This window comes from Amblyomma mixtum, chromosome 6 (assembly GCF_055824585.1).
Source record: "Amblyomma mixtum isolate Tamu chromosome 6, ASM5582458v1, whole genome shotgun sequence".
NCBI classification, from domain to species: Eukaryota; Metazoa; Arthropoda; class Arachnida; order Ixodida; family Ixodidae; genus Amblyomma; species Amblyomma mixtum.
In genome coordinates this window covers 20,066,254-20,207,673 of record NC_143017.1, presented here as the reverse complement: position 1 = coordinate 20,207,673, position 141,420 = coordinate 20,066,254, and the positions used below count along the sequence as shown (strand labels likewise).

The window sequence follows — 141,420 nt, the reverse complement described above, 5'->3', positions numbered from 1 at the left end:
CTATCAGAGAAGCCACCGCTTCCTTGGCATTATTATCGATAGGAACCTCTCATGGAGTCCCCATCTCTGCGATATGCGAAGGAGACTGACAGCGATTCTTCAGATTCTCTCCTTTCTCGGGGGAAGCCGTGGGGCGCATCTGTGCACTCGATGCTTCAACTGTACCGTTCGCTGTTCCGGTGATACATGCGGTATAGCTTTCCCATTTTAAACAATATTAGAAAGACAATCCTTCAGACACTTAAAAGAGTTCAAGCGCAAGCTCTACAAATCTGTTTTGGATTACCTAAATGTGCCTCAACGGCAGCCACTATTCTTGTCGCTGTGGAGCATCCTGTTACTACATACATTCCTGTTGAAACCATGCGAACACACATTCGGCACCTCACACGAGTTTCGAGTCATCATCTTGCAGCTCTTCCCGTACTCAAACCACATACTGCATTTGCAAAAGTAACTGAAGCTCATCGTGTCTATCTTCCATCGCAGTTCACCCATGCTTCAAGACCATGCTCACCCATATGGAGTCTCCATGAACCTCGGGTACACCTGTCTATTCCGGGAATTGCTAAGAAATCTGGTTTACCGTTGCCTGCTCTCAAACAAATGACACTGCATAATCTGCATTTTAGGTTTAGGTTTAGGTTTAGGTTTATTAAAACGAAATACAAATGAGTTGTGAGTTTCATAAAAAAGTTAGTACAGTAGGAGGTCCCAAAGTGTTTTAACCATAAACACCGCATACATGTCTACACAGATGGCTCAGTGACTTCAAGTTCTGCTGGGTGTTTGGTGATACCGGGCAGGTCTATTTTAATGAAGGTGAGGACTACCTATCCCACCTCTTCAACTGCTGCAGGACTAGCTGCCCTACGGGCTGCAGTTTAATTCATCAGTCAGGAATCTGTACATGACTGGGCACTTTTCATCGACTCTAAAGGAGCCCTTCAAGGCTCCTTTAAAACAAGTCGTTTTAGAAATCCGCAAGCTGTACCAGGACGCCACATTGAAAGGACATGACATAATTTTCCAGTGGCTGCCAGGAAACTGCGGTATTCATGGAAATCACCAAGCTGACGAAGGGGCCGTTCTGCCCACATTGACGGAATTTCAATTTCAATTTCAATTTTCAATTTATTTTTTCCCATGTACACATGGTTAGGGCCGAGGGAAAAAAGCCAGAAATTGTGGCTTGACGTGCCCCTCGGCCCCTACATTGCAGGGCAGCAGGTAACATATAAATGTTTTACACAATTAGAATCTCAAAATGCAAACAATAGTTATCAAAAATGGTTTGGCGCATTATTAGAAAAAATGACAAGGAATGAAGTGTACACAAAAAATGGTAACAAAAAAGGAAACAGAAAAATACACGTCATCGAAAAACAGGAATTCGGTTATTCAAATCAGGTCAACACTATATGGAAACGAAAGAGATAAAGAAGCAGTGAATAGATAAAGAAGCAGGGAAAGCACGGTGAAATCTAAAAAGTAGCACATACATCGTGTATATCTTTGCGGCATGCTCGTGGTGGATCAACTTTTGCAGCATGAAACTTATTTAAAAGACGAGGCAACGGTTTTGCTAGACTATGTGTGCCATATATTGTGCGGCATGTTGGAATATGCCGCAGTTCGCTGTCTGCTAGGATAAACTTGTACATTTAATGAAAGGTGTGCCGCGTCACGCAAGTAATTACTATTTTGTTTTATGTCCTTCTGATATCTTACAGCTAGGCTAACATTATACATTTCAGATACTTTTATGGCATTGAACTGGTGGAATAAATCGCATGTGTTTATATCAGAACCGACGTTTAGTACTGAACGCAGAGCACATAAACCTTATTTTTATTGGTACCTGTAGTTCCCCAAACTAAGTGCGCATAGTTCACTTGGGACATAAAGAGCGGATTATACAGGAGAAGTTTAACTTCGCATGGAAGTAAGTGACGATGCCGGTTAATGATACCTGTGACACGAGAAAGCTTACTGATTACAGCATTAACATGACTGTCCCAGCTTAGCTGGCTCTTTTAATGGACCCCTAATATCTTAATACTGTCTACAACCTCTATCGTTTCCAAACCAGCTTAAGAACGCATGGTAGAATAATGTTTTTATTTTTTGGTTTGAATATAATTGCCTTAATTTTAGTTACATTAATTTGCAACAGAATATTAAGGGACCATTGATGGAGTTTACTTAGTGTCCTATTGGCCTCGTTTATCGCATCTTCACATGAGCTTGATGAGAACAGTGAGACGTCATCTTCATACATAACACACTTCGCATGTAGGCATTGATTAACGATATCATTGATATACAAGTTAAAAAGAAGAGGTCCAAGGATACTTCCTTGGGGTACGCCAGCAGTTACTTTTTTTTTACTGAGGATCGACAGCTATTAATACTGCCACGTATCACTATAGTGGCCTTTCGTTCGCGCTCAAGGCCGCAGGAAAGGGGTGTTATCATTTTTGTTAGTGACGCGAGAAGCGACTGGACTAATCTCGATTCATCAAAGGCAAGAAGAGCTGCATCTACGTTTTTCCAGGTTACTGTAGATGATCTTGACCTGTTATCTTGAAGTTTCCTCACCGGCTTTAAATTGAACGATGCCACGAGCGGCGGGCATTCGTAGTTCGACGGCTGACGAGCACGTTTGTTGCTTACGCAGCCGCCGAGTGATTCCGTTCTTTTACGGGCGCAAGTCAGCCCAAATAAAGAGCTTCGTATCCAAGTTTTGTTGGTGTCTTGTGACCGCTGGACTGCCGTCACTACAACCTGATATCTGGTGGAGGTGCTGGGTAGCCTCTCATGTTCCGGACACCCCCTACAAGTCGTGACGCCAGCCCTCTGAGTCATTTACCGCAGGACTTGGGTCCAGTCCACCGCGCAAGCCGACGTCTGCTAGGAGATGCACCTGAGTTCGGGATTCTGCCGGTCCCTACCCGGAAGCGAACACCAGTAGAAACTCCGCCATGAGCTTGCCCCAGACGACGACTCCAATCATTCTTCACCAGCCCCGGGTGCCACCAACCTTCGACGCTTCGCCTGGCGCCGACCCCAAAGAATGGATGATGCTACGAAACTTAAATACGTCTTCTTCGCCTTGGAGGGACCAGCAAAAGTCTAGTTTGAGAATGAGGAAGCTAGCCTCACGAACTGCAAAACCTTCAAGGAGCAGCTTCTGAAGATGTTCACGAACGTCGTGCGAAAGGAGATGCCCAGCAGCTGCTACAGTCTCGCATACAACATCCAACTGAGACCGTTGCAATGTACACTGAGGAGATGAAGCGTCTCTTCCGGCGTGCGCACTCGAGCATGAAGAAAGATGAAAAGGTCAAGCTGCTTATGGGAGCTGTAAAAGAGCAGCTCTTTGGAGGCCTCGTACGGAACCCACCGAAAACCGTCGCGGAATTAGTCGAAGAGGCATCCACCATGGAAAAAACTCTTGATGCCAGAGCACGCCAGTATGACCGCCAGCCGCGCTTTTCGTTAACAAGCTGCATGGACACCGCTAACAACGATAACCTGCGGGAGGTTATAGGTGAAATTGTGCGTGAAGAGCTCCGACGATTGCTGCCAACAGGAACGCAGCCGCAGCTCACTTCGCTGACCGACGTCATCCGGGACGAGGTGGAACAGGCCTTGGGTGTGACACCGACCACCACGCAGCTTCCGGAGCCTCCAGCCATGACTTACGCCGCAGCAGTGCGCCGTCCTTCACCTCGACGACGGGACCCAAGCCCCTATCGCCTTCAGCCAGCTGCGCTGGATCGCGAACACAGATGGGCGCTGCGCGCACTGTGGAGAGATCTGCGATATCTTTGACATGGTGTGGGCATGTACTCAGAATCCTCACCTTTCCCCTTCCCCCACCCCCACCCGAGAGGCATGGGAGACTGCCCTCCTCAACTGCTCCACACTGGAGTCTCAAAGGGCTCTAGTAAAGCGGGCGCGAGACTGGGCCTCGTCGTGCGGTGTCCCGGACTAAGGATACCGACCATGCAGCAGGGTTTTTTGACCCTTAAACTCTCTTTGAATATTAAAGTGTTGCACCACCACCGCCCTCTAGCCCCAACCCGCCCGTCCTACGAGAGTCGCACACGGCCGAGGAAATGCGACGAGTGGAGAACACCCGACAAGCGCCGCCCACTACGCTTCCACTGCGGCGAAGCCGGTGACATTCTCCGGCACTGCCCATACAGACGACTTGGAATTTGAGGGTTCGCTTACGACGCTCCACGACCCCGACCCGGCCAGCGACCATCCGAAATCGAGGAGTTTTTGCGTCCGGAAGGATGCTCATCGCCGAGCCGCCTATCACGTTCCCCGTCGCCATCTTCCCCACGCTTTGTGTCTACTAGCCGAGGTTACGCCGTGCGTGGACTCTCCCCTAGCCCCCGAAGGTTAAAGTGAATAAAGCAGCCTCTGGAGGTGAGGTTGCTTCTAAGCGCAATAACAAATATCCTCCACCGACGAAAACACCAGACCATGCCACAACTACGACGACAACACCGACGACGACGACGACGACGACGACGACGAGGACGCGGCCAGACTTGAAACTTTTACCGCTGCCCAGTGAAGTAACGTCGAAGTACGCCCACCGCAGCCTCACTACTCGACGAAGCCGACGTCGGACACCGAAGACAACGTACAATACGAAAACGCGAACAATTGACCTTGAAGTTACGGAGGACGGTCACGCAGTTACTGCCTTGGTCGACACGGGAGCTGACTACTCTGTCATGAGCGGCCCACTCGCTGTCCGACTCAGGAAGGTAACAACAACTTGGGATGGCCCGCTGGTCCGCACCAATTCAATTCAATTCAATTCAATTCAAGTTTATTTGCATCTATACATGTACAGATGACGGGAGTGCAGACAAAAAGCCAAATGGATTTGGCTTGACGGGGTCTGTACCCCCTACAGAAATTTCACTATGCACAATAAAGAGAACGCAAATATACAATAATGGATAAACGAAAAAAAAGTATTAGTGAACATTCTATAACATTCTATGCTATAACAGAAATACATACGGCCAAAAAAAAAATCAATGATAGAATGCTGAAAGGATTTAAAAAGCAGAAAGCATAAAATTATACAAATAAAATAGCTTTGAAATTCACAAACATAAATAATAAGTTACTAACAAGCAAAGAAAATTGGTTAGACATTCATGGCGTCAGTGTATACTACAGCAAAGCAAAGAAAACAAAAAAACGAATCCACAATGAGCCCATAAAAGGAGAGCTACGTTGTTATTGAGTTTCTAATGAGTTTAACAAAGATGGCAGTGTGTGGCGTAACATTTGTTGACCGTAGTTAGTGCGCGTTTTAGGAACGTACCATGTTTCTCTGTGACGTGTGTTGTAAATGTTAGAACTCATTGTCAATAGAGATAAATGCTCGAAGAATTTGGTGTTCTGTTTTTTCGCAGTAGTGAAACGCTTGAGTAAAATACTACGATATATGGAGGTGACCGGCTGTAAGTTAAGGGCACTGAAAAGAGGCTGCGTATGAGCGTCATATGAGGAATTAGCGATAGCGCGCACTGCTTTCTTCTGCAAAAGATAAAGCTTTGTGATGTTAGACATTGTGGTGTTTCCCCACACTAAATGGCAGTAATTCAGATGGGACAGAAGGTTACCACCGTAATCAGGTTACCACCGAAGGTGGTAACCTGATTACGCCGTCAGGACGCTGCACTGCGAGAGTTACTGTAAATGGGAAAACCTATGCTACAACCTTCCTGGTCCGACAGCAATGCTTACGAGACGTGCTTTGGGAATGGACTTCTTGAATGAACATCGGGCGATCATTGACCTTCGATCTAAGTCGATCAAGCTTGCCACGGACAAAGCCATACCTGCTGCGACGAGCGCAACTCATCACGTTGCCTTAAACGTCCTCGACGAAGCATTGACCGTGCCGCCCCGATCGAGTGTCCTCGCCTGCATAGGTACTGGAGACATCGAAACTGCCGAAGGCGTCATCGAGGGGAATGCCCAGCTACTCCTGGATCGAGGACTGGGCGTCGCAAGGGGAGTCGCCCAAATCCGAAATGGCCAAGCCCAGGTGCTGCTAACCAACTTCACCGAAGAATACCGGCATCTAAACAAAGGTACGACGATCGCTTTCCTCGACGAGCTGGCAGACATAAGAGACATATTGGCCCTACCCGACCAACCTGTAGAACCATCTGACCAAGGCCATCAAGCAACGCTTCTCAACCCAGCATTACCACAGAGCAGACAAGACCAAATACGCAGTCTTCTTCAAAAGTACAGCGACTGCTTCTCATCAGCATCGAATGTGCGACGAACCCGGCTTGTCAGGCACCGCATGGTCACAGACGAACACGCCCGACCACTGCGACAGAGCCCCTACCGCGTATCGTCCCTAGAACGCCAAGCTATTCGAAAGCAAGTTGAGGAAATGCTTCGTGACGACGTCATCCAGCCATCGAGAAGCCCCTGGGCAGCACCAGTCATCCTAGTGAAAAAGAAAGACGGCACCCTTCGTTTCTGCTTCGATTACTGCCGCCTGAACAGCATTACGAAGAAGAATGTCTACCTTCTCCCCCGCATCGACGATACATTGGACCGGTTGTGCAAAGCTAAGTACTTCTCATCGATGCACCTGAAGAGCGGCTACTGGCAAATTGAAGACGACGAAAGAGATCGCGAGAAGACTGCGTTCATCACTCCAGACGGACTCTTCGAGTTCAAGGTGATCCCATTCGGCCTCTGCTCTGCCCCAGCGACGTTCCAGCGAGTAATGGATACGGTGCTCACAGGCTTGAAGTGGCATATTTATCTAGTATACTTAGATGACGTTGTTGTCTTCTCCACAAGCTTTGAAGGCCACCTCAGAAGGCTTCGGATAGTCCTGGAAACAATCAAGTCTTCAGGCCCAACACTGAAACCAGAGAAGTGCCACTTCGCCTACGGGGAGCTGCTGTTCCTTGGTCACGTCGTAAGCAAGGATGAAATTCGCCCATGCCCTCAGAAGACGGCTGCGATCGCATAGTTTCCACAGCCTAATGACAAGTAAGTTATACGCAGATTTCTTGGATTGTGCGCTTATTACTGGCGATTCGTCAAGAACTTTTCGCGCATCACTGAGCCTTTGACCCAACTAACGAAGGCTGACGTGCCTTTTAAATGGGAAACGCCGCAAGTGGAAGCTTTCAAAGAGCTGAAGCGCCGCTTACAGTCCCCTCCTGTGCTCAGGGCACTTTGATGAAAATGCCGAAACCGCAATTCATACCGATGCAAGCAGTGTGCGCTTAAGAGCGGTGTTCGTTCAGAAAAATGGTGGAGAGGAAAAAGTTAGCGCGTACTCTAGCCATTCACTGTCGAAGGCCGAAACCAACTATTCGACGACCGAGAAAGAATGTGTCGCCATTATTTGGGCCACGTTGAAATTTCGCCCCTACCTGTACGGACGACCATTCAAGGTTGTGAGCGATCACCATGCTCTATGCTGGCTTGCCAACTTGAAAGATCCCTCCGGCCGCCTTGCTCGTTCGAGCCTGCGTCTTCAAGAATTCGACATAATTGTAGTCTGCAAATCTGGCCGCAAGCATTCCGACGCAGACTGCTTGTCGCGAGCCCCCGTTGACGCAGCAAGCGATGAAGAAGACGACAAAGCTTTCTTAGGACAGGTAAGCGCCAGCAGTTTCGCGCAGCCGCAGCGTTCGGGTACTGAGTTGCAAAGCCTAATTGATTACTTAAAAGGCAAGACCGCATCGCCTCCCCGAGGGTTCAAGCGCCAACTGTCATCCTTCGTCATTCACAATAATGTCCTCCTGAAGAAGAACTTCGCATGCAACAGGACAGTACATCTTCTTGTCGTGCCCAAGAATCTTAGGCATGAAATTATGCAGGCATTTCATGATGAGCCGACTGCGGGGCATCTCGGGATTGCTCGCACGTTGCATCGCATCCAGGAGAAGTACTATTGGCCGCGGCTCGCTGCCGACGTTTCCCATTATGTGAAAACGTGCCGTGAGTGTCAGAGACGCAAAACGCCTCTGATTAGACCAGCCGGACTCCTGAACCCCACACCACCTCCAACTAAGCCCTTTCAGCAAATAGGAATGGACCTCCTCGGCCCCTTTCCGCCTTCATCGCCAGGTAACAAGTGGAACATCGTGGCCACCGACAACATGACCCGATACGCCGAAGCAAAAGCGTTGGCTAATGGTACCGCAACAGAAGTCGCAAAATTTTTTGTCGAAGAAATTCTCCTGCGACATGGCGCTCCTGGAAATGACCATTACAGACAGACGAACGGCGTTTACAGCCGAGCTTACGCAAGTCATTCTCAACTACAGTCAGACAAGCCATCGGAGGACAACTGCCTATCATCAGCAAACCAAAGGACGCACAGAGCGTGTGAACAACACTATCGCAGACATGCTCTCCATGTACATCGACGCCGAACACAAGACGTGGGACACCATTCTGCCCTACGTGATCTTTGCCTATAACACTGCCGTCCAGGAGACTACCAGGTTTACCCCATTCCAGCTTGTATACGGCAGGACGCCCACGACAACACTCGACGCAATGCTCCCGCACGTTTCAGACGAAGACAACCACGACGTCGCCGCCTACCTTGATCGCGCCGAGGAAGCCCGAAGACTTGCGCGTCTTCGCATTAAAGACCAGCAGCACGCCGACTCCCTACGCTACAATCTGCGCCGACGAGACACGCATTACAAGCCTGGTGATCGTGTTTGGATATGGACGCCAATTCGCCGCTGTGGATTGAGTGAAAAGTTGCTTCGACGCTACTTTGGCCCGTACAGGGTTCTCCGTCGCATCGGTGACCTCGACTATGAAGTCATCCCCGACGGCACTACAGCATCTCAACGACGACGCACACGCCTGGAAGTCGTACATGTCGTACGGCTTAAGCCTTACTATGAACGCTGATGGACTCGATGTTTAGATTCTACGTATTTATTTTCATTTTTTAAGCATCGAGGAGACGCTTCTTTGAGGGGGGGGGGGGGGGTAACGCCAGGTATCATTATAGTGGCCGTTCGTTCGCGCTCAAGGCCGCAGGAAAGGGGTGTTATCATTTTTGTTTGTTACGCGAGAAGCGACTGGACTAACCTCGATTCATCACAGGCAAGAAGGCATCACAGGCATCTACGTTTTTCCAGATTACTGTAGATGATCTTGACCTGTTATCTCGAAGTTTCCTCGCCGGCTTTAAATTGAACGATGCCACGAGCGGCGGGCATTCGTAGTTCGACGACTGACGAGCACGTTTGTTGCTTACGCCGTCGCCGAGTGATTCAGTTCTTTTGCGGGCGCAAGTCAGCCCAAATAAAGAGCTTCGTTTCCAAGTCTTGTTGGTGTCTTCGTGACCGCTGGACTGCCGTCACTGCAACGTGACAATACCAACAAACTGAAAGCGATGTGCAAGATGTGACGCAAGAAGCGTGTGAACACGACCCCTGTAGCCGTAGTCGAACGGTTTAGTCAAAAGTATATTGTGATTGATGTAGTCGAAAGCCTGCCAAAAATCTATAAAAACTCCAAGGGCAAGTTTGTTTTCCACGAAATTTAACACTGTAAGAGGTACTCTTTCTTGCTTAGTAATGCCGTCTCGGTAGATTTATGTTTGATAAAACCAAACTGCAAATCTGTTATTATTTGGTGTTTGTCATAAAAGCATGATATTCGTGTGTGGATAATTTTTTCCAGTCCTTTATAAAAGATTGGCAGCACGGAAACGCCTATAATTTGAAACGCAAAGCTTATCACCTTTCTTATACAAAGCTGTCACCTTAGCAATTTGAATGCGCCGTGGGAACACTCCGTATTCCTAACTTAAATTAAATATATGTGCTAAAATTGGGGCTAGAATATTGAACACATACTTCACAGGCCGTATCTGCAAATCATCCGCATCGTGGCATCTGCTGTTCATGTTCATGAATGCAGTGAATACTTCGGAAGATGTAGTTGGACTTAGATATATAGAATCGCTACTTTGACTTATGCGGGCATCATATGACATGTTTGACGAACTTTGGTATTCTCGGGTGACGAAATATTGGTTAAACGCCTCTGCTAGCTCCTGCCCATTTACACTTCGTCCTTAAAGAAGTACTTCTTGAGGAGAGCTAGTCTGGGGTGTGCGTAAAACAACGTTGTTAATCTGGATCCATAAGTATCGAGAACCACCGCAGTATGATTCGAATTTGCCGTAGTAAGACGATTCCCTAGCACGCCTTAACTTTTTGTTTAGCTTATTTCTGAGGACTTTGTTTCTTGCTAATAGTTTCGAATCGCGTGTATTCTGAATGATGGTACATTTTTCTTTATTTGTATCTGCTTGAGCAACTGTGACGTCATCGACTCCTTGCGTCCTTTCCGAGGTCTTACGTGCGCCTTGTACGGAAAATGTTCGGTGTAAAGTGCTTTAAATTTATCAAGAAAGCTATCATAAGTGGCTTCCACGTCTGTCATAGAGAGCACGTCAGACCAAGCTACATCTGAAACAGCCTGTCTGAAAGAAGCAAGTTTTTTCTGAGTTATCGCTTGATGAAAGCAAGCGCGTGCTGGTTTTTTCTTCGTACCTGGTTTCACACCCAACACTATTGGAAAATGGTCACTAAAGTCGTAATGAAAGACAGCGGACACAATGCTCTTTTCATCCAAAGTAGTAATAAAGAGGTCAATGAGTGATTCTGTATGCATAGTAACTCTAGTAGGCGTACCAATTGTGTTAATGCAGCCGTTTGCCGAGAGCAGCAAAATAAAATCTTTTGCTGTGCTGCTATCGGAAAGCAGGTTTACATTAAAATCGCCGCCTAGAATGACACTGAAGTTGTTAGAGTTCGCAAAATTCAAAAATACGCCAACGAAAAAAAAAGAATTCTGCAGTGCGGCCATCAGGAGGCCGATAACAAACCACAATAATAGTACTGGCAAAATTTAAGCAAACCGTTTCGTAGTCAGAAGTGACAAAACAAAATCTTGGTACTAGGTCACAATTTACACACTTTTTACTAATGCACAAACACGCACAAACACGCCGGCCACTATCCCTGCAACGATAGCTGACACAGCGTGTGGGCTTCGTTTCTTGAGCCTAGAGCTCACACTTTCAGCGTGGAACACAGGAAAGTTCTGCAACCGTCGCCTCAGGGCATCGGACCCTGGACTGCGCCTCCGTCTTCCGTGTGATGTAGCGCGTCGTGAAGCAACATTACTGTGCCGTCTATGACTCGACGTTGCCTTCACATATCAGTATGCTTTCAAATCAAAATCAAATCAAATCAAATCAAATCAAATCAAATCAAATCAAATCAAATCAACGGTTTATTTCGCACTCCATACAGAGAAATGCAGGGCAGAGGGACAAAAAAAGCTTGTCAGAAGACAGCTTGACAGGGCCCCTGCGCCTATACAAATTGCTGGCGTACAGTGCAACAAAAAGCATCACTAAGGACTGAAATAACATCACATAATTACCACAATCAAAACGAAATTAGGTACACAAAAGAACTGCTACAAAGATTTAGTTGTTTTGACCTTGAGGAGTGATCGGTTGCAGACACATTTATTAAAAATTTAACAGATACGTCTTAAGTTCGGCCGGTTTCATGCTGTATACATTTACATCTTTTGAAATTAACTCATTTAGAAGCCTGCTTATACGATTTTCAATGCTGTTCCACCCCTGACTCGTCCTAGAAAACGGAACCAACCATGATTCCTGGTTCCGAAGAGAATATTGCACGTCAGGAGGGCGTTTCATATTAAACAGTGATAGATATGCCTTATTATTGAATTTCAGGCATGTCTTATATCGCGTTATCAGTCGGTAGCTGTACAAGTTAGTGAACGGTTAAACGTTGTGCACTTGAAAAAGAGGCATTGATGGTGTGTCCCAAGAAAGTCCCGCAACTTGCCGGAGGGCTTTTTCTGTAATATGTGGATTCTATTAATATTTACCTTTGATGTTGTAGTCCAAACTAAAGAGCAGTAGTCTATTTGGGATGAAAAAAGGCAATTATATAGCTGAAGTTTAAGCCTTGCAGGTAAGACATGACGGCAGGTAAACAGGACTCCAACTACTTTCGCCAAATTAGCAAGGACATAGTTTATATGCGAGTTCCATACCAAATGTTCATTAAATATGACACCAAACACCTTAGTCTCTGGTACAAGTGCAATCTTGTCTTACCCGGTATAGAGGTCAAATCTGCAAATTGTGTTTTTGGGCCACAGTAAAAAGGATTGCCTTAGTCTTTTTAGTATTAATATACAGCGAGTTTGCTTGGCTGCAATGGTGTAACGTCTCAAGGGTGGTATTGGCTGCATCATGAAGATCGTCAAGGCAGTCAGACCTTATAAATACGCTCGTGTCGTCTGCATAGGTAATGAAGGAAGCATGGTCTGTGATGTTTACAATATCATTTATATATAAATTGAATAACAAAGGTCCTAAGACACTACCTTGTGGAACACCGGCTTTCAGGAATTCCGGAGTAGAAAAGTTTTCATTTATTACGGCGGATTGTTGCCTGTTTGTTAGATAAGATTTCAGGAGATTTATTGATACTCCCCGAAAACCATAATGTTCTAGTTTCGCTAAAAGTGTTTTCGTGATTCAAAGAGTCAAATGCTTTCGAGAAGTCTACAAAAATACCAATAATTAGCTCCTTTGCTTCTAAAGATTTTATTATGATTTCCTCCATCCATCCATCCATCCATCCATCCATCCATCCATCCATCCATCCATCCATCCATCCATCCATCCATCCATCCGTCCATCCGTCCATCCGTCCATCCGTCCATCCGTCCATCCGTCCGTCCATCCATCCATCCATCCATCCATCCATCCATCCATCCATCCATCCATCCATCCATCCATCCATCCATCCATCCATCCATCCATCCGTCCGTCCGTCCGTCCGTCCGTCCGTCCGTCCGTCCGTCCGTCCGTCCGTCCGTCCGTCCGTCCATCCATCCATCCATCCATCCATCCATCCATCCATCCATCCATCCATCCATCCATCCATCCATCCATCCATCCATCCATCCATCCGTCCATCCGTCCATCCGTCCATCCGTCCATCCGTCCGTCCGTCCGTCCGTCCGTCCGTCCGTCCGTCCGTCCGTCCGTCCATCTTAACTGCTAGTTGGTCACCATGGCAAACCTCCTGCACTTGGTCGCCGCAACATTCAACATCTGTGTTCTCCGACCCAACGCAGAAACAGGTACAGTTGCGCCGATTGCTTTTCGGCAGTCGGCTAGACATTGTGGTTGTTGAAGAGAGAAACAAAAAGTGAATTGAATGCAGAGAGGGCCCTGCGGCCGTTCTTAACAGATTACAATGTGGTGTGTCTGGGCCTTTCGGCGGGTTGATTTCTGTTCTTTGAACAGTCTGACTTTATGCGGCACGTTGACACCGAAGGGACCGTGATAAATTGTCGCGTAGTGGTGACTGCAGTCCGGCAAGCAGGAAAACAGGGAGAATGGCTTCCAATTTTATTTGGGCTGACTTGCTCCCGCAAAGAACTGAATGAATCGGCGATAGCGTAGCAACAGGCGTGCTTGGCGGTCGTCGAATAGAATGCCCGCTTCTCTAAAGTTATTTGAACGTTTTGCAACAACGTAGAATCGGCTCATCCTTCATGCTTTCACTCTAGATACATCTGGTCGCGTCTTGCGTCAAAAGCAAAGTGATAAAATGGCGTGCCGGCAGTTTTGAAGAACGATCAGTCAAACACTACAAAGATCCGCGGCATTGCCCCCCTCTCAAAAAAGCATTGACTTGGTGCTTTAAAACATAAGGCGGCTACAAAAAAAATAAAACGGAATGCGCAAAAATAAATGCGAAGTGTAGAAACACACCGTCCGTTACCGCGCATAATACGGCTTTAGACGGACGACACGGACAACTTCTGGTCGTGCGCGGCGTCGCTTGGATGGAGTAATTTCGGCAGCGGATGACTGCATATTAGTCCAGTTCACCTATATAGCCTACGAATAACCTTGTGCGGGCGTAATAGCGGAGCAAAATCTTTTCACTCACTCCGTGGCGGCAAATGGGCATCCAAACCCAGATTCGGTCTCCTGGCTTGTATTCCGCGTTGTGTCTTCGTAGGTTGTAGCGTTTGGAGTCGGTCCGCTGCTGGTCTTTGATCCTCAATCGGGCAAGTCTTCGGGCTTCTGCGCCTTGAAGGTAGGCGGCGACATCGACGTTATCTTACACAGCCTTAAGGTGGGATAGTTCGTTCGGAAACATAGTGAGTGAAATACACAGCGCGATCCAAGACAAACAGCATAAAAAGGAATGGAAGATGGTGCACGGCGCAGAGTAACAAGTTCTGTAACGTTTGTTGCTGGGCTAGTTGGGTATTCATGCTACACTTCAAGAAATAAGGCGCTACAAAACACACCAGACGAGCCAGGATGACAATACAAGTCCTCTTGTCGAAACGCTCCCTAAGCACTCTGAGCGTCCCTCGCCCCCTCCCTTGTTTAGTTTTTGTCATCAAAAATATGGGTGACATTGAAATTGATGAACGAGGCAATTCAACTCAGCTTCAGCGTTTGAACGCCTGGAAAGGTGAATGTTCTGATAATTTTACCGTTTTTTTTTAAATTATGTACAAACCCTGCTGCGCCTGTTTACATTTTTTCGTGGCATCCCGCCTAAGATTGAGACGTGAAGGCCGAATTCAACGAATCGATTTTAGTAGTCACCTGGCCAAGGGCGAGCGCCATATCACACACCACTGCCACCTCCTTCTTCGTGACACTACCTGGGGCCACGCAGCGATCGTCCGGATCGCGAAGAGAAGACACTGGCTGAAGACACACGCGAAATGGTGAAATCGTGGCGGGTTCGGAAGAACATTCGAACAGAGTTGACAAAGTGGTGAAGTGCTGGCCGCCACGATGAATGAGACGGGCGAGTTACTCCTGGTCCACAAAGCTTCCTGGCCACAGATCACCTGGAGCCGATGCCCGAGGCCCTTAGACGCACCGAGCGGCATGAGCAGGGCGCATTCTCCTCATGTAAGGGCAGTGTCATGGGTCGGTGGGGTCAGAAGGTCGGGTTGTTTCGCCGGCTGCAGTTTGCCGTGTCAGATCGTCAAGGCGGGGCTGCAACGACGAGGTCGGCTCGCGTCTGGCATGCTGGGGCAAGACGGGCGGCGCGGAGCAGGAAAACGCGGGCCCATGCTCTAGGACTAGAATGGCGATATTACTCCGCAGCTCCACCGAATAGCGGGTGGCAGCCAGCCTAAGAATCAGACATGGGCGATCGCAATGAGCTGATTTTAATAGTCGCCAACCCAGCGCTACTTCCAGCTTCTTCGTGACACTATTTTAAAAAAACCTTTAGGCATTGCCTTTCTACCCGATTAATGAAAGGTGGCAGTAGGCCCAGCTATTAGTCAAATCCACGGTAGTAGACTTATAAAGTTGCACATTGTTTCTATCAAACACATCACTGCAAGGAATGGCTGCTGTACTGAAAAACTGCAGGATACGGGCTCCTACCCCACCGTATGCTACCCTCGATGGGACGGCAGAAGACGAGGCCGCATGTAAACGAATAAATAATGCAGGGTTTCCGGATCAAAGCCACCGGGATACACCAAAATAGAAAAAAAAACGGAAAACAACATGAAAAGCAGAGGGAAAAAAGCGTCTGAGAAAAAAAAAATATTGCAGGGGACACTACAGCTGTGCTTCAAGGGTATGATGCGTAAGTGTAATGAGCAAAGTCCCATATACAAGTATGCAGAAGGTCATTCTTTACATTCATAGATACCTGGAGGTCCTCAAACCCCTCCTGGCCCAGTGGTGCCGCGGTTCAGCGATGCGCCATTGCTCTGCAATGGAGGGTACTCCCAACGGTGGGCGTTGTGCGCTCCAGGTTGCTCTTCCCGAGCGACCAATCATTAATTTAACTGCCACCTGCCATGTCATGCAGTTTACTCACTATCCGGAGGGCATGTTGTGATGACGCCGAAAGGTCACGCGACCTAGGTGGCCACCTGCCTCCTGGGTTGCTCTCTGGGCACCGCCTGCCAGAGACATGGCCGTGATTTTTCGCTCCTGACGACGGCGCTGACAACGCCGCCACTGGACTTTCAGGGGCACGCGGCCTTTAAAGCCATCACGTCAAAAGTCCACTCAAGTGTCAGGCTTAGGGCTGCTTGAGGTCGTGGCGCAGCGGACGAGGTGGCACTGCGAGGGGTCGGCGCCGTGTGGTGCGGTGCCCGCAAGCGCTCGAGGAAGGCCGACGGCGTCCAGGGCGGGCACGGTCAGGGCCATCCCAGCCACTGCGTCAGCGTCAGGAAGCCCTGAGAAGCGGAGGCAGGTAACGCGCGAAGTGACGAATGCTTGGAGTCTCCGCTGACAGCAAAAGCAGCAGAGGCTGGCGATGGCGGCTGATCCAGGTCTGATAGCTCAGTGCTAGGCCCTGGTCTGGGTCTGGAACTGCGGGGCGCCAGCAGACACAAAAACCCATCCGTCACTGGCCATTTTTTCGCGCTGCTCTCCGCACGACCCACGTTCCTTGTGCTCCCCGCCCTCTTCCTCCGTTGTGTTCCGTCTCGTGGCGCTAAAAGAAGTCGCTGTAAAGTGCAGGTAAGTTACAGCTGCAAAAAATTTGAACACGTCTTTTACATAAGCATTATGCTCGTCTTAAGAATTTTTGCGCCCAATGCTAATCAAGACCTTTAAGAGGCCCAAATCGCCCCAATGAGACCTTGCTCTGCTGAGAGTACAAATGCCTGGCCCCAGCACGCCCATGCGACATCGCTTGCGAAGGCCACTCAAGAACAAAGCACGTCCGCCCGAAAGGTCGCTGAAAAGAGTACCTCTTTACTGGCGTGTACCGCCTGCCTCTCTGTTGAGCGGCGACAGCCTTTATCAAATACAAACTGCGGGCTGCTTTAATTCGTTCTCTGTTGTTTCTTTCAAATGAGCACTGTTAAGCGCTTTTTGCGTGGGTTGAGCGACGGTTTGGTAGGTAAAACTGGACGCTGGACGGTGGTTACGGCAGTTACCGATGCGTGCGGTTGCAGCGGTCACAGAGAAGGTGGGGCTCTGTTGGTGATTTGCTCTGGCGAAGGAATGCAGCACTCTGTGCTCGGGCGGTGCGTATCGCAGCATCCGCCGGGGACGCATACTCAGAGGGGGTCCGGAAGAGAGTGTTAGTCGAAGAACGAGCGTGTGTGGGAAATAAAAACAGTGGTCTATAACTGCACATATGGCTACCTCCCAAATTATTTTCTTCTCTATATATTGCAATATGCAAATACCTTCGCTGAGGATTCCCGGTAGCAAGTATAGTAATGGTCCAGGGAATTTTTTTAATCACCATTCGGGACCAATATTTATGGTTACGTCGCACGAACAGTATGGACCGAACGCTTTCTCTCTCTCTCCTTCTCTCTCTCTCTCATCTTTAACTTGCATTTTAAGCCCCTGCAACCGTGCTCGGTAGCAAATCCACGCTCTGCGTGGTTGACCTCCCTACCTTGGTTTTAGTCTCCCTTTTCTACAAGTTCCTTCGTGAATAATTCTCCACATCAACGTACGCGGCCGGCAACTGGCAATAGCGCTTTTGAGTTCCAGTGCTTCCTATGGCCGTATCACCTGAGCGATTTATCATTGTGAGGGAGGCATTGTGATAGTTCCATTCTTGTGCGGCGATTTTAGCTCTTCCTTTTCAAGAGAAGATTGCGCCTGGAGAGCACCGGTGCCTTTTTATCTCCTGTGCGTTATCATGAATGTGGATACCAAAGAACAGCATGCGTGCCATTGTGTCCGTAGTGGCACTTTCGCACACCGCACTGAGCGGCTCAGTAGCCACCATTCGTTTCCGCTGCAGTATTCGCACTTGCGTCTCCGAAAGGTATGCATGCCTTTCTTTATTTCAGCCTTTTGTCCTCCTTTGTATTCTGTATACACCAATGGAGCTACTGGAGGCGCATATCCTATAGAATGCACGAAGAGCAACTTATCTACTTATTTTTTAAGTGAAGGAGGACAAAGGCGGATATGTTTAGTTATTAATGCCTTAAAGGGCCGGATGTAGGACTTTACAAAATATGCTGCAGGATGTGGATGCCTATGTGTTAGTTGATGTTATAACTGAAGCGCAATGTGTTATGGGAGTCATGCAGTATTTATTCGTTTAGGACATTTATTGCCTGCCAGCATAACTGATGTAAGCCAATGATACTGAACAGTGGGAAGTTTCATCATGGGCAGCAGAACTGGGGCAACAAAATCGTTCACAACTTTGCAGCACAAAAAATACGGGGTTGGCTAATCGGAAATCAGAAAAAAACAACACAGCACGCTCGAAACTGAGCCATCGAAGAATACGCGATAGCAATCAAATAATAACAAATAGAGATAAAAACACAACTTGTCCACCAAGGCAAAGGAGATCTTCGCACTATATGCTCACGTTCGAACATGCCTACGACGTGAGAGCTGCTCAGGAAACTGCGATACGCGTTGGACAAGCGCTTAAAAAGAAATTTAGTTCCAGCCACGACAGCTGCGCGTACGTAACTGCGCTGGAATACATATTTATGACATAATCCCTCACGAAACATATTGTATGGACGTTTGCGTGAAAGGTGGTCAATGTTGGCTGTTTAGTACTCACCAAGATTCAAGTCGGGTGTACCTTGGGCTAGCTTATAAAGCATGTTGAGCGATGAGGCTTCGTTCATTTAGCATAACCGTGGTTTGCCGGTCATTAAGTACAGGTCGGCTATTCAGAAAGACATCGTGCTGAGGCTACCAATGAAGCGTAGCGTGATATCTGAACACCTTCTAGAGCGTCTGTGCTGAACTGTCACCATCGGCCCCATACTGACAGCTTGGCGTCTGGCATGCCGTGGCAGAAATTACTTCCCAGGAAGCCCAGCTTTTTCTAGGCTTTTGCGATTGCGTTTATTATCTAGGTATTCCAGGTCAGGCTCAAAGTAATATATGCGCTGAGGTATTGTAACCATGGACAGTTTTTGAGATTCTACCATCAGTCCAATAAAAAAAGTTAAGTGGTTGTTTCCTTCTTGCCACAGGCATCTCATCACAATTTGAGGAGCACAGAATCATTCTCCATTTCGCATAGCACAGATATATTGCAGAGAGGCAGCCGCTGAGGTTGTTTTGATGAGCGGGACAAGCGACGTTGGTGAACAGCAAGAATTCTTCTGGAAAGAAATGTCATTATACTTAGTGATCGTTAATAAAACTCGAAAAACGGAGAGGTCTGACAACGGAGACCAATGGAACTCCTGAGAGAACAGGTGCATTTTGCGACATCCGTCTTTCTATCGGGTACCACGTTTTAGGTAGAAGTCGAAACATTGCGATGTTATAGCGTTGTTGAGACCCCATGCTATAGCTTGCGTATTAGTTTTGAATGAGAGCCAAATGAAAAGCTTTCGGAAAGTCTGAAATTATGAAATCGGCTTTAACCCGCCGTGGTGGCTCAGTGGCTTTGCGTTCGGCTGCGGACCCCAAGGTCGCGGGTGCGCTCCCGGATGCGGCTGCCCTATTTCGATGTAAACTAAACACAGAACAAAACTTGTATGCAGTGCGATGTTAAAGAATCCAAGGTGGCCTAAATTAATTCCGAGCCTTCCACTGCGGCGTCCCTTACTGTCTGTGTATGACTTCGAAACGCTGAACCTTACAATGAAAAAAGTTGGCTTACCCGTATTCGCTTATAATTTTGGCTATCACGTGAACCGTAGAAAAACCTGCCCGAAGGCATAGCTGCTCTTCGCGAAAGAATTAGTGCTCAGCAACCTTTATACTGAAGCAGAATAATTACGGTGGTGTGCAATTGCGAGCCCCCTGTGAACTGCCACTCATTGAATCGACATAAGTCTGGTGACCTCCCACTCTCTCGGCAAAGCGCCGTTGGAAACGCTGGAAACGGAAGTGATGTACAGAAACTCCGAGCACCACTTGCAGGTTTCCGGAGGAAACTGTTGGTTATATCGCCAGGCCCAGAAGAATTGGTAGCCGACAGCTGAAGCAGAGACGTCGCGGCCGCGGCAACCGGGGTTGTCGGAAGAATGCATACGTTCGCTAATTCCTTGCTGTCGTCAGCTGTGCCGTCCGTGTGCCTGACAGTGGACCGTTTTTATTTAATTTATGCGCTTTGAACTATCGAGAACTTGTCTTTCAGGACAGCGGCCATTCTTGCACACACAAGGAAAATGAAATCTAACTCATTCCGTCAGGGTGCGTGGCGTGCAGGCACGAGCTTGTTCTTACTCTTTGTTTGTCTTCATCTATTTAAATTGCTCATAAAGGGAAGTTCTTGCTCGTTGCCCAGGTATTGCACTGTATTTTCTTTTCTCTGTATATGGACTGTTTCTTTGAAGACAGGCAATCACAGGTTATCACACCACAATGCGTCTTTCGGAACTGGGAAAATTCGCGTACTTACATTTCACCCTAAAGAAGAAATACATCCATTGTATGAGTAAAAAGAGAGTAAAAAGTCCTCTAGCGCCCTCCTTTACAGTGGCAGGTTATGCTGCGGAAATCCTGTGTTAGATTTCCGTGACTAAATATACGCGGAACCGGAGTCGATGAGGTTAGAAATTAGAGGCGATTGGAATCTCGGATAAAATCTTGGTAACATCAAGTATGTCGCATTTTCTAAGAAGGAAATCTGTTCCTGTTCCCAGCCATGAGAATTCCGCATTTTAATTAATTGATATTTCTACCCCAGGACTTGTGGATCGTACTGTATCATCATTATTGGTGTGCTGGACGACCCTTTTTCTCTTTACCCTCTCTTGTAGCGGAAACCGTTAGTAGAGTGTTCTAAATGGCCTGGATCGTAATAGTGTGACGGACTAGAAGACGACGAAGCGGGCAGTGGCGCGGGTAGGAGCGCTCGTGCTAGGCCCGCAGCCATTAAATCATATCATCGCCATCGGTCATGCAGTCCTTTTCTTCATCGCTTGCCGTCACGTAACATTTGGTGTAAGGTGCTGGGTCCCTTCTTCATCCCGGTCCCGGAGCTTAGGAGCCTGCTGTACACCGAGGTCTTCTGTGGAGAGGTCACGGCCTCGCAGCTCCCGGCGCTTCCTCAGCCTGCCAGGTATGCCCCGACGCCGCCGCTCTTCACCGCCCCGCCCCAAGCCCCGACAAGAAGACACGACGACACAACGACCGCCGCAACTGCCCTGTGACCCCACTCACCGCCCACATGAGAACCCACATGAAACCCAACGACCTACTACCCCACTGAACCGAGACCGCCGCCACTGACCAGAGTACCCATTGACCACTGACACTCACACGAGAAACAAGTACCCCAGCCCCTGCCCTTGGGCGTGTCCACGGGCCTCGGCGTTGACTTCCAGAAACCGGTGGCTCCTCAGTCTTCGTGGACCTGGCTTCACCCGCTCATCATCTCTTTCATCGTGACGGCAAGCCCTTCATCTTCTCTTCTCTGTTCATATGTTCTGCCACGCCCATCATCACGTCCTGCTGGTCATGGTCTGTGGCATTCTTCTAGTTCGCGCGATCGGGACGATCGCTTCGTGGCCCCGAGTCATGTGACGGACTAGAAGACGACGAAGCGGGCAGTGGCGCGGGTAGGAGCGCTCGTGCTAGGCCCGCAGCCATTAAATCATATCATCGCCATCGGTCATGCAGTCCTTTCTTCATCGCTTGCCGTCACGTAACAATAGAGTCTTCGAAGAGTGCTAGCATTATCTTAAAGCTGAAGAATGGGGACGTCAAGGAATCGAAAAATTACCGACAGATCACCTTACTCTTCATTTGCTACAGTGTATTAACAAAGATGATGGCTGATATAATTAGAACAACCTTCGGGTTCAATAAACCAAAGGAGCAGCGAAGCTTTCGTAAAGAGTACTCGAAAATAGACCACATTCATACTATTCTGCACAGCAGATGGCGGCCCAGGAAGGATACTTACTTCTTCCAGGGTAAGTCATGCAAACCGCGGCGCGTATTTCTTCGTTCCCAAGGTCAGCCTGACGGAACAAGGAAGAACCACTGTTTCTTTTCTTTCTTTTTGAGCAAATAAAGACGTTTAAAAACGACATCAGTCATGGGATATGGAAATGCGCCAGCTGTAACGAACCCCTATATAGCCTTCATAGATTACGACAAAATGTTTTTCACAGCCGAAACCTCAGCAGTAATGCAGACCCTGCGGAGCCAAGGTGTAGAACAGCCATATGTAAAAACACGAAAATTTTCATAGCGGCTGCGCAGTCACTATGCTCCTTCCTTAAGACAGCAATGAAATTCCATCAAGGAAAGATATCAGGTAGGGAGACACGATTTCTCCAATGCCATTCATTGCCTGTTTAGAGCAGATATTCCGAGACCTGGAGTGGGAGCAGTTGAGGATAAACGTTAATGGAGAATGCTTTAGTAATCTGCGATTCGCTGATGGCATTGCCTTGCCTGGTCACTCAGGGAATAAACTGGAAAGCATAATCAATGACCTAGAGAGGCAAAGCAGAGCGGAGGGCTCAAAAATGATAATGGAGAAAATGTTCAACTGTTTCCGAAGGGAACATCGGTTTACGATATATAGTGAGGCGCTGCAAGAGGTGAAGGAATTTGTTAGGGACGGTAGCGACCGCAGATCTGGGCCACGACTGTGAAGTAACTAGAAGAATAAGGCCGGGATGGAGCGAATTTGGCACATACTCTGAGATCATGATGGCCGTTCACCAGTATCTATCGAGACAAAGCTCTATTTTACTTTACTTTATGGCACCCACCTATGGGGCAGAAGCGTCGAGACTAAGGAAAAGGGCTCAACTAAAATGGAGGAGAACTCAACAAGGTATGGAAATGAAAATGATAGGTCTAACGGTAAACGACAGGAAGAGAACAGACTGGGTCAGGGATCAAAGGAGATTTATAGTGACATGCTATTCGAAATCAGGAAGAAGAAATGCGGATGGCCACAGCAAGCAAGGCGAAAGCCCGATAAATGACAGCCGTTAATGGTAACGGACTGGATACCAAGACAAGGCAAGGGCAGCAAGGGGCAGCAGTAAGTAAGGTGGCTCGATGACATTTCCAAATTTGCAAGTCTAAAGTAGCCTCAACTTTCCGAGGACAGGGTTAGTTGGAGAGATGTGGGAGACGCCTTAGTTCTGCAGTGGGCGCAGAGAGGCTACGGATGATGACGAAATATGCATCGCTTGCCTGATTGGAATGTTAATCTACTTACCTTTTTAGTTTCCCGCGGCTCATTGACCGATTGAATGCCACACTACACTCCATCCCTCAGTTACCCGTTAGGACAAGCAAAGGTGGTCCATAGGCTCGGAAGCAATGCATAGGTCAAGGAACGAGCAAAAATCGTGTGCAATGCATCTGGGTATACTAAAGGTACAGTACATTGGAATAAGAACAACCGGGGGCAATTAAATCTCCTTGCATGCTATGAATGCTAAAGCGTTGTGCACTACTGCTGTTTCCGTTGGTGCTTTTGTGGTTTATTATGTCTGCAGTATTCTGTGCGTTTCTGTAACTTATTTCACGCTGGCCATCAAACCGCACATCATTCGGAGCTCAGCGGGTCAATGCGGATATGTGCAGAATTGTTCCTTCTCCACTTACCATTCATAAACGCGGCGAGTCCTCACAAGACTACACCAGCGCCACACGTGAGGCAAGTAGTGCTTACGCATTAATAAGTCAAGTCCCATTGAAGCATTACAGACATGTGATGACAAATATGCCGTTAGCGATAACAGGGGAGTAATATTTTATTTTCTTGAAACTTAAACAGCGATACATTTTTAGACGAATACACAGATAGACATGACAGGACGGGAGCCCTTCCTGTCATGGCTATCTGTGTATTCGCCCAAAAATGTAGCGCTGTTTAAATTTCAAGAAAAGAAAATCCATCACCAAGAAGCCCCGCAACGTGTTTTACTAAGAGGAGTGATGAGCCAGAAAACTGTAAAAGTGATGTAAACGGGGCGATACCACTTGCGGATTCCTGCTACTGCACCTGTTGATATGGCCAGCCAAGACTGTTTCATCGCTTTCTCGTGTAGAGCTATGTCGACATAAATGGCCAAATATCGTCGGAGGATCGACCGTGTCTTATTGGGAGTGTGCTTGTAGAATGTTTTTATTTTTTTAAACGCGTGATGCGAATGGTTCTTATGTAGATAAGGAAGCACATCCCAAGATTCTGCCTCTCGGAGAATTAGAGAAGTCTACTGCGTCTCACGAAGATAATGCTCAAGCTCAGTGAATTACGTAACGATAAGCAGGCATTTTTAGAGCGGCTCTACTGCTCCCATGCAAAATCTCAAGGTCATGTCGATCCGAAGAATGACCTTCAAGTGGCGAAGCAGGGGTGTGGCTGTGACGTCGTAGGATATGACTCGCCGCACCTCGGCGCAGCTGCGGCGCGCGGAGCCAGAGGCGTTCGCTCGCCTTCGTAATTTCACTGAACTACGGGACTCGTCTTTCATTTGATAAGAAAGAAGAAAGGAGAAAAAGTTGCTTGCATGTTAACAGACAGCCATGGAGAGGTCGCGCGCTGAAACCAGTGCTTCGGCTGTGTATCGTAGACGTAGACTGAATCTGATGATTCTTATTATCAAGAACGTCGACAGCTTCCCCTCTCTAAACTAGGTACAGCCGGCTGGAACTCCAGCCAATTTTTTCTCGACAAGAGCCAAATAGCCCTTAAAGGCGGGCTCAGGGTGACCAGCCACGATAAAATTTTGCCGTTGCTATAACGACTCGAAATAGCTGTATTAAATTTTGCCACCAATTCATACGTATAGGCCAAATCAATCCATATAAAAATGGAAGAAAGTGCGCGTCATTATCTAGTAATTGATATGCACACTGCAGGAGCGGAGTCAGCAATACCTCAATAAGATGTGAAATTTAATAAGAGGTAGAAGTGCGTGAATAAGAGGACAGGAGACATAGGAACAAAATCCACGGTCGCACTTTCTATGTCTCCTGTCCTGTGTAATGCGCACAGTCCTAGCGTTTGCTGAAATGAACCAACTAGCCTGCAAGAATGCTCTACTGGGTCAAATTGACCATGATACCAAGTAACAAGAAGAAAGGATATACCACGTTAGAAGCACTGCAAGCAGTGGCGAAATTTATTAACGTTTGGCTTTCTAGCAGAACGAAATATTTTTGAATATTCCGCAAATAGTGTACGGAATTCGCGCCTGACCTACGGCTCTGGCATCTCGTGTTGTGATTACGAATGATCTTAAGTTGTTTACGAATGGCAAGCACATCACAAAAGTTTCTCGGACGCTGTGTATATAGAAAACAGCATATACAACCTCATAATTTGTAGAACTTGCTTTTGGACATGACTCATGAAGCTCAATAGTATGCGTTCTGATCGAAACGGACGGACGCCAACAAGGTATAGTCGGGGAAAAAGTCTCCGGACCACGTGTTCCTCAAACGAAGGTTATAGCTCCACTATCAGACAGCGGCTGGAGACCGCACTTTTGGAGATGAAAGAACAAAAAGTTAACTTTTTCCTCCGCAAGTGTGGTCTCCAGCTGCCGACCAATAGCAGAGCTATAGGCTTCGTTAGAGGAACACGTGGTCTGGAGACTTTTCTCTCCGACTGTACAGTTGCAATGCGACAGTATTAATAGTCCCGTTACGAGCAAAGCCGGCGGCATGTGTGCATGCGTGTTTGAACTCGCAGAAGGTACAGAAAATCTCCAGCGACGGCGAGAAGAATCGGGCGACGTCATCAAGGGGCCGTATGACGCACGCAGCAAGTCGTGCACCCCCCTTTAATGAAATTATATACATGTCCAGAGCGGCGGGGCCATTGGGTCCGGCATGCTAAAGGCTAACAAAGGACGGCGACAGGAACAGGGCGTGGGAAGAGAAGTGGACAGGAAGGAAAGCGTGCGCCTCTGCGAACCGCATCACAGGACAGTAAGATGAACGTGGCACGTTTGGAATCGTAGTGCCATCGGAGGGTTTTAATGATGTCTTCCTAGGCTGCTTCCTTTGGCTTGTTTGGAAAGAAAATGTTTTGAATTGTTATAAACATGGCCTTTCCGAAAACCGTTAGAAATATCTCCTTCTTGGCAGTCTTCTTAACCTTTCTTCCCATGACGAAAGCTTTGAAACGCTGTTCGCAGGCCTTGAAGTTGACGTTCCCCAGAGAAAATTGCGGGAGGTGCCCGAAAAGTTCGCGGCACTCGATCGTAGGCCTTGCTTACTAGATTTCGTTCCAAGTGGCTGCCTTGAATCCGTTATTCGCCCGTGAGCTTATTCACATGTTAAATTGTGTTATAGCTCCGCAGAAGTCTTGGCGCTGTCTTGAACGTCCTTTGCGCTTTTTAGTAGACTGCGTTCGGGACCAGTATGCTCGTCGCTAGTGTTATGTTGTGTGGGCATTCGGGCGGAAAGCGGCAGCAGGCACACAAACATAATGATGCTTTTTAGAACGTGCACAGAACAACCCCGACTATTGTTGAGACTGACGGGAGGATGAAAAGGAAAGTGCACGGGCATGCCCATCGGCCGAGCTGAGTCGAGTTCCAGTCGCTACCACGTGCAGACAGAGGGTAGGTTGAAGAAGTGAGTTGAAAGATTGAAAGAAGAGACGCGTGTCGCAATAACTGCGTCCACCGAATCGACGACGCCGGCTGTAACAGATACCCCAATGACCCCCCTATCATAACCTAAAATGCGATTTGCACGGCCTTTACATTGGCGCTGAAGGAGGAATAGAAACTTATCACCGATCGTCAGCAATAACGCGGCTCGAAACGCGAGAATTCCAACGAAAGCTTACGGGCGAAAGTTCACGCTAACTAGCGTTGTGCTGAATCCGTGCGCTAATCACAATGAGTGGATGCAACAAAGACCTGCGCGCCATTCATTATTTTTAATTGCAGGCAATGAACCGGCTGCCGCTGCTGTTGCTGGTTTCCTCCTGCTGCGCGGAATTTGGCGGCTGGGTGAGACAAGTCAGCAAGGAGCCGCCCGTTTTTGAAATCGTGGAAGGGGAGCCACAGGGCAGTAGCCCTGTATGGGGGTCCTTTCGTGCCAAATACTCGAGCCATGGGTAAGCACTTCTATACTGCCGTTCTTTTTCTTAATGTACAATCACAGGTATGCGGGCTAGCATGGTTCACAATATGCAGCACTAGACACGATGCATGCAGAGATTGCACAATACTTCTGTACGTTTTGGCTCGTTTCCTCATTTTAGAGCCCCCTTTTGATAGCCTAAAGCCTAGTAACAGAATAAAATGGCAAGAGATTGAATGCCCCAGCGTAGATGACGGAAGCCAACAGTCACCGAAACCGAGGAGCAAGGTTGATTTTTTTTGAATTTGTGCTCTCCATCAATGGTAGTTTAATAGGGTAATTATATTAGAGATAATTCATTAGAAAGTAGAAGAAAACAAGCACATGCCACCGGTAGGGTCCAAACCCACGACGTACGAATTTCTCGTCCAGTGCCCTACAAACTGAGCTATGGCGACAGCTGTCCGACCATCTGCTTTCGGGCGTATATATGTGTAGTGCCACCTAACCTTGAGTGTGTTCACCAGCGAAACCCTCGTCCGCAGTGGAGGACGTAGTACATCCTGTATTACTCCGAGCGTAACATATAGTTAGTTAGTGAATTAGGAGTTTAATCAGGCAAGGGCAGCTAAAGCCACTGTGACATTTAATGAAACGGAACATATTGATACGTGGCGGCTAGAAGCAGCAATAGAAACAGCAGAGGTAATCTGCTACGCAAGGGACCGACGGCTTGGAGTAGTCTCACAGCACACAAGCTCGCACCTCAGCGTCGTCTTCTTAACAAAACCACTTCGTCGTCCTCCCAGCGTCCGTAGCATGACCCCCCTCGCGGCAAAAGCACCGTCCCGGTGCGCACTACACAGTCCAGCTAGACGGCGAGTTGTAAGGTTTGAGGCGGGACACATGGACGATGTCGGTGCGGGGAGCAGCGGCCGGGGATGGCGGATGTAGCGGGGTGATCTCGTACGTCACCGCGGTCACCGGACGTACGACCCGATAAGGGCCTGTATATCGGGGAAGCAGTTTTTCACAAAGGCCCACACGGCGGGAAGGGACCCAGAGTAAAACAAGAGAGCCAGGAGAGTAGGTGACGTCACGGCGGCGACAGTCATGACGTCGTTTCTGATTGACTTGGGAGGCTGACAGCCGCTGGCGGGCGACAAGACGGGCAGCGTCGGCGCGAGCGATGGCGTCCCGAGCGTAAGGACTCGTGGAGGCGGTGGCGGGCAGCACACTGTCGAAGGGCAGCAAAGGATCGCGGCCAAAGAGAAGATAAAAAGGGGAGAAACCGGCTGTATCGTGACGCGTAGAATTGTAGGCGAATGTAACAAATGGGAGGCTAATATCCCAGTCGCGGTGATGGTCGGAGACGTACATGGAAATCATGTTGGTGAGGGTACGGTTCAGACGTTCAGTGAGCCCGTTCGTCTGCGGATGGTAGGCCGTGGAGAATTGATGACGGACGGAGCAGAAGCGGAGCAGTTCGGCGACCACTTTGGAAAGAAAGCAGCGGCCGCGATCGGTGAGCAGGTGACGGGGAGCACCGTGGTGGAGTATGACGTCGTGCAGGAGAAAGTCAGCGACATCAGTTGCGCAGCTGGTTGGGATCGCTCGCGTAATAGCGTAGCGCGTGGAGTAGTCCGTCGCGACCGCGATCCATTTGTTTCCCATAGCAGACACCGGAAAAGGGCCGAGCAGGTCGAGGCCGACACGGGAAAACGGGTCTTCGGGGATGGGAATCGGCTGAAGGTGTCCGGGAGGGAGAACCGAGGGCGTCTTCCGTCGTTGGCACAGCTCGCAAGCGGCCACATAACGGCGGACAGAACGGTATAGACCGGGCCAAAAGAAGCGGCGGCGCACGCTGTCGTAGGTGCGGGAGACTCCAAGATGACCGGCCGTGGGAACGTCATGAAGCTGCTCAAGGACGCTGCGGCGCAGGTGTTGCGGGACCACGAGCAAGAGGTCAGCGCCGTCAGGCCGCATATTGCGCCGGTAGAGGACGTTCTCATGGAGCACAAACGGGGCAAGGGACGCATCACAGCGGTAGGCAGTGAGGCGGTCGATGAGGGAACGTAGCGAAGAATCCAAGCGCTGTTCTTGCGCAATGTTGCGGAAGGCCGAGATGGATAAGACGCAGGCGTCAGCCTCGCATTCGTTGGAGGAAGGCGCATCGACAGGGTAACGGGACAAGCAATCCGCGTCCTGGTGCAAGCGGCCGGACTTGTGGACGACACAAAATGTGTACTCTTGAAGGCGAAGAGCCCAGCGCCCCAGCCGGCCTGTAGGGTCTTTGAGCGAAGAAAGCCAGCATAAGGCGTGGTGATCCGTGATAACAGAGAAGGGGTGCCCAAACAAGTAAGGGCGGAATTTGGCAATAGCCCAAACCAGGGCGAGGCATTCCCGCTCGGTGATAGAATAGTTGCGCTCTGACACAGAAAGGAGACGGCTGGCGTACGCAATAACGCGAAGCTTGTTGCGTTGCCGCTGAGCAAGTAGGGCACCAATGCCATGGCCGCTCGCATCGGTCCGAAGTTACGTAGGGGCTGAAGGATCAAAGTGAGCCAACAAAGGCGGAGCAGTGAGGGCATTGATAAGGGCTCTGAAGGCGTCAGCTTGGGGGGGTCCCCAAGAGAACGGGATGTCCTTCTTGAGGAGCGTGGTAAGAGGTCGGGCTATTTCCGCAAAGTTCTGGATGAACCGGCGGAAATAGGAACATAGGCCGAGAAAGCTGCGCACATCACCGGAGGAGCGCGGAGTGGGAAATGAACGCACGGCGCGGACCTTGTCGGGGTCGGGTTGGATCCCAGCAGAATCGACCAAGTGGCCAAGGACCTTGAGCTGTCGGCGGCCGAAGGTACATTTCTTCGAGTTCAGCTGAAGACCAGCGCGGCGGAAGACGGCAAGTATGGCTGAAAGGCGATGAAGATGGCTTTGGAATGTGGACGAAAAAACAATCACGTCATCTAAGTAGCAGAGGCATGTCGTCCACTTAAAACCGCGCAGGAGGGAGTCCATCATGCGCTCGAAGGTGGCAGGGGCATTGCACAGGCCAAAAGGCATGACTTTAAACTGGTACAGGCCGTCCGGGGTGACAAAGGCGGTTTTCTCCCGATCCCGTTCATCGACAGCGATCTGCCAGTAACCTGAGCGAAGATCGATGGAGGAAAAGTAACTGGCGCCGTGCAAGCAGTCGAGAGCGTCGTCAATTCGGGGCAAAGGGTAGACGTCTTTCTTTGTGACGGCATTCAGATGGCGGTAATCGACGCAGAATCGCCAAGTTTGATCTTTCTTTTTAACAAGCACGACAGGGGACGCCCAAGGACTAGTCGAAGGCTCGATGATGTTGCGGGCCAGCATCTTGTCCACTTCTGCCTGAATAACACGGCGCTCTGCGAGGGAGACCCTATAGGGCCGTCTGTGAATAGGGCGGGCCTCGCCGGTGTCAATGTGGTGGGCGACAACAGAGGTTTGACCCAAGGGACGGTCCCCAAAATCAAAAATATCACTGTAGGAGGACAAGAGGCTGTGAAGAGCTGTAGAATCAGCAGAGGGTAGATCGGCCGCTATCATCCGGGAAATAGAATCCTCACTGGAGGGCTGCGATGTAGGGACATTGGATACGGCAGTCGTTGGGTCAGGAGCCAGGACAGAGACTGTGCAATCGGTCAATGGGGACAGATCAGCAAGTGAAATGCCGGTCGGAAGTACCTGAGGGGACAGGCTGAAGTTGAGGACAGGGAGGCAGGTGCAGTTGTTGGTGATGTGGACAATGGTGTGGGGAAAGAGGACGTTACGATTCAGAATCACAGCGGTGATAGGGCAGGCGACGTAGTCTCCATCAGGGACGGGAGGAGAAGGCGACATAGGGATGTAGACAGCAGCTTGTGGCGGGAGACGAGCAAACTCGGTGGACTGAAGGCGAGGTGAGCTGGTGGAGTCGTCATTGCACAGGGGCAGATCCAATCGGAGAAGGCCTGAGGAACAGTCAATAAGAGCTGAATGGGCGGTTAAAAAGTCAAGGCCAAGGATTATGTCCTGAGGGCACCTGGTCAGGACGGTGAACAGAACGGGTATATGACGTCCGGCAATGCTGACTCTCGCAGTGCACATTCCAATCACGGCAGCGGGGCTGCCTTCGGCGACGCGAACCGTGGACATGGCGGCAGGCGTTAAAACTCCTCCACCACCTCCGCACCTCCACCAAATGATACGTGGCGGCTAGAAGCAGCAATAGAAACAGCAGAGGTAATCTGCTACGCAAGGGACCGACGGCTTGGAGTAGTCTCACAGCACACAAGCTCGCACCTCAGCGTCGTCTTCTTAACAAAACCACTTCGTCGTCCTCCCAGCGTCCGTAGCAATATCGTAAAATATCGAACATTAAAAAACGGTAAAAAGTCTAGTGCAAATGGCTGGGATAGATAAATAGCATCCCAATTTCATAAATTCGCGCTAAAATTAGAACTCAACACACGGGGTGTGTAAGGAAGCTAAAAGCTGGGTGAGGCCCTCTTGTCGGTGCCAGGGTGCGCTTTTTACGAGCTCAGGCGCCCATTCCTGCGTCCCGCATCGTTGTCTTCGCCTTGGTCGGCGTAACTAGTTGTCGAAGTAGACGAGCGAAACGCCACCTGGAAGAAGGTTGCCACGGGAAGATCACGGAGGGTGGCTAGCAGCGCAACATGGCACCTGCCAGCGGTGGCGGGTAGCGTGTGAAGAGCTCCGCCAAAATTTCGGATTATAGACTATCGTAATCATATGTCCAGTTGTTCGATACCATTCTCCTAACTCACGTTGTATATCTCGACCCGCCTACAGCTCAGTATCCTCAAAAACGCAGCTAATCATGGCTTCTTGGTCGTACCGCGTAAAATAGAAACTTTGCCCTATGCTGATGTCGTCACCATTTTTTATGCGAAGCATACTACTTTAGCTACATGACGTCACACCACGTGACACGATGACGTCACGACAGTGGAGAAACGGGGGCCCACCTCGCGCCGTCGCTGTGGTTGTGCGCCTCCAAATCACGTGATACATGACGTCACACCACGTGACACGATGACGTCACGACAGTGGAGAAACGGGGGCCCACCTCGCGCCGTCGCTGTTGTTGTGCGCCTCCAAATCACGTGACACGATGATGCCACGCCACGTGACACGATGACGTCACGGCAGTGGAGAAACAGGGGCCCACCTCGCGCCGTCGCTGTGGTTGTGCGCCTCCAAATTACGCGACACGATGATGCTTGGCATTCTCCAGGCTTAACCAAGTTAAGCCTCAGCCATTTTGTTTTCTTATAGAAATGAGTATAATAAAAAAATCATTCTTGGAGAGGTAGGGAGCACTTCCTGCTGACGCGGACACAAATTCGCAACATTTTCGTTTAGACGTTACGCTGTGAAACTTTCGCACAACACACTTACGTCGCTTTCTGACTGCAAATGGTCTACAAATAATTTTTTTTTGCTTTTCTGGGGTGCTATGGAAGGGAACCTATGCGTCGGCATAATTGTTCTCTTCATTGATAGAGTCTGGTGAAGAGGTTGCGCACTTCTCGTCGAACATGCTTCAAGTTTTTTACTTTCGCATTCCCCCATAGCGGGCAGCCGCAGTGATCTCTAACGTTTTTTTCAAACCACAAACCATTCCTTCCTGGCAGCTTTGATTATTCCGTGGCTAGGTCCTCATCTGTGTTTTCTGAACACGGTCGTAAGAACATTTTGTTCTCATATATTCGGATTCATGACTGTTTGCTTTCCTTTAGAACACGTGTACGGCCTGTTCAGAAGTCAGATGAAAAAGGTTGTGATCAGTCATTACTTCCTGTACCCATATACATGCAGCCCTACCTAGCCTTTTTTCACACCGGTAATAGGCCACAGGAACCTTTTTTAAACGTCAAATGTGGGTCCTACGCGTTAAGATGTGCATTCGCGCCAAGGTAACGTTTGTGCCATGGTCAGTGAATTGCTGCCTTTGGGAGCAACGAGAAACTATTGAAAAATGAAATTATTTGTGGTGTGTTATGATGCTATGTTCGCTTGGGCCACACTTCATCATACTCTTAAAAAAGAATATGGATGTCACGCCTTGCGCTATAGGGACCTTGCTTGTAATGAAAGACTCCGAAATTCCGTGTGAATGTTTCATGTTAATAGGACTGTTTAGCAGCTGGGAAAAATGCATGATGGATAAACACGCACAACCGCAGCGTTGAACGAGGTCACTGTTCAGAGAGCCGTGAATTTTAGTGCAGGGTATGCGGTGCTCGAGCTAAACCTCCAGACTAGTTCTTTCTTGACGTGAGCGCCTTCCGGAATTTTGATGTGCGTGCGGAGTAAGGCAGTGATGGCTTCGCGCTTGCCGCGGGGGATTCCGGCCAATTTTCCAATTCCCGTTTAAAATCCTTGGACCCAGATCTGAATCTCCGGCTTCCATCCGGCCTATACACGACGTGAAGAAACTTTGCTGTGTCGCTATGGTTTGGTGTATTTTTCACCAACCATTACTCTTTCTTAATCGGTATGGCTGATAGCCCTGCATGTGGCATCTGCGAGTATGACGAGACTATATTCCACATTCTTTGTGACTGCCATGCGTAAAGCGCAGTCTCTGAGCCGTGCGCTGGAGCGTCTAGATCTACGCACACTGACGGAAATGAAGATTCTAGTCCACTGGCCGCGGCGATCGTCGGCGGTGAAGGCCTCCAAGGCACTACTCCGCTTCCTGAGAACTATTGGCCTGCATGATAGGCTGTGACTTTAACGAAGGCTGATTTTTCATAGTGGCTTCAATTTTCTGCTTCTCTCTTTTCTCTTTCATTTTTTCATGCCCTCATCCCTTTCTCCCTGTGTCCGCTCTACACGGCTTGTCGAATGCCGGGGCCTACCATCATGGCTGCGCTAAGCTTGACAAAGAACCCCTCAGCTACCAAAGCTGACACAAAAGTACACTCGAGCTCCAAGCTCGCTCTGCACGGCTTTTCTACGCTACGTGCAGGCAAGGTCATCGGGCCGAGCCAAAGCTACTACTGCGCATGCGCCGCGTAACAGGTGCGCCGCCGCTGCCAACTCCGCGGCCACGCTGCGCGCGTCGCGCAAGCGCAGTGTTACAGATGCCCGTCATTGCTGGGCCACTTTCTAGACGCTTTACAGCGCCGTATCATGGCGGCTGCCATCCTCCATCACGTGATCACGCCGCCATTACACGCCTCCTGACTGCTCGGCGCACGCCTCGCCAGGACGGCTGCTGCGTCTGATGGTTCGGTTCCGACAGGCAGTGTTTCGGCTGATACGGTTCTAAAGGAGTGGGAAGACGACACTATGGTTTGGCCGAAGCCTCGAAAGGCATGTGAGAATCCTAATTTGATCCCTTGAGGCGTGTTAAACGTGATCGGGCTTCATGTCGCGGAGATCCACCTCTTCGAGCCAACGGATGGATCATCTGAATGGTTATCATTGCATCCTCTGAAAGCTTTGCTTAATGTTTTTTATTGTTATTATCTAAAATGGCGAGGCTTAATGCTCCTGCGGCTGCGCAAGTAATTGTCGTACTGTGAACAGGTGCCGCCAGAAGCAAATGGGAGGTAATATTAACGAAATATTTTATTCGTTGCAACCCCCTCTCCCCCCAATTTTTGCTTCCTCGAATAGATATGTGCAGCCTAATTGTGATTTTGCGAATTGCACTGTGCACCAATAAACATGGCTAGTTATGCTTTAGATTTAGAGAAATTAAAATTTTTCGACAGAGTCGCCTTCCATTTGCTTTTTACGGCGAGTGTACTATCGCGCTCAATATGAGTTGCAACGCGCGGTCATCGACCGGGGCTCGTTCCGTGGCGTGCCTCCTCCAAACAGACGCTCGGAATTCTGGGAGAAACTGCTGTTCCAGGAAAGAACAGCACCCCCGCTCAGGAAGAAGTTTCTCCCAGAATTCCGAGCGACTGTTTGGAGGAAGCACACCACGGAACGAGCCCCGGTCGATGACCGCGCGTTGCAACTCATATTGAGCGCGATAGTACATGCATGCAGACACCGCTTTAAACCGCTCGCATGAACATCGTGTGCATTTGTTTACAACCTGTTAATGGTGCTTAAGGAACCTAAAATATTTTCTACCGGTTTGTTAAGCACAGAAAGGGTACAAAAATAGATAGACGCAAAAAAGTTTACTATCGTGGTAGCATTGAATAGATAGGGACATTGAATAGGTTGGGGCAACGGAAAAGGAAATAAAAATAATAGGCCCCTGCCTGCACCGTTTACACACAACAGGCTTAACCCAATTGGAAAATAAAAGAGGATGCCCGTAGGCAAGTTGTAATTTGACCACCCGTGGGTGGAAAAATAAAATATTAGGGATAATGCTACATTAGCGACCCACAGCCGAGAGAGCGGGCCCGGGGAGGCTCCCCTGACCTCCCCTGGGAAGTAGCGGAAAGGGAAATGGGACGTGGGAAGGGAATGGGGACAGCGAGATTTTTGCTCTGATCCTTCAATTATCTCGACTCCATTACTGGCCCGCCTGGCCAGGGCAGGGAGAGCATCGAGATTGCCCAATGGTGCGGCCCCACTCACGGGATGCCCGACCACCCACCATACGCAACGGGCTCCGACCGTCGGAGACAGGAAAACCTAACACGGGGTCAGTAGCTACCTGGGGCTCCTCATCGCACACTAGAAGGCCTTTCCCACCTGCCGGCTACTAGCCGTCGAAGGTTTTTCGCAGTTTTTCGGACACCGGAAGTATGTGTGATAGTCCCGAGCCAGTGGAGGTCCAGAACGTCAACGGCCTCGCGGCCTCAGAACTGGTCGCTCCGGGGGGTCCATCTGTGCTTCCTCCAACCATCCATGCACTTATTTCCTCTCCTAGCTTACTCTTCTCCTACTGAGGAGAGAGTGTTCAAGGCTGGGCGACCGGGCCACTAACCAAGAACGTGGCTTAGGATGAGATGACCCGGGCCTACTCCACCGGTACTCCACACATCTTCGGTTTTCGCCAGACTCTTACGAGGCAGTACTAAGCCCTCATCCCCCGGCATCCCGCAGGCGGTTAAGCCTGCGGCCGGCCGTAAGGCCGCTTCCCCGGGGCGGCGGTCCTCAGAGCCTGGCCACTATGAACCCCCGCGCGGACCTGGTTTCTCCGTAACCAGAAACCGACGCGCCGGTAGCCAGACTTGCACGCCCCCGCGCGCAGAGGAAGGAAGGTAGCATGTATTCGAAAACCTTTCGGCGTTTTGACATGCCTTCCGGGCCGGATTTCGTGGGTCCAACCTGAGTATAAACCCAGGCCTGCCTCCGCTCAGGCATCGGACCTCACGTGCACGACTGGCCCTCACAGTCGTCTGGGAGTCGCTGCCACTCCCATTGGGGGTTTGCATCCCCAGAGGATGGGTCCCGGCCATCCCATCCCCACTGCTGGCATTGCACCGAAACAAAGCCTAGTAGCCGAAACTACACCGGCCCGTATTCGGTGGCGGGGGGGGCCACGAGCAGGCTGCACAGTCAGATTTCCCCCCCTTATCGTGGTAGCAGTAGGAGGAGGAACCAGATGTCGTTTCTTTACAGCGGTCAACGCCCTTCTTATATAGGCTTGCTCCACATCTGTCTGTTCTTCGCGCCAGGGCAGGCGTGCACTTACACACATTATCGGCTGTGCAGTCTCCTCCTTCACGCGCTGGGCGCGCAACCCCATTGGTCAAAAGCCGGGAGTGGTTTCGACTTGCTTCCAGATTTTTCGGGTCTGGAGCCGCCGCCGACGAGCGAGTGAAAGGGGAGGGGGAGTAGAAACGTCTCCGACATTCGAAAATTGAGTCATGATTGACTCAATCACCCCGCGCGTCACGCCGGAGAGCGGTGGTGGAGGGGCGACCACACGCACAAGGCTAGTCGCTCTCCAGGATTTCTTTCTCCCCTGTTTTACGACGCGCACCGGCGAGAAGCATCCGCATGGCACTGTTCTAGTTTCTTTCAAAAATGCGGTGAATTTTGTGACACTGAGCACCATACGTACTAAGATACCGCGGCGGTTGCTTACTGCCCTATGGGATAGAAAATGCCGAAACATTCTCGGGGAAATATGTGGCGCGGTTAACGAAATTTATAGTCTTATTGAAACACAGCTTTGCACTCGGCAATGAAATTCAACAAGCCGTCAGATATACTGAAAATATTTTCGAAAAAATAATATGGTAACTCTGTTGAGATGAGAGTATGGAATCAAAAATGTTGTTGAAGAAATCAGGGGGGCACTAGAGCAAATTTTGTATTTGATATAGATTCACGAAGACCTTTACCAAGCCGTGAGACAAGAGCTTTGTATTATTCTAGATATATCACACTCTCTCCTAAACGAACCTTCCTGGATGCTCCGATAGCCCTCTAACTCACAGGCAAAAGTGAAATCAAGGCAATTTTCACAATGTCGTTCGTAAGAGACTTGCCTTGGTCATGGGCTTGAATTCTCAATCGGCGCACAACTTAGGCAGTTGCTTTCGTACTTCGCCTATTTTCGGTGGCTGCGACAGGGGGGCGGCTCGAAATTACAGCATGGCCATATGTTTCTAAGTAGAACGTGTTGTCGGGGTTGTTGGCTCAATACTCCATACATGGCAGTTGCGCGAAACACACGCACACAAGACAGGGTACGGGACGAGCGCAAACTTACCACTGATTTTATTCAAAGGGCACAGCACATATTTGCAAGAAAGAAGAATGCATTTTTTTGTGCATTCTTCTTTCCTTCAAATATGTGCTGTATCCTTTGAATAAAATCAGTTGTAAGTTTGCGCTCGTCCCGTACCCTGTCTTGTGTGCGTGTGTTTCGTTCATCTGCCATGTCTGAAACCATATGTTTCCTTCTGTCATGACTGAAAGTACTGCTTCCTGCGGTATTGATATGAACTCGGCAGTGTAATTTTACTGTCCTCTCCGTTAGTGCGCGAGTGGTGCAATGAGCGTTCCCCCCTCTTCCCAGCTACGGTTTCCTGGAGCTGTACACCAACGGCAGCTTCTCAGACCGCGACCAGGCTTTCAGCGCGGGTATCTTCGAAGGCTACGCTACCGCCGACAGGGCCCGCATGCATTATGACAACTTATGGAGCCAGTACTGCGCTCACCAGCCTGACGGCTGTGTCAAGCTGTTCCAGTTCATCGGCACCACACTACGCTTCATGCAGGAGCAGGCGGCGCAGTTGGCGGACAAAGACCCCTACTGGCACCAGGTGAGAGAACAGCTGACCGTCCCTGTCCACAGAGGAGAGTCCGTGCAGCAGAGCGCGCTTTGCCAACCGCGCCTCGTATTCCTGCTCCGTTGTTGTCAGTAGAACTGCCACAAGGAAACGATGAAATATTCCGCAGCTACCGTCATGGCAGCAGCGTTTACACCATGTAACTGAAATATTTTTGGAGCAGCGCATACAGGCACATAAATACGAAACCGGTACCGTTGAGACATGTTCCTCGTTATCCTAAAACGAGAGTGCTCACTCACTACGGCGAAGCAACTGGACAATATTACGTGCCAGCTATCTTTAACGAATTAGCGGACGATTTATTTTCTTTAAACCCGCAAAAAACTACGTGTTGCTGTTCAAGCGTTAGGGAACCTTTAACATGTACTAAAATCTTATCAGTGCTTTTTCATTTTGTTTTGTGCAAAAATTTTTATGTTCTTTATATTTAAGTCTTTTAATTTTGTTTTGCCTCTGATGGAGCTTTGACGTAGCGCGAAGATTGCCGCGGCGGCCGGTTGTCGCCGCACAAGCCCACTTGTGCCTTTGGCGCTTCCGTTTTCTGTATGTTGAGATTATACTGAATAAACATGATTATTATCATTATAACTAAAGCGGAGACGGGGGTCACGCAAAGTGAGAGAAAGTTATTAACATATGGCCGGTTTCCTTGGGTTCATCAATGGCCTGTTTGCTTGAGAAAGTCATTATGTGGACAGCAGGAAAAAGCAAGCACATGTGCAGCCTGCAATGAAATCAAGTATAAAGTTCGGCTGTACACTTACGGCGCTGTCCGAATGAAATAGCAAGCATACTTTCATTTGTAGCGCAATATATTTCGCTTTGTGTAGACCAGCTGGAATGCTGGGACACGGACAGTGTGGAGAGGCGGAGAGGCTAAATTTCTGCAAGGTGGCCCCTCTGCGTCGCTCGTTTTCCACCGTCGAAGCTTACCTGCCCAGACGGAATGAAATCAAATTAAACGGGGACCATGCAGGGGGTCGAACAGGAAAGAATCGAAACGTCTTTTCGTCATGTTGGAAATTAATCCGAACCGGAACGATTCAAAGAAATCTTCCGAACTGGTTCCTGACTCGGTTCGGCCCCACTTTATTGCACCCCGACATACTTTTCTTTTTTTCTTCAGGCAAAACGAAATGCGCCAGCTCTTAAATTTGCCCAACGAAAGCTGTCTGTGCTACACTGTACGAAAACGGCACTCAGAATATGTGACCACAAAACTGAACGAAGCCTGGTGTTTAGGCAGAAAGTTAATTGGCGCCGGCGAAATGTGCTTTCGGTATTTCTAAAGCATTGCACGCTAGATGGATGTGACAGCACGAGATTATGAGTCTTCGCTTTCACATGTTTGCGTACGATTTAACGCGAAAGGTTTAAGGAGCTTGCGTGGCCGAAAATCCAGCGTCGGCGTTCGTGACCATTGGCGAAAAATCCCCAAAGAAGCAACCTAGGAGGCAGGTGGACAGCATAGGTCACTTAAACTTGTGACGTCATGATAACGTTCCCACCGAATTGTGGCAAACTGCGCACCGTGGCGGCTGGCAGTTATATTAATGGCTAGTCGCTAGAAGTTGCTCGACATGAGCAACCTGGGTTGCACAAGCCCCACTGGTGGCAGTGATTGGCACAACAAGGCAATCGTCCCGCATCGCATAACTGCGGCACCACTGCACCAAGAATGGTATGACGACTCTCAGGGATCTATGAATGTTAATTTAAGAATAACGAGCTCTGCATATATGAACATTCACACGTGTGGGGTTTTAATAGAAGAGGCAATACGTTATCCCTGCGTAACCACGGCTTACACCGTTCAAAACCGCTGGACCACAACCCGTGACCGCCTACGCCACCGAGTGCACGCCGACCACGGCGGGCCTTGCTCTGAGGGAACAAAGCAACGACATTCTGGCTGACACAAGCAGACATTTATTGCTACAACAACAATAACGCCAGCTAGCAACAAAATACGCTTAGGAATCGAGGTTGTCCGACTCACCAGCAGGGACACAAGCAAATTTTCGCCCTCGCTAGGGCAGGGGGGATACTCCACGGCCAGGCAGGACGAGATGGGGGAGAATTTTCTCCCCCACGGCCTCGCTCCGAGGGCGGAGAGTGGAGTGCCGCGCCTGAACGTCGGCGCGCGTCGAGATACGCAGCCGAAGAGGGAGTAGTCTAAAAGCGGTGATGCATGTGCGAAAAGCGAGTGCAACTGACTGCGGCACGCCGTTGCGAACGGTGTCGCAACGTCCGATCGGAGCTTTTCGCCTGGGTCCAGACTCCTATATGTCAATGACGGGAAGCGGCAGCCAATGCGAGCGCGGAGAGCGGCAGCGTCGTGACGACATAGAGCGCACTCTTTGGGGCCGCTCATCGGGGCTTTGGAATAATTTCGAACACATGGGGATTTTTAGCGTGCAGTGATATGCACAGCACACGGGCGCCTCTTGCGTTTCGCGTTCATGAAAACGCGGCCGCCGCGGTCGGGTTCGAAACTGGGTACTCCGGCTGAGTAAAGGAGAGCCTTAACAGTGCGCTCCTTTCACATCATGGTCACATGGGCTAGCGGCCACCGGAACCAACCCTCCGCGGATATTGAGGGCAGATGCTCTCCTTAGCTTCATGTTCTGCTGCCTCTGGTTGCTACGCGCGCGTGCGGCAGAAAAATTACGAGGAACTTTAGCGGCTAAACTGGTGAAAGGCGAAAGCCTGAGTGCTGCATTCTGCTACGCGATTGTTCACTGCACATTTTGGTTGTGCATTAATTAACTGCCAATTAATGACGCTTAAGCTTCGCCTTTAGGAGTGGAACGCGACAGCGTGTTGTAGCGCTGCCACGGAGTCCAAGGAACGCCACCACCCGTTCGGCGCGATGGTGTTGGTGGTAAAACTTTATTTCCCACAGTAGAGGTCCTGAAGGACACTCGGCTAGGTGCCAGGTGTAGAGGGCAGCTCCCACGTCGGCACAGAGAGCCCGAAGCTCTACGCCGCCTCGCGGGCCTCCTGGACAGCCCGAAGCTGGTAGTGTACTGAAGCACGATGCGTTGCCCTTTAAACGCAACGCTTTTTGAGGAAAGGTAATAGGGCTGTAATTCTCTGTCATCTCGGTGGACACCTGAGCTCCACCGTACAGGAAGGGAGGAAGTGTGAGTGAAAGAAGAAAGAGGGGCCGTAATGAAGAAAATGAAAATTGTATTTGAGGAAAGAAAATTACGCAGTAACTGTCTCACATATTTCAGTAGACACTAGTCGAAAATTCTATTTGAGGAAAGGAAGTTGCGCAGTAACCTCCTCACATATTTCGGTGGACACCCGTCAAAATTCGCGCGGTGACGTCACGACAATTTGGACCAATCTGAAACGCGGACAAATACGCCTTGCTCGTCGGTAAACTGGTTTTTGAGGAAAGGAAATGTATCTGTCTCTTCCCGTAACGGGAAGGGAGGAAGATGGGAGTGAACGAAGACACCGTATTCACTAGACGCACCTTTGTTCATTCCAAACCATCGAGCTTGCATGGCGAAGTGGTAGCGTGCTCGACTCGCACTCCGGACACCGGGGTTCGATTCCTAAGCTCGGCCAATTTCGTACTCGGTTTTATTTATTTATCTGGTCTGATTATAAATGTTAATTAGACTAATTGGTCAAGTAAGCAATTAAGTAAACTCAGTCAAACTTACTTGTTTAATTGGTTGCATGGTTAGTAGCCAAAGTACAATTGGCCCCGTTTGAAATTCGCGCATTGTGACGTCACTACCATTTCGACCAATTGAAAAGCATGACATTTCTGTTGACAACCCCTGCTTACAACGATGAGGCATTAAAGGCTTCCGCCTTAATATCGGAAACGACGACCTGAAGTTATTGAGGGCTGCCGCACACTCCAGAACGAACAGCTGATCGTGTCGCACCCGCATACATCGGCGACGACAGCTCGAGCGTGTGCTTTCGGTGCATAGTGTGCTGTACAAGCTTCGAGAAATCCTCAAAAGCATGCGATGAGCAATCGCAATCTAAAGTGTTTCACTCGACACCACATAGGACGGAAAAGCTGCCCGTGAGTTGTTTATCAAACGACAAGCCGTACTCTCGCATTATGGCGTGTTTGTTTACTACGCAGAAAGTATGACTGGTATGACCGCCGACGATCGACCCTGCATGGTGATTGACTCCGCTGTGGTCGCTGCGATTTCTACGCTCGTGGACTGCTTCCTGTAAGCTGTAATCAGAAAAGAATCAGGATACGCTTCGTTAAACCGTAGCCTATCGGCCGCCGGCTTTTGTTGCTGGCAAGGAATGCACGCATGATCTCGACAAAAGCGCATATCAGCTTGTTGAACGTTAACCTAGAACAAGCGGGTGTACTGTAGAAATTTAGCGGCATATTGTATCTGTAATGCTGCAGCTTTACCATAGAGGGCTGGCACTCGAATGAAAGGCGCCGCAATCGGGCCTTGCGTGTCGGCGCCTCACCTACCCAGTGTGCTTGAATGTTTATCAGCGCTGGGAAATCTTCTCTTTATCTCTTAAGCATTTGTGCAGAAGGCCCGGTCATCAAGCTGTACGACAGTCAGCGAAGACAAAATCAGCACTTGCTTCGGCTGCCATAGGTGACAACTGTGTGGCCACATATATATACCAGCACAGATGCTTCTAGCAATGTGCTCGTGAGGGCTTTTATTAAAGGACATTCTTCAATCAGCCAAGCATATCTTAAAGCATATCCGCCTTTCCATTGCGCAGAACGCTACGAAGACCAAGCTCTCGTATTGCGCTCAACCAACACCTCGCCAAAAACGTTCTCCACATCTATGTATGCGCGGGTCTGAGCGCATACTCGGAGCTTGAATCTGCGGCCGATCTCGTGAAAGGCCTGGAACACCATTGCAGTATCATACGGGCAAACGAAATGAACAGCCGAAATATTTTTGTGAATCAGAAGTATGAGATCGTAATATGAAGCGAGCATTTGCGCTTGCGAAGTGGTGAGATGGTCGAACTGCGATCACACACAAACGTACGAAAAACAAATAAACAGAGAGAACTACCGCTAAAGGCGCCATTGCAGGCGACACAGACGAAATGTACCGTGGTATAGTCGAGACTAGCGCCTGCATCGTGCTAGGCATTGAACAAAACATCGCATGAAGAACCACGGTCATTCCAGTCCATATACAGGGTGTTACAGAGAATTAAAAAAAGATAGGCTTTCGGAGGTAATTGTTTTTCTTGTGCAAAGTGATCAGGGGCAGTAGCGGGCGCTATAAAACGGGTTCTAAGTGCTATTTAGGTGATAATTAACTGAAATTTGTTCATTAAATTTTTAGGTATTACAGTTAGGAGTCTATTTTTAATTAGGAAATTGTAAAGGATGAGCAGCCAGCCCGATATTCGTCGTTAGACTTGCGAAAATGTAATTGCGCGCAGACAAGATCTCGATGTCCCCACGCGGGAGGCCTAGGCCCGGCCACGCTGAACCCTGCCGGACACTCAATAAAATTAATACTCACTCTCTCTCTTCAAAGTCACACCCCGGTAATGACGTCACTCACAGCAGGATGCGTCACACGCACGCCGCGCTTTACCTGCGGCTCGAACGGAATGTGGCTCGTCGTGGCCGCCATCTGCGTGCAGCCTTCTCGGCCGCCTAATGTGACTTGTCATTACTCAAGCCCAGCGCGCGAGGCCATGAGTTCCGAAAAAAGTAAAAGTCTGAAACGTGTGGTGAAACCCGCGATATCAGTTCCATTTGGAGGGCATTAGTATCGGCTGTTTTATCCTTTCCGCCACTCAACATGGCTGCAGCTGCGAGTGGACATTTTATGACGGCTGAAAGAATCGACATGGTTATTGCATACGTGAACGCGGTTGGAAACCACACTGCCGCACGTGTATGTACTGCACGACAAACAAACCGGACGTCCCGTACCGTCACTTCCTTCGTTCAAAACGGCGTTCAACCGTTTTCGCAGCTCCGAAGCGGTGCATCCTCAAAGAACTAGACGGAATCTTGTCCTGAGCTAAGGATTTGAGACCGACGTCTTGGCGTACGTGTGCTGGAAGCCACAGGCGAGGGTGAGACAATTCGCTGATGCATGTCAAATCAATGTCGCTTCAGTTTGGAGAGTGTTGTCTAAACATCAGTTATACCCATATCACCTATCTCTACATTAGGGACTCACGGACAGCTACTTCCAGCGAAGGCCTCACTGCTGCAACTGGGGCCTCATCCAGTGTTGAAAAAGATGAAAACTTTCTAAATAATGCACTTTGGAGCGACAATGCGCACTTTTATAGAGATTCGATAGTTATTTACACAATGCACACTACTGCTCAATAGGAAACCCACACGGGCTGCAAGAACACAGGAACCAGGGGCAATTTTCTGTAAATGTGTGGTGTGGAATTTTTCGCGGCCGCATCTTTGGGCCGTACTTTGTTGAAGGAAACGTGACAGCCAAGCGTTACCCAGACTGCATTCTAAAGGATGTGGTTGCGGACTTCGTATCGGATGTTCGACTCAGCGTTTTGCGTTCGATATGGTACCAACACGATGGAGCGTCACCACATTCGCCTTATTGAGCTGTGCGTTTTAGTGACAAAAACTTTCCTTCGCAATGGATTGGGCGCTTCGGGCCCCCTTCCATGGCCACCGAGGTCGCAAGATTTGACCCCACTGGATTGCATCAAACAGCTCCAACAAGCCTCCAGGATCTCAAGGACAGAATCATCTCAGTACTGGCCAACGTCCTACAGAAAACGACTGTGCGTTCAGTGAAAGGTCGCGCGCAGTTATGTATTGGCATACAAGGCTACCACTTTTATCATTTCTTCTGAGCCCCTCAGCGTTCCTGTACAAATAAATGTTTCATGACAGCGACCACAATGCATGCTTGGCTGTGTTTTGCGAAATCGATACCTTAATTATGGAGCGCAGGTTTTCAAAAGGTTTTCAAAAGCGAACTCCGTGGTATCAAAAATTACCGACGATTACGTTACTTCCTAATGCGAAATTTGAGCGCAGCAAATAAGCTGTTTCACCTTTTCGATAGATTGAGGCAAAGAAATCGAGCAACACATGTATGCGCTATCACAGAATTTTTTTTTTATTTTTCACACGTATTCCTTTAACAAAGACTCCACTAACAGTTCTTGACAGTCATGAAGGAAGCTTTGTGGTCGGAGAAATAGACTGATATATGTTCGACTTGGTACCCCAATGCTTGATTCTCAAAGACGAGATCTATACAAGTGCCTCGCGAGGTTGTCACAGCCGTGGGACGCGTTACGAGCGAGAGGAATGGGATGTTCTCCCGCATAAGTGTTAGGAAATTGCTGTTTGTCTTTATGTCAACATTAAAGTCCCCCACTACTAACATCGGTGTGGATCGATGGACGGTTAATGCGAGTTGCAGGAAGTGCACGACGTCTTTCGTGAGTGCGGTAGGGGCGAAGTAGGCAGCTACTACCAGCAAGCCGTTGGGCAACTTTGCGGCGCACAGTTCGCCAACTTCATGTGACGTGCCAAACATTTCGACTGGTATTGCAGAGAGACCTGTGCGCAAGTAGATAGCGACTCCCGCCGCTCTGTTGTGGTCTCTGCGAGCACCACAGCAGTATAGGAAATCTAATTGCTGTTTGTCTTTATGTCAACATTAAAGTCCCCCACTACTAACATCGGTGTGGATCAATGGACGGTTAATGCGAGTTGCAGGAAGTGCACGACGTCTTTCGTGAGTGCGGTAGGGGCGAAGTAGGCAGCTACTACCAGCAAGCCGTTGGGCAACTTTGCGGCGCACAGTTCGCCAACTTCATGTGACGTGCCAAACATTTCGACTGGTATTGCAGAGACCTGTGCGCAAGTAGATAGCGACTCTAGCCGCTCTCTTGTGGTCTCTGCGAGCACCACAGCACTATAGGAAATCTATGATTTCGAGAGGCTCTTCGGGATCCATCCAGGTTTCAGCAAAACAAAGTACAGAGGAATGGCGCAGAATGTGATCGTGGTGTACGTCCTTGGCATGTGCGGCAAGGGAGCGTACGTTAAGAATGTGGTTGTGAATGATGAATCAAGTGCTGCCAGCGAATGACGCGTCCATTGGCTGTCTGCGTGTGTTACTGATGTGTGGTTAACATGTTAAGCTTCGCCTGTAAGAGTGGAACGCGACAGCGTCTTGCAACGCTGCCAGGGAGTCCACAGAACGCCATCGCCAATTCGGCTGTACGCCTTGCTGGACGGTAAATTTATTTTTTGAGGAAAGGAAATGTATCTCTCTCGCATATCTGGGTGGACACCTGCACCTCGCCGTAAGGGAAAGGGGGAAGATGGGAGTGAACGAAGACGCCGTATTAGCTAGACGCGCCTTTGTTCATTCCAAACCATTCAGCTGGCATCACGGAGTGGCTAGCGTGCTCGTATCGCACTCCGGAGACCCTGGTTCGATTCCCCAACTCGACCAATTTCGTTCTCGGTTTTATTGATTTATGCGGTCTAACTAGAAAGGTTAATTAGGCTATTTCATATTTATATTATTGTATTTCTATCCATCGTGTTCTGTCATTAACCTGTCAATTGTTGGAACTGTCTAGGATGTTCGACACAACGTATATGAAACGAGCAACGTCTTACTGAGTGGGGAAGTGCGTCGTGGTGGAGGGAATGCGGCTTCGTACTTATCTGTTTTTTTTTCAGCAGCGTCTCCTTCCGCGGACGCTGTTGTCGCTGCGGCGCGCGTCTTTCTTTTCTTTTCTTTTCTTCTGACCTCTTCATTCTCGTCTATATTAATTAGGCTAATTGATTAATTAAGCAATTAACAAAAATCAGTCCAACTTAGTTGCAGCATCACTATACGCGCACTGTGACGTCACGAGCATTTCGACCAATTGAAAAGCGTGACATTGGGGGCGGAGCTGGTTACGAGGCCGACGCCGACGCCGACGACGACGCGAAACCCAGGAACGGACGCCAAAGAGCTGCGCTCTAAAACCAAGACTATTTCGCAACGGGCAATGCATTCGCGGGATCATAGGTCGCGGCCGCACTCGGCACTCGTGATGACATGCCACGTTTGGACGGGCGAGGAGGCTCCAGCGGATGATGAACACGACGCCGCTAGCTGCTGTTCGGGCCGAATATAAAGCGCGGCGTGCGTGTGGCGTGTTCACATTTGAGGGACGTCAACAGGGGGTTTACTTTGCGGCGCTCAGCTGCCGCATGAGTCCGTTGCGCACGTCCGAAGAGCGGATATTTTGAGCGCTGCAGTTCTGCGCGCAGTTATATTTTCGTAAATCTAACGACGGGTATCGGGTTGACTTATGATCCTCTAGAATTTCCTAATTACAAACAGACAAATAGCAGCAGTAACTAAAAAGTTAATTAACAAATTTGAGTTAATTATTCCCTTAAATAGCACTTGGAATCTATTTCATAGCACGCACTGCGGCCCAGAATTACTTCGCTCAAGAGAAAGAATTTTATATCTGAAATCCCATTTTTTGAAATACTTAAAATCTTTAGACATAAAGTTAAGTTGTCCAAGTATTTCTCTGTGCGTGTTTTTTTGAGCTTGTACGTGTCTGCTATGCACCAACTAGCCCAAAGGTCTGTTCTCTGTAACACCCTGTACAAATGGCCGCGCGCGCGTCTCGCTACTATAAATTAAATTAAATTAGTAAATTATTTTTTTGAGGAAAGGAAATGGCGCAGTATCTGTCTCACATATAAGAAGGTGGGAGTGAAAGAAGAAAGAGAGAAAGAGGTGCCGTAGTGGAGGTCTCCGGAATAATTTCGACAACCTGGGGATCTTTAACGTGCACTGACATCGCACAGCACACGGGCGCCTCTTGCGTTTCGCCTCCATCGAAACGCGGCCGCCGCGGTCGGGTTCGAACCCGGGTACTCCGGCTCGGTAGACGAGCGCCTTACCACTGAGCCACCGCGGCGGGTGGCGCTACTATAGCTACTATAGCACCGACGTTTTCAGAGAAGGGCAGTTGCAGAATAGCCGCGGCACGCCAGGGAGCGGCGCGGACCCGCGCCATCGCCGCCTGGGCGGTGGCGCCTAGGAAGTGCGCGGAGTAGCCCGAGAAAATCTAGTGCCTGGCTAGACGCTCTGGTAGCCCGCAGGCAGCCCGAGGGCAGCCAGAGGCGGATAATCGAAGAGGCCCATTGCGTCCCGAAAAGGTGGTGGCGAGGGCTTCTTTGGCACGGCGACAGTACATAGACGCCTCTACCAGGCACATGCACGTACCAAACGTGGGTTGCGGGACGCATACATGACAATGAGGTGATTGTGGGAATGGTGTACCTATGGGTATCGCCAGGTATACTCCCTGATAACTCGGCCTAATCCACTGCACCGAACAGGACGATCAACGCTTGGGTCTACATTTTACCGGCCATATCCAGGAGCTAGACGAGTATGAAGACCACAGTGGAACTGTAGTAAAAGGGTTGGCATAAGACTAATTCTTTGAAGTTGCTAGCTTGAGAGAAGACTGCTATGGTGCTTTCACCTGGTGCATAATTAGAGAAGAACGACGGGCTACTTAGCGCTTTTAATTCACTGGCTGAAGCGCTAGTAAGCTTGTTTCACCAAGTGCGCCCGTGGGAGCCGCGAATTCATTGACTACGCACTGCTCTGAGCACAATGTAACTAGACAGAGGGGGTCACTACAGCTTAGGCAGTTACCATAACAGGATCAAACTGGAATTCCTCCCGTCGCCATGGCGCCGGCCAAGAAGGGAACAGCAGCAGGCTCCCAGGTTGTTCCCGCTCCAGCGTACGAACGCGTCTCGGAGGTTGTTGAAAGCAGCACCAGACGTGAGGCATCGGAGACCTATGAAGCGTTCATCTCAAACTCCGGCGTATTATGTGCAAACATGAAAGGTGTGTCAGCTCAAGGGGGGAGCATCCGAAGAAAAATTTGATGGGACGCCCTACACGCTCTAATGTTGGCGAATCGACAGCACGGCTACTCTGTGAAGTTGCTCAGAAGTGCGGATGCCCACCATTATTGGTTAGAATATCTTCGGCGAAAACACGAAATGCACGTGCTGACTCAGCGGAAGATAGCGGAGACTGATCGCCGAAGGCTGCGGGGCACTCAGGCGGCAGGAAGAGGGGCAAGGGCGAAATTCAGGGCATACGTTTTGTCCTTGATTGGGAAAATCCGCGACGAAGCGACTGAACCGAAATCGGAGAACCAGCGATGCCTCTTGACGGACCTTGTGCCAAAATGGGGAGCAGACAGAGACCTATTCCTTGACGGTCCCCTGTGACGGTTACTAGCGTCATCTCCAAAGCCCTAGCTCAAGCGATCAAGGTATCAGTGTGCGCTTGTATTGAAAATAACGACCATCTAACTGATCTCCAGAATGGCTTTCGGAGAGATCGACGGCGTGAATGTAATCTCCTCGTGCTCACCCAGTGCATTGAGAAGAAAGAACGCGGCCTTTTTTGCTCGTTCTTGGATGTCTCGAAGTCTTACGATAGCCTACAGCATGACAAGCCCTTGAGATATCTGAAGGCACTTGAGATGCCAGAAATGTCGCTGAGCACCATCCGTAGCCTCTGCGTCAATAACAAAGCCAAGACCTACATCTGCGGGGCCGTGTCGCAGGAGGCGCCAGTGCAGAAGAGGCTGAAACAAAGCTGTTCAATGTCTCTCCTGCTCTACATGTTATTGAAGCCCCTGTGGAGCGTAAGCTGCTACAGCAAAAGCTAGGCTTCACCCTGGACTTCATCAATTAAGAGTTCAGGGAGACGACAAGTCTGCCTGCTCTGCCATTTGCAGACGACATCGTACTCACGGCATACACAGCGCCAGAGCTGCAGGCACTCTTCACATTTTGTGCAGGTGGCATTACGGAGCTCTAGCTCAAATTTAATGCCAAGAAGCCGGCCGGGATATGCTTCGCGGGCTCTGGCAGCAACGAGGACCCAACGAAGCTGCCAGGCAGTGAGTTGCGGTCAGTGACTTCCAGCTGCGGATGCCTGGGTGTATAGTTTGGGGAGGACCGGACTGCATAGCTTCGCTCGGAGTCCACCTGCGACAGGCCTCAGCACGGGCCGGAATATACTTCGCAGACGATGCCTCTGGGGGCGCTCCCGGTTCCTCAAAATACGGGAGTTGTGGAAGATGGTGCAAGTACACGCGTTAACTTTCGCAAGTGCTGCCATATGCTTGACCGCACCGACTCGTGAATAGTTCGAACGTACTCAACTAGTAGTGGGCAGGGCGTTGCCCAGATGTCACGGCAACGTTGTCAGTGAAGAGGTCGAGGGGAACCTCGTGTGGTCGACCTTGGAGACAGGCGAAGCGCGTAGCAAGGTGGCATAGGACGGCAGACTCCGCCTGATGCAGCCACACCGTCGGGTCAGGAAAGCCTATGACTATGTGCACCTCGGCCGTGTGCGCACCGGGTGGCCCAAGCGACTGCAGCATAGGGGCAAGCGATACGGCTTTTTCGCCCACAATGTGAGCGAAACTAGCCAGCGCAAGTGGGCTCAAGCCGTCGATATCCAAACGCGCGACATAGAGAGCGACATGTGGACGCTGTGAATGGAGGCGAAGTCTGCGCGTGAGGTGCACAGGAGCACCAAACAGGAGATCCTAGTGTATCTCCTGTAATATCATCCTCCTCTGCAATACCCTTGTTCACCGCCAGCGCTTCGATGCAAGCCTCCTTAGCACAGTGTGCCGGGTGTGTGGTGATGAGGAGGAAACTGCATAGCGCAACATAGCTGGCCTCTCGGCGCAGCCAAGAGAGGGCGCCACTCAGCCACAGGTGCTCTGCTTCGCGGACGAAGCAAACACCGAGGTGACAACGAAGCGACGACTCTCCTTGTGGTGGACGACGATACACCGACAACAGTGAATAGTGGGAGTGTAACGAGTTACCCCCCCCCCCCCCCCCCCTTTATATATGTTCTCTGTGTTGTACGTTAACAGCTCCCCCCCTTTTTTTCTAGCTTTTAGAGCGCAGGTCTCAGGCGCCCGTTTCAGCGTTTCGCGGCGTCGCCGTCGCCGTTGTCCCTTGTAACCAGCAGTGGACACCCATTAAGCTGAGAAAGGAATGAAGCGGGACCTTGAAAGGAGAAAGTAAAAGCGCAACCTCTTCGCCTCCTTAGCAACCGGCCCGCTAGTGGGGGGCGCAGCTGTGCATAGCAACCGTGACATCACAGAGTAGCGGTAGAACGAGCACGCGCGCGCGTCTGCGGTAAAATTTTCAGTGTCTTTAGTAATTATTAGGAAATGAAATGCGCAGTATCTGTCTCCCAGTGCTGCGAAAGCGATAGAGCAGGGGCTTGGAAAGCAGAGGGAAAAAATTACCGACGATTACGTTACTTCCTAATGCGAAATTTGAGCGCAGCAAATAAGCTGTTTCACCTTTTCGATAGTGAGTCAACCCCAGCTGCGGAGTTGGTTTCAGGGACAACGCCGCCGATGCCGACACAACCAATATGATACCCTCGCTTCCGCAGCGCTAAGAACCAGGTCTAGCCGTGGGAAGGTGGCCACGTATTCGTCGACGTGCCGGGGCCTACGTGAAATAACCGGCGCGTCGGCAACTGAAGAGCACCCTATCCGCCACACAAGAACAGGGGGGGGGGGACCCTTTCCTCCTCTTTCTGCATGGCGGCGACGGTGTTCTATGCAGTCACGTTATCTTGACTCTCTAGCGGCGTCAGCGGCATCAGTCGGTCGCTGCTAGCGCTGGGGGGATGAAAGGGGGGCGGAGCTGGTTACGAGGCCGACGACGACGACGACGCGAAACCCAGGAACGGACGCCAAAGAGCTGCGCTCTAAAATTAGGAGTCACTTTGGCGACTAAAGTGGTGCAAGGCGAAAGCCTTAGTACAGCATTCTGTCACGAATGTGGTTGTGAATGATGAATCAAGTGCTGCCAGCGAATGACGCGTCCATTGGCTGTCTGCGTGTGTTACTGATGTGTGGTTAACATGTTAAGCTTCGCCTGTAAGAGTGGAACGCGACAGCGTCTTGCAACGCTGCCAGGGAGTCCACAGAACGCCATCGCCAATTCGGCGGTACGCCTTGCTGGACGGTAAATTTATTTTTTGAGGAAAGGAAATGTATCTCTCTCGCATATCTGGGTGGACACCAGCACCTCGCCGTAAGGGAAAGGGGGAAGATGGGAGTGAACGAAGACGCCGTATTAGCTAGACGCGCCTTTGTTCATTCCAAACCATTCAGCTGGCATCACGGAGTGGCTAGCGTGCTCGTATCGCACTCCGGAGACCCTGGTTCGATTCCCCAACTCGACCAATTTCGTTCTCGGTTTTATTGATTTATGCGGTCTAACTAGAAAGGTTAATTAGGCTATTTCATATTTATATTATTTATTTCTATCCATCGTGTTCTGTCATTAACCTGTCAATTGTTGGAACTGTCTAGGATGTTCGACACAACGTATATGAAACGAGCAACGTCTTACTGAGTGGGGAAGTGCGTGGTGGTGGAGGGAACGCGGCTTCGTACTTATCTGTTTTTTTCAGCAGCGTCTCCTTCCGCGGACGCTGTTGCCGCTGCGGCGCGCGTCTTTCTTCTCTTTTCTTCTGACCTCTTCATTCTCCTCTATATTAATTAGGCTAATTGATTAATTAAGCAATTAACTAAACTCAGTCCAACTTAGTTGCAGCATCACTATACGATCCCTTTGATTGGTTGCATGGTTACTAGCCAAAGTACAATTGGCCCCATTTGAAATTCGCGCACTGTGACGTCACGAGCATTTCGACCAATTGAAAAGCGTGACATTGGGGGCGGAGCTGGTTACGAGGCCGACGCCGACGACGACGCGAAACCCAGGAACGGACGCCAAAGAGCTGCGCTCTAAAATTTGTAAATTGGTTTTTGAGGAAAGGAAATGCGCAATATCTCACACCTCGGTGGACACCTGAACCAGAGGCAACGCGCATAACTACCCTCTTGTAACAGTGGACACCTCAATCGTGCTTTAAGCTATATGGCGGTAGTGGGTGGTGGTGAAAACATTTATTAAAAGGGACAGGAGGATGTTTGGATCAGCCCTTAAGGGTCTGATCATTATAAACACTAGGTGGAGGTCCCTAGTATGGGACCCCAGTGGCGGTGGCCGCCGCCCGGGCGCGCCCGACTAAAGCTTGTTGGGCCTGTAAGTCGTGGCAGCCGAGCAGGGCCACCTCCCAGCCCTCCCGGGTTGAGTTGGGGATGGGGGGAATAGCCGGGTTGGAGGGGCAGGCCCACACCATGTGATAGGTGTCAGAAGACACCGCACTACTGTGCGGGCACTTGTCATTAAAGAAGGGGTGAAAATGTGTTAGTGCTGCCGGGCACAGAAATGTATTGGTGAGAAGGCGGAGAAGGAGCCGCTCATCCGCCTTCTTGAGGCCTTTACAAGGGCGGTAGTGACAGATGTGCGCTGCATGCTTTGGCATTGACAACGTTGTGCCAGAAATGCTGCCACCTGCCAGTGTGGGTGGGGACTTTAGTGTAGATATAAAGACAAGCGGGAATTTGTTACCACTTATTCGGGATAACATCCTGTTCCTTCCAATCCTGCCTACCCACCCAACCTCCACCCCACTCGAGAAGACTGGGAAGTTGCCCTGCGCGGCTGCTCCGAACTTCATGCCCAACAGGCATTGGTAGCTAGAGCCCGGGCCGCTGCGGAAGCTACAGGGATCCCGGACTAGGGATCCCTCCTAGTGTTTATAAGGGGCGGGCCCTTCCGGCTCGCCCCATCGACCTTTTCCTGTAAATAGAAATAAATGTTTTGTTGCTCCTCCTCCTCCCACAGCTGTGACAACCTCGCGAAATACTTGCGCAGACCTCGTTTCTGAGAACCAGGCATTGGTGCAGCAACTGGAGCAAATATCCATCTATTTATCCGTCCACAAAGCTTCCTTCACGACAATCAAGAACTGTTAAGGCCCATCTCCATGGACACATCCGAGGCGCACCAGCGCAGCGCTTACGCGCCCGGCGCCGCACCGCGACAAGATGTCGGAAAACATATACAACTCGATGGCCTGTCGCTGCTACCGCGTTCAGCTCGGTTCGGCGTGGCTCGGCGAAGCAAACGGCGTGAAGGGCTGTACCAGATGCCGAGAGAACTGCGTTCTCTGATTGGTTACACCGACCGCAAACCAGCGGCCACTTCCGGCGCCGGCGCCAGCGAGGCGCGAGCGAGGCGCGAATATCTGTCATAGATATTTGCCAAGCGCCAGCGCCAGCTCGCGTCTGCGCGTCGCGCATGCGCAGACCGGCTCCGGCGTACGCTGGTGCGCGTAGGCGCTGCGCTCGTGCGCCTCGGATGCGCCCATGGAGATGGGCCTTTAGTGGAGTGTTTCTTGAAGAAGGAATATGTGTGAAAATTAACAAGTTGTCTGTAATTGTACACACATGTATTGCTCGAATTCCTTGCCTCAATCTATCGAAAAGCTGAAACAGCTGATGGCCTGGTTTGGTTTATGGTTTATGGGGTTTTAACGTCCCAAAGCGACTCAGGCTATGAGAGACGCCGTAGTGGAGGGCTCCGGAAATTTCGACCACCTGGGGCTCTTTTACGTGCACTGACATCGCACAGTACGCGGGCCTCTAGAATTTCTCCTCCAAAGAAATTCAACCGCCGTGGCCGGGATCGAACCCGCGTCTTTCGGGTCAGCAGCCGAGCACCATATCCACTGAGCCACCGCGGCGGCCAACTGATGAACTGAGCTCAAATTTCGCATTAGGAAGTAAAGTAATCGTCGGCAAATTTTTTCTTCTTCTTTTGTCCTTTTTTCTTTTCTGCAGGGCTTGAGCACATGTATACTGCTTACCTGTAAAAAAAGGTATGGCGACATCATCATCGTCGTCTTGGGTTGGCGTGCTGTACGTAATGACGACAACTCACGAGGCCTTGTCGTCTAGCTTATCAATAGCCACCAGGACTACGCTAGCGTCTTTCAGGCTGCAGGGCAATACTTAGGCTCCTTCGCTCCATGCGATAGCTTCGCCACAACGGGACCACGAAGACGCTGTGGTTGACACATGCGCTGCTCCAGCGGCCGCCCAACAAGTAGCAGCAGGCGGACTGAAATCTTCGCCAAAGTTCGCTTAGGTTTGCCTTCATGTACTCCCCCGTTCTGACGCCAAGGTCACCCTCGGCGCGCCGATGAGGGGTGCTAAGAGCTTCTTGGAAAATGGGGCTCGTCGGTACCATTCAAGCTACTATTCCCAACCTCGGAAGGATAGCCCAGTAGCCGCGTTCACGACACCGACTGAAAAAAGGCTTACGGCGACTGCTTGGGTTGTGCGCCTAATATGCACGCGTTTTAAGCATGAAATGCTTTTAGCTCCCGTTGTCGGCAGTGTGGTGACGTCACGCCGAGATCGAGAGCCAACATCCGGGCACTGAAACGAGAACATCCGGGCACCGTTCGAGATTTAACGAGACTCTCTAAGCCCTCCTACAAGCCCGGCGTACAAGCGCCGGTAGCTTCGCGCCGAACGGGTGGTTGCATTCCTCCCTTCCCGTACGGTGCGGTTCGGGTGTCCACCGAGATGACAGAGAATTACTGTGTAATTTCCTTTCCTCAAAAAGCGTCGCGTTCAAAGGGCAAAGCATCGCGCCGAGCGGATGGTGGCGTTCCGTGGACTGCCTGACAGCGCTACAACAAGCTGTCGCGTTACACTCCTAAAAGCGAAGCTTAAGCGTCATTAATTAGCAGTTAATTAGCATTTAGTCATTAATCAGTGACTATTCAATAATTTGTAATTTATCATTACTTCGTCATCAGTTATGTGTGAAGTAATTCAGTGGTGACGTCACCAGTGTCACATATGCAAAGTGCACGACCCGAAGGGAAGCCAGCTGTGGGAAGACTTTCACGAATTGGGCCTCACACTGCAAACGGACCCGGGCTGTCCGACCAGGGTGGGAAACAGCGTAAGCGTCGACACTACCCCAGATCTAACCTTCACCAGAAACGTTGCAGAGATTAGCTGGAGAAACACCGATATCAACTTTGGGAGCGATCACTACGTCCTCGCAGTAACCCTTAAACGGGGAGCCAAAGTAAGAAGCAGCAGAAAACCCAGTGTAACTCAATGGGATAAATTCAGACAACTCAGAGAAAGCTCCGACGTAGAGCAGAACATCCAGGATATCGACGAATGGGTGGAAGCCCTCATGCGCTAAGTTAAGGACGCTACCACGACCCTACAGGAGGTGGTGGTGGTGAAAAACATTTATAGTGCAATAAATATTTACAGAGAGGTGATTGGGGTTGGCCCTATTGGCCCTTTCCCCTAACAATACTAGGTGGAGTCCCTATTCCGGGGCCCCATTGGCAAGCAACGCCGCCCGCGTCCGGTGAACCAAGGCCTTTTGGGTCTTTAGGTCCTGACAGCCGAGCAGGGCCGCCTCCCAGTCCTCTCTGGTGGGGTTGGGGTTGGGGGGGATAGATGGGTTTGATTGACACGCCCAAACCATGTGGAAGGTGTCAGCCACCTCCCCACAGAACTGGCACGCGCCATCAAAGGATGCGTTGAAATGTTTAAGTACCGCCGGGCACAGTACAGTGTTAGTAAGAATTTTGATGAGGAGGCGCTCGTCAGCGCGATACAGTCCCTTACAAGGGGCATGGTAGCGTCGGTGCTCCTCCTTGTAGTAATCGGTGATGTGTTTGAATGTAAGGGCCAGATTGTCTGATTGGGAGTAGGCGTCCAAGGACAGGGAGATAGCCCGGGGAGAGAGTGCGCGGGCGGCCTGATCGGCCTGTTCGTTTCCCTGGAGGCCCTGGTGACCGGGGGCCAAAATAAGGTTGCGTGGAGTTGGATCTTCGCATCGGCAGCTATATATTCCAATATGCGCCAGGCAAGCGGGGGAGCCCAGCCCAACTCATAGTTCCGACAGGTCCCTCGCAAGTCGGTAGGTAGTAGGTAGTAGGTTTATTTGGCCATATTATATACAATATGCCCTCGAGGTGAGGCTAAAGGAGGTAGACCAAGCATGCCTCCTGACAAGGCCTACACCCCGATCACACATCATGGAAACGGGGGCCGAATGGGCATGAGATAAAAAAACAATGAGCAAACATGATCACAATAGAAATAGTTAATGATAGACAATAATAAATATCAATTAACAATAAACAAAACATTTCATAATATGCACATTAAAAAAAAAGCAGAACACAAACACACACTAAAAAAAAAACAACTAAGTATACAGAATTAGCTGAAATTTAACCGGGCGAGAAAAGAATCGTCAGTTTTTTCTTGAATACAGACACACTATAACTTTCTAAAGCAATCTGAATAAGAGACTGGTAGGTATTACACAATGTTATAATTTGATAATCGGTTGTTTGTTTACCATAATTTGTTCTGGGTCTTGCAGTAGATAGGGCAACGGAACGTAGACCATACGCAACGTTTCTTGAATTATAAGTGTTAGAAAAAGAGCTAAAGTCATGCTTGACTTTATAAAAAATATGAAGAGCCAAACTAAAATTGTATGAATGAAAGAAATTGCGAACATGAAATGTTTCGAAAAGATTTGTTTCAACAGATGAACTTGAACTTAATAAACGTAGAGCTCTTTTCTGGAGAGAAAGCAATTTGTATGAATCAGTTTTGTTGCATGTACCCCACACTAGGTTGCAATACACCAGGTGAGAATGATGATGATGTGTTTCGATTTGGGAGTAGTGAGAGCCAGAGCAATGACAGTCTCCTCCGCGTGTGTTGCGCTGTAGGCTTTGAAAGTGAGCCCGTTAACTGTGTTTGTGTTGTGTACGACTGCGGCCGTGTACCACACCCCGTGGTGTGGGCCGGCAACGTCCACGTAATACACATGCTGTTGGTTACCGTATATCGCGCCAACGCTTCCGCGCGCGCCTGGTGACGACCGCTATGGTCTTCTCTGGGCATATTGCGGGGAAGGGGTCGGACTCGGAGGGCGCGTCTCCAGGGTTCTGGCACTCTCTCCCTTTCCTCTATATGGTAGTTATGTTTGATGCGTAGCCGGTCCAAGAGGCGGCGACCGGACGTGGTCTGTGCAAGACGCGTGTATTGGTGGACTAAGTGGGCTTCTCGAAGCTCCCGGAATGTGTTTACCACGCCCAAGGCCAGAAGTCGCTGGTTGGACGTGGTGACCGGGAGGTCGAGAGCCCGCTTGATGACTATCCGGTGGATGACCTCCAGTTGGTCATCATCATGTTTGCGCAGGTGCAAGTAGGGGGTTAAGTAGAGGATTCTACTCGTTACGAAAGCATGGACAAGCCGCAGTGCATCCTTGCTTCGTAATCCGCCCCGCTTGTTGGAGACCCGGTGGACCATGCGGCCCACCTGGTCTCCCAAAGTGCGAAGTTTGGCTAGGGTAGTGTCGACCCTGCGTTGATGGTGTATGAAGAGACCAAGGACGCGGATCTCCTTGGACTCCCGGATCGGTCCCGAGGGGAGACTGATGCAAAGCGGAGTTGTGTCCCGAGGGGAGGGACGTATGTGCACAAATTCTAATTTAGATGGGGCGCACTGGAGTCCGCAGTAGGCCGCGTAGTCGTCGACTAGGGTCGCCGCTGCAGGGAGAAGACGCACCGGCGACCGCCGACAGCAAACTCTTGCACATGTGGGAAGCTAAACGAGGCATGGAAAAGTGTCTCCGCACACAGAGATGGAACAGAAATTTGAGGCGAAGAATAGCCAGACATAATAAGGAAATTGACGAGTACGCAATTAAACTTTCTGAGCAAAACTGGTGTAGTGGATGCGATGAAATGGAAGGCAATATGAGCCTTTCCAAGACGTGGGGCCTGCTGCGATATCTCCTGGACCCTGATAGCTCAAAAACACAATCGGGCACTAGATTGGCGAAGGCCAGGCAGGCGTTCGAGGGGACGGAAGCGGAGCTCGTGGCAAAATTAGTGAACACCTACATCGGCGACACAGAATCCCTCCCCTCCCACAGTACAAGGGCCCTCCTAACGAGACTCTCGATGCGCCCATAACAGAGGCGGAGGTTAGGGCCGAAATTTTGACTTTAAAGACGCGATCAGCCCCCGGCCCAGACGGGGTTACGAACAAATTATTAAGGAATCTGGACGACATGTCCATAACGGCGATCACGAAATACATGCAGGAGGTATGGAGTGGCGGCCGTCTCCCTCAGCAATGGAAAACTGAAAACGTGGTGCTAATCCCTAAGCCGGGTAAACCGCCCGCATTAGAAAATCTCAGACCAATTTCCCTAACCTCGTGCGTAGGAAAGCTTATGGAACGCGTCATCCAGGCTAGGCTGACACGGTTCATGGAGCAGAACGACCTGTGGCCGCACGAGATGGTCGGGTTCCGGCCGGGCTTGTGTACTCACGACGTGATGCTTCGCTTGCAACATGACATCATAAATTCGAGATCCAAAGACGCGAAGGTGATTTTAGGTTTAGATCTCACCAAAGCCTTCGACAATGTTAAGCATGCGGCCGTCCTTGCGGGGCTTCAGGACATAGGTTTCGGCGAAAGGACGTATAATTACATTAAGGATTTCCTGTCACACAGGACGATAAAACAAAAAATTTCAGGACTTAGAATTCCCTACGGTTTACCTGGGAAGTAAGGGAACGGCGCAGGGATCGGTGCTCTCCCCCTTCTTATTTAACGTGGCAATGAGGGGCCTTCCCGCCGCACTCAGGAATATAGACGGCATAAAATTTAGCTTGTACGCAGATGACATCAACATATGGTTGAACAGTGGTAGTGACGGTAGCATAGAAGAGCGGCTGCAGGCAGCGGCAGACACTGTAGTGTCCTACGCGGCCGAAAGGGGCCTTGTGTGTTCGGCGCAGAAATCGGAACTTTTTGTTTACAATCGCTCCGGTGCAAGCGCGACTAGAATTTTGAAATTAAGGTAGAGGGCAAAGCTTTACCGAAAGTTAATCACATCAGGATCCTCGGACTTATTATCCAAGAGGACGGTTATAATGAAGGAAGTATCAAAAAGCTCAGTAACTACGCTGCGCAAGTAACAGGGATCTTCAGGAGGGTCGCGCTTAAGGGCAGGGGCCTCAAAGAAAGTAGCCTATTGATGGTGACGCAGGCGTATATTATTAGCCGAGTATGCTATGCCACGCCATTCCTCGATATTAGGGTAAACGAGAGAGAGAAGATCGACGCAATTATTCGGCGTTGCGTCAAGCGGGTGCTGGGCGTACCTATCTCCCCCTCTACAGACCGCCTGTTGGAAATGGGGGTGCATAATACTTGGATTGAACTCGCCGAGGTGGTGCGAATCGCCCAGCTCGAAAGGCTGAGTACAACGAATACGGGCCGGACCATCTTAGAGTGGGTCGGCCGAAAAGTAGATAGGGGCATATACGACAAGGTCGCCCTACCGCCACAATGTCGCGAGAATATCATCGCTCCCCCTCTCCCCCGCAACATGCACTCAAAACATCACAGGGAAAGACGGGAGAAAAGGGCGGAGGCGCTGGTTAAAAGGGCCGGAAATTTCAGGGCAAATGAGGTTGCCTACGTGGACGCAGCGAGTGGCAGGTCGGGGGCGGCGGTCGCCTCAGTAGTCGACGGCTGAGGTGCACCAGTCGCCGCCGCCTCCATTAGGAGTAGAAACATAGATACGGCCGAGGAGGTCGCAATAGCGCTTGCTTGCGCCGGAACCAAGACTAGTTTGATTCTTAGTGACAGCAAAACAGCAATCTGCAACATCGGAAGGGGCAGGGTCTCGCCAGAAACGGCTCGAATTCTGTCCGCAGCCAAAATTGATCGCAAGATCACCTTAATTTGGGTCCCAGCACACACATCCGTCCCCGGTAACGAGGCGGCCCGCATGTTAGCCCGAGATCTCTACTTCCGGGTAACTATAGAGCCACCCGACCCCCAGGGGATGGACGAACGTTTGCAAACGTACGCTGAAATCGCCGTGCACTACAGGTTAGGCAGGCGTGTAAGGCCACCACCAGATCCAAACTTAACCAATCCAGAGGCCATCGCCTGGCGACGATTACAGGCCGGAAATTTCGTTAACCCCATCTGGTTATTTCAAATCACGTTAGACGATAAAGAAGATGACAAATGTAAGACCTGCGGTGCGAGGGGGACCCTCGGTCATATAATTTGGCAGTGCCCTGGATTCCCGGGTGCTGAGGACAATATTAAGAGTAGAGCAGCCTGTGAGGCCCTTCTGCTAAGAGAGGTCCCCGCCGACCAGAAACGAGCTGTCCGCCTGGCGGCAGAAGCCGCGAAGAGACAATGTATCTTCGCCAGTCTTTAGTCGCGGTGGTCCCGTCCCCCGTCCCCTAGGCCTGCGTGCCAGGGACGGGCAGTAGGGGGCCTCTTACATCGGTGGAAATAAAAGTTGTTATCAATAAAACAATCAATCAATATGCACAGTGGTGCGGAAAACGCTTTCGCTTCTATGCACTTCAGACAGTTTCGAACGCGCTGCATATACATTCTTGTCAGGCCTGCGTCTCGTCGTGTCTGTGGTGTGGTGTGTTGAACACTAGACCCATTTCAACATTTTGACTAGTACCATCTACAACCAATGTGTTATGTCCGTAAACATTTCATGCTTGCTCTACTCTCGGTTACGGGAGAGGCAGAGATTTTTTTAAAGTGTTCTGTGTGTTGCTTCTTCGCCTTTTCTCCGCACAATTGGCACAAAGAGGTGACAAGCCATCTTCCACGCCCAGAAGAGATAAACAACCTGCGCAGATCTCATCATTTGTCGTCAAGTGTGCCTATTCTAGGAGACGTCGGCAAAAGCTGCACGTGAAGCTACAGAATTTTTATAGTCGTCGCCGTCAGCCTGACTACGGCTACTGCAGTACAAAGGCCTCTCTTGTATCTGTCGAATTAGCCACATCCTGTGGCAGCGGCGACCACCTTACCGTTTTAATGCAATCCGCCAACCTAATTAATTTTCTGTCGATCTTACACACAGATGCAACTGTTGCCAGCTCTGCTGTGCCAGTGTGCCGCAGAGCAGGTGGTTGCTTATGCAGGTGGCATACCATCATGATATGAGGTCAATTATTCCATAATCTAACCGAATTACCTGGCTGTGGTTGCGACAGTCATGAAATTTCGATTATACCTAGCCCCGGCCATGTGCACCGCATGCGGCCACCGCAAAGGTTTGGAAGCAAGTGTTAATCAATCGCGGTCGGTTCATGTGGACAACCTCGAGTACGCAAGGCAGGTTACCTAGGATTATCCACAGCAAGAAGCAAGTCTACCGATTGGAAGACAGCGCCGCTGCTCCATATTCTTATTGTCGTATGAGTCGTTTGTCTTAGTTCTGAAGGCTGTCGATAGTCGCACTTTCCTTGGTTTGTGCTGTTCTGCGGTCTTGATGAAATGAGTGTCAAGGTATGATATGTCGCACATGCAGTGGAAAGCTAAAAGGATGGCGGCCTCTTAAATCGACCCCCCCTCCCCCCCGCGTCTGGAGAGTTCGCTGGTGTTGGAAGAGTGAAGAACTCTGCAGGACAGTTTCTGAAGCACGCTAGGCGCTCGCTGCCTCAGCCTTAGTATGCTAGTTCTTTCATATATGTCACAAAAAATACGCCAAACTGCTCCGCTCCAATATCTCTTTACCTCAGTGTAGCAACCTGCCGACCGTCTTTGCTGGCTTAGCCAATACCGCCTTCCCTGAAGTCATCAGTTACGAACATGGTCACTGGCCTGGCCTCTTGCATATGTCGCTGAAGGATTTTTCTGTCCAGGTTTCGTCATGCTGTCTCGGTGACTCACATGCAGTCTCCTCATTTGGAGATCCGCGATCGATAATATCTGTAGTTTGAGATGTAACGGAGCAATTACCCCGGTCGGCAGCCAACTGAGCAGTAAAGGCGCCAACTTACGCAAAGCGTTAACGTAAGCCGAGCGAAAAGTTGGGCTCGTTGGTAATGCTTCATTTTGATGGAAAAACAGTACAAAAAAAAGGGACCTCATCTTATGTGCCTTGAAATTGCTCATCCTTTTTTTTTGCGCTGACATAAGTAGAGAGCTGAAGGACAACTAAGGATAGATTCACATGACGGACCTATGGCCCACGGGCCAGACGTCACTTCTGGTTCAAGCTGGTTCAAGACGTCTGGTTCAAGCCTGGCCAGCAATATTACATATGGGCCAACTAGCATGGCCAATGGCCGTGGACATGACTAACCCGCTTAAGGCCACGCACAAAGATGAAGACGGAGGAGCTGCGACAAGCGTATTAGGCATGAGCGCCGCATGTCCCCCTATGTGGGCAGGTGCCAGCTTCACGGAACTGGAGTGAAACATCACGTTACGCCTGGCCCGCGGGCGAACGGTCCGTCGCGTGAGTTGGCCTTAAATTATAACTGGGCACTCCCCGCTGCAGGCTGGCGGTCGGTATGCTGAAGAATGATTAGCCTGCAGTGGCCTGCCGGTAGTTGCTCCGCCTAAAAGCGTCAGCGGCTTTTATTCAAGAAACCATCCAGAAATGGTAGAGTAAAAAGCTTTTAGCGCAAAACGACTAAGAAAGGACCGGGACAGAACACAGACACAAAGGAGCGATCCAAAAATGTCTGGTGAATAAAAATTGAATTCAGTTCAATCGGCCCATTTACTCGAATGAATGTGCGTCCTCTAAAAGCTTGAAGAACATTTGTCACTGTTCAGCGTTCAGTTTTCGAGCCCTCAGGGCACAGACGGTCACGCTGGTCATGTCTTGCTGCAAGCAGTGCCGAAACCAGTGTGTAATGAAGCTCGAAAGCTGGGAGTAGTCGTTTGTTATGGATATTTCTTTTCGTCACCGACTGATCACTTGTTTCGCTTGCAGGTCGACATGGTCCTCACGCAGCTGTACGCCATCAGCGCCGGCATTAGGGCACGGGGCAAGCAGCCCTTGTTTTCACCGAGAGACATCAACAAAACTGATGCCAGCATGGTCTTGTGAGCCACCCCATTTTTTTTCTTCGCATGAACACCTCACCCTTTGTACGAACATTGCGAATACGGAGACAGGCTTCGACCAGGACAACCATGAGCCATTCCCTTCATGTTACTGCGAAGCAACGCATCTATGTATTCAGGCTTTGCCAATATGCTTTGCGTCGCATGGCTAGAATGACGCACGCACAGAAATTGACAACAACGTTTCCTGCGGGTTTGAGGGCATTTTAGCAGCAGTAAGCCGATCACGACTACCAGAACAATGAGCGTCAAACGAGCTGAGAGTATACGCACTCATCATCATCACCACCAGCCTTATACTACCCCCACAGCAGGGCAAAGGCCTCTACCATGTCTCTCCAATTAACCGTGTGCTGTGACAGCTGGGGCATCCTACCCCGACAAACTTTTTTAATCTCATCCGCCCACCTAGCTTTCTCTGCCCCCTGCCACGCCGGCCTTCTCTTGGAATCCACTCCGTTACCTTTAAGGACTAGCGGTTATCTTACCTTCGCATTCCATGCCTTGTCCAAAGCCCGTTTCTTCGTCTTGACTTCGGATAGGATGTCACTAACCCGCCTTTGTTCCCTCACACATCCTTCCCGCTTCCAGACTGTTAACGTTATGACTATCATGAATTATGTCATGAATTAGTCACGAATTATGGCGCGCTTGTCTGGGCAACTACTACACTCGGAAATATTAATAAACTTTCACATATACAGAAAAGTGCAATCCGCATTATTGGAAAAGTGCCTCCTTACTCACACACAGCCGATCTGTTCAATCCGTTTAACATCATCCGCATACAGTGTCTATACCCTTATAGACTGATCCGCTATTACAGATCAGAGAATATCAATCACAATAATTCATTAGCTGAACTAGCCAGGCCCCCAGTGAATGATCCTGTGTATTGTACGCGAAAACCGGAGAGATGGAAAGTTGACGTTTGCCGCACCAATTACGGAAAACAAATGCTGAAGTTTTGCTTGCCATCTCTCCTTAACAAATTTTCCGGAAAAGAAGGCACAGACGTCAGTGACAAATCTCTCAGGGATTTGCGTAATATATTTTTGCACAACTACATACAGCAATATTGTTAGTTTCTTTGTCTATGTTATATGTACTCATTCAGCTGTGTTTCCCACTGCTTTACATTTTTCGTTCATCATATCTGTCATGTTTCATAACCTAAAGTTTGTCATTGTTATTCGCATCACGCTTTTGTCATTTTATATAGTTTTCTGTTCATGAGCAGCTGCGTTTCTGCTGGTGTATTTCTGTTATTGATGTATCAGATTCGTTCCACTGTATGCCTTGTAGGGGGCATGGACCTCGCCAAGCCCATTTAGGGCTTTTTGTCCGTGCCCCTAAGCATCGTAGGATGTTTAAATAAACTGATTTGATTTGTTTAAATAAGCTGATTTGATTTGATTTTCTATTGCATAGCTCGCTGCATTGTTCTCAGCATAAAGGAGTATAGACGCCTAAACTTAGGGGCATGTCTTCGTCTTTGTATTGCGGCGTGAGGCATTATAATACACGCTGTATTCTCCTACGACTGCTAAATAGTTTGTAATCGAATTTTTTCTGGTGCTGTTTCGGTTTCAACCGCCGAGCGATGACTTTGACGTCAAAGAGAGCTTATAGATCACGTGAGGCATGAAAAACTGCAATATAATTGGCACTTCTACGTTCGTTGTTATTCCGCCTGTTGAGGAAGGCTAGCTTCAGCAATGCAGTGAATTAAAATGAAGCCGAAATTTTATCGCAGTTTTTCCATGCCTTACGTGACCTATAGCCTCTTCTTGACAGCCTCTTTTGAAACCGAAACAGCAGTATATAAAAATTCGATTATAAATTATTTAGTGGTGGCAGGCGAATACTACATGGCAATTCATGCATAATAGTATCTTCTGCGTCATTGTAGAGAAGAAAAATGCCACCAAAATACAGTGTCTATACTCCTTTAAGGTGAATTCTTTTCGTTAGCCTAGTTTATGAGTCCGGCGAAAAATATATTCAATGCGCGAAACACAAGCGACGATACCACGTTCTCTTCGGGAGCATGTTTCCCGCAACGAGAGGCATGCGTTTGCAAGGGTAGCTGTCGGAGACTTCAACGCGCCGCATAGCTTGGGGGGAACTGTAATTCGTCCGTCCGTCCGTCTGTCCATCCGTCCAACAAAATAAAGCTTGGGGTAAATTGGTACAAGCCTTGGGGTAAATTTCGCAGTTACTTCACGAATTAGAACTTCGTACATTTTAAGAAGGCAAGAGCGAAAGCTCAGTACGTTCGCCGCAGTGCCGAGAAAGCCTCATGGTAGTGTTATGTTTCACCTACAAACAGTCAAATAACAAAAAAATGTGGGATCAGGTTCCAGAATTAAATGACAACTTGTAAGCGTTCACAATTCCTCGTTTGACAACACCTTGCGCACGAACAACCATAAAGAAACAGGCAGACATTTTCGGGGAACACTTCGCTGCAGTGTCCAGTTCGTCTCATTAAGGCAGTCATTCCTAAAATAAAAAAATGTAGCCGGCAAACAAAGACTTCCAAAAAATGGAGGTGGAAGCCAAGAATACAACAATTTAAGTACACTTAATGAAATCGATATAGTACTGTCTGCCAGCAAAAAAAAAAACTGCTCCAGGATCCGACCAGATACGCTATGAAATGCTTTCCCAGCTTTCCCAGCCTGCCGTAGAGGCACTGTGGAATTTTTTAGCAAATTATTCATAGAATTAAAAGTACCCCACGAATGGAAAAGAGTTGTCATAGTGTCATTCCTGAAACCTGGAAAACCACCAACTTCCCCTAGTAGCTTTAGTCCAATAGCACTTGCACGCTGTCTCGCCAAATCTTTTGAAAGTGTCCTCAAATACGACTAACATTTGGCCTTCAATCTTGCGAACTTGTTGACATAGATCAATGCGATTTTATAAAGACATGCTCAACAGCTGATCATCCAGTTCATTTCGCAGACAAAATCAGAGAAGCTTTTATACACAAACAGCACTATCTTGCTGTCTTCTTAGATATGGAGAAAGCACATGATAGAACCTGAAGGTTTCTGATCCTCCGCTATATAGGGGACCTAGGTATCCGCGGTAGGATGTCGGACTGCCTGAAAGACTTTCTTTCCAACTGTTATTTACAAGGACGCCTAGGTTCAAGCATCTCAAAGAACGTCATTCAGGATAATGGAGTACCTGAAGGGTGTATATTGAGCACGGCCTTATTTATTATAAAAGTGATTTCGTTAAGTAAAATAATCCCGAAGTCGGTACTGTATTCAGTCTGCGCTGATGATCTTCAAATAGCCTGCATATCTTCAAACATAGCAACATGCGAGAGGCAAACAGAACTGACGGTAAAGAAACTAACGACATAAGTCGACAAAAATAGTTTCAGGTTTTTCACGCAAAAGTCAGAAGCTGTTCTCTTTTCGCTTAGAAAAGGACTGCACACTGATTGAAGCCATCATCTGAATAAGCAACACTACCACTACAAGATGAGCACGAATTTGCAGGAATAACTTTTGATAAAAGACTCACAATCCTGCCACAGATAAACAACTTCAAAAAGAAAGCTTCTCAATCTCTCAATATACTAAAATTACTCTCATGAAAACACACGGCTCCGATAGAACATGTCTCGCAAATTTATCGCTCTGTAGTGCGCTCTACCTTATATTTTGGATGTATAGTTTATAGGTCAGCGAAACTATTGTACATTAAGCGACTCGATTCAGTACATAATTTAGGTTTGCGTCTTTCCACTGGTGCATGGAGGATGTCATCCAAAAACAGTCTCTATGCAGAAACCAACGAACCATCACTTACAGACAGTAGAGTCATGCTCACATGCACGTTAATTCTAAAAATCTGTTCGCTGCAGAAGCATATTTGTTGCTAAGTCGCCACAAAGTTTCCATCTAGGACACTCTTAATAACAAACCGCAAGCTACCCGACCACTGCTCTTGTGATTTGAAGAGATGTGCCAAAATTTCGGCGAACAAGAGGTATTGCCAAGCATTGCTAGAAGAGATCCACTGCCGCCATGGTACACTCACCTTGCAATTTCCCTACTAGGGCCAAAATACTGGCCTGCAGTATTTTGAAATAAATAATAGATAAATAATATGTGATTTCACTCTTACAAAGTTCCGCAAAATACAAATTCCGCAACAAGCTATAATACAAGAATTTCTTACACTCGAGGAAGAATAAACTACTTAGAGAGCTTTTTATACAGATGGTCCAAAAACTGATGTTTAGGTTGGAAGCGCAGTGGTGCAAGAGAATTGGAATAAAATGTTAATACTTTCAAAGTGTGGATTAGTCTTCAGTTCAGAAATTTATGCCATCGTGTAGCCTTAGAAAATGTATTAAACAAGAACCTCGCGAACAGTATTATTTACACACTCGCTAACTGTGCTTCCAGCCTTTAAATCTAGAAATGCAATCACTCCTCTGCTTGGTGTCATCGTACACAGCATAATAACCGCCATACCTCAAGGACAAAACATAAGGCTATGCTGGGTACCAAGTCATGTCGGCATAAAAGGCAACGAAAGAGCAGATCTGCGCGCTGCTTAAGGTTGTGGGAACCAAAATAAAAATGTAAATATACTGTATAAAGATTGCATGAAGTTAGTACATTGTAAAGCAAGGAAAAAATGACAGCCCGCTTGAAACAAGAAAATTAATAACAAACTTCTTTTGGTAAAACCGGCTTTAGTCATGTGTGCCCCAGAAACGTTACCAGGAAATCATTATCTGCTGCCTCCGTACAGGCCACAAACACCTTACACACAAGTTTGTGCTGACAAAACAAGACAAACCTTATTGTACATGCCGAGATGAACTTAAACTTAATCACATTTTATTTTCATGCTCGAAGCTCGAAAAGCTAAGGAAAAAGTGATTTTCCCTTTTTTATAATCAATGCATTGCTTTTCACCCAGCGCTGCTCTTAGGTGATAATGCAATTGACATGTCTTGAGTTTTTACATTTATAACAGAAGCAGGTTTTCTTCGAAAAATTTAAATCATGACCCAGTGCTTCGCTTGATGCACCTCCGTGAAGCTCTCATTTGTGAGAAAAAGGCTGAGATTTTTATTTGATTGGTTGGGAGCCGCTAGATCCGTGCCCAGCCATGGACGACTGCTAAGGTTACCCGACCTCCTTTAAAGCTTTTTATATGTTAGCCAATTATAAATCTTTTCTCTTCTCTCAATACTATGTAGAAGGAAATGATTTTCAAGATATCTACACGACCATATTGTTTCACATATATGTAAACACCTGCAGAAAACTTTTTTCCTCTACCTTGATCTTGGGGTATGATAGCCTAAACTGCTTATTTGCCATTAAACAAAAAAACAACAATCAAATTACTTCCGGGCACGCTTATACCGTTGATGCGGTTGATTCTGTACCGCTTCCACTGGTCCCTTCGCTATGACTGCAGGGTCTGTCAACTCAAGCTGTTGTTGCCGCCTTTTACTTTGGGGCTCACCCGGCCTTGCTCTGTGCTAAGCATCTGGATCGACATTAGGAGGATGCACCTTGAGGCCAGCATGAATGATATGCGAAGAAAGTGCGGAAGCAACCCGGAGAGAACCTGCTTGCGCTGTGAAAGCCACGCGTGGTGAGCGTCAGGGTACGCAGGAAATGAGAGATGGACGCTTGTGGCTCGGAGGCTTGGGTACCGAAACGCAGGTGTCATTCCATGGCAGAATATAGTCCTGAAGGCGACGGGGACCACATCAACAAGTTCACACAAAAGAATCGACCCCTCTCTCGGGTTTAACCGTCGGCAAGAGAACAATAGGCGCTCAAAGAGCGAGCTCACAGCAGAACAACCCGGTGAACCGCCCTGCCTTCGGTTTTTAGAGGCGGAGAGAACAGACCCTCGTTTACTGATCGGAAAATTTGCAGTAGGACTGCAAGGCGACGAAGGAACATTTTTTTTCCTTCAATGTAACGCACAAAGATTATTATCGTAAATGTGTCAGGTTTCTATATAGTAGCTATAGTAATAGTTGCATAAACGTTATATAATTACACATAATTACACATAGTTTCATAATTATCAGCCCTTTTGCAAAACGCAAATTTAGAAACCCGGCTGCTAACACGCTACCACGGAAGAATGAAACAGTTCTACTTGATTTTTCATAATCAACTTGCAATACACAAAAAAGCTTATTTTCAGTTAATTACGCAGCTGCAAACCCGTTCTTTCGATGCAAAGAAAGTGGGTGATTTTTCATGCGGGAAAATTGTATTTACAGCATCATTTTTCCACACAGCAATCCGCACTTGGAATGACCTACCTGCAATTTTGGTTGATTGTTCGACCGTGTCTTCTTTTTTGAGTGCGTTCCGTAATATGCAGCCGTGTTTAACATGGTCCTAACTTAATGTTTATACTTAAGTTATTGCTTTGTATGTGTTGTATATATTTTTTTCTGCCATCTTTCGTTTGACTGAATGTACTGTCGGGGACAAAAATGGTACACTCCACGCTGCGGGAGCCGCAGCAACGGAAAATTGCGTTGCTACAAAATCTACAGGCCATCTGGGACCAAGACAGGTTTGGTTTGGTTTATGGGGTTTAACGTCCCAAAGCGACTAAGGCTATGAGGGACGCCGTAGTGAAGGGCTCCGGAGATTTCGACCACCTGGGGTTCTTTAACGTGCACTGACATCGCGCAGTACACGGGCCTCTAGAATTTCTCCTCCAAAGAAATTCAACCGCCGCGGCCGGGATCGAACCCGCGTCTTTCGGGTCAGCAGCCGAATGCCATAGCCACTGAGCCACCGCGGCGCCGGGACCAAGACAGCTCAATGCGTGACCTTTATTATCAGCAGGCATGTCGCTTGGCTTATTTCAATGTTTCGTGCTTTAGCTCGCCAAAATGCCGCCGTTTTCCGCTGCTCCGGCTCCCGACACGTGGAGTATACTACTTTTGTCCCCAATAGTACATTGTGATACTGTATAACCTTCTGCGCTGTCCTACAAGCGCCTGCCTAAAGCCTGCCATCCAGGGTCGCAGTGTACAATAAATAAGTAAATAAATATTGCAACTTGATCACGCAAGCTTTCGTAACGGATACTCCACAATACACCATATTTTCACTATCAACCGGGTGCTAGACGTATGTGGGGAATATACCATATTCAAATGCATATCCTTTATAGAATAAGAGAAAAAATTTGACTCAGTCTAAACCTCAGTAGTCATGCAGGCATTGCGGAATCAGGGTGTAGAAGAGCCTTATGAAAAAGTACTCGGATATATATATATATATATATATATATATATATATATATATATATATATATATATATATATATATATATTGTAACGAAGCGTAAGTCGGGACGGAACGGTGGCTCCGCCGCATCGAAGAAGGGGCCCAGCAGGCGTCGATTAGATGCATTGGTCAACTTAATTTATTAAAGGTAGATGCGAATCACTGGTTAAACTTGGAAACTGAGACAAAAATATAAGAGGTCACATAGTAAAACAGTCAGTCATACCCCGGGGCGTGCAGCATCTTTGGGGCGGAGGTCCCGAGCAGCAGCCGGGAGGCAGCCGTTCCTCCCCCGAGTCCCTCTTCGCGCCAAAACTCCGCTCTTAAATACGTTTGCCCAGGATTCTGGGGACACTTTTAGTAGCCAATCGGAAATGCTGTTGTCGGAGCCAATGACAAGGATTTCTTTAAAACAGAGCAGCCAATAGCACGCCGGTGCCCACGAGGCTGTTTACTCGAGAGCACCGCGTAAAATTCCCCGAAGACGTGCGCATTTCCACTCGGTACACAGATACAAACACACAAAACGACACCCGAAACACAGGGAACGCAGACCTCGCAGTCGGTGCACCACGCGACCCGCCGTCCGCGCCCTCAGCCCTCGCGGCTCGTCTCCGGCATATCTGGTCCGCCGGGCAGTGTGCCGCCCGAGGCTATCACTTCGCGCGACTCTCCTGCAAACCACAGGGGGTCCGCGCGCCCGCTCTGGTGGCCCGGACGCGGCCTTGGGCGACCTCGTCCCCTCACAGTTTACTGCGTTTTTCTCTAACTAAACATTCACACAAGGCCGGGGAGGAGACGCACAATGCCTGCTTACAAAGAGCCCCAGAGAAAACGGCTCTGCCAAATGTCGGAGTGTGAGCCCCTCTAATGGCTCCTCGCACAGCAGGGAGCACACGGACAGCAACAGCTGCAACGCGGGGAGAAGAACACATTCAGCCTGTCAGAGAAACTGGCGCGCGAAACCTGCGAAGCTCGCTACGCGACAATATATATATATATTAGAGAAGCCAACAGCCATCGAAACCAAGGCAAAGAGGGGATTTTAATTAATTTATCTATTTTGTGATGTTTATCAAATTAGAATATTACTGAATATGTTATCGCTTAAAGCTAACTGATTAGAAAAGCAGAAGAAAAGACAACCACATCCTAGAATGTGGGTGGCGCTGAGTAACACTCCCAAGGTTAGGTTACTTATAAACATAATTACCCCCGAAAGCCGAAGATTTGACAGCCGACGCCGTAGCTCAGGGGTAGCGCACCGAATGCGTAATTCGGAGGTCGTGGGTTCTGTTCCCACCGGCGGCATGTGGTTGTTTTTTCTTCTGCCTTTCTAATCAATTAGCTTTAAGCGATAACATATCCAGCAATATTCTGAATTGGTCAACACCCCAAAATACATAAATTAAAATCCCCTCAGTCCCTTGGTTTCTGTTGGCTTCTCTCATACTAATAACCCCTCATTCTCCATCCCTTGTTTGATATATATATATATATATATATATATATATATATATATATATATATATATATATATATTGTTACGGGACGGCGGGCCCGCGCAGAGAAAGGCACAGAGACTCAGACACAGGAGACTCAGACATAACCGGCCGGGGCGATTCACCTTTGTTCTCTACCTCACGCGCTAGCGCCGCGCGCTCTCCCCTCGCGCTCGCCCCGCGCCTCTTCTTTATTTGTATACCGCAGCGCGCTCTTCGTTGCGAAGGTCGTATGCCGTTACATCTTTCCACCGGGGGGGGGGGGGGGGGGGGGGAGAGGTGGAAGATAAGAGTCTCTTCCAGCCTCCAAGATAAGAGGAGGAAGACACCGCTGGTGTCCCCTAGCGCGTGCTTCGCTTTGCAGGCGGCATCGAACTCGTCCCGATGAGCCCGGGCTGAGGTTCTTCGCACCGGCGCAGCTTGGTGCGCAGGAGGCATCGTCACGTTGTGATGACAGTGTCGTCTGACACGAGACGGTCCCGGTAGATCCCGGGGCTGCTTGTAGGCGACTCCTCGCCGTACGAAAACTGCGAGGGCTTCTCGCACCGCGGGACTTGGGATTGCGTTCACGGAGCAGCGCTCCACTTAAGGGGCGGCATTCAGGAAGGGAGGCCTGTGCTGGTACGGGAGGGCGGCACTAGGGAGGACGTGGGAGCCAAGTCGGGATCACGGTGGGTGCCGGAGAAATAGCTCTTCATGTTGGAGACATGTTCCGGAAAAATGTGGTGTACACCGCGTGGGCGAAGCTCGGGGAGGTCTTCTAGACGGTACGTAACGGGGCCGAGCCGTGCAACTACACGGTAAGGGCCGCGGTATCGGGGCAAGAGCTTCGCGGCACGGCCAGTCGCGCGGATGGTGCGGCGAACGAGGACCAAGTCACCGGACCGAAAGGAGGGAGGTGGTGGTGCTGCAGCATTGGCCACTTGCGCACGCGCATGGGCCGTGAGAAGGTTGCGCTGAGCGTCGAGGCGGGCGGAACGAAGTCGTTGGGCGCAGTCAGTCGGTGACGCAGTAGGATGGCGAAGGCCCAACTGCGCGTCGAGAGGGATGGAGGGCGTTCTGCCATAGACGACTGAGAACGGCGTGACATGCGTTGTTTCTTGAGCCGCAGTGTTGAGTGCAAAAGCTGCAGTAGAAACAAAACGATCCCAGTTTGTGTGGGACGGAGCGACGTAGGAGGCGAGTATATCCGTAAGGGTGCGGTTGACACGCTCCACGAGGCCATTGCACTGGCGATGATTGACGGATGTAGTGGAATGCGCAATGCCGAAGGAGCGGAGGGCACGCTCAAATTCTTGGGACATAAAGCAGCTCCCGCGGTCCGTGATGAGGCGTTGTGGCACACCATGCCGAAGAACAAGATGTTGTTCCACAAACAAAGCGGCATGAGCGGACGACGTGTCGGGAACGGGCAGTGCTTCGACCCACTTGGAGAAGTAGTCGACCGCAACCAGAATATACCGGTTGTCGGCGCGTGTCTTCGGGAACGGGCCCAAATGATCCAGTCCAACCAGTTCGAAAGGTGAACTCGGCGGCGAAAACGCCTGCGGGGGTGGCTTGGTTACTCGTGTGGATGACTTCCTGAACTGGCACGTCTGGCAGGACGCCACGTGTTCCTTGACGTCTCTGGACATATTAGGCCACCAAAAGCGCTCCGACACTCGTGCGTAGGTTTTGCTGCGACCAAGGTGACCAGCCGTGGGAGCGTCGTGTAGGCCGCGCAAGATTTGCGACCGCAGTGTTGCCGGCACAACTGGCAACCACACGGGTGGTCGACCACGGAACCACTTCACATGACACAAGAGGTTATCCTTCATTTGATAGACCCGGCGCAGTTTGCGGAGACCTGCGCCGACGGCGGTGCCAAGGGAGTGGATTATGGCAGCAACGTCGGGATCTTGCGCTTGCGCAGTCCTGAGGTCCGTCAAAGCTGTCACGGAACAAGGGTGGCGAGAAAGGAAATCGGCATCCTGATGTGCAGAGCCGCGCCGATGCACTATGGTGAAATCATACTCTTGAAGTTGCAGGGACCAGCGTGCAATCTTGGCATTTAAGTGTTTGGCAGACTGCAGCCAAGTCAGAGCGCTATTGTCCGTGACGATGGTAAAGTGACGGCCGTACAAGTAGGGACGGAACTTCTCGACGGCCCAGACAACGGCGAGGCACTCGAGTTCTGAAGAGTGGCGGCGGCGCTCAACGTCGGAAAGCTGGCGGCTAGCATAAGCTAGGACTTTATGGTCACCAGACTCGTCTTCCTGCAGAAGGACAGCGCCGAGCCCATCTTGGCTGGCATCCGTGTGGAGGACGATGGGGGCCGATTCGTTGTAATGGGCCAACGTAGGAGGCTCGAGGAGCGCGTGCTTGACGTCAAGGAACGCGAGCTGTTGGGCCGGGGTCCAACTCCACGCTGCATTCTTCTTCAGTAGGGCGGTCAACGGAGCGCTTCGCTTGGCAAAGTTGGGTATAAAACGACGGAAGTATGCAGCAAATCCGAGGAAACTTTTGAGCTCCTTGGCAGTGTTGGGAGCTTCGTAAGCCGTAAGAGCTTTTAGCTTCTCCGGGTCGGGACGGATGCCATGCCGGCTCACAACGTGACCCAAGTACGTGACCTCGGCGAAACCGAAGAAACATTTCTTTGGTTTTAAGCGAATCCCAGCAGAGGTAAGGGCTTCGAGGACGAGTTTGAGTCGCCTTTGGTGTTCATCAAACGTGGCCGCATAGACAATGACGTCATCCAGGTAGACCAGCGCCATAGTCCACTTCATATGGCCTAAGACGCGGTCCATGAGGCGCTGAAAGCTGGCTGGAGCATTTGAGAGACCGAACGGCATACGGTTGAATTGGTAGAGGCCGTCAGGAGTCACGAATGCTGTCTTTTCCACATCATCGTGGTGAACAGGCACCTGCCAGTAGCCCGAGAGCAGATCTAGGGTGGAAAAATAACGGGCCCCCTTCAGGCGGTCAAGTGCATCGTCGAGGCGGGGCAGCGGGTACACGTCGAGACGAGTGATAGCGTTCAACTTGCGGTAATCTACGCAGAAGCTGAGTGTTCCATCCTTCTTGCGCACAAGGACGACAGGGGAGGACCAAGGGCTACAAGAAGGGGCGATGATTCCCTGGTCAAGCATGTCGCATACGTGCTGCTGGATGACTCTCCGTTCAGCTGGCGCGACACGGCGAGGTTGGTGATGAATAGGCCCACGGTTTTCGGTGTTTATCCGGTGTTGGGCCCAGGAAGTGCACCCGAGTTCACTGGCGCTTAGAGCAAGGTAACTGCGATGCTCGAGCAGCAAGGCCTTCAGAGAGGCGAGCTCCGCGCAGGTCAGGGTGGGCCCAAAGTTAAATGCGTCCCATGATAGGACCGCCGGCGCTGGAGTGTGGTGAGATGGTTTTTCATGCTGCAAAGACGCAACCGGTGGTGCTGAGTCCAAGACTGACGCTGCACCCAATTGCGTGCCGGGAGTCAGCACGAGCGGTGCGCGGCTGATATTAAGCATTAACACGTGGACCTCTCCATTGAACACCGACAGAAGGCTTCGAGGGGAGGTCATCTCTCGGGCCGGAGCCGAACACCGGGTAGGTTCGAAAATCACATCCGCTGTGATCGGATTCTCAGACTTGGCATGCACCCAAGTTGCCGCACCCGGTGGCAGAGTCACGGCGGTCGCCACAGTCACGGTAGTGACGTCGACTGGCTTGACTCGACGTGGCCACTTCGTTCCGAGGTAGCGCACAGATCCTGAAGCACGCTTGGTCGCCGACACCAGGGACTGCCACAGGGTGACACCGACGCTGGAAATCCAGTTAAGCCAACCCGGCCCACACAGAGTTTGGCTCGCACGTGGTTCTGTGGTGGTAAAATTGAGAACGACTCCGGCTTGCTGGCACAACCCGCACCCGAGGACCACTGGCCAAATAGGGCTGTCCGCGACAACAAACTCGGTGGAGATGGTCTTTCCGAGTGCTGTCACGTTGACGGTAACACGTCCGACTTGCTCCACCGGGGCGCCGTTAAAAGCTACGAGCCGGGTTTTGGCGGCTGGAAGAAGCAGGTGGGGCGCGTTGACAATAAGCGATTTGTCGAGCACATTAACAGCCGCTCCAGTGTCGACCAAGGCCGCTACGTGCCGATCAAGCAGGGCGACGTCAAGGAGCACGTAGGGAGCTTCCGTTGTCATCGAAGCCGACGAAAGAAGGGGACGCGGCGAACTAAGGAGTGCGGGGACGGACTTTATCCGGGGGCACCGTTCCACCGAATCGTTTTCCGACGTCGGAGGGCCAGCACAGTCCCTCGCGTAGTGTCCCCTCAGGCCGCAGCGGAAGCAGGTCGTGCGGGTGTCATTACGCCTGCGTCGGGTAGAGGCCGCTGTGGGGACTGAGAACCGAGGAGCCTGCACCGGGACGCTGTGCTCGGAAGACGGTGGCGACCCCCGCGTGGCCAGCAAAGTCGATTCCGCCTCGACGGCGAGCGCCATGGCGGCGCGGACGGACTCAGGACGCCCAGAGCGGACCAAGCGCTGCACCTCAGGGAGTCGGATGGCGTCGACGAATGCCTCGGTGCCGACCAGGGCCACGGCGTTCTGAGGTGCCCCCGGCAACGACTGCAGAGCCAGGCGTTCAATGGCGGCGGCGAGGTCCTGGTATGTCTCCCCGGGCTCTTGACGGCGGACTCGCAGGCGGTGGTACTGCACACGTGGGTGACCTGAGGCACTGTAGTGGTCGGCGAGGAGGCCCGCCAGGACAGTATAAGAGCCCAGCTGGTCAGGCGGCACGTTCTGCAGCAGCTCAGTCGCGCGGCCTCTCAGTTTGGCGACGAGCATCCGTGCCTTCATCTGCTCGTCCCAGCCTCTCGCCGCCGCAATACTGTCCAGCTGGATGCGGTAAGCATCCCACGAAATGGTGCCGTCGAACGTGGGCAACTCCACGACGTCCAATGATGCGCCCGCGCCGAGCACGCTGTTGGCGGCTACGACCGCAGGTACAGCGACGGCAGAGCTGGGTACAGCGGTGGCGGGGACGTCCAGAGGCACCGGACCCGTGTTCGGCTCGACTGGCAGAAGGCGACGGAAGTCGCGCCGGATCGCCTCCATCTCCCCAGCCTGGGCAGTCAGACGGGCCTCCCATGCGTCCATCCGCTGAGTAAAAATATCGAGGAGGCGCTCAATACCGGCGTCCAGCCGCTGCGGAGAACCGAGCCCCTCCGAGCGCCCAGGTGTAGCGATGCCGGCCGCGGCGTCGTCGGCGCCGTCGGCTGGTGGCGGAGTCCTGTCGACTGGCACGTCGGGGACTTGATTCTGGGAGCGGGTGAGCGGCATGATCCCACCGCTGCCACCAAATGTTACGGGACGGCGGGCCCGCGCAGAGAAAGGCACAGAGACTCAGACACAGGAGACTCAGACATAACCGGCCGGGGCGATTCACCTTTGTTCTCTACCTCACGCGCTAGCGCCGCGCGCTCTCCCCTCGCGCTCGCCCCGCGCCTCTTCTTTATTTGTATACCGCAGCGCGCTCTTCGTTGCGAAGGTCGTATGCCGTTACAATATATACTTATATATATAATAAGGGGGTGAAGATCGGATGGATCTGGTAGAACATAAACGTAATTCGGATGACACACGGTAGAAAAACAACAACTTTATTCTAACGTTTCGACCAGGGTCTGGCCTTCGTCAGAGTGATCACTCTGACGAAGGCCAGACCCTGGTCGAAACGTTAGAATAAAGTTGTTGTTTTTCTACCGTGTGCCAACCGAATTACGTTTATATATATATATATATATATATATATATATATATATATATATATATATATAAAGGAAGCACGGCTGCCATAGTCACCCATAGAGCCACTAATAAAATTCCAGTAAGGGGTCAGGCAGGGAGGCACGATGTCGCCAGTGGTATTCACGCCTGTTTACAGGAGGTATTAAGGGACCTGGGTAGGGAACAGTTGGGGATAAGAGTTTAGAGGATCAGACTGAGACGGGGAATACCTTAATAATGTACGATTCGCTGATGACATTGCCTGGAGATGAACTCAGCAGCATGATCGATGAGTTAGGCATGCACAGCAGAATGGTGGGTCTTGAAATTAATATGCCGAAAAGAAAATTAATGTTCAACAGCATCGGAACTGGATAGTTGTTTACAATTGGTAGCGTGGTTCAGGAAGTCGTAAGGGAATACGTCTACTTAGCGCAGGTAGTGACCGGAGATCTGGATCACGAGAGTAAAGTAAGTGGAGAAATATGAATGGGGTTGAGGGCATTTGGCAGGTCCTCTCAGGTCATAAATGGTAGTTTATCAATTACTCCATGTGAAAAGTATATAACAGCTGTACCTTGCCGGTACTCACCTATGAGGCAGAAACTTACAAGAAAACGGTTCAACTTAAGGGCGACGTAGTGAGCTATGGGAAGGAAAATGATAGCAGCGAGGTTAAAACCTGGAAGGGGGCAGAGTGCGTCAGGGTGCAAACGCGGATTAAAGACACCTTAGTCGAAATCACAAGGAAGAAATGGGCTTGGGCAGGGCATGTAATGCGAGGCAAGATAACCGGTGGTCCTTAAGGATAACAGACTGCTGGATTCCTAGGGAAGCAAAGCATAGCAGGGGGCGGAAGAAAGTTTTGGTGGGCGGATGAGATTAAGAAGTTTGCGGGGATACAGTGGCCGCAACTGACAAAGGACAGGGTTAATTGGAGAGATATGGTTGAGGCATTTGCCCTGCAGTGCGCGTAGTCAGGTTGATGATGACGATGATGACTAGTTAGACAAGAAGATGTTTTTATTCAGTCAGCAAATTTTGATGCATGCTCGGGGAGAAAAGTCTCCAGTGCGGGATCCACCATCCAAACAGAAAGCTCTCTTATTAGTCGCCGACTGGAATCCACGTTTGTGGAAATGAGAGAAAGGGATTTTGCATTTCACTTCCACAGTTGTGGTCTCCAACCGGGGCTAATAATAGAGCTAAAACCTTTACTTAGATATCACGCTGTCCGGAGACTTTTGTCGCCGACTGTACACACGCTACGTTCTCTCTTGTATCATTTTTTTCCCGATTTTTTCGATCAATCGGTTCCCGTCTGTTCATTGCATGCGTCACGTCACTGAGGTTCCTGAACTTGGACGGCGAAGTGGACGACATCGAGGCGACATTCAAGCCAGTGCTCAGCTCCCGCGCCGACGCAGCCGTGGCAGGGCTGCGCGCTGACTCTGCGCTGGTCAAACTGCTGCCCGGAAACAAAGACCTCTTGCTCGCTCACGTGAGCGGCGGTCGTTACGCGGGCATGACGAAGATCCTAAAAAAGTACTCGCTCAACCTTCATACGACGGCATCATCTGGTGAGTGGCACTCTTGATATTTGTTAGAACAAGCAGATGTTTTAGGTGCCTTAAACTGCAGCGGACGGTGCAGAGTTCGATCTCCAGTATCCCCAGGTATCCACTGGCTTCGAATGAGTACAGAGGGCAAAACGCTTGTCTAGAACACGTTCTTGGAGTGTTTTGGGTTGAACACGCGATATCTCTAGAAAAATTACGAGGAGCTTTAGCGGCTAAACTGGTGAAAGGCGAAAGCCTGAGTGCTGCATTCTGCTAAGCGATTGTTCACTGCACATTTTGTTGGTACATAATTAAATGCCAATTAATGACACTTAAGCTTCACCTTTAGGAGTGGAACGCGACAGCGTGTTGTATCGCTGCCACGGAGTCCAAAGAACGCCACCACCAGTTCGGCGCGGTGCGTTGCCCTTTGAACGCAACGCTTTTTGAGGAAAGGAAATGGGGCTGTAATTCTCTGTCATCTCGGTGGACAGCTGAGCCGCAGCGTACAGGAAGGGAGGAAGTGTGAGTGAAAGAAGAAAGAGGGCCGTAATGAACAAAATGAAAATTGTATTTGAGGAAAGGAAATTACTCATTAACTGTCTCACATATCTCAGTAGGCACTAGTCGAAAATTGTATTTGAGGAAAGGAAGTTGCGCAGTAACTGTCTCACATATTTCGGTGGACACCCATCAAATTTCGCGCGCGGTGACGTCACGACAACTTGGGTCAATCTGAAACGCGGACAAATACGCCTTGCTCGTCGGTAAATTGGTTTTTGAGGAAAGGAAATGTATCTGTCTCTCATATCTCGGTGGACACCTAAACCTCGCCGTAACGGGAAGAGAGGAAGATGGGAGTGAACGAAGACACCGTATTCGCTAGACGCACCTTTGTTCATTCCAAACCATCGAGCTGTCATGGCGGAGTGGTAGCGTGCTCGACTCGCACTCCGGAGATCGGGGCTCGATTCCCAAGCTCGGCCTATTTCTTATTGGGTTTTATTTATTTATCTGGTCTGACTAGAAAGGTTTGACTAATTGGTTAAGTAGGGAACTAATTAAACTCAAACTTACTTGGAGCATCACTATACGATCCTTTTAATTGGTTGCATGGTTAGTAGCCAAAGTACAATTGGCCCCGTTTGAAATTCGCGCACTGTGACGTCACGACCGTTTCGACCAATTGAAAAGCGTGACATTTCTGTGGACAGCTCCTGCTTACAACGATGAGGCATTAAAAGCTTCCGCCTTAAAATTTGGTTAAAAATGGCCTAGATGTAGGCATGTGCAGTTAAACTTACAGGTTGCGTCCTGGTCGCAGCGGCTTTGGGACGTGCGGAACAGGCAGTTCGCCCGGTCTAGACATGCGTTTTTCCCTCTGTACAAGCTTAGCAGTTGCCTGGTGCTTGACGTTTTTAGGGTTAGACGCTTGAAACATGGGTTTTCGACTCCACCTTTAGTGGAGGAAAACCTGTTCCATGGAGCTCTAAAGACAGTTCTGCATAGGCCTGTGCAAGCTACATTTCGCTATGTTTGGAACCAGTGATTTCACTCTCCTGGCAATCAGGCATGTCATCATTAGGCGCACATAACGCGAGCCACCAATAGGTGCATCTGGGGCTGACACCATTCGGAATGTCCTCGATCTCGAAATTTTAGCTCTTGTCTTTTCACTGTGTCGTGCGCCACTAATGTTAGAGAACTTTTGTGTGATGCTAATGCGGAGTACTGCCTGTTTTTTCGATGCTTTACTTTTGTTAACTGCTTCTTCTTTCCTCTGGAGATGTTGAGGCCAGTCTTGGCCCAGCACAAAGCTACGAAAATAGCATGCAAACTCACTGTGGAGAATGATCGGCGCTGTTTGAGGCTGTAAACCGAATTGAGCAAGGGCGGCTGCAGTTGCTATCTAGTTTGACCTCACCTCAAGAATGGTAGAACGAGATGGAAGCGACGTCCACCAAATTTGTAGAAAGGCTAACACGCCTTGTAGAATCATAAAGTGATCGAGAGAGGTGAAGACGTCGGGTTGCTTGCCAACGTTTTACAAGTTAACTTGTCTTCGTCTGGGCAGCATTCATAATTTGCGGGGTTTAAACAGGGTCATCACTCCAAGAACGAAAGCCCAATGAGGGGGAGGAGGGTGTGAAGTGGAAATGGTCTTAGAATGGGAGGGTGAATCTTGGCCGGGCGTGATGGCTGCTAAAGATAATTAACCCGTTCGCTTGCAAAAACTGTGAAAAGAGGCCAGGTCAGGAGAAAGGAATCATGGGGTGTTGAGCGTGGGGAGATAGCAAGCGTTGGCTTTAAAGGCTGTGTGTCCAGCAGAGACAGGCGGCTTGGCATGACTGGCTGCTTCGACCTGAAACGCTCGGATAAGGAATTAGTCTACGTGGAGGGAAGAAATACTGAAAAAAATCATGAAAAAAATAAAGGAAAAACAGAAAACTTCGGGGTGAGTTCAGAGGAGGCGTGGGAGGAATGTTGAAGCCGAGGGTTCCTGAGAAATGATGCGTGAGGGACAGGGCAAAATTTAAAGAAATATTGTCACGGAGAGCTGGTTGAGCGCTAGCACAAAAAGGCAGAAGGGCACACTAGGACTACCACAGCAGGCACACTTAGCCCACCCACACTCGAGCAGGGGAAGACGAGGAAGACAGCGGGTGCTATCACACCACACTGCGGTGCAAGTAATGGCCAACATTAAAAGGACAACGAGCATGGCGGCAACTGCTACTACCCCGTTTCAAAGGGGACGCTACTATTTTCCATCCATCCAGTGTGGCATTGCTCCTGCCCTTTGAAACTGCATCGAACCGATGACGCAGGGAGAGGCAAGGACGTGCTGACACACGGGGGGGGGGGGGGGGGGGGGAGGGGGGGGGGCAAACGGAGTGGCGCCGAAATTGGGCGAAGAAGTCCTAGCGGGCGTGGTAGGGCTCCATCCTGGCGACATGTACGATTTCAGATATCGCCTGCCGCCTTGAGAACACTCTTGCGGGAGCATTTTGTCACTAAGTGAGCGAAGTACCTTGTAGGGGCCGAAGTAGCGGCGTAAATGCTTCTCGGAGCGACCCCGCAGGCGGATTGGGGTCTAAACCAAAACTTGGTCGCCAGGGAGGTTGTAGCGTTCAGCATCGCTTTCTTTCTGGGTAGGGGTTCACTGTTTAACTTAATGCGGGCGGCCTCCGTTTGCCGAACGAAAAGTTCGTCGAACAATGCGTCGAGCATAGTCATGGCTTCGCGGCCGTGCACCAAACGAAACGGCGTGAAGCACGTTGTCTCTTGATGAGCAGTGTTATAGGCGAACGTGACGTAAGGCAAGCTCTGGTCCTAGTTCTTATGATCAGCGTTGATGTGCATAGGAAGCATGACGGCAATGGTCGTATTGATCCGCTCAGTGAGTCCATTTGTTTGAGGATGATTGGCAGTGGTTTTACGGTGACTGGTGCCACTGAACCGCATAACTTCCTGTGTGAGGTCTCATGTAAATGCCATGCCTCTATAAGTTAAATCAACCGCAGGGGCTCCGTGACGGGGGGCAATGTTAAAGATAAAGTTAGCAATTTCAGCCACATGGTGCCGCAGTGAAGGGCTTTGGTTTAAAAATAATGAGCCAGGTAGTCGGTGGCAACTCTTATGCACATATAGCACAATGAGGATGTCCGAAATCGGCCCAGCAAGTCCATGCTGGCGTGGTAGAGAGGGATTCGAGGCAGATCAGTGGGCTTCAGTAGGCCGGCCGGCTTGACAGCTGGAGTCTTGCGACGTTGGCACTCGCGACAAGCCTTAACTTAGCGGTGGACCCCTGTAGCAAGCCTGGGCCAGTAAAACTTCTGACGTACCCGTGGCAGCTTACGAGAAAAAGCGAGGTGGCCGGAAGAAAGATCATCACGGCATGCGTGCAGAACGTCGTCTCGAAGCACCGTTAGAACCACGAGCAGGAACAGAGTGTCCGTGGGGCAGTAATTTCTCTGGTAGATCAGGTCAACTCGCAAGCAGAACGATGACAGCCGCGCGTGAAGAAAGGGGGCGTCGACGATGCGCGGCCTTCGGGGTAATCTGTGAGGTGTCGCAGCTCGGCGTCACCTCTCTGTTGTTGAGCGAGGACGAGGAGGTTAAAGGGATAATTTTCTATGTCAGCAGCTATACACGGGATAGGAGCACGATACAGGCAGTCTGCATCGCTGCGCTTGTTGCCAGACTTGTACACGATGGTAACGTCGAATTACTGCAACCGGAGGCTCCAACGCGCTAGCCTCCCTGAGGGGTCTTTAAGGTCCGCGAGCCAACTAACTATCTCTTAAGTTGTTCACGTTTGACCTTCTGTCTTCGCAGACACCGTGATTCCGGGCAACACGTACTCTTCGTCTTCCAGCCCTGGAAAGCTCTTCTCTGGCGACGATTTCTACCTACTTTCCAGCGGACTCGTGAGTACACAGAGAATCGGGTCTCCCGACAGGTCGAAATAGTGTTGGGATCATCGCTGCGCACATGGAGGCGAACTCGTCACAGTGGCTGAACGGCAGCAGTGTTGCGCTGCTTAATAGCTTGCCTTCTCTGATGGTAGAAACGTCTGCACAATTTTCCTGCACGTGGGGATCCTCGTTCCGGAGTGACATTTCTAAGTAAAGCAACAGATTTAGCAAATGAACTGAAATCATTTCGCAGCTCCTTTGCTAGCGGTAAGGCGCTGGTGTCTATGGGGTTCACGTCTCTATTCGGCTGCCATCAAGCGCCCAGCGCAAGCATTATCAATAAAAGTCAATACTTGCTTCGTAATTTATCTTCATTCCCCCCGAACGGTACCTTTCTAGCGCTCTAGACAAGTGTGATCGGCTCTGTACACTGTACATGCTCAGAGAAATAGTTTGGTATTGATTTAGTGAAGTATTGATGTGGTGAGATAATCTGATGTTACATGTGCAGTATTAGATTCACAAAGCCTCAAATCTGCTATGAAAGACGGCATAGGATTGTGTTCCGCATTTATTTAGACCATGTGGTTAACGTTTTCTGGTATCGTACATTTTCTCCTTCATAGAAACAAACCCATCGCGGGGCGATATAGCAGTTGTTAGGAATTAACCATAAGCATGGTTCACCCCAAGTACGTGTGGATATCAAGCCAATCTTCGTTCTTCCAGGCACTGATGTCTACGGGCGTCGAGGTGTACAACACCTCCTTGTACCGCTTCATCAAACCGCAGTGCGTATTCGAATTTACGCGCGCTACTGTCGCCAACCGGCTCGCCAGTACAGCTCAGGAGTGGATCGACATCTACAGCCGGAACCCGAGCGGCACGTAAGGACACATACTCCGCGTTGTTTTTGTATATTTGAGGGAAAAAGGAACAATTTGCTCCAAACAACTATTCTTCTTGCCCATGGAGTCGGGAAGAAAGAAGGGCAATTCCTCGGAGAGGATCCCACTGCGTGCAGCCACGTATACCTCTCAGGACGATCAGACCACACATAAAAAAACAGCTCCAGAATGCTGTGGGAGGGAGCTGGCTGTATGGCTATTTAGAAGCTGTGTAAAAAAAAAAATTCAGGGACTTATCCTCCAACTTGCCCAGAACATATAAGCTATATTCAACGAGGAATCGTATGACACCCCGAAACGCTGTGCGGTAAAGGTTGCTCACAATTTTCGTATAACTTTAGTCGGGAAAACAAGCGTAACATTGAGGTCAGCCAGTGGCAACTAGATATAGACGACCGAAATGTATATGATCGCCTGAAATGGCGCTACTCGGCTTGCCGTGTGCGTCCTACTGCCGCATTATGACGTCATCCTATACTCTATAGCGTAAGAAGTTTTTTTTTCCATTAAAACCTGCCCTTGTCTGTCATCCTAATTCAGTTGAAGGAAAACGCCCTGAAGTTTCTGAAAAAAGTAGGAATTAGCTCCAATTGGGGTTCGAACCAAGGCCCTCTGCATGCCAGGCGGGACGCACCGCATAGGCCACGAAGTGTTCTTTTAGACGTGGTATTTATTACACTGAATTTATGTTATGTTTACTTCCCGGAAGGCCTTGGAGGGTGGTTGGTTCAAGTGCGTTAGAGTACGTAGGGAACGCGTTGTGGTGTGCATCACTTAGTAACGTGGGTTTTGGATGTTTACTAATGTTTACTGATGTTAGAGTAATTTTGATGTTAGGCTTTTCTCGGCTCTCAAGAGCTCAAGGCTCAAAAAGCCTTGGCGCAACGGACGCGGGCGTCATTGTTTGCCAATGAGGCCCCGGAATAGAGGCCCCACCTAGTATTGTGAGGGCAAGGGGCCGATAGGGCGCTACCGTAATCACCTTTCCTAATTAAATAATCGTTGACATGTGTTTTTCACCACCGACTATTTTATCAGTGCTTTCCAAATAATAAATATGGCCGCGACTCCGCTGCGCCTGTGGTTGGAACCCGCGGCGGCGTTAACTGATCACCTTCTCTAGCCACTGCATGATAGCACTATGCTATCACGGCTTTCGTTCTCTATTTTTTACGGCGAAGGCCTTACTGGCCTCACTGAACGAAATTTCGTCGCCGCCTGTCGCTGTTGTTGGGACTGGGTGTTCGAGCCAGGAAACGGTCGAGGCGACGGTGAGTCAAAGGACTTTTATGTACAGTGTGTACAAGGGCTTTTACATAATACAGGGCCAGGAGCACCACGGGCAAGCACAAAGAAGAAGGGCGGCCCCGGCGGCGAGCGTAGCTCCGGCGTGATGGCTCTTCTGCTGCCCGTCTGCTGCTCGGGTTCAGCGCGGCTCCGTTTTTATAGCCGCCCGCTGTCGGTTGCGCAGCCAGCAGTTCAAATCCTCCAATCAGGTCACAGCACTGGCCACCGTTCAAATTAGACCAATGGTCGAGAGGCGACGGCCGGCGACGCGCCGGAGGAGCCCGCACCGACGGAGAGGAGGGGAGGAGGAAGGGTCCGTGTCGGCGCCGGTGTGGCGGGATGAGTCACGCTGCACGTCGCGACATGTCCGAGAGTCTGGGCCTGCTTTGAGCGCCGGCGGGCGCGCAGCGCTGGTTTAGACAGGCCCGCCAGCGAAATGTGGGCGCCGGCACTACACTGTCCAGAAGTAACGACCAAGATAGGCTGCCCCTCACCGATTTCACCGATCTTTGCCTGAAGCTTGAGCTTGAAAGTCTAGTCTCGAACCGAAATGAAATTCGACGTGCTAGCGCACATACTTCTCTTTTGGCTAAGTAAGCTATAGCAGGTGTAATTTTAACGTGATAGCGTTAAGGGCCCCGTGCCGCAGAAAAGCCGGTGTCGTCGACGGCGTCGGCTGCTTTGGCCGAGCGAAAAATCCCAGAAGCATTATTGAATAAAACCGAGTAGGAAAGTGGTCGACTTTGGGAATCGAACCAGAGCCTCCGGAGTGCGAGACGAACACGCTAACTACTCCGCCATGCCAGCTCGGTGATTTGGAATGAACAAAGGCGCGTCTAGTGAATACGGTGTTGTCTTAGAAGGGTTCTTTAGAGACTTGCACTGTGGTGCATGTTAGTAATTATGAGCATAGAAATTCCAGAAGTTGCAGTTAAGCGAGTAGCAATGCACGGTTCCCCTACTTTTGCTCTTCGCTAGGCGCGCACGTAGCGCCATCAGGCGGCGCCCCAGTGAAACCACTCCTTCCTCCTCGCAATGTACGCCACTGCCCCCTGACTGCCCCAACAGATAGCGCGCGACGGCCGCGCCTCCTCAGCACCTCCCACTCGTCTCGTTCGGGCTGAGTGGGGCCGTGCGGGGACGCAGGAACCACGCGGTGAGCGGCGAACAACACAGCGCATATCCAGGCGCGTTCAACACGAAGCTTGCGGTTTGCTGCCCGTTCGTTCGGCGCGGAGGCTATGCTGGCGCTCGTGGCATCGGGTTCGTCCAAGACGATGTGCCGACGAACTACGACTGCAACTTGGGTTTGGGTGAGAAGTGAGAAAGAAAAGGAATGAGAAGAGGAAAAAGGAGGAGAAGGCGCTATCGCGTCTACTCTTAAGGCGAACCTTATGCGTCCTCCTATTTTTTCATCTACTTTTTAATTAATCATCTTTAAGCGATAAAATAATTGAACGATTTATTTTACATTGATTAACAACAAATATAAAATATATGCTTTCCTTGGTATGGTGGCTGTTAGCTTCTTTCTTTTGTGTGTCATAAAGAGCTCCTCATTTCGCTACCATTGTGTGCTAAAATTTATTTACGGTAGATAAGAATAGGTATCAAAGAACGAAAAAAAGTAAAGCATGAAAAGCAAAGCACACCATTTACCATTTAACAGGAAACGACGCAAGTAGAAAATGTCCAATGCGGCTAGCTTTGTTATATTGACATCTCTTGCCCGCAGCAATAGCAAACAGTGGATGATCGCTGACTACAACCGCTTCAAGCCAGGAAGAGAGCTACAAAATGGGACACTCTGGATCCTGGAATCTCTGCCGTAAGTCCCCTCTTTCAGTTTTAATCTGCCGTTCTCTCATATACCCATATACGCCCCTTTCAGTACCCTGTGTTTCTGTTGTTTATGTCATGATAGTGCATCGTAAACACCGTAATATAACTGAGCGCGTGAGCTCTGGAAGTCATCAATTTTATATCCTAATTGGGGTAGTTTAAGTTTTCTGTTACTCCGCCTGTTTTTTCAAATGAAGAAGAAGTTGGTTCGTTCTCTGCAGCACCGATTACTCAGCTTGAGAAAGAGCAGCCTGACCATGCTCATAACAAGAGCTTAGTAATCTTTATTTGTTCCCGCTCAGTGCCGCCCGCACAGGGGTTTATCACTTTGTGACGCAAGATGAAATAATATTTATCCTCAGTGATCGCAGCCAGGCGGAACCGATTCTACATCGTTCAAGACTGTTGTGGCTACATTGCGCGAATCATCTCAAAAGTTCATTGTCAGCTTTGAATTGAACACGGTCGAGAGCAGGTTTCAACCTCTTTCAATTCAATTCTTTCCGAGTACCGGCGACCTGATTTGTGGCTGTCGCCGTTTCCGAGTCATTCACTTCTTTCTGGGCTCGAGACAGCCAAAGATGGTTGGTTTGGTTGGTTTATGGGGTTTAACGTCCCAAAGCGACTGAGGCTATGAGAGACGCCATAGTAGAGGGCTCCGGAAATTTCGACCACCTGGGGTTCTTTTACGTGCACTGACATCGCACAGTACACGGGCCTCGAATTTCTCCTCCAAAGAAATTCAACCGACGCGGCCGGGATCGAACCCGCGTCTTTCGGGCCAGCAGCCGAGCACCATAGCCTTTGAGCCACCGCGGCGGCAGACAGCCAAAGAAAGAGGGTCTTTCAGAAGCCCTCTTTGCTGTCTTCGTGACTTCCGTCGCAGCTAACGTGACATAGGGCGGAGGTCTTCGTCGCTGGACTTCCGACAGCACCGAAAGCCTCAACCTCCCACGGCCTACCTCATTAAGACGTGGGCCAGTTTTAGCGAGTGGCAACGTTCAACAGGTTAGATGATCAGACCAAACCGCGGTACGTCTTCTTTGCTGTCGATGGCCCAGCACGTACACTGTGGTATACTCTTAAGGAGAACATCTCGTAGCATGGCCACCATGCTTCGCGGAGATCCCCTTTCGATAACCTGCTAGAATCGGTGACACCTTGCACATGCTCACTGAGTACGTAAGGTGAAGTCAGCCTGGCGTCGTCGGCTACGGCGCTGTCCTGGCGCTTGGTTTGCGGAGGTAGAAAATCTGGAATGCGAAGGGCGTACAAAAAATGAGAGCACATTTTCCATCGCAGGTACAGTCGTGAGCAAAAGTGGTATACAACACGCAGCCGGCGGCGGAGAAAACTGCATTGTAACGCCATCTAGCGACAGCCATCTGGGATCGAGACAAACGCGGCGGTGCCCCATTTTGTCGACAAGCATGTCGATAGCTCGGCTTGATGCGTCGCGCTCCTTCTCGCTTAAACGTTCTGGCGCGATATCAGTCTCACTCCGGAGCAAGCGCCGGCCTTCCGTGGTATCTTGATCGCTGAAAAGAAAAAAAAAATAAATAAATAGGGCACGACAGGTACCGTTCTACTAAGGCACCACTAGGCATTTCACCGAGCGGTAGACACCAAAATGATTCAACTTGCATGCCTGCAGATAAGATGTGTCCCCCATGAGCTGTCGCGACCCCTGTCGCTGTGGCCAGATGGCGTTTCGATGCAGTTTTCCCGAGCTCTGCCACCGGCTTCGTGTTGTATACCCCTTTTGGTCACGACTGTACATGACAAGCGAGTATTTCGGCGATATATATGTCTTTAACTTATTTATTTTTTTATGAATTTTTTTCCGTGATTCAAAGGTGCAGCAGAGACAGCTCTCGTCCACTTTCTGCTGTGAAAGTATGACAACAACCTCCTGTAGGTGTTGTCAGGTGATTATTATGCGAAAGCTTAAGGAGCCTGTGGATGCTTTGCCCATGTTTTGTCATTGTCACAATCGATCGGTTCTTGGTTCGTTGCGTGTTTGTAGCAGAAATCAAGGCATATGTGGTCGAAATAAGGGGTATGATTACGCATGCCACGTAAGCATGAACGTCACTGGTTATGTCATGATCATCATCACGACATGCAGTCATGCCTAATTGCCGGTGATTGGTATGTATGAAAACCGTGTCGTTTATAGCGACACCTATTTGCATGAAAAGATGTGCTAGCTTGACACATCTTGCGTAGTTAGACAACCATGTGATGTCAGGACTGAGCGAGAGCAACGTCCAATACAAATGGCGTCACTAGGAAGGGACGTTACCAGGCCGGAAGTGATGACTGGAAGAGACGCGACCAAAGCAGCAGTGATGACTAGTAGGGATGTCAGCAAGCCGGAAGTGACGCAGGGTGTGACCCGGTCGCCCAGAAATGCAGTCGTAAATGGCAGTATAGAAGTGGAAGCGACAACCGAAACCGGAAGTGATGACTGGAAGTGAAGTCATCAAGCTGGAAGGGACCGATGGAAGTTACCCCTCAAACAAGGAAACACCATGAAATAAAAACTGGTATGGCGCAAGCCGGAAGCCACGTCATCGAACCGGAAGTGAAGTATTCAAACCCATAATGATAGTCGGAAGCGATGTCATTAAACCCATAGTTACGCCTTCGAAATTGAAATGGTGCAGCGATGGCGCAAAGGCAGGGCATCCGCCTCCTATGCAAGAAGACCGGTGTTCGAATGCCGGTGCCGCGCGATTCTACACCGGGTTTAAAAAGAAAACTCCGCCTGTCGATGAAATTGCTTAACCAGGCCTGAGGTGCGGCCTGATCAGAGTGGGAACCTCAGCATTCATTGCGGAATAAGGGTGTAGAAGAGTCTCGTGTGAGAATGCTGGAAAGTATCTACAACGACTTTACTGCTACCATAGTCGTTAAAGCCAGCAATGACCATCAAGAAATGAAAGATGTCAGGTAGAGAGACACGATCTCTCCAATGCTATTCACCGTGTGTTTATAGGAGGTGTTCCGTGACCTGGATTGGGAACAGTTGGTGATAAGAATTAATGGAGAATACCTCAGTAATCTGCAATTTGCCGATGACATTGCCTTGGAAAGTTACTCAGGAGATGAGCTGCAATGGGAGATCAAATAGACAGGCAGAGGAGAGCGGTAGGTCTTATAGTTAGCAAGCAGAAAAGCAAAGTAATGTTCAACAGTCTCGCAAGGAAACAGCAGTTCACAGTTGGTATTGTGGTGCTGGAAGTGGCAATGGAGTATGCCTACTTAGGGCAGGTAGTGGCTACTAATCCGAATAACGGTAGTGAAGTAACTAGAAGAATAAGAATGGGGTGCAGCGCATATGGCAGGTTCTCTCATGTAATGAATGGCAGTTTACCAATATCCGAAAAGTAAAAACGTAGCGCAAAGAGACAAGTACTCAGAAAGACAGGCAACACACGGCGCCACCAGTATCCCTCAAGAGAAAAGTATACAACAGCTGTATCCTACCGGTGCTCACCTATGGGGCCGAAACGTGGAGGCTAACAAAGAGGGTTCAGCTTAAGTTAAGCACAACGCACCGAGCTATGAAAAGAAAAATTACAAGTGCAACCTTAAAGGGCCACTGACCAGGGTCCGGACATTTTTGAAAAACAAGCCCACTGCATAGATGAGGCATCGAAGATAACCTCTGCAAAATACTAGAGCCATGCGCGCCCCGAAAAGCTGCGAAAATTCAAATCAAAGCCCGTTCGTTCTTTCCTTCCTTCAAAAACGGGCCCGGCCCACTACTCTGCACCCCGCTGACGTCAAGGGGGGGCTACTTTCGCTAAAGGCACTCCATTGGTGCATCGTTCTGACTGACGGGAGAAGGTTGGGCGTAGCCTTGGCGTCGCGTCGTCTGCACAACGCTTTCCGCAGCGCCTTCTGTTCTGGCTCATGCCTACAAACCCGCATGAAGGAACAAAAAAAAAAAAACTGCGGAGGGAGCGTGCGGCGACAGCCTTGAACCCTAGCCATAAAAAGTAAAAAAACAGTAAAACTGAGGGAGTTGGCTCGCCCCCCCCCCCCTCCCCTCCCCCCCCCCCCCCCCCCCCGCCGTGATCCCGTCACGAGACGCTCTGCGTGCGCGCTCCCTTCTCAGTTTCTTTTCTTCTATGCGAGCCCCCCAAAACAAGGTTTTAATTAGTAGTGCAGCAGAGCCTTTCCCTCGCTCGCCCACTTTACCGCTCCGCACACATACCGCTTATCTTTCGTGCATCTTGCGTACGCCTTGACTCCAATGAATGACATATGCTTTGGAGCGGAGAAAAGACACAAACACACAGAACACAAACACGCATGGAGAAAAGCAAACGGGCGGTTGCCGGGTCCGCGCTTCGCCGTGTGTTTCGAACACAACCGACTTCCGCCCCTCCGCTCGTGAAACGGTGGGGAGGCCTAAAAGAAAATGAAAAGGTGGCTCGTTAACTGGGAATGACAAACAGATGTATGAAAGGATGCGCTCGCTAACAAGTCTAGGTGGTCGAGCCGATCGCGCCTCTCGATCGTTCAGTGTGCGGAGAAAATGCAAAAACCAAGAAAAGAATTCTTTTGAAGGCGGGGCCATGACGTAGCCCCGTGACGCACTCCACAGACACCACGCCTCCGGCTTACGTCGGAGAAGGAAGGGGTGATTTTGCCTTGCCGAGCCTACTCGACGAGGAGCGGGAGAGAAGAATTTCGAGGAGGGAATGGAAGGAGAGGAGGCTCGCTGAAAGAGAGGTAGAGAGTGTCTGCTGAGCTGGGGTGGTCCGTGGCCCTTTAAGAGACCGGAAGCGCGCAGGGTAGGAGAGTGAACAAACGCGGGTCAGTGACATCCTAGTCACAATCAAGAGGAAGAAATCAAGAGAAAGAAGATGGTTTGGTTTATGGGGTTTAACGTCCCAAAGCGACTAAGGCTATAAGAGACGCCGTAGTGGAGGGCTCCGGAAATTTCGACCACCTGGGGTTCTTTAATGTGCACTGACATCGCACAGTACACGGGCCTCGAATTTCTCCTCCAAAGAAATTCAGCCGCCGCGGCCGGGATCGAACCCGCGTCTTTCGGGCCAGCAGCCGAGCACCATAGCCACTGAGCCACCGCGGCGGCCTAAGAGAAAGAAGAGGCAGGGCATGTAATGCGAAGGCAAGATAAGCGCTCGTCCTTGAGTGTGACGGAGTGGATTCCAGGAAAAGGCAAGCATGGCAGAGAGTGCAGAAAGATAGGTGGACAGATGAGATTAGGAAGTTTGTGGGGATACGGGGGCCGCAACTGGCAAAGGACAGGGTTAATTGAAGAGACATAGGAGAGGCCTTTGCCCTGCAGTGGGCGTAGTCAGGCTGATGACGATGATGAATGGCTTCAGCGAACCGAAAGTGTTCTGACAACTGGACGGTTCCTTCCGCTATCGCAACCCAGCATGCGCATTGTCTATACTCGGATACAACTCTAGAACGAAGTGGATCTTCCCCTGTAAAGGACCCCTTCCACTCAATGGCATCCGCCAATTCATATGGGACTGCTAGCGCGATAGTGCATAGAGCGGCAGGTGAAAGGGGACAGTCTACTACTTCCATGGTGGGGGATCGACCCCTCCCTGCATTGCCATAGCGCTCCTAACATTGTCACGCTAGCAGGTTCATGAGAATCGGCCGACGGCACTGGTTGGAACGGGGTCCTTTTTCGGGAAAAAGCCGCTTCGTTCTTCAGCTGTATCTAACGATAAGCGTCCACTAATTTTAAAACGACAGCACAACGAGCACTTGGAGAGCAGAAAGTTCGGCAAGCTGGTTGATATGCATACTGACAAAATTGCGCAGAAAAAACGGGGACAAAGCAAAGACAAGACAAGAACGAGCGTTCGTTCTTGTCTTGTCTTTGCTTTGTCCTCGTTTTTTTGCGCAATTTCTTTAGTAAACACTTGGAGGCGTTACCGGAAGTCTCCCGCCCTGGTGATGTCACTTCGTGACGACACTTCCGGCTGCCAGTTTTGGTTCACTGCTTAGCTGCGCGCATCACTTCCGGTCTGATGACGACACATCCGATAATAAATTTGGTTTGGCTGCGTCCTTGAGGTTGCCGCTTCTCTTCCTATGGCGAAATGTCTATTCGTCACTTCGTACTTACTGATGTCACTTCAGGCTGTAACTTGTAGTTTGAGACCATAACTTGCGTGCATCTATTCGTGTTTGGTGACGTTACTTCTGGTTCGATGACGTCATCTCTGGTTGCGACTTCTGCTTCGACGATGTAACTTTGGTGTCTAACTTCCGGTTTGGTGACGTTACTTCTGATCATCACTACCGGTTTGCTAACATTTTTCTGTCTTGGTGACGTCACGTGTATATGATGTCACTCTCACTCAGACATGAGTCATGACAACACATGCTTGCCTGACTACAAATCTTATGTCATTCTTAGCGTACGCAGATGCAGATGTATTCATCGCTATACACGACATGGCATCCGTACACACCAATTAGCAGCAATTAGGAAGGAAGACTGTTAACATGATGATAATCATGTCGTGACATTGCCACGGCAACCATGTTTCGTGTGACATGCGTAATCATACACCTTAATATGACCGCGAATGCCTTGATTTCTGCTTCAAGCACAGCCCACCAAGTACTGACCGGGTGTGATACCGACAAAACAACGCCCACAAGTGGGAAAACACCTCGACAAGCTCCTCGCGCCTTCGCACAATGATAGCTCCGCTGCCTCAACAGGAGGTTGTTTGTCATTGGTTCAGAGCAAAAATTCAACAAGATCTAGAAGGGTTGTATTTTCTGCACTGCTTTTGTATCGCGGTGAAATTACCTCGGAAAAGTAGAGAGGCCTAAGTACCCGCGTGTGCCCACTAATCAGAGAATAAGCCACGATCGACGGCAGCCAGCGATTGTAACTCCTCTGCTACGGGCTACATTTAGGCGTCGGTCTGTTCACAGCGCACGCGTCGAAACCCAGCAGCAGCATCCAGCACCTTGGGGAGCAGATCCATTATTCTTGCGACGCCGGATCGCACTCCAAAAGCGCTGAGCGACTAGACTCCAGTGCATTTTAAGCTGAGCAACTAGACTCCAGTGCAAAAGCAATGTGTTGCAGGACAGACATACAGAGCACATCCATGGCGTCTGCGTCGGCCTGTCGAGGAGCAAGGCGAAAAAGAACGGTAACCCGAAACTGCGGCGGTATAGGGAACCCAAGCTCAAGTTTGGCGGCGCGACGACAGCGCCGCGCCTCCTATGGTGGCCACCCGGAGAGGCTATTGGGAAGGAGCGCTGCAGACGCTGCCGGTTTGACAGCGGCGGCGCCGCACGTGCACGCGTGCTGTTCAGTCCGGCTGGGGCGCAGCGTAGTCTCCGCGTGGCTAGTTTTGTGCGCTGCATCGACAAGGGTGTTGAAGCGGAATTTTTGCAATGGCAGAAACGGCCCAACGAAAACAAAAGCGAGGTCCGAAGTAGTGCTGTGTCGTGGGTTGCCACAACAGTGCAGACAACACCAAAGATCGCGATCCGCCTGTGAAACTGTACCGATTCCCAGGCAGGTGGTACGAGAAAGAAAGGAGACAAGCCTGGATCACCGCTGTAAGGAGAGTCAAGTAAGTCATGACAGCCCTCTCTCGTTTTCTGCTTTGAACGTGGCAGCTAATCGTTTTTGTTTGTTGCCGCGACGCATCTCGATATCGAGATCGCTGCCTTCTCACAGCACGTGTGTGTGAAAGCCAAGTTACGGTGGCATGTGGAGGCGTTTTTAATCAGCTTTTTTTTTTTTTAACGTAGTCGTCATTGTTGAAATTCACACTTGCACGTGCTCGTTGCGCTGTTAATTGAATTCATTTGAACTACGTACGTTGTCAAAGGTTTGACGCCGCGATTTGCGCATCAGGCAAGCATCTTTCTCGCGTCTGAACAGACTGCTTTTAATTTCAACAAACTTGGACATTGTTTTGCTAGTTCAATTTGCTGTGCCTCTTTATTATGGCAGCATTTTATGTTCTGTATGTTACTACCATTATGTATACTACTACAATGTCGAATGCTTAGGAGCTCGGCGGCTCTGTCATTTGCCACCTTCGGAGCTTGAGCAATTTTCATTCATTTGTTCATGTGTGCGCATTCGTTTCTATGTTTTCGTGTGTCTTTGTGTGCATGCATGTGCGTGAGTACGTGTGTGTCTTGGCGGTGGATAACAGATAATGCTGTTCTTTCTTGTGCAGTCCCGATGGAACTCAGTGGCTGCCAAAAGAACATACACGAATTTGTAGCACGCATTTTGTGGGCAACAGCAAGAGTGACATCAGCCAACATCCCTCCTACATTCCAACCATTTTTCCACCTATCTACAGAAAAAAGGCACCTGATCGGGAAAGGGCGCAAAGGTATGAAACCAAAAATGTGACACTGCCAGTGGAAGTTACAAGCTTATGTTTTCAAGTGTGTTCTGTTGTTTACCTGCTTTATGAAATTGCGGTCCAATCATAATATGATCATTAGGTGCATTCTCATGTATTTAGTGACTACATTTCACGGAAAGTTTGTTTGCAGCCTGCACAAGACTCAATTAGTAACCTAGAATTTTGATTGTGCAATGCAGGTGGCAGACACGTTTCAAGAAGGAAATCTCATCCAAACAGCTTGTTGCAAAAGATGAGCATCCCTTGCAAAGTGCAGCCGATGAAGCAAAAATGCAGGTGCTGGAAGCCTCCGTTCTGGACGATGTGCATCGTGACTTGAGCCCAATGGATTTCAGTGATGCACCTCTGGAAACAAGTACAACTACCTCTTTGCTCAACGACACGAGTGATTCACATTCTTTGGAGCTTTTGTGTGGTGCAGGACAAGAAAGTCATTCTACTGCAAAAAAGACGGACGCTGTAAGGACACCTTTTAATTTTGGGCTCCTGTTTAGTCAGTGTAAATATAGCTGACACTAGTGCAACATACATTTGCTTTTAATAATGTCCTTTCAATTTCCCCAAAGAATACAGAAAATTTGTCTAAATACCTCAACATATCCTTTGTTTGATTTTTTTCAGACAAGCCAAACAGAAGAATGTGCAACTTCAGGAAAGCTAACTATACTTCTCTCAGCAACAAATGGCACTGAAGCTTCTACTCAAGTCATGCACACAGAAATGACTCACAAGGTTAGATGATGCAGCTGTTGTTCTTTATCTGTTCTGTTGAACTGTGGTGTTGTCTTGCTGTAGCACCCCACTTTTGTTTTTCCCCAGTTTACTTACATTATTGGGCAATGTTCATTTTTATTTTCCTTTCCTGCATCACTTTTTTTAAATTTTATAATGGCCATGCTGATTTTCTCTTTAGAATGAACTTGTTTATCTGCTTGAGAGTACAAATGTTATTTTCTGTCTGTTATTCATTTTACCTTAGTGTGGTTCCTTTTTGCATTTCATCATTCTGTATGTTTATTCTATCCTGAAGGTTGCAAGCACAGATGGAAATTGGAAGCGGAAATGCGGATTTTATGGCTTTGATTCCTTGAAGGAAAAGGAAGAGGCACTGCAAGATATGTGCGGTGTGACGCTGCCAGTTTTCTGCCTTCTTCTGAACTTGTTGCCAGCACCACAGTACAGGCGCAATGCGATGTCAAGGGAAGACAAGCTATGTTTGTTCCTTGCCAAGCTACGGCTTGGGATAACGTACAGTGCCTTGGCCGCTATGTTCAGTGTCACAGCCACAACAGCATCAACTGTGTTTAGAAAGACGCTTGATATTCTAAGCATTGCCCTGAAAGAGTGGGTCTTTATGCCTTCCAGGGAAGTAATCAAGCTGTGTTTGCCTCCCCCATTCAAAGAAAATTATCCAAATTGCACCCTAATAATCGATTGCACCGAGCTCCGCACAGAAACACCGTCTAATCCTAATTGCCAACACGTGTTGTATTCACATTACAAAGGAGGATACACGCTCAAAATTTTGATCGGCATAATTCCTAATGGAATGATAAGTTTCATTTCTAAATGTTATGGAGGACGGCATACAGACTCTTTCATAACACAGGACTCCGGCTTCCTGCAGCTTATCAAACCAGGGGACTTAGTTTTAAGTGACAAAGGATTTCCGAGCATACGGACAACTGTAGAGGGTAAAGGTGCAGTGCTACTTATGCCTCCTTTTAATTCAGGGGGTGGACAGCTGTCTGAACAAGACATGGAAAAGACATACAAGATTGCGTCTGTGCGAATCCATGTGGAAAGAGTTATTCAAAGGCTGAAGATATATCATATTCTAAGCAACAGAGTACCACTAAGCCTGGTCCCACACATGAACAAAGTAGTTTCAGTGTGTGCTGCCCTTGTAAACATGCAAGCACCAATAATTCAGAAGTAGGACTGCTTGGTTTGCTGTGGCATCCATAAATTGGTTTGTAGGCATAGATTGCATTTGCAAAAAGATGAAAATTTAAAGGAAAACTAGTTCTGCAGTTTCATATTAGCACACTGTGACTTGATAACTGCAACTATGTACTATCGCGCTCAATATGAGTTGCAACGCGCGGTCATCGACCGGGGCTCGTTCCGTGGTGTGCCTCCTCCAAACAGTCGCTGGGAATTCTGGGAGAAACTGCTGTTCCAGGAAACAACAGCACCCCCGCTCAGGAAAAAGTTTTTCCCAGAATTCCGAGCGACTGTTTGGAGGAGGCACACCAAGGAACGAGCCCCGGTCGATGACCGCGCGTTGCAACTCATATTGAGCGCGATAGTACACTTCAGCCAATAAATGGGTTCTTCAATCACACCACTGTTTTTTGTCTGAATTTTATTTCTTAGTGAGAAGCCCTGTGATAGTTCTGTAATGTGTTATTCTACAAGCAAAATATACATGTAAAAGAGGCAATAACGACTGAAAACCAAACGGCAGATATATAAGTCAGTTGAAGTATGCACAGCAATAAGTTTGATTTCAGGCAAGGATCGTGCATCTGTCCATAAATATAGAGCATAGAAACCTACAATAAATGCAGAACCAATAACTTGAAATAAAAATACTCCATCTTGGGGATCAGTTCCCACAGAAAAGCCTCGTCCCGAGTTACTTTCACTATAACTGCATGTTTCGGGCTGTAGACATATAAAATGGCCCACTGCAGGTTCAAAATATACATCTGGACTTGTATTTGTGTGTAATAAGTATGTGTGGTTCTGAGCACAATCACATCTCCATTAAACATTAAGTAGGGGAGCAAGCTTCGCCTTTCTTCATAGTCGATGAATGGTTCTTCCTTGTATTTGAATGTGCACTTGATTTCAATCAACACAGTTTCACTGCCAATTTTTGCGAGTCCATCTGGGCTGCAACAGTCATGGCTGCTGTGGAAGCACGAGTCCTTCCTAGAACATGAATAATTGAGATTAGTGCTTGAGTTGAAATGTACAACAAAGAGGAAACTGAGCATGCCAGGAATAACTCCTGATGTAAACTGGTAAGTGAATTCACCTGCACAATACGGGTGCCAAGCTTTCGTTGGAGCTCTTCTCGTGCTGTGGCTTCTGTCTTGATGCCTAGTAAAACACATTTACATGTTTAACTGAAGAGCAAATAAACTGTGAACATCACGGTTTATGTCCAAGCTTCTGGCAGCACAAGTGAATTTAGTGTTGGAATGCCATAACTAAGCACTCCAAATGTTTCTTTTAAACAAATTTTTGTGCTGTTGGAAACATACCGTAGCGCATTGAAGCACTTGTGTATGATGATGTTCTGCAAAGGCTAATAGCAGCTCTCTCCAATCCTTCATCATTCTTTTTTGTGCGTATGGCATGTGCTTTCGTGCTGATGATGCGAAGTCGGCGTTCTTCATGCCATCTGAAAATTGGCAAATTTGAAAATATGAGTCAACAGAATGTATATGAAATGTGTCGCCTACCTTTTACTGCACTTTAGTTTCATACCGTGAACAGTTTGCTTGGCCTATGGTGTGGAAGCCCATGTCACGTGGTGCTTCTTTCAGTACTACTTTTGTTTTGTACATATGCGCCCTTTCACGGTCCATTTTGCTAACAAAATCTTTTACTTCAGTTGTTTTGTCATCGAGGACATTAAGATACCTGTAAACAGGCCGGTGCGACATTGACTGCAGTAAATCCTCTAGGATTTCCTTTTCCACAGTTTCTGAGACTTTGTCAACAATGTCATCTAGCAAGGTCGCACAAATGACATCTTCAGCGCTTCGATTTTGCAGCTCCAATATTTCTCTCAGTGGACACACTATGTCCGGATAGCTGAGAATGATATTGGGGTCAGCTGGTTTGGTATCAGGAACCCTGCTGCCCTGTCCTGTTATGGAGAATGAGACAAGGGGTAAGGAAGGTAACGATTCACTCATAAAATGGAAACTGCCGTTTAAAGGTGTGGCACATCGGATGCCTAAAAATACTTACGGGGGAAGAGGTCCAAAACATCCTCTTCTCAGCGCCTCTTGGGCTTTCCGCTCGGTTTTCCCCACTTCTGGGGCTCGCTGGTGCATGAATTTACTTCGTGGTCGTTCACATGGAGGCACACCGCAGCTGCGTGCTTGCAGTTAGCTGTAATTCCAGCTTTGCAGGAGCATCGCCCCTCTCGAACAAGCAGCTCCTGCTTTTCCTGGCACGACCACGACAGCTATGAGAGTCAGAAATAAAAGTGAGACAGCGTAGACGCTTGCCGTCTTCTTAAAGAAGGCTTCTTCCCGAAACTTCCCTCTACAAATTTTCAGCTACATGTCATGTGGCACGGTGTACATTTTTTCAGCTAACTCCGTCTGCCCCTCCCACACTATTCCGTGCGCGCGTACAAAGCTAAAATTAAGGCGAAAGATTTGGTTAAAGGCTTCATTATTTAAAACACCCAGTACAATGTTGTGAGTGCGTTTTTATGCCAGCGCAATTACGCGAACGCTCCGCGCGCTCGATACCACAGCTACGACAGCCCGCCTCTAGCTCGGCACCCCTCACGCTGAACATCGCGTTCGCGGAGCAGATTTTACGTATTTAAGTCTGTAAATCTAACAATCGCGAACAAAAAAATAAAGTGCAGGCATGACATTGCAACTGAAAGAACAACGAGCCACCGAGAAAAAAAGGCGAACAATATGTGTGGCTTCTGAGCGCTTACGTCCAGCTGCCTCCCAGCCAAGTCAGCGGGTGATGTTCTAAGGGATGGAGTATGTGTGTCTCGTACTGTCCCAGGCTTTATAGCGGGTATTATGGTTTGGCCGCAAAGAATTTCTTCCCCATGACGCAAACGTCGTTCCCGAAAGTGCGCGATTAATTTCTTCAAAAATGACATGTGGAAACAACTCATTCCGATATGCATTCCGACAACGGAGAACTTCAACCGAGTGCACCGCTTCGTTCCGTAGCTAGTGCTTATAAAAACGTTCAGTTATTAGAGCATATAACAAATGGACAGGCTCAAGGTTCACGTCGTACACAACGTAGTCGCTAACTTGTGACACGCATTTTCCATTCAATCGGGCTTCGTTGTTTTCAATTACCTGCTCTACGGAGTACACATGGCTTAAAAGCCTTTCACCTTTGATTAGGTTCGCTTTCCTGAAATAGTTGTCGAGCTGGCATATCTTTTTGAACTCGCACTGCAGCCGGATCATTGCGGCGCGCGACAGAAGCAGCGCGAGACGTCTGCACGTGCGCGGAAGCGAGAGAGCGAAAGGAGAAAGCATGAGGTGGAGCGCCACGTCTATCCCCAGTTTCTTTTTTTCTGCCAGAGATGGCGCTCCCTGTCAAGAGCAGCAGCGCCGCTCGACGTTGCTTTGGGTCCCTATACTGACTGTTTCGAGCACGTTTGGTCGACTGTGAGCCGCAAACAAGTCCCAGAGGCAAAAAATGTTAGAAGCACGCGGGCTATTTCCGGCGAAAATGCGTCTACAGCTTTCTCACACGAAGCGGCTTATGGGAGCGGCGCTCCCGCAGGGTCTGCGGTATCAAGGCAGTGGTTTGCGCATTCCGAAATGCCCCTTCGCTGCATACGGCGCAAACATATGAACATAATCATCATTAGCACGACGCGGGTTCAATGCCAAGCAAGAGGAGCAGCGTGTTAGGGTTGCGCCTATTGGGGGCATGCATGTGCGCTAGGCGATTTTGAGCTTCCGTCTGGCTCGGCTAGGCGACGCTGACTAGCAGTTTTTTCCAAGGTCCCTGAGGGACTTTAGTTTTTTCTAGTGCTCGACGCTCCGTTTACTTCTGTCCGAACGTATTAATGTTGTGCGCTTGAAGCTTTATGATGCTCGCTAAAGAACGCTGTGTTTGCATTCTACATGTTTATTTACGTCTTCATTTCCTTTTGTTTTAGAGCATCCGGAGGATGCTTTTTAAGAGGGGGAAAGGTTTACATGGTGATGCTCAATACTGCCGGCACAAGCCTCTATCACTCAGTAACGTAATCGGGGACCAGATTTATCTCCAATGACCGCAGCTAGGCGGAACCGGTTCTACGCTTTTCGAGGCTCTTGTGGCTATTCTGTGTGCGTTATCGCGGATGTTTGTTGTCAGGTTTAAATTGGCAGAAATTAAAGCGCAACATGACGACACAAAGTAGGAGAAAAAACGACAGGACAGGCGCTATAGATATGGCATATTATCTGTGGAATCACCTGTTCTTGTTTTCCCGCATTCGAGTTCCTACGCACGTGCTTTCAACTGTGTTCACCCCTATCTGTCTTTACTCCCCCCCTTGTGTGTGATATATACGCGGCGGTTTATGAAGACATTAATGTGTCGCAAGTTAGCGCCCGTCCTGTCGTTTTTTCTCCTACTTTGTGTCGTCTTGTTGCGCTTTAATTCTTGCCAGCCATGAACCAACATGCCCCGGAGAGTGTTTTACTGAAGGTTTAAATTGAGCACGGCCAAAAGCAGCGGCCATTCTGTTCGATGACCGCCGAATAGACTTGAGGCTATAGCAGTGGCCGAGTCATCAATTGCTTTGTGGGCGCGAGTCAGGCCAATAAGCAGTTTATTTTGGAAGCCCTCTTTTGCTTTCTTCCTTACCAGCAAGCTGCCGTCGCCACTACGTGATAATATTGACGTTGCAATTCAGTGCTCTGTACGCAACCCTGCTATGCCTCTTATAAAAGATACAGCATCCCTTTATATAAATGGTCAAAATACAGTAAAATAAAACAACACACGCTTTATCGTCGTGCCAGCTAAACCATTTTCTCTTTAGCAATATTTTCGGAGATTTTTATAATTATTTCTACCACCACTATCATTAAGGTCGAAGTATAACGGTTAATTCCAGCAATATTTCGACTGGAAATAGGGATTACGGCTTGCTGTACCACTGATCAATGCATCCATGCCGGACTTGTCGTCCCAGCTGTCGTTTAACAGGACACTGGCGGGGAATACAAGTCGGCTTGTACCGATTGTACACCATGCTCTACGCACAAAAGAACAACTCTTAATGAAAAGGTAGCTTTTACAATAAAAAAAAACTACATATAGGTGTAGCCCTCACCCGTCCATTTCCCAAGTGCAATGCGTGTGTGGAATATACCCATAAAAAGCTGAAGAATCGATTTTTATTGGGAAAAATATTGGCATGGTCTTGTCTTCCGCGCACGTTTAAAGGAGCAAGTTTGATGCGGTTTATGACGTCATGAATCAGTCCTTGGATGTAAGCATCCACGCGCTGTTGCTTGTCAGACCTTTTCAGATGTTTAAGCTTGCAAGTGGCTCTTACACCCAACGGCCAGTACGGCCGTGCTAGTGTACATGGCCAAATATCTTTTATGCACAAAGAAACCGGTGGCGTCTCACCGCGCTGTATACTGAGCCGTCTGCTCTTTCGTGTCTTTATGAATCATTTTGATCTTCATTGATTCATTGATTTTATCGTTTTGTGAAACATCTTTATTCCGGCTGTGTGCCGATGTTACAGAGATTTTCGAGGAAATTAGAAATGCAGAGAAGTGATGCGATCGCTGGGCGAATGTGTTTTCATTGCAGCGGTAATATTATAAAATGCATCTAATTTTTAATGACGCGACTACAGAAGTACTATTAGAGACAAACAATAATATCGCTAAATAAAAACAACCGCAAGAAAGACCTACGCAGGGCATGCGCTAACTTCGTCTGACTTTATTTACTGCCAAGCCAGCAAACATTTAGAAAGTCTAAGGCATGCGCTCAAACAAGAGTGCAAGGCATCAAGAAAACCGTTAAAGATATGACATCTCGGTCCTAGAAAGGTGGACCGAAGTATCGCTCACACAAGTATCGCCCCTATTTTTCATATGGAACACTTACAAAACCTCCCGCGCCTTCGTATCTCTGCTTCTGCCCAGAATCCTTATCACCTGAAGTCGTAGTTCCCATTTCGTGCAGTGCTAGCATCTTTTTCCCCCGGCGGTTGTTCTGCCGTAGAGTTACACACAAAACATTCTGAGCAGTGCTGTCAAAGATGCGCACCTCCTGTTTTTTTTAGCGATCATGCATGCCCAGCAGCACGGTCATTAACGCACCGCCCCGTTTGGTCCACATGGGCTTTTCTGCAGGTTAATGATATCTAGTATATACCACACTTGTGCAGCACTTCACGTACCGCTTGCCATGCTTTTTGTTTCAAGAGCTCTACTTTTTATCGCTCGCAATGGACGCGCAAAGCTGTGCAAGCTGTCGTGGAGCAGAAAACACGACTGACACGCTATGTCGATTCGCCACCTTTTTAACATTGTGCGCGAACCTGCGAACATAATGTACCACTTCTGGTTTGACGGATTGTTTTCTGCTGTCGTTCCCTGCCTATGAACTTGGCCGCGGCGGCCGCGTTTCGATGGAGGCGAACCGCAAAAGGCGCCCGTATGCAATGCGATGTCAGTGCACGTTAGATCCGCAAGTGGCAGCGAGTATTCCGGAGCCCTCCACTATGGCACCTCCTTTCTTCGTTCACTCCCACCTTCCTTTTTTCTCTCACGGCGCGGTGGCGTTATCCCTGAAAAGTGAGACATTTACTGCGCCATTTCCTTTCCTCAAAAACACAATCTTTTTCACGTTAGGCTTCACAAACTTCGCGGAAAATATCTCCCCATGTAGTATCCGAACCTTCCAGACGGCCGTTCGTTCAAGAGCCTGGCTTTCTTCTTCTTCAGCTCCCTCACTAAAAATGACGCCTAATCGGCCCTCTTCATCGCCTTCTCTTCCTCCTGCATCATCGATTGCCTATTCTTCCCCACGCTTCACAGTTCCATGGGCTCAGTCCTCAGTGCTAAACTAAGGACTGAGCCCGGCGAGTGCCCGGAGTTGATAGTCCGAGCCCGGGTCGGGCCGGGTCCACCACATTATCGCTCCACTGAGCCGAGTCTGAGAATATGTCTACTTAGGGCAGGTAGTGACCGCAGATCCGGATCATGAGAAGGAAATAACTAGAAGAATAAGAATGGGGTGGAGCGCATATGGCAGGTTCTCTCAGATCATGAATGGTAGATTACCAATATCCCAGAAGAGAAAAGTATACAACAGCTGTATCCTACCGGTACTCACCTATGGGGCAGAAACGTGGAGGCTAACAAAGAACGTTCAGCTTAAGTTAAGAACAACGCAGCGAGCTATGGAAAGGAAAATGATAGGTGTAACGTTAAGAGATCGGAAGAGGGCGGAGTGGGTGAGAGAAGAAATGCGGGTTAATGACATCTTAGTTGAAATCAAGAGGAAGAAATGGGCTTGGGCAGGGCATGTAATGCGAAGGCAAGATAACCGCTGGTCCTTATGGGTAACGGAGAGGATTCCAAGAGAAAGCAAACGTAGCAGGGGAGGGCAGAAAGTTAGGTGGGCGGATGAGATTAAGAAATTTGCGGGGATACAGTGGCGGCAACTGACAAAGGACAGGGTTAATTGGAGAGACATGGGAGAGGCCTTTGCCCTGCAGTGGGTGTAGTCAGGCTGATGATGATGATGATGAGCCGAGTCTGGCCCTCTACGCACAGCATGAAGCCCGGCCCGAGTTAGTTCCCGCAGAAGCCTGCCCCGTGTGCAACTGGAGTTCTGCTACATAAGTAAAGAAGTGGCTGGAGATGGCGCTCAGTGGAAATCACGGCTGAAAAAATCGCTTTGGTAAACACGACAGGAAGAGAAGGCACAATCAGAGATGATCTTGGAACAGACGGCTGCCCGCCGAAAAATCTAGTGAAGGATATTTTTCAGCTGTTCTAACAAGGCCTCAAATTTCCTGTCACGAGCGGTAAAAAAACAGACCAGCTGCGAGGCGCCTTTCGGTGCATCCGACAGCGTGTGTTCTCTAATGCAGGTGAGCTGTGTGTCAGGTGTTACAACGCTTCTTTAATAACTGCGTGGAACCAAAGTCCGCTGCTATATTCCGCGGTTTAGAAACCTGCTTGAAGCCGCCTTTCGCTGCTTTTCTCAATCATTCAAAAGTACGGTTTAGCTCCCCTTGTGTCGTATAACGCGGCGGGGCGTTCATGTGCGAAGTTACCTCGGCATTCCGGTTTCTGTAACACTTATTAAACTTGGTTTGCAAGTGAAGTAGTTAAGCTCTCTTCTATTCCACGTCAATGGAAAACTCCTTGCAATGAATGATCTCAGTGCAGAGTTTCTTTCATTTCTGATATGGTAGGATAGCAGGTAAAAAAAAAAAAAACGCATTGTTTGGAATTGTTCTGACGTGTGAAAAGCAGTAACGAAAAAACAAGAAATTAAAGTTGAGTGCCCGGCCCGCACCGTGTTTGCTGTTCCATTCGTGTCTCTGCCAGACGGCCCTGGCCGTGCAATACTAAATCAAAAACCGGGCACGGGCCCGCGGCCGGCCGGAACCGTGCGCAAGTTCAAATGGAGCCCCGGTCAAGGCCCACTGCATACGGCACCGCAAGAGCGCAGTCACATGAATCTTTACCTATTTCCCGGGCTTTCTTAAAATGCTGGGAAAAGGACAGTGCAGGAGACATGTTGTTGAAAAAAAAACTGGATGGGTTCTTTCTTAGCCCTTTCCACAAGTTGAGGAAACGGACATGGCCTGCAATTTTAAAACTTTTCGGCGTATAATTTTAACTAACTAGCTAATTAGCAAAATTTAAGGAATATTGTGAAGAGCGCCACACGACGGGAAACAATATAGCGTTGGCTTCAGCCAGTTGTGCTGCACCACTTTTTTCAAATAGTTAGCTCAAGTAATGCGAAACGCCCTGTATATACTCATACGTACCTCAGTGGTCTTCCAAGCGGCAAAGAGCAGCTATGCTTACGATGTACCTCCAGGCTTTGATTCTTAGAGCCCTGACAGTATGAACGATTCCTAACATTTTCTCAAGACTGAGAATTCTGAAGACACATGGATACATTTTACCTTGTGTTTTACATTGTGAATCGCTAGCTTTTATTTTTTGTCAATGCTACTCATTAAAAGTGCTTTAAAGATATTTCCTGGTGGCTTACTTGAAAGCATTATCGCGCGCTTGTGCCGCGTGAGCCTATTAAGCCCGCTCCTGGTTTGTGGTCTGAATTGTCTCTGCACCTTATGTTAGTGGCTGCATTTATGACTTTCTAATGCAGCCTGAATTAGATCATGCACACATCTCTTTCTTCTCTGCTGTAGGAAGGCATGATATACACGCGCTCTCGGCAACTTGGCTTTTAAACAACTCAAATATATAGGCCGGTGCTGCCGTGTCCAAACCATGCGGGCATTAACCATTCACTCTTCCCTGTCTGCACGGCCAGTGGCTACACCCACGCGGAGGACGTGACAAGCGTGCTCCGGAAACAGTCCTACTGGCCCAGCTACAACATTCCGTAAGCATCTGCTTCTTACGACTGTAGACCGCGCGGTTTACAGGTGCATAGCAAAAAGGGGAGGGAAGGGGGGAGGGGTCCTGGTTGGTGTGCGAAGGCCATTGTTCGCGTATAAGCCTTGAAACCCCAAAATGGGAAGAAATCAAAATCGTAACCTACGCGTTATTTCAGCTAATGTGTACGATTTCAAAGGCAATGTAAAAGATTTTAGCGGGGCTGAAGTTTGCGAACTCGGGTGTCGCAGATCTCCGGCACTGAAGAGTTCGGTCGCTTTGTGCAACTAGTCATAATCATCAACATCATCATTTATTGAACCTTTAAGAACCCTTTAAGGGATATAACATAAGGGAGGGGGGGGGGCGACGTACATAGAACAATACATGAACAAAGCCAAGAATGTTGAGACAAAAAAAAAACAAATCAAGTAAAACAGAGATATATAAAGATTCAATGAGAGCAATGAGGGGAACGAATACAGTCAGTGAAATCAAATGCGAACCCAGTTAAAACAGTTACAACACAACAAAAAAATTTGCAGTTGAATAGAGCAAGGAAGTTGTCTGAGATGTGTCTCAAGGCAAATCGAAAATCTTTATCCCTAATGAATGCTGTGCAAATATTTCTTCTTTCTTAGAAGTGCAGTTTGCATTTGTAACAACTGGAATCTATCCGGCAATGCCAGTGCAGTCGCTTTCTCCGTGATATTATTATTTGGATTCATATTCGCTAGCGCTTAGTGAACACACGGGACAAGAACACAAATACACAGGACAGACGCTAGTCTTCAACTGCCGTTTATTCGAAAAACAATCAATATATGACATCTCAAAGCAGCTGAACTCACACATGCGCAGCAGCAACGCCACGCCTCAGGAACATCATTTCTTTTTTCGACAGATTAACAGACGGCGTGCTCACGCATTTGGAACCTTCACTATCAATGCACACAGCTTCAAAAATTTCACGTTCCGCTTGTGTTTTCATTGTACCTAGAATGATTGTTTCTGGAAAGATTGGTGTGCAAGGTACAGGGTCAGGGTCGCCAGGGTACCGTTCGATAAAACAGCGTTTGAAGTGCGCAGCGAGATTCCCCCCCCCCCGCCGATATGGATTCCGTTGCCAAGCGGTGCTCTCTCAGTCGTTCATTTATGCATCTTCCTGATTGCCCAATATACGCCTTGCCACAAGTGTGCGGGATTTTGTAGACAACAGCGACTTTGCATGGAACGAACTTCTTTTGGTGGTTCGTAGTGCACAGTGGCTTTCTGACCTCGCCGTTCACGAGCGGGCACAAGCGCACAAGTTTCCTCGGGGAAGTCAATACAAGATCGACGCCACACTTCTTCGCCACCTTTTTTAGGCGGTGCGACATATTGTGCACATACGGCATAGCCACAAGTTGAGTGCGTCGGTGGGGATCTTCACGGTTTTGTTGCCTCCCAGATCTCACTTCCTTTAGCAGCTTTTCTGCAACAGATGCCAGAGTTTCATCCGGAAACCCGGCGTTCTCTAGGCGAAGCTTCTGCAGTGTCACACTTTCAGTGATGCAATGCTCGCACGACTTATGGAGAGCAGCGCGGAAGGCATTCATGGCAATACCCCTTTTGACAAGTTTAGAGTGCGCCGATTGATAACTGAGAATTTCTTTTTTGTTCTCGGCTGATACATCCAGCAAACGCGTGTTTTTTCAAACCTAATGCATATATCAAGGAACTGTAGCCCATCGTCGTTTGGGATTTCTGTTGTAAAGGTTAGACCAAAGCTACAAGAATTAAAAACATCGAGCACATTTTTTACGACTACCTTGTAGTAATGAATCTACCTCAGTCTGACACACTGGACGATGTGGTGAAAAATGTGCTCGATGTTTTTAATTCTTGTAGCTTTGGTCTAACCTTTACAACAGAAATCCCAAACGACGATAGGCTACAGTGCCTTGATATATGCATTAGGTTTGAAAAAACACGCGTTTGCTGGATGTATCAGCCGAGAACAAAAAAAGAAATTCTCAGTTATCAATCGGCGCACTCTAAACTTGTCAAAAGGGGTATTGCCATGAATGCTTTCCGCGCTGCTCTCCATAAGTCGTGCGAGCATTGCATCACTGAAAGTGTGACACTGCAGAAGCTTCGCCTAGAGAACGCCGGGTTTCCGGATGAAACTCTGACATCTGTTGCAGAAAAGCTGCTAAAGGAAGTGAGATCTGGGAGGCAACAAAACCGTGAAGATCCCCAACGACGCACTCAACTTGTGGCTATGCCGTATGTGCACAATATGTCGCACCGCCTAAAAAAGGTGGCGAAGAAGTGTGGCGTCGATCTATATTGACTGCCCCGAGGAAACTTGTGCGCTTGTGCCCGCTTGTGAACGGCGAGGTCAGAAAGCCACTGTGCACTACGAACCACCAAAAGAAGTTTGTTCCATGCAAAGTCGGTGTTGTCTACAAAATCCCGCACACTTGTGGCAAGGCGTTTATTGGGCAATCAGGAAGATGCATAAATGAACGACCGAGAGAGCACCGCTTGGCAACGGAATCCATATCGGCGGGGGGGGGGGGGGGGGGGGGGGAATCTCGCTGCGCACTGCAAACGCTGTTTTATCGAACGGTACCCTGGCGACCCTGACCCTGTACCTTGCACACCAATCTTTCCAGAAACAATCATTCTAGGTACAATGAAAACACAAGCGGAACGTGAAATTTTTGAAGCTGTGTGCATTGATAGTGAAGGTTCCAAATTCGTCAGCACGCCGTCTGTTAATCTGTCGAAAAAAGAAATGATGTTCCTGAGGCGTGGCGTTGCTGCTGCGCATGTGTGTGTTCAGCTGTTTTGAGATGCCGTATGTTGATTGTTTTTCGAGTAAACGGCAGTTGAAGACTAGCGTCTGTCCTGTGTATTTGTGTTCTTGTCCCGTGTGTTCACTAAGCGCTAGCAAATATGAATCCAAATGCTTACCAACTAGCCCAACTTTCCGTCTTAATAATTATTATTTGGCAAGGCTACGTTTCTAGACAGTTTACAGTCGCTTAATTCACATGTTCTTTTCCGCTACTGCAAACGCGAAACTGAGACTTTCGTTGGCTTTCGCCACAATCCAACTCATCATCATCCCATTTTGAAACGCTTTACAAGTCTGGATTATCACTGTCGCGGTCACTCGGGAAGCATCTCAAACAGAAGAGGGTCTTGAAGCATAAACTTGAACAAGGAAAGAGAGGTGGGGAGGACAATGTTTGAGAAGTATTCAGTCCTTGCCACCAGACTAAGCGAATAAACAAGACTGAGATGAGGGAAGAGGAAGAGTGCGTGCGTCTGTGGTGAGAAGCGGAGCGAAGAGGGTAATAGTGTTGTACGTTGTCTTCCAATGGTCGAATATTTTAGCCATCGCATTGAGGTCTCCAGTCTCTTCTCCACTCTAATACGCGTGGTACAAAAATGGGTACATCCGGACAAAGCTGAATAAAATCAAACGTGCTCAATAAGACGAGAATGAATTACAAGAGACAGGGCAAGCGCCAACAACCAACTCGACAGTTGGCGCTTCTCTTGTTTCGTGTGTTTCGTCTTCGTTTTATTTCGCCAGTTTGCTTTCATTCTGTTTGGTCTCGTAACCACCAGGTAGAGTAGATGAAAACTTAGTGGTTCAATGGTTCTGTTACCAAGCAAAACGTGCTTCAGAAATTCTTAGATAAGGCTTAACTGTTCGAGATCAAGTGATTCCGCTCGACTGAAAAAGCAGTGACTAGGGAAAGAAAGCCGGGTAGGTGTGAAGAGGGGGTGGGGGTTCGCCATCAGATCGTTCTTTCTGTGAAACCGGGAAAGCATTTCGACGTTGTGATGGACTGGGACCTATGCTGCATTTCTTCAATGGTAGTCAGACCGGAACACAAGAGAATAACTCTTGTTTCTCTCCTTTGCCCGGGGCCACCTGGTTCAGACGAGCTTTTCATTTACACAATTAAGCGCAGACCAGGCCTTTCGGACTAGCCGGGAACCGGCAGTCAGTAACAGCCGGGCGTAAGAGAGCCTGTTGATTCGCTTTTTTGCATTACAACACAAGCATGGCCCCTGTGTCGGCTTCGCACCCGCAGGTACTCTCCCATCATGTTCCAGCTGAGTGGTGCGCCGTTCTACGTCAAGAAGTATGGCGACTGGTTCAGCTACGACAAACATCCGCGGGCGCAGATATTCAAGCGGGACCAAGGAAAAGTGGTGGACACCGACTCCATGATCACGCTAATGTACTGTGGAGCAGCCGCTCCGCAGCCTGCATCTTGCATATTCGTGGCAAGCGGGAATACTGCGATTCAGAAACAGAAAAGTGATTCCGCTGCTAGTTTCAGTGCTGTTGTAATTAAGAAGAAAGCAAATCTCCATGTTTTATAGCGGAAGTACATTCCAGGACGTACGCCGGATTTTTGCGGCAACATTTTAGCGTTCTCACCGTAGGCCTCACCTGGGTGAGACCTAGGCGGGACTTGTGTAATATCTAGGATGATCTAGATGACAGTTTTGCCCAGATGGGCCATCGGGGGCGAAAGTAACAGAACCCCCCCCCCCTCCCCCCTCCAAGTTCCGACCCGTGCCACTCTGCGTGGTGGCGCCACCTGACAAAGCACTTATGGAGGAGAAATCAGTGGGCCCGTTTCGACAGCAGAAGTGCTCTGTCAGGTGGCGCCACCACACAGAGTGGCACGGGCCGGAACTTGGAAGGTGGGGGGGGGGGGGGGGGGGGGGGGCGTCTGTTACTTTCGCCCTCGATGGTGATGGTACTGTACATGTGCATAAAAGCATCGCAACGCTTGCGCCCACTGCAGGTGGCCGCGTACGTACATACGAGGCTTGCTCATGTATTACGTTACACACGCCACCTTGGAGGTAGTTTACGATGAAGAAATAGGGGTATTAGTAGACTAAAAAAAGAATATTGACTAAATAGAATACACACGCTTCTACAGCTGTTTTGAACCCCAACAGGTCAGACCCCGAACCACCAAGTGCAGTATTTCTGCAGCTGCACCTACCGTTTAGAGGGTGTAATTGTGAACTTTGATTTTCAGAGAGGGCTCCGCAGTTCTCCGAGGTCCATTGCTTACAATTGTGTGCCAATACAAAGACTAACTGGCTCGCAGATGTTCAGCTAAATCGCTAAGGCTCCGCATTTTCAACCTCTTACCGAAACGACTGGAACGAGTCTGCTAGGACTCCTTCTGTCGCTGTACCGTTCAGACGAATTCTACTAGTCTCTGATTCCTCCCTTCCAGTACAATCTCTAGATAAATAGCTTGCACAGTTCGGAATAGCATCCGGCTGGAGGCGTACGTGAAGAATTGGCGCTTTTGTACGGGTGGTAGCGGCGTCCACGCGGCAATACTTCCTAATAATCTCACTTTCCCGGAGTTCGCACCCCTCTAAAGGAATTTTTCCATGTGTGACTAAGAAGATAATGCCAACATCTTCAAAAAAATTTCATTAAAATTTGAAAAATAAGCGTTGAAATCCCGTTGAAGTAACCGTTGAAATCGTGTCTGCATTCTGCGAGAAGCAAAAGTAAAAGTAGATTGTTCTTACTCTGGAATGCGCGAAGGAACGAAGTCTTCCCGCAGAATGGCACGCAGCCATATGGTCTCCTGCTCTTGGTCGTGCGGGAAATTTAACACGTCGAAATTCCGTCAGAATTCGTAGTAGCCGCAACATCCAGGCACAAAGCGCTTGATAGGCATGTTCTTTCTACTGCGTAAGCATGACGCCTGCACACACGTGTGCAGCATTTTTAGCACACCAGCGTGAACAAAGAAGCATGCAGCCTAAGAAATGTTCGAGAAAGGAATCTGCGAACATCCAAACGCCATTAGACCACCGCAGAAAGCGAGCACGTGTATGGCAGCAGATGAACGCTGAGGCCTTATTGTCTAGGTGGTGCTGCTCCCACCCTCTCTTCCTCTTGCCTCTCTTTCTCCCTGTACCGTGAAAGTATGGAGGCGGATTTTCTTCTCTCCCATTTACCTCCTGGCAACTTTGTCTTAGGACGCCAGCGCCCACGGCCGACAGTTTTTGCGATGATGGGCGATAATTGAGCGATAATGTTAACTTCACTTCACTTCACTTTATTACCTTAAAGACCCCCAGTTAGGGGCATTACATAAGGGGTGGGTACGGATAGAATCAAACATTATGTACAAAGATGTTATTCGTTAAATAGGGCAGTTCTAAAGAACATTGAAAAAGTTTACCATAGCTTTCGCTCTATTTCGCGAGTTAGGCGGACAGCCTAACGTTTGTAGGTTTTCTCTTTACACTTTGTCTCCGGTGCATTCGCAGGTACAACGACTTCAAGCACGACCCACTCTCCCAGTGCGCCTGCATTCCTCCGTACAGCGCTGTGAACGCGATCTCGGCCCGCAGCGACCTGAACATAGATCCGGGCCGATACGCCTTTCCCGCCCTCGGACCGGCCGCGCGAGGGGCTGTCGACATGAAGGTACGTGCGGCTTAAAGAACCACCGCAGCCGAAGTAACGGGCAAATCGCGCTCCCGCCGTGTGTTGATCACAGGTGCGCTCACAGAAAAGGTTTGTCTTTCAGGTGGGCGAGCGTGATGCACAGTGGCAAGCATAAGCATGCCACACGAAAGAGTGCGAAATGAGCCACTTTTTTAATTCGGAGAAGGCAAAAGAACAAGAAGGGCTATAGCTAGAAATAATAACTATGCTTCACTTGCCGCAAAGACATATATATAAGGACGAAGATTGGCGTCAGCGAAATCTTCAACGCTGCAAGTTCAAATACACATAGACTAATGTTGTGAGAGAGAGACAAAAATAGCTTTCAAGATCATTGATCCATTAGTAAAGACGAACGCATGGATGGAATAGGCTACAGGTGTCCCTAATGGAATAGGACTAGCACTGCTCGTAAGAGAGCCGAACTGCATGCTCCATTCCGCAGCAGACGCATGCGCCAGTCCCCAGCATAGAAAGCTTGTTTCGTTTTATTTTTGTGTGACGGAGTTGTGGCGGCAAACGTTTCGCCAGCTTTGAAGGCACTGCCGTGTTGCGGCAATGCCAATCTTATCTAGTGAGCATGGGTGCAACAAACGAGGAGACGACAGCGCAAGATTTTTCGTTATTGCATCAGACTGAAACAACGCAGCTCGGCGAAAGGTTTTGCTGCATAGTATCTGCCGGGAAACTTTGATTATGCGCTAGATCCGCTCCTTTGTCAACTAAATGGCTGTTCTTCATTCGTAAGCCGTGATTTCCTCTTAAGACTTTTGTGTGAAGCGGAAACGGCTTTTTTCGCAGTAAATGACATTCCTCATGACATAGACTTGATTGCAGACTCTGCTCGAAAGCTGTGGTTTATATAGCGAAAGAGTTCTGCACAATCCTACACAGCATCCAGTGTAATGAGGACGTTAGTGAAAAAGGCAGCTGAGCACAACTCTGGGACATCCCGTAAGTAATGAATGGCGAAGTAAAGAAAGTTTTAGGAGCAGCGAAATGGGGGCAAGCAGCTGGTGAGGGTAAGGTAACAGTAGAATTATAGAAGCACGGAGGAGTAATGGTGCTGGAAAAACTAGCCGTCCGGTGTGCTCAATGGGTTACGATGTCGAGCGTGTAAGAAATTGTAGGATCGCTAATATAATCTTCATCCATAAGAAAGGAGACATCTACAGTCGGGGACAAAAGTCTCCGGAACATGTGTTCCTCAAACGAAGCTTATAGCTCTACTATCAGACAGCGGCTGGAGACCACACTTGTGGAGATGAAAGAACAAAAATTTTGACTTTTTCCACCACAAGTGTGGTCTCCAGCCGCCTACTAATGGCAGAGTTATCCGCTTCGTTAGAGGAACATGTGGTCCGGAGAATGTGGTCCGGGGCAGGGCATGTAATGCGAAGGTAAGATAGCCGATGGTCCTTAAGGTGAACAGGCTAGATTCCAAGGGAAGGCAAGCGTAGCAGGGGGCGGCAGGCACAGCTGGCACAGAACAGTGTAGTGAGAGATATGGGAGATGCCTTTGCCCTGCGGTGGGTGTAGTCAGGTTTATGATGATGTTCAAGATGCTTGCTATGGAGGTCTAGCATTGGTGCTGTCCACATTGCGGGACGTATTTGTGTTGATGCATTTTGACTCCGATTACGAATTCACAACTATAGCGGCAGTGCTCGTTGTTAGAGCCCCCGCTGTCCACGTTGCTCGCGGTGCAGGTCTAGCTTTGATGTGGGCGCATTGCTGTACGTATTTGTCCTGGGGTTTGTTGCCAAAGTCAATCGTTGCAGTGCCTAGGCGTAGTAAAGACAGCTACTTCGTGAATACGTCATGTCTCCGCCCGCATTCTACAATACTATGTGTATGCAGCCTGCACAGCCACGACACCTAAGACCGCAGAACTAACAATACACACGAATACGCGGTTCAGGGGCCCTTCTAAAAAAGATAACGCCGCCCTATTTAAAGAAAGAATATTCTTATTCATAAACTTATCGTTCGTGTTCATAAATATTCATATATTATTCATGACCGTTATCGGTAATGTGATTATGGATTGGTATTTGGTGAGATATGAGAAAGAAAAGGAATAAATATAAAAAGCTGCCCGAGACACTTAAGACTGCTCACGTGCGAGCAGGCGGGCCCGATTAGTTTGTGAATGCAGTCGCCGCGCGCTGCGACGTGATGTAATCAGATGGCACGCAGCTGGAAATTGTACTTCTGCATGGCTCTACGTAGACTCCACAACGCCGCCGCACCCCTCCTGATCTGCGCGCTAACTTCGTGAAGGCGGTCGCCGCCGTGCCGCGGCCCGCGCTCCGCCTTAAGGGATGACCCTTTAGCTAAATGGTTAATGGCCATATATGCAGAATTGTTCTTTCCCTACTGAACATTCATAGATCCCTCGGAGTCCTCATACAACTCCTGGCGCAGTGGGGCAGCTGTTAAGCATTGGGCTACTGCCCTTGGATGTCAGGTACTGCCGCAGGTGGGACTTCTCCGATATAGGTTGTCTCGAGCAACTTCGCGCCACTCATCATTAATTTAACCACCGCCTGCCAAGTTTCATCAGGACGCCATTTTTTATGCGCATCAACTAGTTCATCACACACACAAACACGCACGTATATATCGCACGCGTGCCCAATGAGCAGGGTTTTCGCTCACTGGAGCAAGTAAGGCTTATGGCTGAATAATAAACGAAACGCAGCACAACAAGCTGGCCTTATAGCGGCATAAAGGGTTTGGTTTGGTTTGGTTTTGTGGGGTTTAACGTCCCAAAGCGACTAAGGCTATGAGAGACGCCGTAGTGAAGGGCTCCGGAAATTTCGACCACCTGGGGTTCTTTAACGTGCACTGACATCGCACGGTACACGGGCCTCTAGAATTTCTCCTCCAAAGAAATTCTAGCCGCCGCGGCCGGGATCGAACCCGCGACTTTTGGGTCAGCAGCCGAGCACCATAGCCACTGAGCCACCGCGGCGGCATAAAGGGTTTGGTAAGGTTCGGCAAGATTTTCTAAAAAACAAAGCCACTCGGGGGGGGGGGGGGGGGGGGGGGCAGGAGCCTCGTGAAAATGCCGTTGATGACATTCCGCTGAAGGGAGGTGCTTTAGAGCAGTGCATTTTAAAACTGGAAATTGGTTTTTGAGGAAATTTGGAAATGGCGTAGTACTTGTCTCCCATCTAGGTGGACACCTGAACCGCGCATTAAGGGAAGGAATAAGCAAGGAGTGAGAGAAGAAAGGAAGAAAGAGGTGCCGTAGTGAAGGGCTCCGGAATAATTTCGACCACCTGGGGATATTTAACGTGCACTGACATCGCATAGCACACCGGCGCCTTTCTCCGTTTCGCTTCCATCGAAACGAGGACACTGCGGCCGGGTTCAAACCCGAGAACACCGGCTCAGTAGCGCCCTAGCCACTGAGTTGCCACGGCGAGTCAGTATTTTTAACGCGATAGCTTTAAGGCTGCCGTTCTATAGAAAATCCAGCGTCTCTGTCGGTGCTGGGAGCGAAAAATCTCCGGAGAAATAACCCAGGTGGGTCACCTAGGTTATGTCACCTTCTGGCGTCATGCCAGCCTGCCCACTGGATTGTGAGGAGACTGACCGCCGTGGTAGGTGGTCTTTAAATTAATAATTTGTCCCGAAAGGTTCCCCGGCAAGAGCGACGTGGGCCACACCAGCGCCGCAGGTGGCAGCAGCTGCCGGCGCAGGGCAGTAGCGCATAGCTCATGTGCTCGACCCCTGCGCCAAGAACATGAGGACTACAGTGTATCAATGAATATAAATTCGAGAGTAAACAATGCTCCATATCTGGGCATTAACCCACTAAAGCTATCGAGTCACACCCATAAGGCGGAGCTTGAGTGTCGCTCTAATTTTAAAGCGAAAGCGTTACAACCCTCTTTAACCAGAAAATCCGGTGTCGGCGTTGGCGTTGTGAGCGCGAAAAATCACGAGAGTGGCTCTGGCACGAGGTCCGCAGAGAGCAGCTTAGTAGTCAGACGGACCACCTAGGTCGCGTGACATTGCAGCGTCCTCAAAACTGGATAGTGAGCAAACTGCCCCCTGTGGCAGGTGGTAGTTAATGATATAGGTCGCTCCGGGAGATCAACCTGAGCCGCACAAGGCTCACCGCTGGGAGCACGTACTATCGCAGGGCAGCGACGCATCGCTTAAAGCTGGAATCGCATGGCGCGATTGCGCGGACGGTGGGACGCGCGCGTCATTCTGACGCGTGCCCAGCATAATCCACACGAAATCGCGCCGCCGCGTGGGTCTACACGAACATGGAGGTAAAAACTTCCTCCATGTACACGAAGCAGAAAAAACAGAAGCGTTTGCGGGTAGGCAGGCTGGAAACGCTGATTGGTCGATGTGATGCGCTTCTCCGTGACGTTTTTTGACTTCGCCCTCGTTCTCAACCGGACGTGGCGTCAGCGCGCCTTTCTCGACCTCTCCCTAGAGCGCCTGGGGAATCGCTAGGTGCACCCGCCGCGCGTGCGTGCGTGGTGAGCGGGCATTCGTTTCGTGATCCTCGGCGCGCTCGTTTCGAGGCGTGTGCAGCTATGGCGTTCGTGCGTGGTGCGCTCGTCGGCGACAGCCAGCTGAAATTTCTGTGCAGTTTTTGCTTGCGGCTTTCGCCGTTTCGCCAGTAGCACGTGGCTAGTGTCGTGCTCGTATTTAATGTTTTTGCCGCGGCACTACAAGGATCCGCATCAAGCGCGCTTTGAGGACCGCCGTTTGACAGCCACGCTGACGCGCTTGTCGGGCGTGCGCATTCTCAACCCCAAGGTAAGGACTGAACTACATTGTCGCAAGTTTTCTCGTGCATTGAGGACTCACCAAATTGCGGTGCTTGTAACGAAACTTTTTTTTTGCAGCATCGTTCCCTGGATATGCTTCTTGGAAGCCGATGTCATTGTTCGCCGGACGCTGGGCCTACTGCTCGCCGCCACGCCGCTGGCCGCCACGCCGCGAAAGAAGAAGAAGATCGGTTCCGGCTTCCTCTGGGTGCTCTTGGCTTGTTCTCCGGTGCCGTCCACGTCAACCATTAAAGCCTTTCGGTTACGAGCCCCAACGGCTACGTAACAATATTATAAAGCACACGACATAGTGAATGCGTGTTAGGCGGTTGTAGACTTTCCAGAATTAGCCGGAATTATTTTTCTGGGAGGATAACGGCCTTAACTGTTACGCGTGAGGCTTTTAGTATGGAAGGGTTCGAGTCAGACGCCCTGTGGCCGCTGAGTCTTTCCGAAGCTCACGGCGACAGTAATGGAGTATGGCGGAGTGGCAGGGCTTTTTGGCCAGCAACGTGCGACAGTTCGGGTTTTTTTCTGGTTCGGGTTTCGTCACGCAGTCTGGTAGATGAACTCAGTGGGTAAGAGTCACATAAGGCCTGCCGTAGTGCGACAACAGGTTCTGGTGCAGCCCGCGCAGTCTGAGCGGTCGCCAAGACTGCGTACAAGTGCGTGACGCACCAACAGGTCTCATAGTGGAGTGGCTTGAACGTCTCTTGAGAAGCTGTTTCCCGCAGGCGGGCGATACACCGAGCTTCTTGAGCAAAGCTTCGCAGTTCAGTGGTCGTCAGTGGCGAAATGTGACAAGACTGTGTCCAGGGTGACGCGATACGGGTGGGTCCGCAGAAGATACGGCTGTGTCTCGTCGTCTGAGTATTCAATAATAAAACTGAATGGCGCAAGCGAACGAACAAAGAACGACAGAAAGGCGCGCTCTTTCTATCTTTCTGTCTTCCCTTGTTCGTTCACTTGCTCCACTGAAAGCGCTCTTTCTATCTTTCTGTCTTCCCTTGTTCGTTCACTTGCTCCACTGAAAGTTATTATGAACCAACTAGCCTAGAAGCAAGTACGTCTCAATACTCCGAGCGCTGATTGCACGCAACAACTGATGTGCACATTGCCGAAAACTTTGGCAAGATGTAGTTGTTTACTGCACCATTCACCGAAATAGAAGTTACTGAACTTTTTACTCCCTGAGGAGACTGCATTTGCATTGCCTACAACGCAGAGCGAACGCAAGGAAAATTGAGCGAGTGCCCCATGCGAAGGTGTTCCCTTTGTGACGTATGCGCAGATGGCGAACTCGTCCCTGGTGGCAGCTGGCCTCCGCCTTGTGGCCGTGGCGGGACCCACGCACGATCGACAGCCGCCCTTCCGCTGGTCGACGTCCGGCTTCCACGACCCGCATGCCGGCCAGCCTGATTTGTGGAACTTTGCGCCGTTCATCTGCATCTGGAGCGAGGGACAGCCGGGCGGATTTTTCTAGGAGAACACCTCGAGTCATGCGGGAAAACTTGCTCTTAATTAATCATCCAACAAACCAAACCTAAGAAGTTATAGCTCCTATAGCCTCAATAATCAGTGCCTAAGTTCGCAGAGCGGATTGCGTATTGCCTCAATATTTCGGGCCCTAATTCGGCAGTGCCTCATAGATTTTTGAGACTGCATTCTTTTTCATTCACTTATTTCACTCTCGTGATCTGAATCTATGGTTAATACCTGTCCTAAGTAGACGTATTCGCTTGCCACTTCCAGCGCTTCGTTGCCAGTCGTAAAGTTCTATTATCTTTTAAACTCACCGTTCTGCTTTTCTTGCGTCAGTCGTTGATAATATTTTGCAATCCATACCTTGAGTGACTTAGCAACGCAGTGTTATCAGCGAATAGCCGATTGCTGAGCTTTTCTCCGTTAACTCGTATCTTCAACTGTTCCCAATTCAAGCCTCTGTATACCTCCGGTAAACAGGCAGCGAATAACATTGGAGAGATTGTGCCTTCTTCCCTGGCACCCTTGGTATTTGAAATTTCATTGCGGTCTTTATGTTACTATGGTGGCTGTGTAGCTCTTATAGATATCATCCTTCTACTCTCTTCTTATAGACATCTTCTATAGGTCTTTATACACTCAGATTCTGCAATGCCTGCATAGCTGTTGAGGTTTCGACTTAATCAAATGCTTTTTCGCAAGATGCGAAGGGTAAATATATCGGTTGGTCATATCCTGCTCACTTCTATATCAGCTGATTGATAGTGTCAGTATGGTGTTTTCATAAGTAGCCTTTACCAAGGCCTGCGTGGTCATTTGGTTGCTTGCAGTCTAAAGTTGTCCTGGTTTTATTAGCGATTAGTTTCGTAAACACTTTGTAGGCAACGGTCAGTAAGCTCACCTGTCTGTAATTCTTCAAGTCTTAGATCTCCCCTTTCTCATGGACTAAGATGACGTTAGCGTTGTTTCAAGACTCTGGTACACTCGAGGTGATAAGGCATTGCATATACAGGATGGCTAGCTTTTCCGAGCAAAATATCCCCACCCCCCTTCTTTAGACCTGCTGTTATCTGATCCTTGCCAGTTTCCTTTCCTCTTTGTATTCCTTCCACGACTTTCTTATTTGCAGCATTCTTGGACAAAAATCTTGAGTTTGAGATATCATAAGGCACTGTTATGTAAATATAGAAAGTAATTGTCCGTGCTTCTGATGCGTAGCAATGTCTTCCTTTTAAAGTGTTTACATCGCTCGCTTCGAGCAGTTAAGAGTGCCATAAAAAACCATTGGGGAACACATTTAATGATTGCAAAAACGTTAATAGCAAAAGAATTAAAGCTTGTCGACGGCAGATCTGCAGATATATAGATTGCTATCATGAAATCTTACAACCTATGAAACAATCGCATTAACAAACCCTTCTCCGCTAAAAATTGCTTTTGTCCAGAAATGCTGTGTATGTTACTTCCTCTTTCGTTGCTCGTCGGATGTCCAATTGATGTGCACACACTTTCTCTTTTTAACGTCTTGATTGCATTGGCGACTGCATAGATTTGAGTGGAATACTTTAGCTTCTTTAACAAGCTTATCGATATTGCTAACGACATTGCTCTTTTTCCTCTTAGCGCATAAACCTGATTTTTGCTCATACCTGGCTGCCTTTCACTGCTTTAAGGCAACCTGCGTTCTTTAGAGCATGCTAGATTTCCTACATGTTAAACTGACTTAAGTCGGCTACGTTGCGCATGGTAATTGGCTTTGATAGTTTAGCCTGTTTTATTCTTTCTGTGTGGTAAGAGGCTTTCATGCTGCGGGGCTTCTTTAACAGAACCTCAGTGTCCTGAGAGAGCTTGCAGCTATCCGGTCTAACCATCCTACCACCTACTTCTACTGCGCACTCTATAATTATAGCTGTGAGATAATCTTTCATTGCTTGAACCTTAATGTCGTCGTCCTCGCTTAAAGCCCAATATCTGTAATTCCGTGAGAGTCCGATTTGATCAACTTTTCCTCTTGGCGCTGACTCATTGGTACAATGGCTACTATGCACGAAAAAAGCCATCTGCATCGGCTGGTGTTTTTCAGCCACCCTCAGTGACTGCTTTCTCGCAGAACAAGCACTTTCATGCTCATGGTCTCGTCTGGTCTTTCTACTATATCAATATTTTTAGGTTCTTGTTTGAATGCACTGGCGGAGGTAAAGAAGAAAAAACGCTGAGCTTCGCGAATAAGTTTTAATCAGTCCTGCAACAATGGCTGCTTTTAGGCAAGAGGATGTGAGATTTGGTCACGAAGGCGAGGTTCAAGGAGAATCACAGGTTTTCGATGAGCGTACCCGGCTGCAAAATAAGTTTCCTGCCATATTTGAAGGCATATTGGAGTGTTTTAAAGCGTGTAATTGCGGTGGCAGGCTGTCAATTCTTGCATGAGGACCTCCCAAATGTGAGGTTGCTGGTGCAAATGCTCTGACAGGGAAGGTGCTTAATTTTTATCGTCGCAGCTATGGCGCCGAGTTCTTATTTGCGCAGTTCCAAACAATCAACGACAAGTAAGTCTCATTCATCAAATACTGTAATCGCACCGTATATTCATAGCCTGTCGCATCGAATTAAGAAGGGCGCGGAACGTGTTCACCACGTTTTTCTCTAATAGATAAGCTCAGAGCTCAGTGCGGGCACGCCAACATCGGGGAACTTTCTTAACCCCCTATGTCAAAAACCACAAAAAGTACTATGTAGAATAGCAGCGCAGTTTGTTCCAAGATGTACCACTTCCATATGGTAAAAAGCATGTGTGCAAACGAACCGTTGTTGAAACGAGAGATTGCGCAAAACACGCCAAAGGGCTGGACAAGACAAGGAAACTTGTTGAAGGAGTTGGCAACGGTATTAAATAACCACTAGCAGGAATTCCATACAGCTACCAGCCACCGCCGCTAAGCCTAGCGGCCTCTTCCACGGCCACTCGGTAATTTTCTTCCTTTGTTAATGGATGATGTCGGGACGATATTTTTAAATGTTCGAAGGCATGCGCTACGAGGTGGCAGCTAGAAGTGCTTGTCCAGAATCTCTGATAACGCACAGCGCCACTAACAACAAACAGTAAACGACCGTGTTGGGTCCTCGCTTGCTCCGTCTCGTCAATTGCGCTGTAGCTATGGAATCACGGGCAGCAGTGTCGGCATACATTGCAAGGCTTGCACTAGTGAACCTTGCACACTTGCCGCTGACAGCGAGAGCTCCCTCGTTATACAGAAGCCAGTACGCGACGGAAATCTTTGAAGCACTGCTTCTGCACCGTGGACCGATCCGTGGACTGCTAAGTACAGATGGCAAAACGCTTGTCTAGAACATGTTCTGGGATGGTTTTCAGCTGAATACGCAATGTCTAGCCGTAACATTTTGTTAAAAAGGGTCTGGATGTAAGCATGTGCAGTTAAACTCATAGGAATTCACCGTCATTTTTTGCCTCCCTGGTCGCAGCAGCTTTAAGAACTGCAGAACACACAGTTCAGTCATTCTAGACATGTATTTTGCCCTCTCTACGTCGTCTGCGAACATACTGAGAAAAAAAAAATCTTGTTTGGCAGCATTTCTTCGGTGGTACGCCCAACAATGATAATTTCTGCAGAAAGGTTACAATTAAGGAATGTTGGAAGCACATAATCTTCAAGGAAATAGCGCGAAAACGTTTGAAAACCTATACTGGCGATTTCAATTAATATTCTGCACATTTTTTTTAAAAACAAGCTTTTTGAATGAAAAGGTGGCCTTTTTCAGTATAGTGCTGTCAGCTGTTGGTGAACAAGAACACAGCTAAGACGAACTAACTAGCAAGCTGGTTAACGAATATTAAATAGTTTACTTTTTAACTATTACTGCTAGGCTCCTTAAATACTGGGAGGCGAGTAGCCCACCGTAACTAATATCCATATCAATGTTTAGAATTTCGAAAGCGTCAATGCCTCGGCGCTGTGGCCGAACAAATTTTGGCTACATCGAGCCAAAATACATGCCTTGCCAGAAGCTTGCACAGAAAGTAATCGTTTCCAGTGTTAACTCGTGGAAATAGGGAAAATTTTTCGGTCCACGCCGCTGAGACTAACCGCTTTATAAAACGTAATATGTGGATTATTTACGGATTGGCTACATGCCTCTCAATGATAAAGAAGCCTCACAGTAATAGTTAAAAAGTTAACTCTGAACCTCACTGATCCTCGCCCTTTCACAGAGGCCAAGGTCCTCGGTCCGTGGCCACAACAGTCGACTGCCATCAATGCTTACAAGGCACTGTTTTGTTTCTTGCGAAAGACTGCCTTGACTGACAGATTGTGACTGTGTTTCCCGTTCCTTCTCTCTTCCCTCTTTAATCCCCTCATTGCCTTCCCCAGTGCAGGGCAGCCAACCGGAAACCTCGCTGGTTAACATCCCTGCCTTTCCGAAATCTCTGTATCTATCTATCGAACAATTCAATATTAGTTAACCAGCTTCTAGTAAGCGCGTCTTAGCTGTATTCTACTGCACTACCTCGCTGACAGTGCTATGCCGAAAAAAGCGCTCTCCTAATTTAGAAAGCTATTTTTAAAAATTGGGTTAAGTCTAAAATGGAACACCCTGTACATTGCCGGTTGCAAACGCTTTCACGTGTACAACGAGGTTTGATTTCCCGAAAGCTGCCTGGGGCGTGCCGACGCCCGAGGTGATCGCGGTGGCTGCGATGCTTCATCTCCTTCTTGTGAGCCGCTCATCTCAGCAATTTGCACACGCAGATTAACTTTCCAATATGCCGCCTCTCGGGTTTAGAGTGTTGTGCCCTGTCAAGTGCTCCTGCTCGCTGCCTGCCTTGAATCCGCTCTGATGTCCTGCCCAGGACCTCTGAAACTTAAGTGCGCTTTATTTATGTTGCATTTAACTGAAGTATTGCTTCGCGACTGCATCGCGTCGCGTATTTCAAAGAAATACGAATGGCATGGCCGGCGCGGAATGGCGCATGTCAGTTGCGTCGTTCCTCTTCGTGAAAGCGAAATGGCTACGAAGCATCGCCTGAAGGGATGCGATGGACGCGCTCACTGAGTTAAGCACGGAGTCACGTATTTGAATGTTCAAGACAGAATCGTGCGCGCGTTCTAACGGAAACAATGGGCCTCGGGTGATGAACGGTCGACTACATTGGCGGGGATCTTAACAATATTCTGCAGCCCCCGTAAACACGCGCTGGACATCCATCGTGATAAAACAATATACGAGCAGAAGAAAAGCATCGGCAGGGGCGGCTAAGTCGTCGAATTTCGGAACCAATTCGCTGAGTGGCTAGACCTTCCTCTCCACTATCAGTGACTACACCTTTGCAACTGTGCATGGCCTGGGCACGCTCCGTTTGCGCGGTCGCCTCGATGGGCCAGCCTTCTAGCAACATGCTTAGCAAACCATGCAGCCGCCTTCTGTGATTTAGGTGCACGTTCTCTCCGTGAATGCGCGTGGCTGGTCTTGCTCTCGTAATGAAACTTGCCCTACGTCAAGCTCCAGTGCCTATTCGAAGCTCCAGTACGTGTTCCATGTGGCAGGTGGCGTCTGAAGCGCTAAAGCTTCGCATTACAGGTTCCTGTAATCGTCTGTGAATTTTTTAATAAAGGTAGAGCAATATATCGGGTAAACATTACTTTTGGTGCTAGCAACATAGGCGCACATTTGTGTCGTAACCGGCGTCTGAAAACACCGCTCAAAAGCCGCATGGTAAAGATAAGCTTCAACTTTTTTTTTGGTTTCGAATTCGACTAGATTGAAAGATTCGAATGCTTAAAGCTTGTAGGTAAAACACGTCAAAGTAATTTGCGCCAACACAGATAAAATGACGTAATCGCCGATCAAACCTCAACGATATGCACCATTCTCCCAGAGTAGAGTTGTGCTGACAAGCGCGATGATTTCAGACCGTAAAACTATAGACCACCGCTGCCTTTGCGCGCACTCTGCCGAGGGTCGTAGTTTGACGCCGCCAAAAAGGGCACCGCAAACGTCACCTCGTATGACGTTTGTTTTCATTTTCCGAGCAAGTGTTTCTGCTGCCACCCTCCGATTTCGATTTCTGTTGATGAGGAAGCATTTGAAGGGAAATCATTACCTCATAACTTTAACGGTCATTTCGCTGCTTTGGAAAACATCACGGACGATGTGAAGTGCACAGACAGTTTAGCATTTCTTCCTGGCAGTTCGTTTTTGATGGCTGCTTTGGGTTATGAAATTAGTGCTAGTATCACATCATAAAATGACGACAAATGTATTGATATAGACGATCTTCAAACGTATTGAATTAAGTATGTAGTATGTATTAATTCTGCCGGACTGGAACATTTATAAACCTAACTTTTTTAAAGCAACCTTTCCCAAATGGCTGCAGGGGGTGATGACACCATTCCTTTGTAAAAGCGTCGAAAAGATTACCTTTTTTAAGTACTTTCCTATCTCTATTTTCCTGTTTTTCTTTTAAAGGCATCGAAATATTTCAGCTTAACTATAGACCAGGTTTTCAAACACACGCCAACCGGGTCCACATTGCGAAAAGCTCCCAATAGGAAAACAGTCTGAAAGAAGTGCAAAAGACCCGCCACTACTGTCGGTCCATGCCGATGAAAAGAAACGCGAACAACGGGGTGTCATGCGCTCCCCTTTTCGATTTTTTTTTTATTTACGTGAACAAGAAAGCAGAGCTTAGTGCCGCATAGCCACTCCGGCTAATAATTTTGACGAATTCATAGAAACCACCTAGTTTGACGATATACACTTCAACATAACATAACACAAACAGTACACAACATAGAAACTGTAATCGTCAGGAGAAGTAATATTAAAGAGCGAACATCTAACGCTGTGAATGTTAACAGAATAGTACACAATACAGTATACATAAGAGATATGAATAAACAAATACACAAATACATTAGAACCGAAAAAATTTGAGATCACTGCGGCTACCCGCACCGGGAGGATGCGAAAGCATTGGCCCCTCCTCGGCACTCGTCGCCTCTATTTGCCTCTCCTCTCTCTAACACATTCTTTGGCGGTGGCTCAGTGGTTATGGTGCTCGGCTGCAACCCGAAAGACGCGGGTTCGATCCCCGCCGCCGCGGTTGAATTTCCATGGAGGCGAAATTCTAGAGGGTCGTGTACTGTGTGAGGGCAGTGCGCGTTAATGAACCGCAGGTGGTCTTGAATAAACAGCGCGAACGAAGACGAGCACAAAAGACCAGAAAACGGACGACACAGCGCTGTGTCGCTGTGTCGTTTCTTGTCGTTTCGGCTGTTTCTTGTCTTTTGTGCTCGTTTTCGTTCGAGCTGTTTATTCAAGATACTTAACCAACTAGCCCGCCAAAACGTGTTAACACAGGTGGTCGAAATTTCCGGAGTGCTTTACTACGGCGGCTCTCCTAGCCTGAATCGCTTTTGGAACGCTAAACCACATAAACCAAACCAAACCAAACTGAAGCAGTCATCGCACTTTTAGCTGGGTGGTCAGAAGAAATGTTTAAATTTGTCCTTGAATCTATTGTAGACGACTCCAGCGTTTTTTGCTAATATATAAGTAAAAGTGTAATGAAAAGAAATGCATAAAGCGGAGCTCTTGGGCTCCGCTCTGTTCGCATTTCCTTCTATCGCCGCTGTATGCCGATCGGGGCCTACTAGGAGGAGCGACGCTTCGAGACTGTTTTGAGTCTGTTTTCAGATTTGAGAGTTGACTAATCCGGGCCCGGATTGCATGTTACCTCTTTGGGTTCAGAAACAAATGCTGTACTGAATCAGTCTTCCTAAGTCAAAACCAAATACATACTATAATCGTTCAAAAAGGATTCAGATATATATAAGGCATATTTCTTGATATTTTCAAAACACATCCATTGCTTCAAAACACGCGATTAGCTAAACTGAAATTCAATTGTTTTTCAAGGAACATACCAGGATGTTACTGCATGGCATTTTGACCATTTGTAGCAATACATTTTTTTGCATCTGAAATTAAAGCTATACATGCAGGAGTCCTTCAGGAAAACATAGTGGACCTGCTGTTATTGACCTTTAATGTAACTGATATTGTACAAGTAGGCAGCACCACTAAATTTGTGTTTTATGCCAACGATAAGAGCCTATTTCTTAAAAGCCTAAAGACACCACAATAACACTTCCGAGTTTTCTTCTTTCAAATGAAGCGTTACACATTATCTATGACCGCGAAATAATTGATAATCGGTTTGGTTTGGTTTATTGGGGTTTAACGTCCCGAAGCGACTCAAGCTATGAGGGACGCCGTAGCGAAGGTCTCCGGAAATTTTGACCACCTGGGGTTCTTTAACGTGCACTGACACCGCACAGTACACGGGCCTGTAGAATTTCGCCTTCATCGAAATTCAACCGCCGCGGCCGGGATCGAACCCGCGTCTTTCGGGCCAGCAGCCGACCGCCGTAACCACTAAGCCACCGCTTTCTTCTGAATGTTGTTGTTTCGATCTTGGTTTGATTAACCAAACGGTGGCTCTGACATGCGGTCGACCTTCAGGTCACATGAGCAACAAAAAATTGGCTGTGGCTTAGCTAAGGTTAAGCTTGGATATCTCGAAGCGAAAAGCTGCGGCGATGCTCGTGGTTTAGCTTAAGGTTATACTTACGGTTACACTTAGGGTATAGCTTTCTTGCTTTTCAGAAACGTATTGTCTTAGCTGTACAAAGTTTGTATGGAGGCGGAGGAGGAGACGCGCGTGTAGTGAATACGGTGCTCTCTTAGAAGGTTGCTTTAGAAACATGTACTCTGGTGTGCATTGTTTTCGGGTGTACACCAAGATATGAGAGAAAGGCATTTGCTTTCCTTAAAAGCAATTTTCAGTTCATTTCGTTTTCCTTAAGGCCCTTAAGGGCGGTTCGGTGGTGGTGGTGGTGAAAAACTTTAATCAAAGAGAGCTTGAGGGTTAAAAAAGAAAAATAATAAATAAATAAATAAATAAATAAATAACCCTGCTGCATGGTCGGTATCCTTAGTCCGGGACACCGCATGACGAGGCCCCGTCTCGCGCCCGCTTGACCAGAGCCCTTTGGGACTCCAGTGTGGAGCAGTTAAGGGCGGTTCGGGTGTCTACCGAGATATGAGAGCTTCCTGGCGCACTGTTTGCCTTTTTTTATTTGTGTTTTATTTGGGTCGTCGTTTTATGCGAAGCATATTACTAGAGGTACACTACAGCCCTTCGCTGTGGTTACGCGCCGTGCACACCTCGTGGTACAGTGACGTCACACCACGTGACATACCACGTGACACATGACGTCACGACAGAGGAAGACGGAGGTACACTACAGCCCTTCGCCGTGGTTATGCGCCGTGTACACCACGTGGTACAGTGACGTCACACCACGTGACATACCACGTGACACATGACGTCACGACAGAGGAAGACGGAGGTGGTGGTGGTGAAAACTTTTATTTTGTGAAAAAAAGTTTGGGAGCCACAGAGTGGCCCCGCTACATGGTCGGCGTCCCTAGTCCGGGACACCGCACGACGAGGCCCCGTCTCTCGCCCGTTTCACCAGAGCCCTTCGGGACTCAAGCGAGGAGCAGTTGAGGAGGGCAGTCTCCCATGCCTCTCTGGAAGGGGTAGGGGAAGGGGGGAGGTGGGGATTTTGAGTACATGCCCACACCATGTGGAAGATATCACAGGTCTCCCCACAGTGTGGGCATCGCCCATCCGTGTTAGGATCGTAATGTTTTATTATTGCAAGACAGAGTAGAGTACCTGTCTGCAGGCGCCTTAAAGTTCGCTCCTCCGTCTTACTCAGCCCTTTTGCAGGGGCTGGGAAAAGGCGGTGGTTGTCGCTATAATGTGTTAATATTTCCCTGAATCGCAGCAGCGGCTTGTTAGTCTCCGAGCCAGAAGAGCTGGGATGAGGAGCCCGGTGAGTAAGCGCTCGGGCAGCCGCGTCAGCGGCCTCATTACCTCGTAAGCCCTGGTGGCCAGGAGCCCAAATGATTCGTTTGGGTGTTGGATCAGTGGCAGTCCGTCGTAGAATACAAGCAGCTAAGGGGGAGATCTCCCCTGCCAAGTAATGTTCACATGCTTTTTGGGAGTCCGTGATGATTATTCTCGAATTGGCGTGGGCGGCAGCAAGCGCTATCGCTACTTCCTCGGCCCGCATTGAATTCGGGGGGTACACTACAGCCCTTCGCCGTGGTTATGCGCCGTGCACACCACGTGGTACAGTGACGTCACACCACGTGACATACCACGTGACACATGACGTCACGACAGAGGAAGACGGAGGTACACTATACAGCCCTTCGCCGTGGTTACACGCCGGGCACACCATGTGGTACAGTGACGTCACACCACGTGACATACCACGTGACACATGACGTCACGACAGAGGAAGATGAGGGTCCACCTCGCGCCGTCGCTGTGGTTGCACGCCGTGCAGACCACGTGGTACAGTGACGACACACCACGTGACATACCACGTGACACATGACGTTACGACAGATCGCCGTCACGCGCTGGGAGAACGAGAACGATGTCATCGCACAGACACCGGAATATCCTCGAGCGGCATTCCCGCGCATTTCGAACGCGCGTTCACACTCGGTGTAGGTGAAACGCTCGCTCCACCGGGCAGGCGGACGCGGCTTCCGTGGCAATCCAGGCGCCCACCCAACGAGCGTCTCGGGGTTAGTCGGCGTTCCGCTGTAGCCATGCCGTTGTCTTCCCCCACGACGAAGGCTTCTAGTGGTTGTATTAAAATGGCCGAGTATTCAACCAAGGAAAGCCATGTATTACAAAGCCTAGCCATCAATATGCTTCGCATCTGACCAGGGTTAACCAAGTTAAGCCTCAGCCATTTTTTATTTTTATGTCAGCGGCGGCGGCGGCCACCTGCGCCGTGCGTGACGTCAGTCGGTTTCGCGCATGCGCATAAGTGGCAAATCTGGGCTCCGGCTCACGCGAAGCGCGGTGTTGACTAGCCTAGTGAAACTTTTCGCCTCAAAAGGAATCGGACCTAAAACTCCCGATGCGTCTCTCGTTGTCATTCCAGCTCTCCAAGGAGGAGGTAGAGGGGAAATAACTTTATTCTAACGAGAGAACTAGAGGTCCTCAAGGGTGGGTTCGTACTTGTCAAAGAGTACAAGAGCCTGGGCCTCAGGTAGAGCTGTGTCCCCATAGCCATGTTTTGCCAGCTGGTTGAGCGGCTTCCACAGCGGCTTCCCACTAGGAAGGGGATGGGTTGTGTGTGGGAGGAACTGCCAAGGGTTGGGGGCAATCCCACAAGAGTACTGTGCGATGTCAGTGCACGTTAAAGAACCCCAGGTGGTCGAAATTACTCCGGAGCCCGTCACTACGGCGTCTGTCATAGCCTGAGTCGCTTCGGGACGGTAAAACCATAATAAACCAACCAAACCAAGCATTGCCACAAGTAGTGCATAAGGGTGGCCTTGGCCTCCCCGTATGTTGAGCAGAGTGTGAAGGTAAAGGCTCTTAAACGTGCCCCGGGGTTCTTTAACATGCCCTGGCAAGTACACGAACCTCTAGCATTTCGCCCACATCAAAACGCGACCGCCGCGGCCTGCATCAAACACTCGTCTTTCGTGTCAGCAGCCGAGCACCATAACCACTGAGCCACCGCGGCGGCCAGAATGACACAGGGATACCCTGCAGAGTGAGCAAAAAAGGGCTCTATGTCACATTTTCAATAACTATACGACACCTACAAGTCCATAAATCTCTCCCCCGTTACTGCTTCATGCAACCCTACGGTGTTATAACGCTTTCAGACAACAGCCAAACGAAATGACACATTCCTTAGCGCCTTTCGGGTTAGAGCTTGAATAAACATGCGCGCTCCTTGCGATAGCTGTTTAAAAACAGCGCTATGAAGCACAGGACAAATAATAGAAGGACACACACGGCCCTAAACTTTCAACTGCGATTATTGGAAACATATGCGTCAAATTTAGAGCCAAACCTACAGAATGCGAATTTTGATTACACTGCACTTGTCACTTCCAAGGTTCCGTCGTGGTAGCGCGTGTGATTGTCACCGATTGTTTTCCTCATTTGGCAAGCCCATTTCACTAGATGCTATGGAAGCCTGGCCAGCACACCCTCTGTATTCATTAAAAATATGAAATGCCTGTGCCACTTCGCTTGTGGAACGATCTTTTTAAATATATAATACTTCATTGTCAACCCAACCGCGAAACCGTGTTTTGCCACGTTAGTGGGTTTCTCTTCTAAATAATTCTCACCATTCTGACGCTCAAACTCAAATTCAGAAACGCGACTTTCTCGGCGAGTTGGTAATTCGAGTTCTATAAAAAAACTAGCGAAAACGAAGACGCAGGGCAAGGCACGCACACAGACTGTCGCCGGACATTCAACTGAGTTATTTCTTCCTCAACTGCACAGTTAGAGCCATTTTCTTGCGCAAGAGTACGTTAAAACAAAAATAAAAACAAAAATAAAAAATTACAAGTCCGGTCGTCATTCAGTCTCTGAAAAAAAAAACGCCACTCTTTCTCTGTGATAACGACAAACCGAGCACTGTTCAAGAAGATCTCGCTCGTGCCTGAACTACCCCTGCCAATATTGCTTGCGCGTTGAAAAAGGGAGGAGCATTTGCAGCACTCATTCAAGTGCAAAGCCAGGTTGCTCCCTGTGCCCGTTCGCAACGTGTTTCCGTTTCCCTGAAGACTCCCGCAGGGTGGAGTGCTCAGCCCAACGCTGCTCAACCTTACACTTGTCTGGCTCGTTAATATACTACCACAGTGGGCGCAACTCTCAATCTATGCGGATGACATCTGTATCTGGGAATCCGCAGTTACGCGCCCACAAGTTCGAGCGAGGCTTCAAAAGGCGTCAAGTATTCTTGCGGCCTACCTTCACTAGCAAGGCCTACAGATTTCAACCGAAAAGTGCTCGCTTGTTGTCTTTACACGCAAGAACATGTGTCCTTATACCGTATGCATAAACGCCACAGCAATACCCTACGTAAAGAGCCATCGGTTTCTGGGAGTAATCATAGACCGAAATCTATCATGAACCCCCCATATTTCATACATGAAAAAGAGACTGACAGCGATTTCTCACGTTCTCGCCTTTCTTGGGGGAATGTCATGGGGAGCGTCGGTGCGGTCGATGATGCAGCTCTATAACGCCTTATTCATAGGATTTCTTCGCTACAGTCTCCCTGCACTTGGAAATATTCGGAAAACAAACATACGAAGTCTGCAAGGCGTTCAAGCTCAAGCTCTCCGGACTTGCCTAGAATTGCCGAAATGTGCCTCTACGGCCGCCTCTGTACTCATCGCCCAGGAGCATCTAATCCCTACCTACTTAACAGTTGACGCACTGAGGGCACATTTCCGACACATCTCCCGGGTTCCCTCTCGCCACCTCGCCAGTCTTCCCATTACCAGGCCGCGCACATCGTTTACAGACATCTTTGACGCACATCGCGCCATTCTGCCGTCCCAGTTTACACCCGCCTCTAGACCGTCCTCGCCACTTTGGAGCCTGCACAATCCCCGTGTGCTTCTTTCAATACCTGGAATCAGGAAGAAGATCGACTTATCGCCGATAGAATTAAAACAAGTCACTCTTGAATATTTCAATGCGCACCATGCAAACCGGGTGCACGTTTACATCGACGGCTAAGTGAACCCTATCAGTTCTTCTGGCTCTGTGGTCATCCCCGCAAGGACTGCAGAAATTATAGTTAGGACAGCTCACCACACTTCTTCGACGGGTGCAGAACTCACCGCTCTTCGTGCCGCCATTGAATTTATCAGTCAGCAGCCCCCTAAATGGTGGCCTATTTTCACCGATTCCAAACCTGCCCTCAAAGGCTTACAAGCTGCTCTTTGCCGTGGAGCCCATGAACAACTGGTCGCAGAAATTCGACAACTACATCACTCTGCCATCAACAAAAAACATGACATTCGCTACCAATGGCTACCAGGGCACAGTGGCATAGCAGGCAATCACCGCGCGGATGAGGTCACACGAACTGCTCACCACGATGGCGATTTTGTGCCGATCCCCCTTTCGAGATCAGACGCAGCGGCAGGCTTCGCGCACTTGCGCGGGACATCACGCTTGCCGCGTGGAATTCCGACCAATTCTTCAATTCACGTCTAAAATCCTTGGACCCAGATCTGAAGCTCCGGCTTCCATCAGCCTACCACGACGTTAAGAAACTTTGCTGTATCGCCTCTGGCTTGGTGTAGCTTTCACCAACCATTACACATTCTTAATCAGTATGGCTGATAGCCCTGCATGTGCCATCTGCGGGCATGACGAGACTATAATTCACATTCTTTGCGACTGTCCTGCCTACAGCGCCGAAAGGTAATCTCTCAGCCATGCGCTGGAACGCCTAGGTCCACGCCCACTGACGTAAATGAAGATTCTCGGCCACTGGCCGCGGCGATCGTCGGCGGTGAAGGCCTCCAAGGCACTGCTCCGCTTCTTTCGGACTTCTGGCCTGCACCACAAGTTGTGACTTCAACGAACACTGACTTTTTAGAGTGACTTCAGTTTTCTGTTACTCCCCTTTCTCTTTCATTTTTTTATCCCCTCACCCCATTCCCCCCGTGTAGGGTAGCAAACCAATTATTATTTCAGTTAATCTCCCTGCCTTTCCTATTCTTCCTCCTCCTCTTTCTCCCTTACTCTCTGAAAACATTGTTAGTTTACTTGATTTATAACTAAATTTGTTACCTAACGGACACATGCGTTCGAAGTATGCTACAAGGTCTCGAAAGGCACCTTTGCCTTATGAATATGCACACTCGAAATTTGTTAAGCGCAGGACTGCGAACCTTTGTTTTGTGAATGCTCTAAAGAAAAAAGTTGCCTGCATGTTATGCAGCAAACCCTTGCAGACCAGGTGGTCTGGTTCAAAGCTTCCGGAATACCGTACTCTTTGTTGCTGGCCGTTGGTGAAACTTTGGCAAGAAAAATGAAGGGTGAAGCCAGTTCAAGCAGGCTAAAAGAAGCGGCAAAGAACATTGAGCTGATTCTGTACTGGCACAGAATTTCCCATCGGCTGAAAAAAAGTACTCCAAAAGTTTAGTGTTGACTCGGTGTTTTCAGCCCCCCGTAGGCTTTCTGGTCTTGGGGCCCTCATTCCTCGCAGTGAAAGAGAACAAGCCTGCAAGACCAACCACCAAACGATGTTCACAAAGTGTGCGGTTGGAGTTGTGTGTTCGATCCGTATGTCCTGTGGGAAAGTATACATCGGGAGGACAGGACAATGCCTGAATGAACGCCATACGGAACACGGCAACACACTGCGAGCAGGCACAAGGAGCCTGCTGTTTTTGCATTTGAATCAGTGCATCAAATGTTCGCCCTTGTTTCAATGCGAAGCATGATTGGCAGGGGGAAATCCAAGCACGAGTGAGAACTGCTTGCAGTATTTTTAATAAAAAGAATGAGCGGTCCTGCACAAGCGATCCGTCTAGGTCTCAGTATTAGAGAGAATGAGTGGCGCTTCTTATTACAGATAGAATGACGACCGGAGTTTATTGTGTTTTTTCGTTTTGTTTTTCATTTTTCTGATGTGGTTTGCATATGCGCTGTGGCTGTGGCTGCAAGAGCGTGGATGAGAAAGAAATAAATAACTAGTAAGTCCGGTGATAGCATGTGTTTGTGTGCATTCTTCTGTCCTGCGGCTTTGTTTTCGCTGGTTTTCTGCTAGAACATCTAAAAGCCTTACGTCATCACATCTGGCTGTCTGCCCTATATCTGCGACCGCGAGAAAAAAGATCAAGTACACGACTTCCGGCTTACAGGCCAGGAACTTATTTTAGTGGTTTATTTACAGCCTATCTTTTTTCCTAGCCCTTCTCTTTTTTTGTTAAGAGCTGATTATAGAACATTTGCGCAATATCTGGGCCTCACGTTCTTAGATCTCTGTGAGAGGGCATGGACGTGTGACGTTGCCGTAAATTTTCCTCTCCTTCCGACCGGACTAATGTGCTGCTCCGAGCCACGCTTTGAGCATTTCAGTAGCTGCAGGACTTCATCTGCACATGAGGCAAGGAACAGGTCCTTCAACCCGGTCTCTCTGCAGTGATGGACCTCGGATGCGAGATTATTGCTCATCTTGCGAAGACATTTTCACTGCCACACCCCTGCATCCAGTGGCTATCTCGTTTATCATGTTCTGAATGAAATGATTTGTACTTTAACAAGGACTTCTTGCTTCTAGGCTAGAATTGCTAACAGAGCTAGTTTGGTTACTACGTGTGCTGTATACCTAAACATTGCAATATGCTATGCCGGAGAGCTTCTTGCGTCAACTTCAATGCGGGCCCGATTTCTTTAAAACATCTAGATCTCGTGAAGCAGCTTCTGGCTGGAGGGATTTCGGAACCACTACAAAATCATCGATATTTTGGAAAACGCGCATTACATTAACCGGCGAAGTATTTCTTCGCATTGTCAGCGTGGCGAAAAAAATGTTGCCAAAGAGAGGGACAATCATTTCACCTATTCACAAAGGTGACTTTTGCGTGACTTTTTTTGCTTTCTCTAACGACCAAAGTGTTTCTTAGGTAGAAAGATAGCAGGTCATAAAGACTCACTTCTAATTCCAGATTCATTTTAAAAACACACTCATCATTTTAATCTGCAATACATTTCTTGACGCACTGCGAGAGTTGGTCATTGCGAAGAAAGAATCGTTGCTGGCGGTTTAGCATTGCTATCCACAAAATAGTGTTCGAAAGGAGCCGCCGCGGTGGCTCAGCGGTTATGGTGCTCGGCTGCTGACCCGAAAGACGCGGGTTCGATCCCGGCCGCGGCGGCTAGAATTTCTTTGGAGTAGAAAGTCTAGAGGCTCGTGTAGTGTGCGATGTCAGTGCACGTTAAAGAACCCCAGGTGGTCGAAATTTCCGGAGCCCTTCACTACGGCCTCTCTCATAGTCTTAGTCGCTTTGGGACGTTAAACCCCCTAAACCAAACCAAACCAGTGTTCGAAAGGAGGTTTTTGTAGGTGGACAGGAACGCCACGTACCTCATAGCGTGATTGAAAGTGCGTTACCATTACTTTTGTGAGTTGCGCTCATATTGAAGTTGATGAAGACGACTATCTGCAATGCACAGCACAACAGTGTCCTGCAGTTTAATTATTGTTTATCAACCGTTTGAAATAAGTATGGATGAATTTTTTAGCAGAATGAAAAGTTGGGCGAGTTGTAAGCTGTTCATGATGAAAAAGGGAACGCAAACAAAACTGAGACAAGGAAAGGACAGGCACTCGTCCTGTTGTCTTCTTTACTTGTCCCTGTTTTGTTTTTTCATGAATGTTTCATCTGTTTGGATTTGCACCAAACCCTGGCCAGCCCCCACCTTGACTATGAGCCATCTCTTTACAGCAAAGAACAAAAATAACTCCACGCGTGATCGACACTTTTCTTAATGTTTGTACTTAACTCATGTACAAAAAACGTCGGATCGCTATAATAAATACCATGTTTAAAAAATTGGAGCGCACACTTAAGCTCCACCTTAAGGCTATGACGCGACATATAATGTGTTAATTCACATATATGCAAAAGGTCATTCCCTTCTCACATTCATACATACGTAGTCGTCATACCCTTCTTGGCGCGGTGGTATAGTGATGGATGGATGGATGGATAGGAGCGCCCCCTTTGAAACAGGGTGGTGGCAAATGCCACCATGCTCATCTTTTCTTTCTTTATTTTTTTTTAACTGTGTTGTCAATTCTCGTTAAGATTCGCCATCATCTTTACCTGCGGCTTCCTATACTTCTATCCTTATGCCACATCTCTGCTTTTCAGCCACCAATCCTCCAATCGCTTTTGCTAACTTCCACTGCGTCACTGCGCAGTGACGCATTAATCGATGCGTCACTGCCCTCCAATGGCAGGTGCTCTCAGCGGTGGGTCTTATGCGACCGATGTTGCTCCTCGGGAGCGGCCAGTCATTCATACAACTGCTACCTGCCTCGGTGGGCAGTTTGCTCATTATCCAGAGGGCAGGTTTTAATCACGCCGCAAGGTCACGTGACGTGGGCGGCCCGCCTCACTCCCAGGCTGGTCTCTGGGAACCCCCTTCAGAGCCACGCCAATGATTTACGCTCACAGCGCCGACGTCGACAACGCCGGCAGTGCATTTTCTGGTGAACAGGGACTGTAACGCTGTCGGGTTAAAAAAAACAGCGATATCATAGTGCTCTCGTGCAGGGGCCAGCCATGCCGATCTGTTCGCTCCGCCGTGGGTTTGAAACCCAGTCGGGGCAATGCGTATTCTATTTCTCTAGTATGGCCAATATCGCCCTCATTCAAAGTCTCGTTCATTACCCGCCAATTCCCGAATAACATGAATAACTTCAGCGGGTTCACCACACACTGGTACTTACTATTTTAGGAGCCTTTCCCACAAAAAGAACAAATTTTTCACGTCCACACTGAAATCAGAGCAAGCAAGTTGACAGATCCTTCTAAGGTACGCAGATGCAACTTTTTGCCATGTGCGGTGGTCGGATTTTATTGCTTTTAAAGGAACATTCGGTTTGTGCATCTCTGTCGGAAACAAAATTCATAAACCGAAATTTCTACATGTGACATTTAAGCACGGAATGCTTTTAGCTCCCGTTGTCGGCGTATCGCGGCTGACTTTGGCGCCAGAACGGACAGGACACAGAGGCGAACCTAAACGGACTTTGAAGAAGCTTTCAGTCCACCTTGTACTACGTGCTGCGCTGCCACAGGAAGAGCGCCTGCGTCAGCAACATGGTCTTCGTAGTCCTGTTGTCGGCGAAGTTATCACGAGGTGCGAGAGGGTGTTAGTTTTTGCCTGCTTGGTTTTTCCTGTAGCCCGAGAGGCGCAAGCGCAGCACTGGTGGCACTTGATAAGCTAGGAGACAGTGCCACCTCAGTAGCCGTCGTTACAAAATGCACGCGAACCCTAGAACACAGGTACCCTGGCGACATTTATCTGGCGGCGCCGGTCCATCCACGGCGAGTGCCTCAGAACTCTGTGTAGCAGGTGCTGGCACCACCCCCTCTTCGACACGTGGTGAGCGTGGTCGTGCAGGTCGCCACTCATAAGAAGTGTCGTGACCAATGAAGGACGGTCCCCAAGTCTCGAGTGGAGCTGCAGGTACAGTCGTGGACAAAAGTCTCCGGACCACGTGTTCCTCAAGCGAAGCTTATAGCTCTACTATTAGACAGCGGCTGGAGACCGCACTTGTGGTTATGAAAGAACAAAAATTTAACTTTCACCTCCACAGGGGTGGTCTCCAGCTGCCGACTAATAGCAGAGCTATCAGCTTCGTTAGAGGAACACGTGGTCCGGAGACTTTTGTCCCCGACTGTACCTATGAGCCGTCCTAGATTAGGGTATGCCTTTCCTGCAGTGCGTTTCGTGCTTACATCTACTGTCCTGTCGGTATTGAGATAGTGAATGAATTTTTTTCGCTAAACCTTCGATCTTGAGATTCAGCACTAGAGTCAATGCCTTTTACTTGCACCGAACTGTATTATTTTTAACAGTCCAAAAATGTTTCATAATTGTAAGATAAGCTTTCTCAGCAAAACGTTCTCCGGCTAGTGCATCGAAAAATTCCTCTTTATACGACTGCAAAGAGTGCAAGGGTATATTCCACTGGTAGCTAACCAAACAGCGAAACGGGCACTGTCCTCTAGAAATTTGGAATTTGCTACAACATCAAGCATTCGGTGAAAGGTTTTGACCTGTCATCTACTGGAGTCGTAGATGAAAGAAAGCGAGCAAATGCCGGCTTCTCCAGAGTTTTCATGACAGATTCTAGGCAATACTTGAAAACCGGCCACAGCAGCGTGAGCAACATTGAAAGCAGGTCCCACAGCCTCGTCTGATAATCTGGTTGGAAAAATTCAGCACTCAATTACCGCCCAATTTCATT

At 49.1% G+C, this 141,420-nt stretch overlaps 1 protein-coding gene and 1 pseudogene across 1 annotated transcript; one reads left to right on the top strand and one right to left on the bottom strand.

The window, feature by feature from the left end:
* Positions 1 to 26,982: 26,982 nt before the first annotated feature.
* LOC149338353 (putative aminopeptidase PLBD2) lies at positions 26,983 to 124,220 on the top strand. The gene is made up of 11 exons (XM_089550733.1): positions 26,983 to 27,149; positions 38,097 to 38,343; positions 64,187 to 64,299; positions 80,251 to 80,480; positions 84,798 to 84,889; positions 85,607 to 85,764; positions 88,808 to 88,900; positions 108,624 to 108,695; positions 112,786 to 112,936; positions 115,014 to 115,175; positions 121,290 to 124,220. The coding sequence occupies exons 1-11, from the start codon at positions 26,983 to 26,985 to the stop codon at positions 121,479 to 121,481; spliced, it is 1,677 nt and encodes a 558-aa protein (XP_089406859.1). The 3' UTR covers positions 121,482 to 124,220.
* LOC149338354 (uncharacterized) lies at positions 100,198 to 102,535 on the bottom strand (annotated as a pseudogene).
* Positions 124,221 to 141,420: the final 17,200 nt, after the last annotated feature.

Bases quoted from the DNA above. Each gene is read 5' to 3' on its own strand.
- LOC149338353 (XM_089550733.1), top strand. From the start codon at position 26,983: ATGAACCGGCTGCCGCTGCTGTTGCTGGTTTCCTCCTGCTGCGCGGAA. The intron at 38,344-64,186 runs GTGAGAGAACAG...TTTCGCTTGCAG, and splicing joins AAGACCCCTACTGGCACCAG to GTCGACATGGTCCTCACGCA. The intron at 88,901-108,623 runs GTAAGTCCCCTC...CTGCACGGCCAG, and splicing joins TGGATCCTGGAATCTCTGCC to TGGCTACACCCACGCGGAGG.